Here is a 127,602-nt window from a genome sequence, read left to right as displayed (position 1 = left end):
GTTGTGTGATAGTGTGGACGATCTCCGACTTCTTTAGGATCCTTGAAGTAGCTTGCAATACTATAAGAGAAGAGAAATAAAAGAAGTAAGCATAAAGCTTAGTAAGTTTACTAGCAAATAAATAACAATATTTAACTTAAATAATTAAACTCAATGTCTATATCTCTAGTTTACTCTTTAGTTAATCTCATACTAGTTCTCTTACTGTTTACTTAGAATACTTGTGTGCATAACTTACTCAATCCTTGCTGCATCGTTGAACATCAATTGATAGTATAATAAGTTCTTAAGTCTTACAACTTACCTGAGCTTGCCATTTATGCTTTAAACTGAACTTTCATGAATATGATTCGTTTACAAGCCCGTTGAGCTACATTGGAATAATAAGGATACTCGGGTCTCTTCTGATAATAACATGCCAAAGCCATGTCCCAGACATGGTCTTACATGGGATGTCCTCGTGATGGTGACCATGCCATGTCCCAGACATGGTCTTATAGGGGACCTCTCATCTCGGTGCCAACGCCATGTCCCAGACATGGTCTTACATGGGACCTCTCGTCTCGGTGCCCATGCCATGTCCCAGACATGGTCTTACAGGGACCTCTCATGATCTTAAGGATGCCAATGCCATGTCCCAGACATTGTCTTACATGGGATCTCTTTACCAAATGTCATGACATTCGTATCCAGTACCATCCTTATGTATCAACGGGACTTTAAATTTAATTCTCTATCATTTCATGCTTGGATCATCATCAAATAAATTCATAAATAAATTCATAATTGCTGGAAATTAACAGCATTAATAATAAATATTGAAATATTGCATTTATTTACCGTAAACTTACCTCGGTACCAATTATAGCCAAATTCACCAACTTAGTCTTCAACTTTATTCTTCCCTTTCTCTAACCTCGAGTTTCGTACTTCTTGATCTAAAATAGTAAATTTAACTTATTTAATAATCACATTCATCAAAACAGCCCTCGACTCTAACTTTTTCAAAATTACAATTTTGCCCCTAAACTTTTACATAATTATATTTTGCCCCAAGGCTCGGAAATTAAACTTCATCTCTTATTCTTATGTTTTATAACATTCTGAACATTTTTCCTTCTATGGCAACATCAAATTCCCACTCTAACATGTACTTATGAACATTAGGTATTTTTACCAATTATGTCGTTTTACTCGTTTTCACTTAAAATCGCTTAGCAAAAGTTGTTTAACATAATTTCTAGCTTCATATTCTATCATAAAACATCAAAATAAACACTTTTCACCTATGGGTATTTTTCCAAATATAAACCCTAGGTTAAATTATTGCTAGAATAAGCTAAATTAAGCTACCGGGATCTCAAAAACGTAAAGAACATTAAAAACGGGGCTTGGGATCACTTACTATGGAGCTTGGAAGCTTGAAAACCCTAACTATGGCTTCCCCCCTTGCTGATTTCGTTCATATGAAGAAGATGATGATTTTTGCCATCTTTTCCCTTTTAATTCATTTTAATTACTAGATTACCAAATTGCCCCTAACTTAAAAATTTTTTATTTCACTTATCTCATGTTCATTTTGTCTACCAAGTTACCAATGGTATAATTACCATATAAGGACCTCCAATTTAAAGTTTCATAACAATTGGACACCTCTAACATGTAGAACTCAACTTTTGCACTTTTACAATTTAGTCCTTTTGACTAAATTGAGTGCCCAAACGTCGAAATTTTCGAACGAAATTTTCAAAAAATCATTTTGTGAAATTGTAGACCATAAAAATATAAGAAAAATAAAATTTTTCTCATCGGATTTGTGGTTCCGAAACCACTGTTCCGATAACCTCAAATTTGGGCCATTACAACTCTCCCCCCTTTTTAGGATTTTCGTCCTCGAAAATCTTACCAGTAAAGAGATTCGGGTATTGCTTCCTCATTGTCTCTTCCGGTTCCCATGTTGCTTCCTCAATCCCGTGCTTTTGCCATAGCACTTTCACCAGATTTACCTTTTTGTTTCTAAGCTCCTTTGTTTCTCGTGCTAATACTTTAACCGGTTCTTCATTATAAGTCATATCCGGCTGAATTTCTACTTCTGTTGGAGTAATAACATGTGAAGGATCTGATCGATACCGTCGTAGCATAGATACATGAAATACATTATGAATTTTGTCGAGTTCCGGTGGTAAAGCCAATCGGTAAGCAACTGGTCCAATTCTTTCTATAATCTCATATGGTCCGATAAATCTTGGACTCAATTTACCCTTTCGACCGAACCGGAGAACTTTCTTCCAAGGAGACACTTTTAAGAATACTTTATCACCCACCTGAAATTCAATCTCCCTTCGTTTAAGATCGGCGTATGACTTTTGACGATCGGAAGCTGCTTTTAAACTATCCCGAATCAGTCTTACTTTTTCTTTTGTTTCCCGAATCAAATCAACCCCGTGTATCTTGTTTTCACTGAGCTCTGTCCAATATAATGGTGTTCTACATTTCTACCATACAAAGCTTCATACGGAGCCATTTTAATACTGGGCTGATAACTGTTATTATAAGCAAATTCAATCAAAGGTAGATACCTTTCCCAATTACCTTGAAACTCTAATGCACAACATCGGAGCATATCTTCCAATACCTGAATTACACGCTCAGATTGGCTATCTGTCTGAGGATGAAATGCAGTACTGAAATACAACTGAGTACCCAAAGCTTCTTGCAATTTGTTCCAGAAACGAGACGTAAATCGGGGATCTCTGTCTGATATAATGGAGACAGGCACTCCATGTAGTCTAACAATCTCAGATATATACAATCCAGCCAATTTATCTAAAGAATAATCCATACATACTGGGATAAAGTGCGCGGACTTTGTCAATCGGTCGACAATTACCCAAATGGCATCTTTCTTCCTCGGAGATAACGGTAACCCAGATACAAAATCCATAGTGATTCTTTCCCATTTCCATTCCAGTATAGTGATTGGTTGAAGCAACCCCGAAGGTACCTGATGTTCAGCCTTAACCTGCTGACATACTAAACATCTTGATACAAACTCAGAGATATCACGTTTCATACTCGGCCACCAATACATCTTTTTCAAGTCATTATACATTTTATTACCTCCCGGATGTACGGACATAATACCACTGTGTGCTTCGTGTAAAATCTTCTGTACAAGTTCTGAATTCTTCGGTACACATACTCTGCCTCTGAATAATAAACAACCATCAGTTCCAATCTGAAATTCTGAATCATTACCTGACTCACAATGCACCCGTTTAGCCTGTAATTTCTCATCATTCCTCTGAGCTTCACATATTTGTTGACGAAATGTCGATTTAGCTCTCAATTCAGCTATGATTGAACCATCATTAGACAGTGACAACCGGGTATTCATAGCTCGTAAAGCAAATAGAGATTTTCGGCTCAAAGCATCAGCTACCACGTTAGCCTTACCCGGATGGTAATCAATAACCAAATCATAATCCTTTATCAATTCAAGCCACCTGCGTTGTCTCAAATTCAAATCTTTCTGTGTCATCAAATATTTCAAGCTTTTGTGATCAGTATAAATATGACACTTTTCACCATACAAATAATGCCGCCATATTTTCAATGCAAATACAATAACAGCTAGCTCGAGATCATGTACCGGGTAGTTTCTTTCATGTGGCTTAAGTTGTCTTGAAGCATAGGCTATTACTTTATCTTCTTGCATTAAGACACAACCCAAACCATTTAATGATGCATCACTATAAATAATAAATTCCTTACCCGATTCAGGCTGTACCAACACAGGTGCTTTCGTTAACAACTCCTTCAATCGGTCGAAACTTTGCTGGCATTTTTCTGTCCATTCAAATTTAACATCTTTCTGTAATAAACGGGTAATTGGAGAAGCTATCATAGAAAACCCTTGTACAAATCTCCGATAATAACCAGCTAAACCCAAGAAACTTCTAACTTCAGATACATTCTTCGGTGGACTCCAATTGACAATAGCTGAAATTTTACTCGGATCTACCCTGATGCCTTCTGCGGATACAATATGTCCGAGAAAACCTACCTCTCGAAGCCAAAATTCACATTTACTGAATTTAGCATAAAGTTTCTTTTCACGCAAAATTTGCAACACTATTTTCAAATGTTCTGCATGCTCAGTTTCATCCCGAGAATAAACTAAAATGTCATCAATAAAAACTACTACAAACCTATCTAGATACGGTCTGAATATCCGGTTCATCAAATCCATGAATACTGCAGGTGCATTAGTCAACCCAATCGGCATAACCAGAAACTCATAATGCCCATACCTGGTTCTGAAAGCTGTCTTTGGCACATCTGGCTCTTTTACCCGTAACTGATAATAACCCGATCGGAGATCAATCTTTGAAAATACTGTGGCACCTTTCAGTTGATCAAATAAGTCATCAATTCGAGGCAATGGGTACTTATTCTTTATAGTTACCTTATTAAGCTGCCGATAGTCAATACACAATCTCAAAGACCCGTCTTTCTTTTTCACAAACAGAACTGGAGCACCCCAAAGTGAATGACTCGGACGAACAAAACCTCTGTCAACAAGTTCCTGTAACTGTGCCTTTAACTCTTTTAATTCTGTAGGAGCCATACGATACGGAGCTATGGAAATTGGGGCAGTTTCCGGAATCAGATCTATAGAAAATTCCACTTCTCTTTCTGGTGGCAACCCTGGTAACTCCTCTGGAAATACATCAGAAAATTCACATACAACTGGCACTGCCTGTATCTTTGACTCAGATACCTTAGTATCCAACACATACGCCAAATAAACATCATACCCTTTTCTAACACACCTCTGAGCTATCATAACTGAAATCATATCGGATAATCCATTTGTCTGATTAGATTTAACCCAAAGTAATTCTCCATTCTGGCATTTCAACACAACATATTTTTGTCTACAGTTTACTACTGCATCATGCTGAGTTAACCAATCCATGCCCAATATCACATCAAACTCATCAAAAGGAAATAACATCAAGTCAACCGGGAAACAAATACCTTTTACCATCAGTGGACAATTTTTACAAACTTTATCCACTATCACAAACTGGCCCAGGGGGTTCGAGACTTTAACCATAAATTCAGTAGGTTCAACAGACAAATTTTTAACAAATGCTAATTTTGTGCATATATATGAATGTGTAGAGCCAGGATCAATTAATGCAATAACAGTAGTATCATAGAGAGAAAATGTACCCGCAATTACATCAGGAGAGGACGCCTCTTCACGAGCTCGAATAGCATATGATCTTGCAGGTGCTCTAACATCTGATCTAACCGCTGAATCTTTGAATGCACCCCTATTACTTGCCCCCACTCCTGGGTTTCTCTGCGGTCTACCTCTGGTAGGAGCATTACCTGATCTCGCACTCGTTATTTCTTCTCTTTTAGTTGTTTCAGGACAATCCCGAATAAAGTGATCGGATGCTCCACATCTGAAACAAACATTTTCACCTGCTCTACACTCTCCGGGGTGGCGTCTCCCACATTGAGGACATTCCGGTCTAGGAGGTCGAGTACTGCCAGTACTTGCAACTGTAGTGGTTTGAGCTCTAAAACCCTCGAATCTTCTACTTCTGCTTCGGCCAGAATATATATGTGGAAAATGTGATCCGCTAGAGAGCTCCCTAGGCCTCTTAGATGTAGACTGAAATGATTTACTCATTTGCCTCTTCTTTGTATCCTGCGCTCCAGCTTGAGCTTTGCTCTTCTCTTTTCTTTTAACAAGTCTTCTACTTTACAAGCTCTTTCTACCAGAACAACAAACTCTCTGATTTCCAATACACCCACTGATAGTCGGATGTCATCATTAAGCCCATCTTCAAATCTCTTACACATGTTGGCTTCGGTGGATACAAATTCCCGAGCATACTTACTAAGTCTGACAAATTCATGTTCATATTCAGTCACGGACATCTTACCTTGTTTTAGCTCAAGAAACTCCTTCCTTTTCTGCTCTGTAAATCTCTGGCTGATGTACTTCTTTCGAAACTCCTCCTGAAAGAAATCCCAAGTAACCCTCTCACTCGATACGATAGACACGAGAGTCTTCCACCAATGATAAGCGGAATCTCTGAGAAGTGAGACCACACACTTCATACATTCTTCCGGTGTACAAGATAATTCTTCAAAAACCCTGATGGTATTCTCAAGCCAGAATTCTGCTTTTTCTGCATCGTCATCTTTGGTAGTCCGAAATTCTTCAGCCCCTTGCTTCCTAATCTTATCAACAGGTGGTCTCTCCCTGATAAATATACCTGCAGCTGGGGAAGCTACATGGGGAACCTGTGAATCTTGAGGGGGTGGAGGTCTTACAGCCGGATTCGTACGAACGAACTCGGCAAACCAATCAGTCATGGCTTGGAAGAAGGCTTCTCTAGCTCCTCCTCCCTGTCTATCTGATGCAGGTCTTTCACTAACATTAACATCTGATGGCACCGTCCCTTCTGCGGGAATAGGCGCATTACTCTCTACTTCATCTGTACTAGCTCGTTCAGGATCCATAACTATAAAAGAAAACATTTTAAAATCGTCAGGAGTCGTCACACTATCAAAATATATAAGTATGGCATGTATAGGTAGACTCTTATTCTTACTGAGTATTTCCGAGAACCGACTAAACCTGCTCTGATACCAATAAAATGTAACACCCCTTACCCGAGACTGTTTCCGGAGTCGAGCACGAGGCATTACTTAGCTTATCTTACCAATTCGGAGCATAAAAACTAGGTTTGAAAATTTATTTCATTATTCGCAGCAAATCTGTCCAATCGCGCAGCAGTTACTAAATTAATTATAACTTGAGCTACAGAACTCGAAATTTAATTCCGTAAATTTTCCCTGAAACTAGACTCATATATCTACTCACCATAAAATTTTTAGAATTTTTGGTTCAGCAAATTAGTACAGTTTATTAGTTAAAGTCTCCCCTGTTTCACCACCTGACTGCCCTGACCTCTAGTCACTAAAAATAAGTTTTCTCACTGTAGGATTTTCATATGAAGTTCTTACTTGTTTCTACAGAAAATAGACTCATTAAGAAATCTAAGCATGTAAATTTCAACTCATAACCATTTTTGTACAATTTGTAATTATTTTCTAAACTCAGAACAGGGGACTCCAGAAACAGTTCTGACCCTATCTTACTAAAATTCACATATATTAAAATATAAATTTCCTTTTTCTACACTGTTATTTTTCCATGAAAATAGACTCAACAAGCTTTAATTCCATATATCATTCACCCTCTAATTCATTTTATACTATCTTGGGTGATTTTTCAAATTCACGTCACTGTGCTGCCTGAATTCTGTTTCTTTGCAAAATTTTATCCTTTCATGATTTCCATGCATAATTTATCACCTAATCTTTCATAACAACAAACACCTTCATCCTTAATCATTTTAATAACCATACATCATCAAATACTTACACATCACTCATTAGCAAAATCATCATTACAAACATACAAAATAACTAAATCCCTATACATGCCATAACTCAAACGTGTTTCGATATAAAATACCGAGCAGTTGTAGTTGATAGTGTGGACGATCTCCGACTTCTTTAGGATCCTTGAAGTAGCTTTGCAATACTATAAGAGAAAGAGAAATAAAAGAAGTAAGCATAAAGCTTAGTAAGTTTACTAGCAAATAAATAACAATATTTAACTTAAATAATTAAACTCAATGTCTATATCTCTAGTTTACTCTTTAGTTAATCTCATACTAGTTCTCTTACTTGTTTACTTAGAATACTTGTGTGCATAACTTACTCAATCCTTGCTGCATCGTTGAACATCAATTGATAGTATAATAAGTTCTTAAGTCTTACAACTTACTTGAGCTTGCCATTTATGCTTTAAACTGAACTTTCATGAACATGATTCGTTTACAAGCCCGTTGAGCTACATTGGAATAATAAGGATACTCGGGTCTCTTCTGATAATAACATGCCAAAGCCATGTCCCAGACATGGTCTTACATGGGATGTTCTCGTGATGGTGCCCATGCCATGTCCCAGACATGGTCTTATAGGGGACCTCTCATCTCGGTGCCAACGCCATGTCCCAGACATGGTCTTACATGGGACCTCTCGTCTCGGTGCCCATGCCATGTCCCAGACATGGTCTTACAGGGGACCTCTCATGATCTTAAGGATGCCAATGCCATGTCCCAGACATGGTCTTACATGGGATCTCTTTACCCAAATGTCATGACATTCGTATCCAGTACCATCCTTATGTATCAACGGGACTTTTAAATTTTAATTCTCTATCATTTCATGCTTGGATCATCATCAAATAAATTCATAAAATAAATTCATAATTGCTGGAAATTAACAGCATTAATAATAAATATTGAAATATTGCATTTATTTACTGTAAACTTACCTCGGTACCAATTATAGCCAAATTCACCAACTTAGTCTTCAACTTTATTCTTCCCTTTCTCTAACCTCGAGTTTCGTACTTCTTGATCTAAAATAGTAAATTTAACTTATTTAATAATCACATTCATCAAAACAGCCCTCGACTCTAACTTTTTCAAAATTACAATTTTGCCCCTAAACTTTTACATAATTACATTTTTGCCCCAAGGCTCGGAAATTAAACTTCATCTCTTATTCTTATGTTTTATAACATTCTGAACATTTTTCCCTTCTATGGCAACATCAAATTCCCACTCTAACATGTACTTATGAACATTAGGTATTTTTACCAATTATGTCGTTTTACTCGTTTTCACTTAAAATCGCTTAGCAAAAGTTGTTTAACATAATTTCTAGCTTCATATTCTATTATAAAACATCAAAATAAACACTTTTCACCTATGGGTATTTTTCCAAATATAAACCCTAGGTTAAATTATTGCTAGAATAAGCTAAATTAAGCTACCGGGATCTCAAAAACGTAAAGAACATTAAAAACGGGGCTTGGGATCACTTACTATGGAGCTTGGAAGCTTGAAAACCCTAACTATGGCTTCCCCCCTTTCTGATTTCGTTCATATGAAGAAGATGATGATTTTTGCCATCTTTTTCCCTTTTAATTCATTTTAATTACTAGATTACCAAATTGCCCCTAACTTAAAAATTTTCTATTTCACTTATCTCATGTCCATTTTTGTCTACCAAGTTACCAATGGTATAATTACCATATAAGGACCTCCAATTTAAAGTTTCATAACAATTGGACACCTCTAACATGTAGAACTCAACTTTTGCACTTTTTACAATTTAGTCCTTTTGACTAAATTGAGTGCCCAAACGTCGAAATTTTCGAACGAAATTTTCAAAAAATCATTTTGTGAAATTGTAGACCATAAAAATATAAGAAAAATAAAATTTTTCTCATCGGATTTGTGGTTCCGAAACCACTGTTCCGATAACATCAAATTTGGGCCATTACAAGTATTCTATTGTAACACTTAAAATATTATAATTGATCTATCACACTTGCCGTCAAACCACTTTAATTTTTAATATTTTTTTACTAATTCTCTACTTAATAATCATATTCTATGGCACGATCATATAGCCAGAAGTCTAAAGACAAGATTACTACATAGAGAAATGATCCTCAAGAAGCTCAAGATGGAAGCAACGAATCAAAAAACTTGTCTCATGGTCTTAAAGTAAAATTCAACAATGTTAGGAAAATGACATTCCAGCATAAGACATCCTCTATTCAATGGCACTAACTACTCTTATTGTAGGACACCAATGAAGTAGTCCATCCAAGCAAATGACTAAGAATGGAGGGTGATCACCAATGGATCATCCAACCCCAAGAAAAGAGTTGATCGTGTCATAGATCCCAAAAAGGAAGATGAATAGGATAAAGTTTATATTAAGATGGTACAATTAAATGCTAAAGCTATGCACACCCTATTTTGTGTCATTGGTCCCAATGAATATAATAGAGCCTCCTTATATGTGATAATACCAAAGAGAAATGGAATAAACTTGAAATTACTCATGAAGGTACAATTAGAATTAAGGAATCCAAGAGTAACCTTCTCACCCTTGATTATGAGCCCTTCAAAGCAAAACCGGTTAAAGGAATCAAGGAGATATCCAACCGCTTCATCGATATCATTAATGGTCTCAAGGTACTTGAGTTGGTGAGAAAGATATTGAATATCCTCCCAAAATCATGAAAAGCTAAAGTCATGGCCATAGAGGAGTCAAAGGACCTTGACACACTTTCTCTTGATGAGTTCACTGGACCTCTATTCACCTATGGAATAAAGATAAATCACAATGCTCAAGAGACCAATGAAACTCCAAAGAAAGTAAGGTTCCTTTTGAGTCTATCATTCAAGAGGAGGATGACTCTAGTAATGAGGGGGAGGAAGAGTAAGAGGAGGTTACAATGTTTGCAAAAATAAATAAAGAAATCCATGAAATTCAACAAACTCAAAAGACCTCCAAGGAAAAACATTATCAACGGGGAATCAAGCTTAAAAGGATTCCATTATTTTGCTATGAATCTAAAAAGCTGGATCATATCAAATTTGATTGCACTCAATGAAAGAATAAAGGTATATATTTTTGTCTTTTTCAATATAATAAATTAATAAAAATTAATCATAATGTGATTTAAACTTGAAACATAATGTATAATAAACATTTAATTTTACAATTGTATCCAAATTATCAATTGATTCTTATGCGATTTTTTTTATATTCGTTACATAATATTTTTTTCGTTCACATCGTTAATCTAACATAAATTTAGTTACTTTTATTATACATACGAGCCAATAGCCAACCAACCCTTCAATGAGCTCTCTCCCCCATTGATATGATTCTTAAATCTTCTTTAGGAACGTCTATCTTTCTCAATTCTTACTCCCATGGCTCTGCATCAAAAGTTAATAAAAGAATAATTCAAATCAAGGTATAATGGACCAAGTCAACACCCCACATACATTACAGTCATATTTATAGTTGTAATTATACCTTCCAAGCATCATGACAGTAGCCTGAGGATTAGTTCCAGGTGAGAAACTAAAGGTAGAAGCATCTATAACCCTAAGGCCATCCACGCCAATGACCCTGTAATCTTTATCCACACCTTCCCAACTTGGCATACTCCATGATGATGCCAAAATGTCATCACAGTGTCATTGCAGAATTGTTCCAAAGACGAAGCGGTATCAAAGTGTCTTGGTCTCTGGTTCAAGGGAAGTGCTGCCACCACATTCAGAAGCTGTTGAGTCGAGATGGTCCGGTAACGAAATTTCGAGAAGGCTTTGGAGTTTACAACGTTGATTATGGTTTTCATGCCTTGTACACAGTTTCTCAAGTCTTCTGGTTCTTGAAAGTAATTGAACCTCACCTTGGGGGTCTCGTTTGGATCGGTGCTACGAAGCTCAAGGTGGCCTGTTGAAAGTGGACGAGCAACTTTTTGAAGGATGATGCCACCGTTAAGTCTTGTATCGAAGAAGGACCCAATAGCGGTCTTTGCATGCGACAACCATTGCCTTTGTGAAAAAACTATAGTGAATTGTATGATCATAACCAAAAAGGAAAATGGTAAACTACATCCCATTTTTGTAAGTTTTCCTTTTGATACTTTCGCTAAATATTATTTTTAATTTAGTTAACGTCTATGTTACAATACTCCTACTTTAGTAATTCAACTTAGTATATTTTCATTTTTGTCATCCTGCTTTTTTGAATTATTTTACTTTTTCAAAAAAATATATAAAAAAATTTAATTTTTATAAGGAATCAAATTCTTCAACTGTGAAAATGAAACCCAAATTTTCCAGATAAAACCCAGGTTTTCCCTTATAAAAACCAATTTCTTGTCATAAAAACCTAGTTATTTTCCTATAAAACCATGTTTTTTCTTTTTGAAAAATATCTAAAATTAATTCTAAAAAAAGGGAAAATAAAATAAAATGAAAAGAAAAATGATTTTTTATGTAAAAGACCAAGTGTTCCCTTTTTTACTAGAAAAAAATAAAATTAATTAAAAAACAAATTATTTTATCTTGTAAAAACCCGACAATTCTCTTTAAAAATTTATATTTCCTTTTCTTCAAAAAGTAAAATGGTTGACAAAAATAGGTGTACAATAAATCATTAGTTAAATTAACACAAGTGATTAAAACAAGAAAACTATCTAACGTGAAATGACTAAAACCCCAAAAAAAACCAACTAATGACGGTGCTATATTTTATATATTTTTTATTTTGTATGACCAAAATGAAAATTTACAAAAGTTAGATGACTAACAATATAGTTTACCAAAAAAACACATATGAAGAGGTATGAAATTGCATGTAAAACCTGGCCCAAGATGGAGAGCAAAAACTTGGAAATCCAACCAAAAGAAGGAGCCAAATTCAACCCACTTCCGGCTTCAATATAGTTAACAAGCAGGGATATGCCCACAGCTGAAACGAGTGAGAGCTCAACGGGATTAGGGGATGGAATAAAAAGACCATTCAATGTATTGTCGGCCATGCCTTGGCCAACCATAGGTTGGTCCATCACCAGCTTGATACCAAGTGGCTCAAGTTGAGAACGTTGCCCAATGCCGCTCAACATCAACAATTGTGAGCTTCCAATGGCACCTGCTGATACGATTATTTCGCTCTTGGAATCATTTGTTAAATATGCCGTGTGCTTTACTCCCAGTGCATCCTCATATATCACCCCCGTAGCTCTAGGTCGTGATCCAACAGCTAAAAGTTACATATTAAGTTGTAAGATCATTAAGAGCAAGTAAGCTACATATTAAGTTGTAAGATCATGCAACTTACTTTGTGTTGTAAAAAGGATCTTGGTTACCGTGGCATGCAAGTAAACTATGATATTCTTTGGGTCAGCATATTCAAGCAAGTCAGCTGCACTATGTCTATGATCATTCATGTCGAAAATGGTTGAACCAATTTTAGTCCCATTGATGTGTTCATTTGTAAATCCGTTGTATGGTAAAACCCCAGCTTCAAGCAACCCATCCCTCACTGCGGTTTGCCATTGCAATAATGGTGCCTTGAAAACCACTTTGTTTTCAACCCACTGATATGCATCATTCACCAAAGCTTCATCCAAACCAGATTCCTTTACGAACTCGGTTTCTGCGCGTGAGTAAAAACCCACGTTGATGACACTGCCGCCGCCGAGTACACGTGCTCGGTGGTTGTATACTCCGTCCTCAGTAATGAATGTTTGAGCATACGAATCAGGGGAGGGATCTAAAAGAGTGAGCAAGAAGTTGCCTTTGTCTGTCTTGCCAGGGTTGCGGTAGGGAGACCCACCTCTTTCGAGGACTAAAACGTTGGTGGTTTCTGCTAGAGTTGCGGCCAAGGGACAGCCGGCGGCTCCTCCACCGACCACAATATAGTCGTGGTATGAGACCGGAGGTGCTGTTGTTGATTCGTGAACGAAACTGTAATTTGGAGCTGCAAAATAATGGATCATACAAAGTAAGTTATATAACATAAAAAAAAATTTGTGTAAAAGTTTACCTGTCTCAGCAAGGCAACAGTAGGGTAGCAAAGCAAAAACAGCGAGAAGCAATGCTTTGAGAAACCTCGTAGATCCCAAATCCATACTGCATTTCCTAATTTAGCTTTACCTCCAATATTGGCTCAAGAGTGACTTGGAAATCCCTCTTAAATATCTACAAGAATACAACATGAAATATTTAATTAAAACATGATGAAAATATAAATTTTCTAATACAAACTTGAGATTTATTGAAAATAAAAATACAAAAACAATACTTGTACATATGACATAAATCAAACTCAAACCACCTGTTTCATATGGGGTTAGTTAATTAATGGTTGGATAATTTGGGGGGTTGGGGGGTGCAGCTGCCATGCTCTATCACAGTTGTAGCCAGCTAATAGAATGGGGCCAAGAAACTTCAAAGGGAATCAACCTCCTCCTTACGAAAATATGATATCTGCGGTGATAATGTATATTATATTTTTAGAGAAAAAAATTTAATTTGAATATTGATCAAAAAAATCTAAAAAGAATAAACCTTTATAAAATGAATATAAAAGTTAATTTTAATTCTATAAAGAAAATAAAATTATAGACGTGGATGCTAAGTTAGAAAAAAATCATGGACATGGATGTTGCGGAATCTAGTCATTAGTATTGACTGTGGTATTGATCACATAGTTATTCAATGGCAATGAATAGTTAATGCTATGGCAGTATTAGGTATAAAGAGTCCTTCTTCTTTAAAAGTTGAGAGATGATTATTGTGGGTGAAGTGTATTTAAAAGCGAAAAATATATATTTCGATTGAGCAATATATATATATAAGACTTATCTTCTATAGGGCGACGAGGGAAGAATTTTGATGCGTACCTTTGGTCAATCGCAAAGTGAATCATGTAAGCAAGTGATAATGAAGTTGTAAAGTGCTTACCTAAATTGAGGTACAACTTATATGCATTATTACTTATTTGGTTTTACAAACTTAAAAAATATTTTTTAGTTTTTTATTTAATTTTATCTTTCTTTTAACCCATAAATTTGTATTGTTTGTTAAATTACCTACAAATAAATGGAATAGTTAATGTTAATTAACTTGGTTGATGTGGTAAACACATGGGTTGCTATGTGCATGTAGATGCCACGTCAAGAATTAATTTATTTTAAAATTTTAAAAAGAAATCGAAAAAATTATAAAATTATTTAAAAATCATAAAAATTGTAAAAAAATATTTTTAAATTTTTAAAAATTAATTACTTATGTGGCATACTCGTAGACTGCCACATGGATGCGATGTTAGCAAAGTTAACAAACATTAATTTTTTCGTTCATTTTGGATGAATTGACAAACAATACAAGTTCGAAGGCTAAAAGTTATAAGTCATTATGCCCAAATTGTATTACAACTATGTACTGTATGGAGACTATTATAACACATTTAGAACGTGGATGAAAAAATTTATATAATAAATTTATAAAAGAAATTGATAGAAATATGTAATGTGATTTTGGTTGGAATGGTAAAATTGATATATTAAATTTTACGATGTTTTAGTTAAAATATTATGATTTTAATTTTTGAATATGTATTTTTTTCTAGATTTATTAAAATATAAAAAAGATATAAATAGTCTTAAAATAATATTTTTTATTTTATAAAATTAATAATTTTTTTTTATAATTTTACAATTGAATTGAAATTCGATTAATTGGTTCTACAAATTCAATTAAATTATTAATTATAGTATAAATATATCCAATCGCTATTAATGATTTTTTTAATTAAGATGCTATAATGAAACTTTATCTTTAAAAAGGAAATAATTAAAGCTTTAAATTAAACTTATCATTTTTTTTCTTTACATAATATTTAAAGCTACCCAAAAATCTCTCCCCAACCCATACATAGAAAGATCATGTGCTTCAGCGCACTTGAACTCACATACTCCTACATTGGCAATAATGGTCATGCCAATCGAACTAAGACTCAATCAGGTTCTTTATTTTTAATATATTTATAATCAGTTAGATATAAATAATAAAATGAATTTTAATATTTATTTATAGATATTTATGAGATGAATTAGACTTCGCGGAACTTATATATGATATTAATATATTTCATATTAGTTTAAATCTCAATCAATTTAAAATATTAATTTTAAATTTTATTCAAATTCACTCGTATTTACCATTAATTTTTTTTTAATTGTTGAATCATGGTAGATAATTTTGGTTATCCCTTCGCATAGTAATGGTTAGCGATGATTAGCAGTTAGCAATAACCATAACTAATTACTTCTCTATTAAAATTAATATTCATATTTAATCATTTATTGAAATTGGTCTTTTGTATTAATAAAAATATGTGGTTAAATATATACTTACAAGTAGATTTAATTATAGCTCCGACTAGATCCGTGCCTAAAAAATGAGTTTAAAATTTTACTCAAGTTCGACTCAGATTAAAAATGTTAAACTTGAGCCTGATTTGGTCCACCCTATATAAAAATAAATTTAAAAAATATAATACATCAAATACACTAAAAAAATTAAAATAAATATTTTCTAATAAATTAAAAATACATCAAAAAAGTATTTATACTTAACTAATATTAAGATAATTACAACTGAGTAATAGTAGCAAATTTAACAATAAAATAATAATTATATAATATCTAAACAATAACAATAAAATAATTAATAATATAATAACGAAATGATAATAAAGCAGTAGTAAAACAACAACAAAATAGCAATAAAAATAAGTAAAATAACTTATTCAAGTTGGGTCGGGCCAGGCAAAATTCCTATTTGAGGCCCACTCAACCTATTTAGAAAATTGGTTTTATTTTTTATCTAGACTTATTTTTCGAGCCTATATTTTTGCTTAAATTTTCTCATTTTTGAGACAGACCTTTGGATTTAGACAGGTAGCCTGATCAGGTCTATTTATAAGAAATTAATTTATTTGATTATTTTATTTTAGAATCTTAATTTATGTTAAAATTAATAAATTATATGATTTTGGCAGGTTAGATATGGGCATGGCTCTATATATGCATGCATCTATAACCCTTGATAAAAAGTCGTCCCCCTAAAGCCCAAATTAATGTGAGGCTTCAATTAAAACAAATGGAAGAATTTGGAGAGTTAATTACGTCATTTTAAGGTACAATTAAGCAATAAAATGAAATTTTTTGATGGTTTATTAAATTATTTGGATATTTTGGTAATAAAAATTTATTAGGAGATCAAATTATTATTTTGCATAAAATATTATAAAAATTCTATAATTTTTTATATTAATAATTCATTTTATATTTATAGTCTTCTTTTAAGTACAATGAGTAACACATTTTCAAGGTTTTGTCATTCTCTAAACCACTTGGACTAACATACCAACCTTGCACTCATTATCTTTATATATTAGAGATCACGGGTTCAAATATCTTTACATATAAAGTTCTTTTATCGTCATTATTTTGTTTGTTCAAACATTAATAGATACATTTTAATTCTTCACATATCAAAAGATAAAACTTCAAAAATACGACACTCAAATAAAACATTATCTTCACATTATCAACACGATGTTCTAAAGAATTTATTATTTAATTTAATAAACATTTTTTTATGAATTTTTAACCCTTTCTAGATATTATCTTCTAGAAAGTTTTGGCCCATTTTACTTTGTAATCCTTATTGCCCATTCTCTGAATTGCTATGTTTGTTATAAAAAAATGCTTTATACATTTAAAATGGATAAGAAAGAAAAATAAAATCGGCCAACAAACTATCAATATTCTAAAATTATACACACGACCCTTCACGTTTTTGCTGAGAAAAAGACAATATAAAAGTGGGTAAAGTCACATTATTAAATTATTAGGAAATTTATGTTTTAGTCATTTAATTTTTAAAATGTTATGAAATGATCTTTGAACTATTCGAATGTTTTTATTTAAGTTATTAAACTATTCAAAAGTTTTTTATTTAAATCACTAGATTGTTAATTTGTTTCTTAAGTATAGCTAGCAAGCTCCAAGTGACGATTCAACGATGAGTATGGTGAATCAATACCCATCGATGAGTAGAAGAATCTAATGGTTAGTGTCGGAGATCGAGGAAGAAAACTATTTGAATTTTGGTTCACAAATCGTGACATTCAAAATTGTTTCATAAAATAAAAATTGAATTGTAAAAGATAATGGGGAAAAAAGCTTTTGATTGGTGTGGCCATTGCAAATAGAAAAGGTCATATAGCAACTATTTTAACAGCCTAATGACTTAAATAAAAAATTTTAAATTTGTACAAAAAAAAATAAAACTTTCAAATAATTTAGTGACAATTTTATAACTTTTTGAAGTTAAGTAATCAAAATGTAAACTTATTAATAATTTCGTGACATTGAATGTAATTTATCCTAAATAAATAAATGGAATTTTAAAATGGAATTGTGAGAATGTATGTTTGAGTCAAACCAATCAATCATCTTCTCTAAAACTCAATGATTGAGAAAAACATTTGACACAAGGTTAGGGCGAAGCCAGAAAATTTTTTTAGGGGGGCCGTATGAAATTTTAATTTTTTATAATTTATATTTTTATAATTTGTAAAGGATTAAATTAAATTTTTATAATTTTAGGGGAGGCAAAGTGCAATTTTACCTTTACTAATTTAAAATTTTTAAAAATTTCAAGGACCTAAAATAAAAATTTTAGGAGGGGCGGGGCCCATGCCAGCCCCCCTGGCTACGCCACTGCACAAGGTGATTACTGGTTCCTAATTCATTTGCGCCACCATGTGTCACACGTGTCAAACATTAAACATACAGCCCCAAAATATGCCTCTTATTCTAAATTAGTTCTTAAACTTTAAAATGTTTTAATTATATCCTCAAACTATCATTATTATATTAATAAAGTGTTATTTCTAAAATTATTAATTTAACTGTTAAATAAGATGTTAGATTTTATATGACATAATTTTAAATCTTATGCAAAATCATTTCTATTTTAAATTATGCCACATAAAATCTGAAATTTAGAATGAAAGAATCTTATTAATATATTATTGATAGTTTGAGGATATAATTCGAATATAATAACCTATTTATTATATTAATATTTAACTTTCCTCAAAAATAATATTTGACTTATAAATAATATTTTTGCTATTTTTACTCATTTAAAAATTAAATTTTCGAAACACTGTCATAAAAAGAAGGTTAAATTTTTGTTATCAATCTTTATGTTTTATGAAAGTTGTAAACCTAATAAATTAATAGTAAAATTACACCTAAAAAAAAGAATTATTTTTTGAATAGATGGCATGCAAGAACTTGAATTGATAAATAATACTTCCCCGTATCATTGAGGAATTAATTTACTAACCTTTTTTTTTTTTTGGTTTTACATTATTCATCCATTTATTTTATATATTTTATATTTATCTCACACATAAAAAAGTCTTAAAATGTCTCGATTCCACACTTCTTCTGTTTTTCAACACAATTCCACACATGTTCGAGAAAGATCATTAGTAAGGTGACATGGGTGGGTCTACTCAATCAATGACTTTTTAAATATTAAAAATTAAAAACAGTCGTCTCCTTTTTTGATATGTATGCATTGTGCAACATCACTCTATTTCAAATCACTTAGAAAAATTAAGTTTTGTACTACAAAAATTATATAAAAAATTAGATAACTTAAAATCGAAAAAATAGATATTTTCGTATTTTAGATTCAAATATAATTTTACATAAAATATTAAAGGTTAATTGTTCAAATTAAGATTCAGCATTTTAAAAACTTGTTTACATAAAAATTAAACTTTCCAAAATAGTCATATAAGTGCCTAACATTTACAAAAGTGTTTAAATAATGACTTTTTTCAAATTTCAACTTAATTTATAATAAAAATTAAATAAATTATGATGTATTTAGAATAAAATATGTCAAAAGTGAATCAGATTTTTTTTAAAAAAATAAAAATATAATTTAAAATTTAATATACGATACGTTGTTAAAAATAATTAACTACTTTTATAAAGATTAAGCCATATGATTGGTTTTAAAGATTTGAATCACATGTGAACAGTCTATAGGATTCAATTTAAATATTTAATTAATATAAAAGATAATTTTTTTTTATAATTTCAGAACTAAAATGATTTATAAATGTGACACCAACAACTCTCGTATAGATGAGAAAAATGAAACCACGTGTACTTCAAAAAGCATATAGGAAGTTTGAATTCGCAGCCTAAACTCTACATTTTATCACCTACAAACAAATTTAGCCTAAGATCACAGATATATTTTAATAATTTTCTCCATTCTCAAACCACCTTTCCTCTTAATTAATCATCGCAACAAGACAGTGTCTGTTTGGACCTGGATGATTGAATTGGATTTAAAATTTTGATTAATCTGATTTTATAAATTTTTTATTTTTATTAAATTAACTGTGAATAGATTGAAATAAAAATTGAGATATAATTAGCTTAATTATCAATTTAATTTTAAAAAATAAGAGAACTCGAATCAGAATTATGCCATATAATAATAAAGAAGGTAAAAATATTATGGAATTTTTTATATTACAAATTAAGATTAAGTTTTATCTCTTTTACTAAAAAAATAGATAAAATAATCTGTATATATTAAATTAAAAAATAAATTAATCATTCTTATTAAAATTTCATCCATTTTTATAATTAAAAACTATTTTGACTAAAGGAAGAACCAATTTATTGCGTATTGTGTGCTACATGTACGTCGTAGTGACGTCCTAAGATAAATTTTTAATAGTAAAAATTATTTGATCCGGAATTATAAATTTGTTTTTATGAGTTTTTATCCATCGGCCGAAATGAAAACGGACAGTTTAACCAGTTTATTTACTGGTGTGAACCCAAACTAGCATTATGCCATATACTGATAAAAGAGCTATTTACAGAAGAGCTGAAATCTCTCCGGAGAAGAAACCAATCTCCATGTATATATATGATATGATATGATCCTATATCAAAGGCCTCAGTATACAGGCTTCAACTTATTACAAAGACTTTTCACTAAGAAACAAAAGAAGACCAAAACCCAGTATACAATATTAAAATTTTCTGTGTGTATAATGTGTAAAAGCAGCTACCTCTATAATTTCCTATCAGTTGAAGCGATGATCTTGATAACAAGGCCGGGGAAAACATCGTCAGGGTCATGGATATGCGGGTTCCGCTCGACGATAAACGGATCGCCACACTTGTCGCTGATGGAGTGAAGGGTTTCACCTTCGCCAACGACATAGATTTCATCGCAGGGTCGGTTCCGGAGCTGGCTACCTCTCACTGGTTCATCTGATACGGAGTTTGCCCTGATTGACCCTATCAATATTAAGGCCAATAAGGTTACGGAACAGTACCACGACGCCGTATCGACTAGCCCCGTAGGTTTTTTCTTCATGGTTTTGCTCGAGGAAGAAGAAGAAGAGGAAACCATGGTACAAAAAAAAAAACAGAGATTTGGGGGATGTTTTGAAATTTGATGAAACAGAGGAAATAATGGAAAATTATACGATAAGGAGGATTTTATACACTTTTTGGCGTTAGTAGGAAGTTATAAACGGAAGGTTATTTGAATATTTTTCCATTTATTAATAGTTTCTTATTACATGCGGCATTTGCAGGTAGAAGTACAATGAAAGGATACATTTTAGATTTCTTTTTTTTTTTAATTTTATCTATTTTTATTGTTGAAAATGGGTTTGTAGATGTTGGTATGAGTTACATGTATCATAAGGTGTAATTGTCTAATTATTTCGTCAACCACCCTAATTTTTAACTATAAAATTGGATGAAAATTTTAACAGAAAAGACTAATTTACTCTTTGATCTAACATACAATTGACTAATTTACTTATTTTTCTGAGTAAATAAAGCAAAATGTAATCTAACTTTGCCATTGTACTTTTATCACTGCCTGCATTATTATTTTATTTAAGGTTAATGTTTAATTTGATACATGAGTTTAGTTTTAATGTTCAATTTGGTACTTGAAATTGTTATTGTCCTAATTTGGCGCTTGAGTTTTCTTTTGTTTTAATTAACTACTTGTAATTGGCTTCAATGTTTAATATGATACTTGAGCATTTTTTTCCTTTTGGATTAATTTTTTTTATTGGAGTACACATGTCAAGTATTCATTGGACCACATAATGCCATTTGGTTCAAGTACCAATTTGAATATTAAAGCTAAACTCAAATACCAAATAGTATATTAACCATTTTATTTATTTATAAACACATATATAATATGTAAAAGATAAAGAAAATTAATAATTTTTTTATACGAGGAAATTGACAAAATTCAATCAAGATATATATTTTTTTCATATGAACTTTTTTTTGTTGTTTTTTTAAGAAGGTGATTTAATGATATTAGATTTTTTGACTAATCATAATTATAATTATAAATGCATACATATAAATTAGAAATATAAGGAGCAAAAGTAATTGCTGTTTTTGTCATGGATAGGTCACCTTCCTTTTTTTTAGGTTAGCAACTTGCCAAAAGGACTTGATAGTAATATAAGTGCAATATTTAATTCCTTTGTTGATAATTTATTTTAGAAATTACTTATGCCTTTGGTTAGCATTAGATTTAAAATCTTTGACGTGTTGGGGATGGCAAATTCACAAACTTAGATCACAAACAATATATTTCTTATCCAAATCCCAATTAGGGTTCATAAGTAAATTATAAAATATTTAGAGGGCTAAAATATAATTTCATCATTATACTAATTTATAATTTTACAATTTTTAAAAGGATTATAAAACAATTGTTTCATTTTTAATGATAATAACGAGTTTCAAGAAAATTTGAAATTTCATATTCGAGTTTTTTTTGGTTGATCATATTTAAATATTAGGCTCAGTTTGTTTCACTGAAAATAACTTTCGGGAAATGATTTCTGGAAAATGGTTTAATTTTCTGGAAAAGTTAATATTTTCTGGTGTTTGGATGGATTTGTGTAAAATATTTTCTGTTGTTTGGTAGATTTGTTTAAAATATTTCATAAAAGTTGTTTTCAATTAAACAAACATATATTTGAGATTTTATTATTTTTCATTGTTTGATTGAATTTATTTTTATCTATAATTTTATATTTTACATTGTTTTTGCATATATTAAAAATATTATGTTAAATTCAGATTCATTACAAACGTCATTTTTTAATTACATGACTACTACGTGAGTATTTTTATTTAAAAATATAACATCAACAAAATTGACAAAAAAAATTAACGATGTTAACAATTGAACTTGATTTTCAAATTTGAAAAGTAAAGGGACTAAATTCTTGAAAATAAAAGTACAAAGACTAAATTATAAAATTGTGAAGTGTACATAGACTTATGACATATTTTAACCTTTATACTACAAAACATTTATTATTAATATATTTATAATTGTAATAAATATTTATTATTGAAATATTAATATTGAATATTTTCAATAATATGTGAATAATATTATTTAAAATTATTATTTTTAAAATTTATTATTAAAATAAATTGAAATATTAAATAATTTATTAAAATAATAAATTATATTTATTACATTAATAATTTATTATATGACTAAATATAAATAATTAAATATGTATGTTTAATAATATTGAAAAATATAATATTTTAAATATTTTTAAAAAATTTATTATCAATATAATAATATTAAGTTTGATTTAAGTTAATTTTTATATAAAAATAAAATAATCTATAGATGAGTTCTTTTTAAAAAAAAAAGGGCTTATTTTACCTTAACTTGTAAGTCATTTTTCGTTCCAAACTATTTTCTGTGAAACAAACACAGGAAAATGCAAAAAATATTTTCCGTAAAACTTTTTACATGTAAACAAACTGATCCTTAATATGTTTAAATCATTTACGTGAATTCTTTCTAGATTTTATTTTAATTTAAGTTTTATTATAATTGTGTATTGTGATATATTTCGATTATCAGTTAAATCATGTTTTATAATGATCACAATGTATTTATGATATTATGATAAGATGAGAAGACTTTTTTTAAATAATTGCATCTTTCGCATTAATGTACAGAGTCTATATACGAGATTAGGTACCTGTAAAAATAAACTAATATTTTCCCAGATTTATTATTATTATTATAATCTTTTTAATGGTTATCAGTTACGTTATTGCTATTTATTTTAATATTTTTAATGGTTGTCAGTTAAAGTATAACTATCTTTCCAATCATGATAATTGAAACATCTTTGTCAAAAACCAGCAATATCAAGCACTACAAAAATGATTTGTTTTATTTCAATTTTTCTTTTTTCTTTTTTACTATTTTATGCAATCGATCATTTAAAAGAAATTATCAGGGAATGTGTCAAATTGAGACATATAGTAAAAATATTTGTTTTTTTAGGTTTTATGATTTATGTAGACATTCGTATTTAATTTTAGGATTCGAATTTGAATTTTTTTTAAAATATAAAGGAAAATATAATTTTTAATCTTAATTTTATTTATTTTTAAATTTTGTAACTAGATTTATTTTGGTTTCTAAATTCGAAATATATAAGAAATTTGATGATATGACACTCTAAAATTGTGTCACATCATGACTAGAAAATTAAAAAATTTATATGAATTTTCATATGATAAAGTGATATAATCTTAGAGTGTCACATATAGTGTTCTAATAATTGGACTAGTAGTTGAACTGGTCAGACCATTGATTTTTTATTCAAATGGTTTGGTTGCTTCAACTACTAGACCAATAATAATTAATTAATTAATTAAATTTTTTTAAAAAAATTAGAAAAATTAAAAATAAAATTATTAAACCGGTTCAACTACTATTTTTTGTCCTGATTTTTTATTTATACTGATTTTAAGCAATTCTCAATTCTACCAGTTCAGCCCTTTGTTTGGACTAATATACCAGCCGTTTTTTAGTCTAACCGACCAATCCAGTCATGTTTAAAGAACATTGATTATATCATTAAATTTTGACAGAGTTCAAGTTCAGGAACCAAATTAGATCTAGGTGTGAAGTTCATATATCAAAGTGGATCTAATTGCTAAGTTTAGGGGCAAAAAACTATATTATCCCATAAAATATTCTCTCATGTATAAAAATAAAAATGTTGATTAATTCAAAATTTGGAAGAAAATGTGGTGCAAATTGTGTGTGGGCGTGGCCAATAAAGTTAAGCAATTGTGGCCGCCCCAGTCTCCACCACCTTTGACAAAATAAAATGCCCAAACCGACCAACTAACCTATCCCTAAGTTCCCCACTTAACGGTGGTGGATCACTTAGTATACACACACTATTTAAAAAATATTTGACCAAGTCTAGTTTCACTTAATATATCTATATTTACAACTACAAATTCGGGTAAATTATAAAATAGAATACAAATAACAAATAGTATTGTTGGAATTGTACTAATCAATGGAACCAATTGAAAAAGAAATTAATAAAAAAATTAAATCTAAATCTAAATGAACCTCTCAAAAACAATACAAAATTGAGAAAAAAAAGATTGTTGAATTAATTTATGATTTTTAATTATTTTTATTTTTATTAATATTTATTTAATTATTTAAAAATAATTTAATGACTTAAATAAAAAATTTTGATGAAATTAATAACTTAAATAAGAAATTTAAATAATTCAATTATAATTTTATAATTTTTAAAATTAAATGATCAAAATATAAATTTACTAATAATTTAAATATTTTGAACGCATTTTACACTCTAAATTAATATTTCAACTTGTGTATGAGTCGTTGAGGAAGTTATGGGATCAAACTTGTAGTTTTTGATTGACTATTGACGTGCAAAAAAATTTGCCAAAAGTGACCGATTGAGTCTTTCACCCGTTTGGAACGGTTCAATGCTTTTGTAAGTCCAAAAACCCATCATTCTCAAATTCACTATATTATGGTTTGGACTTTGCGGCTATGATTTATTTTCAATTGATGAAGCTCTTCGGGATTTTGTAAGACTCTTAAGTAAAAGTAATGTTGGGGGTATTATTGGTCGGTCCAAGTTGACAAACGAAGGTGGCAGGAAAAATCATAACTAGAAACATCCCAATTGGTGTTGCTTCATTTAGGCTGATTGTGTGTGGCTTCATTGGCAAAACTTCAGTAAAAGTATAACATAAATATATATTTGTATTAAGAGTTAAATTATTTTTTTATTTTTTATTTAAAAATTAAATAATTTAATTTTTATATATTAAGTTAAAGAATAAAATTAATTATTTTATTCATTTATATTGTTAAAATTTAATACACTTAACGGAATAATCGAACAAGTAATGAATTTACTTATTTAATACAGAGACATTTACGGTGCTTTACTGCAAAACTTCCCTTCCCAATGGTTCTTCTTTTGCCCCCAAATAAGTTTGGGTTTCAAGCTTTCAATTGAATGAACACAGTTAAAATTATGTCACGTTGACATATCTAATGAATTTTTGTATAAATAGCATTACATGATATATTTCATACCATCTTTTATCTTCCTACCAAAAGTTACGTATGATCTTGAAAAACATTTCTCAAAAATGATATTAAGTAATCTAATTGCTCTCGAAAAAATTAAAATAATTTAGTTTTTTATAATTTTGAAAGTGAGCAATTAAAAAAAATAAATAATAATGTTTATTTTTTTTGTCAATTATTCTATTTTTGATTGGTATAATAATAAATTTAGTTATTAATATTTATACATTCTATAAAGTTGATCCTAATTCTAAAAAAATCGACAATTTTTTTAAAAGTCTAAAAAATTATAAAAAGAAAATTTAACACTTTATCCTGATATTTTTTTAAAATCAAGATCAAATTTAAAAAATATAAAATTTAAGGGTTAAATTTATTATCATACCAATAAAAAATAAGATAAGTTAATATTTTACTTTAATTTTTAACCTCGTGCGAACTTAGTTTTGGGGAAAAAGTGTAATTTTACCATTATTAATTTAAAATTTTATAAATTATAAATAGTCTAAATGAAAAAAAATTATTTTAAGAGGCGTAGAGCCCCTGCTTACCCCCTTGGCTCTGCCACTACTCTGTATGATCTTGAAAAATACTTCTCAAATTCAATATTAAGTAATTTAATTGCTCTCGAAAAAAATCAAAACAATTTAATTTTTGACGATTTTGAATGTGAGTAATTAAAGAAAATTAATAATGATGTCCACTTTTGTTGTCAATTTATTCTTTTTTTATTAGTATAATAATAAATTTAGTCCTTAATATTTATACATTCTATAAATTTGATCTTAATTCTAAAAAAAACTCAACAATTTTTTTAAAAATCTAAAAGTTACAAAAAGAAAATTTAACACTTTATCTTAATCTTTTTAGAATCAATATAAAATTAAAAATATATAAAATTTAAGAGCTAAATTTATTTTTTTTTTCTTTTGGTGTATAACATGGGTGAAAATAATAGTACGTGAATACCCATTAATTTTAATAGCAAAACTATACCTTTGGCATTAATTTTAGCCCTATGGATTAAATATATGATGGTGATTAAACTTTTTGACTTAAATTAGGTATTAGTTCTCTTACTATTACATGTCAAATCAATTTTTTTACTTAAATTAAGTGAAGGGTTAAAAAAAAAAGGTATTAGTTCTTTTACTTTAACTAATTAGTTTGAACTAATACAACTTTATATTTTGAAAATTGAACACGTTTAACTAGTTAGTTTGAACTAATACAACCTTACATTTGAAAATTGAACTAATACAACCTTATGTTTTTTCCAATCAATATTTGTTTATAGTAGCGCGAAGCTAGAAAATTTTTTTAGGTGATCGAATGAAATTTTAATTTTTAATACTCTATATCTTTATAATTTTTAAAGGATTAAATCAAATTTTTATAATTTTAGGGAGGCTAAAGTGTAATTTTAACTTTACTAATATAAAATTTTTAAAATTTTTAACAAACTTAAATAATAATTTTTTATTTTAGGGAAGACCAGAGCCCTACCAACCCCTAGATTCGCCTCTAGTTTATAGGTTAACTATACTTAACCTTAGTTTAAAAAATTAAGCAACACAAGTAGAAGGGTTTATTTAAGGTGTATTTGAAGAATTTTTTAGGAAATTTTAAAAGAGTAGTGTAAATGATTTTTTAAGAATAATTTAGGTTGATGAATTTTAATAAGTATAAAGAATAATTATAAAATGATATTAAAAATAAATAATATAAGAATATGCAATATAAATATTATTATATTGGTAAAAATACATACATATTTTTAATGAAAACATATTGAAATTAAATAAAAGTAACATTTTAAAGTTCATGCTTTTTATGTTATTGTAGGACCACATGTCTTAAATGAAATCTTAATTGGAGTTTGAATGAAGAATTTGAATTACTTGAAATTCCTTTTAAATTTTTTAAAAAATAATTTAGATTTAAAAAATAAATTTATTTTTGAAATTTTAAAAATCTTCTTAGAGATGAGCTCAAACACACTAAATAAGAGATAAAGAAAGATAGCTGTCTTGTCCAGATTTGAACTTAATAATTGGAGTCAACAAATATTTTCTTTTTTATACAATTCTTATTGCCTACAATCCCCTCCCAGCCATGATTTATGTTGGGGGAGATAAAACTAAAAACTAAATATATTACACCATTGAGTCAAAGGGCGAAAACCCTTACATTTTTTTTATTACACACTTTGCGTTATGCTCATAAATTAAAAGATAATATACGCTTAAATGTTTGTAAATTCATATTTTCTTTATTATTGCCACAACAACGATACTAATTAAATTGAGAGTCAATTGGTAAGATAACAATGACTTAAACATTACTAAAAAAAAAAAAATTTAAACATCACTAAAAATATCAAAATTAATTTCAAACAATATTCAAAATTCAATATGATATAAGGACGAATAAGTACAGCCATATGCATCAGCATTGATAGAATAAATTGAAATGCAAACACTAATTTTAGGCTGAATCCTCATATTCAAAGCTTTTCAACCACATTTTTTTATGCTTGGAAAACTGTTATCAATTGAAAGTATGATAATCAACTCCATTTCTTGTTTAATTTGTCAGCTTAAATGACCAAAAGCAACCGAATTTTTTAAACTATCCTATGCTAGTTGTCTTTAAACTTTTTTAAGCAAGCCCCTCATATTATTAAAACTTACATTTAAGGACATTTAAGGGATATAAATGCTAGGCAATCAATCCCTTATTAATAACTTAAGAGGAACTATACTATTCCTCTAATCTTATACGATCAAGAATGGCCAAACTTCCCATTCCACCATTTCACTATTAATTTTCATTTTAAAGTGATTAAATTTTGCTATTAGTACGTGTACTATCGTAACCCATGGATTTAATCATGTACTTTAATTTAGATATTTTAGTCTCCCTCTTTTTCTTTTTCTTTTTTTTTTTTACATTTTAGAATTTTGAAATTTTAGTCCTAACCAAATGATAGTTATTAATTGCATTAAGTTTTGCTATTTTCAAAAGTCTTACGTGGAAAACGTATTATCATATATGTAATATCATATCAGCTTGCTCTTTTCGCATATTACTCACAAAAAAGCCAATTAATAGATTTAACAATTGTTGTTTGTGTCAAGATTGAAATTTTAAAATTCAAAAAGCATAAGGATTAAGAATGATCATATTGGAAAACGTGGACCGTACCTCTAGCTTTACGCATAGTTTAGGACTAATAGCATAATTTAATCAGACGGATTTAACTGTTATTATTTTTGTTAGGAATAAAATTTTAAAATTAGAAAATATAAAATTAAAATTGACCAAATTAGAGCAAAAAAACTAAATTCACAATTTACACGTAATACATGAACTAATAACATAATTTGACTTAAACTTCAAATTATGGTTTATTAATTTGATACTTACCTTTCTCAAAAATAATCTCAATTCGAATGATGTACTAAAAAAATTACCTATATTTTGGCACATAAAGTTGGAAAAATGGTAATACATGCAGCAGTGCTGAAAAGGCTTAATGGACCTTAACCTATTGTCACCAATGTAAATTGCAAAGTAGCAGCCCATGCGCTGTTTATCCACTTATGGGTTTGTTAATGCGATGGTGGTTCACCAATACATTTGTGTTGATACAGGTATTCAATAAGGAGAATTAACTGACGGAGATAAAAATGTTTCTTCACTTATGATAGGCGAAGAATCGAAATTTAAGTGTTTAAGGAGAAAAAGGAGGATAATACTTAGGGTTTTTCTTGAGAAAGAAGGAGCATTTACAGTCTCTCATGCTCTAGGGTATATATAGAGGAGTCATCTCTCGTCTTGTAGTGCCACATAGCTGATAGTACAGGGTAAGCACGACTGTGTGATCGACTAGGTGTAGGGATGGCAATGGATTGGGATAGAGGCAAATATTGCTAAATCTATCACTGCTCTATAGTTGGCACGTTTTGCTCTACTATTCGTTCCGTTCCATTATGGATATATAATTTTGAAAGCCATAATCATCTCCATGAATGTTGAATCCATCCATCACTACCTCATCTCGCTCCACTTCAACTTAAAATTTGCTACTTATCTTTAATATTTTCAATTTTTTAAAGTCGAATAAATATTTAAATATAATCCTTAAAAAATATATATAGCTTTTTTTATATAATGTCATTACATTTTTAGTTTTTTTAATACTTTATATATATAAATAAAATAATAATTTCATATAGTGAAATGAGTCGAGGTGGGTCAAGAATTACTCTATATCCACAATAAAAATAAAAAATCTATCCCAGTCTCGTCCTATATCCACCCTTTAAAAGAAATTTTTTTCTCTGAACGAATTGATTTAAAATCTATTAAGGAGGTAGAATTTTGTCATTTCTAACTAGGTGGCAAAACCATTACAAGTTGGTTATTATGATATAATGTATTATATTCTATTTTTGAATTAGTACGAAATTATTGCATCCCTATGATCTTAGATTCTCACAAACGAGACGCACAGAATGATCCTATTCTCTAAATTGGTCCCACGAGAGATTGTGTGTGAACCGCTCTTAACTTATCTCTCGCGACGTTTCCTACTTATAACAATCTTGATCTGTTCATTTTGATGGAATTCTAATTACTAACAAAGTAATGAGTCTTATAAGACGATTTTAGTGACAAATGTCGACAAAACTTTAAAGCTGGCCGTATTCAATTTGCTTTCATGGTTTGGTATTAAAATTTTCTTAAAGCAAGAAGGATGCATGTCAAGTAAGAAAAACTATCAAGAATCTGACATAGGCGAGAGAAAGAAATAATCAATATCTGAAGGACGTGAATAACTTTAACGTAAAAAGATATAAAAGATCCATGGTGCATGTCAAACAGATGTCAATTAAAGATGTTAATACACCGACATACAAGTACAACCTAGTATTATTACTACACATGTCATCACCTATTTTCATTTTATGTTTATTACATCACCTGTACAAAAAATCTACAAAAAGACCAGCTGAAAGCAATTATCTCTAAACATTGAATCATTTTCATTCACCTAATTTTCTTCTTAGTTTGTTCTATCTCTACTCGTCGCTAAGCAAAATCCAGTTTGAGTGTTCATTGCAAGGAAAAGCTAGAAAAATGAGTAAAGGAGGGAAATCTGATCAAGAAGAAGGTGAAGAAAACATGGCTGCTTGGCTTTTAGGTCTCAACACCCTCAAAATTCAACCATTCAAGCTCCCTCCTCTTGGTATTTAATAATAACCCTTTGTTCTTTTCATTCTGGGTTCCTTTTAGTTTCTTATATATTTGATTGATTACTTCATTTTGTGGTTGGGGGGGTAAAAATATTTGTTTTAAGGACCCCATGATGTGAGAGTTGGGATGAAAGCTGTTGGTATCTGTGGAAGTGATGTTCATTTTTCAAGGTATATTAATACTTTATATATATATATAAGCGGCTAGTTGCTGGTATATTCTACCCATTACTGCAATTACTGCACCCATCGTAGGCATTGAGGCTTGCGGATTATGTGGTGAAAGAACCAATGGTGATAGGGCATGAGTGTGCTGGGATCATAGAGGAAACTGGAAGTGAAGTGAAGGATTTAGTGCCTGGTGACCGAGTGGCATTGGAACCAGGGATTTCTTGCTGGCGATGTGATCTTTGTAAGGAAGGTCGATACAATTTATGCCCTGATATGAAGTTTTTTGGCCTTCCACCATTTCATGGTTCTCTTGCTCGTCAGGTGAAATATATAAACCTTCATTTCACCCTTGGTGATCTACTCTGTTTACAGAGGTTTATGCTTATATTGAGTTTTTCGTAGTTTAGTCCAAGCAGTTGGTCAAACCTTCTATAATGGTCATTATTATCCCCTATAGGAGTTTTGTCTCTCTCTCCGCTGAGAGCTCTACAGAGTTCATAGAGGGGAGCACCTCGATTGTTTGAAATACTACCTACAAGTTTCACGGATGGTTCAAGTCCCTGTACTTAGTTGTTTTACATAATTAATGTTCCGCACTATACTTGTGAGCCTTGCAGATCATATCTCTAATTTGTGGCACTCTCTTCCCTGAACACTTCAGGGCTCTCGGTGAAAACGGAAGACAAAATCTTGACATGGATAATATCGACCATTATTGGGGGCTCAGCTGGCTGGTTTGTTGCGGAAGCGACGATAATATTAATAACAATATTATCAGAAATATTTAGATAATTATTATGCCAATAATTATACTAAGAAAATTCCCAGTTAAATTGGAGGGGTCACAAATGGTCCCGCTTAAAACTCAACAACTAGACAGAACTCACTTAGATATTTATAGCAATAATAACTAAATAAATATAACCAACATAAAGCTATTAAATAAAAGCAAACAAATAAGAAATAAAATACCAGAGTTTTAACGAGGTTCGGCCAATTTAGCTTACGTCCTCGGACACTACCAAATTAATATTTCCTCTAGAAATATTACAAAGGAGAAGATTTTGGGATGATACAACCAAAGGGGGAGGGGTTCTATATATAACAAACCAAACCCCCTCCCTTTCTATCTTTTCCTAATGTGGGATATTGCCAATATTCAACAAATCTCCACCTTGGCGATATTCCACATCTTCGAACATCTTCTCATAACACTAACTTCAATAGTGTCTTCAAATTTGCAACCAATCGCCTTCTTCCCTTTTGGTAGTTGTGCCAGCTTCCACGTCTTGTTTTTCTCTAGAGATTGCATTTCCTCTTCCATTGCACCTAACCATCTATTATTCTCTAAACTCTGAATGGCTTCGGTGTAAGTGGATGGAATATTATCAACAACTGGAAGTGCATAAGCTACCATGTCAGTGAAACGAGCTGGTTTCTGAATTTCTCGTCTCTGCCTTCTGACTGCAATTGGCTCTGATTGCTGTTGAGGTTCTTGGGTAGAAACCTCTTCCTCATCTGACTCTGCATCTGCCAATGAAGAATCACTAGTGGTACCTTCTGCTGGAATTACCACACTCTGCTCAAACTCCACCTGCTGCGGAGTACACTCCACCTGCTGCGAAGTACTACTCACTCCTTCTGGATTTACCTTATTCAACATGGCAGATTCATGAAAGGTAACATCCCTACTGATTATCGTCTTCTTTGCCTCTAGACACCACAAACGATATCCCTTAACACCAGCATTGAAGCCCATGAATAGAGCCTTCTTTGCTCTTGGATCTAACTTTGATTCTTTCACATGATAATATGCAATAGAACCAAAAATGCGCAAGGTGTCATAATCAGTAGCAGGTTTTCCATACCATTTCTCCAAAGGAGTCTTGCCATTTATAGCAGATGATGGCAAATGATTGATGAGATGTTGAGCGTACATCACAGCCTCAGCCCAAAACTTTCTATCTAATCCAGCATTAGATAACATACATCGAACTTTCTCCACAAGCGTTCGATTCATACGCTCTGCCACCCCATTCTGTTGCGGTGTTCCACCTACGGTGAAGTGCCTTACTATGCCACAATCTTGGCATATCTTCAGGAAAGGATCGCTTTTATATTCTCCACCGTTGTCTGATCGGAGAACCTTAATCTTCCTTCCTGTCTGATTTTCAACTTTAGTTTTCCACTTAAGGAAAACTTCAAGCACCTCATCTTTGTTCTTCATAGGAAACACCCAAACTCGTCTGGAAAAATCATCAATAAAGGTGACAAAATAACGTCTTCCTCCAAGTGATGGAGTCTTGGACGGTCCCCATACATCAGAATGCACATAATCCAGAATACCTTTAGTATTGTGAATCCCAGTGCCAAATTTCACCCTTCGTTGTTTTCCCAGAACACAATGCTCGCAAAATTCAAGTTTGCAAGTCTTTGTACCTTTCAATAATCCTTGCTTGGCTAGAGTTTGCAAGGATTTTTCACCAGCATGGCCCAAACGCATATGCCACAGCTGTGTTGCCTCAGCGTCCTTCTTGGTACTCGAAATTGCTGCTGCTGTTGTCCCGACCACTGTACTACCTTGGTAGTAATACAGATTGTTCTTTCTTATGCCTTTCAACATCACCAATGCTCCTGAAGTTGCTTTAAGAACTCCATCTCGTATTGTCACAACTAGGCCTTTAGATTCTAACGACCCCAAAGAGATGAGATTCTTCTTCAACTTTGGGACATATCGTACATCCCGCAAAATTCTAGTAGATCCATCATGACTCCTCAGTTTAATTGAACCTATCCCGGCTATTTTACATGTGTTATCATTACCCATGTAAACAACCCCTTCATCTAGTTTTTGAAATTCAAAGAACCATTCCCGAATGGGACACATATGATAGGAACAACCAGAATCCATGATCCACTCATCTGCATGTAATGTTGAAGATGTCATACTAAGAGAAAAGTCTGACTCTGCTTCACTATTGCATTCTGCAACATTTGCATCTTGCGGAGTCTTCCCTTTTTTCTTCAATTTTGGACAATCTTTCTTCCAATGTCCTTTTTCTTTGCGAAAGGAACATTCATCTTTGGCAACAACTCGACCTTTGGACTTTCTTCTCTTCCCCTTAGACTGACTTTTCTGACGATCTCTTGTTACCAATGCTTCCACTGCTGCTTCACTTGAACCTTTCAACTTATCCTTTCGGCGTAGTTCATAGCTATACAATGCAGCAGTTACTTCATTGAAAGTTACTTCCGACTTTCCATGAAGTAAAGTAGTTTCAAGGTACTCAAACTCCTCTGGAAGCGATCCCAACAACATTAACGCCAAGTCTTCGTCTTCAAAAGTCACATCCAAATTCAACAAATCAGCCACCAGCTGATTAAAATTGGTAATGTGCTCGTTCATCGTGGTACCAGGAACATAATTGAAACGAAACAGTCTTTTCTTCATATGCAACTTATTTTGACTGTTCTTCTTCAAGAATTTCTCCTCCAATGCTTTCCACAATTTACTTGCAGAAGTCTCTTTACTGAATATATACTTCTGCTCTCTGGAAAGACATGATCGAATTGTACCACATGCCAATCGGTTGATGGTCTTCCATTCTTTATCATCAACCCCTTCTGGTTTTTCTTCCTCAATGGCAATATCTAGACCCTGTTGAAATAGGGCATCTAGAAGCTCACTTTGCCACATGCCGAAATGACCTGTTCCATCAAAAATTTCCACTACAAATCTCGTATTTGCAGTTCCAATCCTCGGCAAAATGTACGAAGTGGAAGTTGTTGATATGGATGGTTTTTCTTCTGTCATTTTTGCCATAGCTTCTACTTAATAGCCACCAAATGCAGAATACCCACAAGCTTTAGGAAATGTTTCTGATGTGTAAGATCAGACTAAGCTGCAAACACAGAGCATACTACAAAACCTTGGCTCGGATACCAATTGTTGCGGAAGCGACGATAATATTAATAACAATATTATCAGAAATATTTAGATAATTATTATGCCAATAATTATACTAAGAAAATTCCCAGTTAAATTGGAGGGGTCACAAATGGTCCCGCTTAAAACCCAACAACTAGACAGAACTCACTTAGATATTTATAGCAATAATAACTAAATAAATATAACCAACATAAAGCTATTAAATAAAAGCAAACAAATAAGAAATAAAATACCAGAGTTTTAACGAGGTTCGGCCAATTTAGCTTACGTCCTCGGACACTACCAAATTAATATTTCCTCTAGAAATATTACAAAGGAGAAGATTTTGGGATGATACAACCAAAGGGGGAGGGGTTCTATATATAACAAACCAAACCCCCTCCCTTTCTATCTTTTCCTAATGTGGGATATTGCCAATATTCAACATGGTTATCCTGTGGACTACTTGGAAGACTTCTCTTAAAGGAGTTGTCCCAAGAGCACTTAAGGGCAGGCAGGGGTCTGACACCTAAAAGGCAGAATTTGTATTTTAGCCCCTCTAAAATTCAAAAAATTATAAATCAATATATGATAAAACTGCACTTTGCCTAGGTCCACCCTCAACACCTAAGTACAAAACTGACTAACTAGTGTATAAATTGATTTTTTTTTCAATGTAGATAGTGCATCCTGCATATCTGTGTTTCAAACTGCCAGACAATGTGAGCTTGGAAGAAGGGGCTTTGTGTGAGCCCTTAAGTGTAGCGGTTCATGCTTGTCGCCGAGGTAATATCAGTCCCGAGACCAACGTGTTGGTCATGGGAGCAGGACCTATAGGTCTCGTTACACTACTAGCAGCTCGTGCTTTTGGAGCACCAAGAATCGTCAACGTAGACGTGGACGGCAATCGACTATCAGTCGCTAAAGAACTAGGTGCTGATGGAGTTGTTCAAGTCTCAACTAATATGCAGGTCCATATCATCAAATTTTATGATATATATGTATAACATCAAATGGATCTTATCACATCACTTACTTTTTAGATTGTTTTAGGACATACCCAAAGAAGTTGAAACAATATGTAATGTGATGGGAGCAAAAGTGGATGTAAGCTTTGACTGTGCAGGCCTTAGCAAAACCATGTCGACTGCACTGAGTGTAACTCGAGCTGGTGGCAAGGTTTGCCTTGTGGGATTAGGCCATAACGAGATGACTGTCCCACTCACACCTGCTGCCGCTAGGTACTTATTTCAATAATTGATTTACTTAACTGGTGTTGAAAATTAACCAGGATTTATTGCAGGGAAGTTGATGTTATTGGGGTATTTCGGTATAAGAACACCTGGCCTTTATGCATTGAGCTTCTAAGAAGTGGTAAGATCGATGTGAAGCCATTGATAACCCACAGGTTTGGGTTTTCTCAGAAAGAGATTGAAGAAGCTTTTGAAACCAGTGCTGGTGGTGGCAATGCCATTAAGGTCATGTTCAATCTGTGATATTCAACAAGATTAAAGATGCTAATAAAACAGTGGCATGTATAACCTCTGGCAGTATATGTAATAAATTTGATGTTTCAGTACCCTAAGATGAGCTTGTTGCTATTTGAATTCAGTGCAAATTATTAGACCAGATTATGTCAATGGTGTCAATTATCAATCCTCTTTGTAAACCAGCAAACTCATTGATGTAACATAATAAATAATATGGTCCAAATAGAAAATGTAAACATAATTTGTTTAATATTAGGTGTTGGATTAATTTTTTTATTTAAAAAATGAATATTTTTTTTTGAAAATTTTATCATTTTAATTAAAGAGATTAATTTATTAATTTTTAAAAGAATAAAATATAATTTAATTCTTAAATGGTATTTTACTTTAAATATCTCCTATAAAAAAAATGGTGTGCATGTGAAGCGGATGTCACCAATTTTACCACACGTCATACTCAGCTTATCAGCAAGTTTCAATCTATATTTATCCATTTTCCAAAGCTACAAAAGAAGGGATCAGCTGAAGACAAATTACCTATAGAAAAAATCAAGTGATTAATAATTCCTGGTCCATATTACAAGATTAGATATTATTCTTGGTTGCTCCATATAATTCAAGCATAAAAATCTATTATTTGCTAAACAGACATCAGTTTGTGAGTGTCCATCACAAGGAAAAGCAAAAGAATGGGTAAAGGAGGGAAATCTCATCAAGAAGGTGAAGAAAACATGGCTGCTTGGCTTGTGGGTCTTAACACCCTCAAAATTCAACCTTTCAAGCTCCCTCCTCTTGGTATAACCCTTCGTTTTTCATTTTGGGTTCTTCTAGTTTGTTCCATTTATGGAGTTTATGAATTATCATTATGGTTTCAGATAAACCTTTTCTTTTTTTTTTTTTTTCTTATATATTGATTGATCACTTCTGTTTTTGTTGTGGGTGAATATAATTAAGGACCCCATGATGTAAGAGTTAGGATGAAAGCTGTTGGCATCTGTGGAAGTGATGTTCACTTTCTCAAGGTATGTTCTACTTGTATCCTTGTAACCATATGTATATAAATATATGACCTTGTTTAACCCCGTGTATGTGTGTGTGTGTAGACACTGAGGCTTGCAGATTTTGTGGTGAAAGAACCAATGGTGATAGGGCATGAGTGTGCTGGGATCATAGAGGAGATTGGAAGTGAAGTCAAGAATTTAGTGCCTGGTGACCGAGTGGCATTGGAACCAGGGATTGGTTGCTGGCGATGTGATCTTTGCAAGGAAGGTCGATACAATATATGCCCTGATATGAAGTTTTTCGCCACTCCACCGGTTCACGGTTCTCTTGCCCGTCAGGTGAACCTATAAAGCTGCAATTTCAGCCTTGGTTCTGCTCTGTTTATCCATATGACTAATAGTGTACAAGATTATTATTTTCAATGTAGGTAGTGCATCCTGCAGACCTGTGTTTCAAGCTGCCAGACAATCTAAGCTTGGAAGAAGGAGCTATGTGTGAGCCCTTAAGTGTAGCGGTTCACGCTTGTCGCCGAGCTAATATCGGTCCAGAAACCAATGTGTTGGTCATGGGAGCAGGACCAATAGGTCTCGTTACACTTCTGGCAGCTCGTGCTTTCGGGGCACCTAGAATTGTCGTTGTAGACGTGGACGACTATCGACTATCTGTTGCTAATAACCTCGGTGCCGATGGAGTTGTTAAAGTCTCAACAAATATGCAGGTCCATATCATCAAGTTTTATGAGATATATATAATTAAATCATTGTCTGACTTTTAAAATGGTTTCAGGACATACCCCAAGAAGTTGAAAGAATATGTGAAATGATGGGAGCAGTAGGAGTGCATGTAACCTTTGACTGTGCAGGCTTTAACAAAACAATGTCGACTGCTTTGAGTGCCACTCGAGCCGGTGGCAGGGTTTGCCTTGTTGGATTAGGCCATAACGAGATGACCGTCCCACTTACACCAGCTGCTGCTAGGTACTTATTTCAATGATTCATTTACTTGACTGTTGCCTGAAAATTAACCAGGATTGATTGCAGGGAGGTTGATATTATTGGGATATTCCGGTATAAGAACACTTGGCCTTTGTGCATTGAGCTTCTAAGAAGTGGTAAGATTGATGTGAAGCCATTGATAACTCACAGGTTCGGGTTTTCCCAGAAAGAGGTTGAAGAAGCTTTTGAAACTAGTGCTCGCGGTGGCGATGCCATTAAGGTCATGTTCAACCTGTGACTTTCAACAAGATAAAAACATAGTGGAAACTATCTATATGCTGGACTCTTGTTATAAACTCTGACTGTATATGTAATAAAGTTGATGGTTTTGAACTTTGATGCGTATTCTTATTGAAGCATTTGGTGAAATTAGGGTAACTAGTTCATACAATTACTCTTAAATGATCTATTATGCTATAAAAGGTGGAACCCAAAATTTTCACTGTGAAAGACTTACCTGAAAGGATGAAAAAATATAAAATAATTACCACCAAAAAATTACAGGAGAATGAATGTCTTATGAAATGGTGCAAGGCAATCAAGTTGAAGCAACTGGCTCTGCCCATTTCCACACTTTAAAACCAGATCCGTCGCCGGTGAAAAAGAGGCCACTAGGCCCTACTTCGATGGCTCGAATCTCCTGCTTAGCAAAAATTTTACCCCTCGGAGAACCTTCAATCATAAAGGAAAAAAGGGTATTTTCATAAGCAGTATGAATTGACAAAAGAGATGCAAAACAATATGTGCATTAAGAACGTACGACGGCAGCTCATAAAGCCGGACATAATTGTCGTTGCATGCACACAAGAAGACCGGCTTGGATTCTAAGTCGTGCATCCCACGAAGATTAAGCATGCCCTGGAAACAGCAGCCAAAAACGGTTCAAGTGTTGAACATTTAACAAGACTCTAGGAAATAGAATCAAAATGCTCAAGGAACCGGTATCCTCTTTTACATGCCGTTCTGCCAAAAACCTTGCCCCATGAGGGTATCTTCGAAAACTCAAATGCAGAGCATGAAGATCTCCCAGGTTTCCATTCTTCGTTGTGAGTGTATGTTACTCCCAGGTTTCCATTCTCAGTAGCCACCCATACCTGCAAAGAATAAACAAGTAAATCCAAACAATCTAGCTTTAATGGAAGGGAAAAAATAACAAAATAAAAAAGAAGCACCAACTTTTATTGTTTGGTCCAATGAACAAGATAAAAGAAACTGATCCCAGCAAAGCAAGGACATAACAACATTAGTATGCTCTGTTAGAGTCTGTAGGCGTTGCAAAGTTTCCAAACTCCAGACCTGAAAGAAGAATAATGATAATCATGTCGGAAAAAAAGATAATCCATTAGCAAGTCATACTATTAAAACTACAATATTGATCAGGAATATTCAAATATTTTAACTAAAACAACTGTACCCTTATAGAATGGTCCATATCATGATATATTAGGTGTTGGATTAATTTTTTTATTTAAAAAATAAATAAATTATATTTTTGAAAATATTATGATTTTAATTAAAGAGATTAAATTAATAATTTTTAAAAGGATAAAATATAATTTAATTCCTAAATGGTATTTTACTTTAGATATCTCCTATAAAAAAAAATGGTGTGCATGTGAAGCGGATGTCACCAATTTTGCCACACGTCATACTCAGCTTATCACTAATTTTATGTTTATCCATTTTCAAAAGCTACAAAAGAAGGGATCAGCTGGAGACAAATTACCTATAGAAAAAAATCAAGTGATTAATAATTCCTGGTCCATATTGAAAGATTAGATATTATCCTTGGTTGCTCCATATAATCCAAGCATAAAAATCTATTATTTGCTAAACAGACATCAGTTTGTGAGTGTCCATCACAAGGAAAAGCAAAAGAATGGGTAAAGGAGGAAATCTCATCAAGAAGGTGAAGAAAACATGGCTGCTTGGCTTGTGGGTCTTAACACCCTCAAAATTCAACCTTTCAAGCTCCCTCCTCTTGGTATAACCCTTCGTTTTTCTTTTCGAGTTTTTCTAGCTTGTTCCAGTTATGGAGTTTATGAATTATCATTCTGGTTTCAGATAAACATTAGTTTTTTTGTTTCTTATATATTGATTGATCACTTCTGTTTTTGTTGTGGGTGAATAAAATTAAGGACCCCATGATGTAAGAGTTAGAATGAAAGCTGTTGGCATCTGTGGAAGTGATGTTCACTTTCTCAAGGTATTTTCTACATGTATCCTTGTAACCGTATTGTATATAAATATATATGACCTTGTTTAACCCCGTGTGTGTGTGGAGACACTGAGGCTTGCAGATTTTGTGGTGAAAGAACCAATGGTGATAGAGCATGAGTGTGCTGGGATCATAGAGGAGATTGGAAGTGAAGTCAAGAATTTGGTGCCTGGTGACCGAGTGGCATTGGAACCAGGGATCAGTTGCTGGCGATGTGATCTTTGCAAGGAAGGTCGATACAATATATGCCCTGATATGAAGTTTTTCGCCCTTCCACCGGTTCATGGTTCCCTTGCCCGTCAGGTGAACCTATAAAGCTGCAATTTCAGCCTTGGTTCTACTCTGTTTATCCATATGACTAATAGTGTACAAGATTATTATTTTCAATGTAGGTAGCGCATCCTGCACACCTGTGTTTCAAGCTGCCAGACAATCTAAGCTTGGAAGAAGGAGCTATGTGTGAGCCCCTGAGTGTAGCGGTCCACGCTTGTCGCTGAGCTAATATCGGTCCAGAAACCAATGTGTTGGTCATGGGAGCAGGGCCAATAGGTCTTGTTACACTTCTGGCAGCTCATGCTTTCGGGGCACCTAGAGTTGTCGTTGTAGATGTCGATGACTATCAACTATCTGTTGCTAATAACCTCGGTGCCGATGGAGTTGTTAAAGTCTCAACTAATATACAGGTCCATATCATCAATTTATGAGATATATGTAATTAAATCATTGTCTGACTTTTAAAATGGTTTCAGGACATACCCGAAGAAGTTGAAAGAATATGTGAAGTGATGGGAGCAGTAGGAGTGCATGTAACCTTTGACTGTGCAGGCTTTAACAAAACAATGTCGACTGCTTTGAGTGCCACTCGAGCCGGTGGCAGGGTTTGCCTTGTTGGATTAGGCCATAACGAGATGACCGTCCCACTTACACCAGCTGCTGCTAGGTACTTATTTCAATGATTCATTTACTTGACTGTTGCCTGAAAATTAACCAGGATTGATTGCAGGGAGGTTGATATTATCGGGATATTCCGGTATAAGAACACTTGGCCTTTGTGCATTGAGCTTCTAAGAAGTGGTAAGATCGATGTGAAGCCATTGATAACTCACAGGTTCGGGTTTTCCCAGAAAGAGGTTGAAGAAGCTTTTGAAACTAGTGTTCGCGGTGGTGATGCCATTAAGGTCATGTTCAACCTGTGACTTTCAACAAGATAAAAACATAGTGGAAACTATCTATATGATGGACTCTTGTTATAAACTCTGACTGTATATGTAATAAAGTCGATGGTTTTGAACTTTGATGCGTATTCTTATTCAAGCATTTGGTGAAATTAGGGCAACTAGTTCATACAATTACTCTTAAATGATCTATTATGCTATAAAAGGTGGAACCCAAAATTGTTTTCACCATGAAAGACTTACCTGAAAGGATGAAAAAATATAAAATAATTAACACCAAAAAATTGCAGGAGGATGAATGTGTTATGAAATGGTGCAAGGCAATCAAGTTGTAGCAACTGGCTCCGCCCATTTCCACACTTTAAAACCAGTTCCGTCGCCAGTGAAAAAGAGGCCACTAGGCCCTACTTCGATGGCTCGAATCTCCTGCTTAGCAAAAATTCTACCCCTCTCGGAGAACCTTCAATCATAAAGGAAAAAAAGGGTATTTTCATAAGCAGTATGAATTGACAAAAGAGATGCAAAACAATATGTGCATTAAGAACGTACGACGGCAGATCATAAAGCCGGACATAATTGTCATTGCATGCACACAACAAGACTGGCTTGGATTCTAAGTCGTGCATCCCACGAAGATTAAGCAGGCCCTGGAAACAACAGCCAAAAACGGTTCAAGTGTTGAACATTCAACAAGACTCTAGGAAATAGAATCAAAATACTCAAGGAACTGGTATCCTCTTTTACATGCCGTTCTGCCAAAAACCTTGCCCCATGAGGGTAACTTCGAAAACTCAAATGCAGAGCATGAAGATCTCTCTCTCAAAACCCTTTTGTTCTTAGAACTAAATGGCACTAAATCAAAATACGGCATGCATGATATATTAATACAACATACATGTTCTTCGTTGTGAGTGTATGTTACTTCCAGGTTTCCATTCTCAGAAGCCACCCATACCTGCAAAGAATAAACAAGTATATCCAAATAATGTAGCTTTAGGAAGGGAAAAAATAACAAAATAAAAAAGAAACACTAACTTTTATTGTTTGGTCCAATGAACAAGATAGAAGAAACTGATCCCAGCAAAGCAAGGACATAACAACATTAGTATGCTCTGTTAGAGTCTGTAGACATTGCAAAGTTTCCAAACTCCAGACCTGAAAGAAGAATAATGATAATAATGTCGGTAAAAATGATAACCCATTAGCAATTCATACCATTAAAACTACAATATTGATCAGGAATATCAAATATTTTAACTAAAACAATTGTACCTTTATAGAATGGTCCATGGAACCTGAATATAGTCTGTTAGCTCCAACCATTAATGATACAACAGGAAGGGTATGACCTTTGAGTGATGCTGCCGGTTCAAAGCTATTGGTGACGGCATTAAATTTCCAAGCCAATATACCTTCCTGCAGAAAACCGATGATTGAAGGTGACTGACCCTACACATTGAACAACAAGAAATTCCAAATGAAATAAACAAAACGAGACCAAAACTACTATTCTAATTATCACCTGTGTACCAGCAAAGAGCAAACCATTCCCGACAATCATAGCATAAACTTGCCCAGCAGGTCCACTAAGACTGAACTCTTGGTTAGTTTGTGTGTTCCATGCCTGCAATATGATCATCGTTGAGTTGAGACCAGCAATGGGGAAAAACATTGTTCTTCTAAGTACAAACCAGTTAACAATGTGACAAAGAAGAAACAACTGGTAGAGATGTTCCTGAACCTTATACCTTGACAGCGTTTGGTATGCCAACAAACAACCAAAGGCCTTCACTGATCATGCAACCCACTTCACCACCAAGATTAATCACACCCGTACACTACAGAAAAAAGTGTATGATCAATACTCAAAAGTAATTTTCATCTGTAAGTGACTCTTCATTTACTTTCAAGTCATAATTTTTTGGAAGTTTACAAGTACAGTACAATCAAGTTACATGTAAAAATAAGTCCAAGTAAGGCAATCAGCATGATCCCTTGGTGTTCAGAAATTTAGTGATTCCATAGAAACATAAGATAGCAGGCTTTAAGTTATCTAATAACTCGATCACACAGCATAAACATTGACTATTTCCAAACATTTTAAAGATTGATCTAAGTTATAAAACATAAATAAATTTCTTTTCTTTTTATTCCCAATATACTAAAATCTAAATTAAAACGCCAAAATAGAATAAAGAAACAAAGTATATCACAACCTGACCAGAGTTGGCATCCCAAGCCCTCAACGTCTCATCTTTACTCCCTGTAAAAAGCTTATCCATACCTGCTGGCAACACAATTCCACTGAGAAGCTGTTCACAAAATAAAACCCATCATCATCATCATGCTATGATACTTCCAAGAATTAACACCAAAGAAGGGGGAAAAAAACTTACTTTCTGGTGCCCATCAAGGTGATTCAACATGCTAAAACCTTCACCTAAACTCCATGAATGTAAAAACCTACACTTGTCTCCGAAAGTACAGTTCCCTTGCACCCAATAATTACATACTTTCTCTGTTTTTCTAACCACCTTATTATTAGCTCCCATTCTCCCCCAACTATTATTATGATTATTTTTGAAGTTCGGGCCTCGTCGTTGAGCCGAACCCGAGAATCTGGAATCATCAGCGAAGCGTTTGGGAGCACCCGATCCGTTAGCGGTGGAGGAGGAGGAGGCGGCGGCGGCGGAGCCCGAAGGATGAGACGGTTCGCTGTGCAAGAAAGAGCAAGGAAAACGGGTACACTTACCGGCCCGCCAATGGAAACAAACTTTCTGGTTTTTAGAAGAGTCTGTTCCATGCCGGTTGAAGACACGCTTATTATTGCCGGCGCCGCCATCTAAATCCATTGTCGCAAGTAAATAACACTGGATTGAAAGGAAGAAGCTTCAGTTTTAGCTGAGTTTGAGAATATGATCGAGAAAGAGGTAGCCGGAATCCTAACCTGAAAGGAGTCCGATCACGGCGGACGATGCACCGATTTAGAAGGTGAAACGAAGAGAATATGCTTTAGGATATGGCTGCTGCCTTCGGGTCCGTACGGCAGCAGATTTCATTTACCGTTCTAATTAATTATCAATAGGTTATTAAGAAATGTATGCAAAGTAAAAAACTTAATTATAAATAAAATTAATTTTATGCTTTCGTATTTTTTATTTTTCATAAAATTAAAATATTTTTTTTGGGGGGGGGGGAGGGAATTTTACGTGATTTATCTATGGGAACAAAGTTTACATTTTAATACATATTGATACGTACTTTTTTTTTATTACATTTACTTTTACGTATAATTATTGATTCAAAAAAAATCCTTTATATGTTGAATAGAATCTCATCTAGTATATACTTTATTGTTATTTATAAAATATAATTATATATTAAAAGCAAAGGTAAAATTATTACTGAGATCCTTGTATCAGAAGTTAAATTATATTTTTCTCTCAATTAAAAAATAGATAAATTAATCTTTATAATTAGACTAAATAATAAATTAATCATTATATTAAAAATTTCACTCGTTTCTACTATTAAAGGCAAATTCACATACATCAGAATGAGTACACATGACATTTATCTAGTTATTTTGTTAACTATTCCAATTTTTAACACTATAAATTAATGAAAATTTTAACAGAAAAAACTAATTTATCTATTTTTAAGTGGATGGGTAAAATAATTCCTAAATTTTACATAATTACGGGAATGAAAAAAATCAAATTATCACCCATTCTATTATTATTTTTATTTTCTAAAATTGCAAGGCAAATAAAACATACAACCCATTATTAATTCCATACTTATCTCTCTTTTTTTTGGTTCATATTTATTCCATGCTTATCACATTCTTTATTTAGACGTTTCCAATATCTATATTACTTATTAATATATTTCTAATTCATGATTAGGATTTAAACACTATAGATGTATTGACTAAAAAATAAAAACAAGAATAAATGTATTGGTTGAAAATAAAATTATATATTTTAATATATAGGTTTGACTTAATTTTTATTTATTTATTTCTTGACTTAATCATATAATTAGTTATATATTTGATAATTCATTTGAATTAATGAATGAAAGTTGCTATCTATTTATATTAGATTGATACCCACTTTATGTGGTGGGAAAAAATTTAAAATTATATTTATTAAAAGTTGTCGATTGAATTTTAATTTAGTTAATATAAATATTGTTGTCATTATAGAATGACGTAAGCTCGTGTGTATTAAAACACATTTATTACTTATTCCTTAATTTAAGAAATGAAAAAGAGTAATGAATAATTTTAAATATTATATTAAAAATCAAATAATTTTTATTTGAATGGAAAAATTTAAAATTTAAAATACCAAGCATCAATTTAATTAAAAATATTAAAAAAATCTTCTTTATATAAAATAAATTATAATATTATGAAAATGTTATGTAAGATTAATAAAAACTTATTTATAATAAATTTTCAACTTAAATCGTTAGAATTTTATAAACTTTTAAGTTTATCATAACCAAAGCTTATTTGATTTTCATATATAGTTTAATATATAGTGTAAATTACACACATTATTAAACTATTAGCGAGTTTAAATTTTAATTACAAAATGATCACTCAACTATTTAAAAGTTTTTATTTAAGTCACTAGACCGTCAAGTTTTTTTCTTTTTTTTTTTAATTTAGCTAGAGAGCTCCAAGCAATGATTCGACAATTAGTATAGTGAATCAACACCTATTAACAAATAGAAGAACATGGTGTCGAAAATCGAAGAAGAAAGTTGTTCAAATGTTGATCTGCAAATTCGTAACGTACAAAACTGTTTCATGAAAAAAAACTAGATTATACAAGAGAAGAGGAAGAAGTGCCTTCAATTGGTACAGATGGTGCAAATAAAGAAGCCCATATAGCAACGATTTTAATAACCCAATGACTTAAATGAAAACTTTTAATAATTCAATAACTATTTCATAATTGTTTGAAGTTAATTGACTAAAATATAAATTATTAATAGTTTAATGACATTGAGTATAATTTATGGATCATGGATCATGATGTATGACATGTGCATGATGCTAAAAAAAATGTCATTAATCACCTATTAAAAATAATAATATGCCCCAACTCGAAAAAATGTCATAAATTACTAATGAAGATCAAAGAAACAAAATTTTGGGAACTGGCATACATGAATTATCAAAAACCACTCTTATAATATTCATTGGCACATAACAGTGCTTAAAATTTAAATAAATCATGGAAACTTACTTGGGTTATTTATGCCAAAACCATTAACGAAACCAACCATATTCCATGGAACTAACTATTAAGCAGTTTTTGCCTCTATGGCACATATCTTTATATAATTATAAGCTTCATCTTTAACAGTTTCAAGAAAAGTAGGATGTGGAATTATGCCAAACCCAAAGTAAGCAACTGCAGTTTCTCCGTGTAAGTCCCCGGAACGGGGAAAAACCCACATCCGATTCATTACAATAGTTACTAAGAGAGAACTATGTCTGATATCAAAAGTTACTAGCTTCACAACAAGACAATTAAGGTAATATAATACATCAAATCATTTGGTGTGCGAGTTAGATTCACCAACATGTGAGGAAAGAATAGACCAAAATGAATATAGTAAAAATGGGAAATTTGCAAAGTTTATAAACTCGAAATTTGTCAAAATAAACAGGGTATAATCAACTGGCAAGCTTAAAAGCATCAATGAAAAGTCCATAGGTGAAACCCATCTTGAAATTGTTGAGAAGAGCAATGGGGAATGTTACCTTTGGACGGCTGTAATAAAACCTTGTTACATACTCCGTCAGTAGCACGCATATTACCGCTGCGATCACATCGTTTACTCCTAAAGCTCCAAAGGACAAAGAGATTGTTTGTGCAACATAAAAACCTCCCAACAAGGAGATTCCACCAAAAAGTGCCCTTCGAGAAGGACTTCGAAAGTAGTTCCTAGAAATATCTGGTACAAGCCTTATGATGTCAACCAATCTTCGAGGACCCCCATTCTCTTGCACGGCTCGGATGTTAAGAAACCCGGGTGATGATCGTGAAATAAAAGACTTTCTACATGGAAGTCTAGTTTGAGGACTCAAACCGAATTTGAAGCTTACAGAAATGAAACTCATAAGTGCTGTTTGTGGTTTATTCATCAAACTATTCGAAAAGGGTCAGCTAGAATGCCTCTCTTGGAAAATAGGTAGATGACAAGGTCGAAGGCGAACCTATGGACACAAAATACAAAAGCAAGCAAAGTTACAAAAGCAGCCATGAAGAGTGTGATCTGCAAGCATCCAACAAATGTGCTGAAACAATCCATCGCATTTCAAATACAAATTGTGTTTTGGAAAGGTAAAAGTACTACAGAAACCCTGTATTAAAAGTCGGATTGCATTTTGCCATCTCTACTAAAAAAATGGGCAAATTAGACTTATAAATTAGATCAAAGAATAAAATGGTCATTTTGTTAAAAAATTTATTCATTTTTACTGTTAAAAATTGGTCCTTATAAGTCAGCATGAGATACAAATGGCACGCCACGTGTCACTGCCCGGTTTTTCGTTTTAACCGTACAAATAGATAAATTTTTAATTGAAATGACCAATTTACTCTTTGATCTAATATACAATGACTAATTTACCTTTTTTTAGTAGGGGGAAAAATACAATCTAACTTCTAGTACAGAAGCCTCCACGGCACTTTTACTATTTCACAAGGCATCTATGAAATCCTTTCAGGTCATTAGGAGCATCCAATTTAACCTCTAGGCCAAAAAAATAATAAAAAAAAAAACTATCATCCTTCACCTATATGATCACATGATCCAGCCAACTCTTTTTACTTTTCAACTCATAAGTGAATAGAAACTCATCTAACTACAAAAATACTCTGTCTATATTGGCATAATGGTTCAGTTAATTTCTTCTCCAACAAACAGTAAACAAAAACGATTCAATTTCAATGACAAAACCCATTCCCCAAATCACATCTAAACCTTACCAAACTGTAAATAAATAAAAAACAGATTTTATGCTTATTTTTATTAACTATTTACTATGTAAAACACTCCATTAACATTAAAATCACTTTTTTTTTTCTTTTGAGAAGTAAAATTCAAATACTTAAATTGCTTTTTCTAATCGAATCAGCGAATGAAGTCAATAATTGCAGTTTCAATACTAAACTTCGACTGAACCTTGCAATATTCAACTTGAGCTAATTTTAAATCTATTCTGGAAACCCAGAAATAATCACCAATTAAAGGAAGAAAAACAAAAACAAAATCCCCATTTCCACAAAGTTGCTAATCGTATGCCGCTAACTTAGATTGTGAGAGAGAAATCTCAAAGTTTCAAGGTCTTCGTATGATTAATTAAGCCATGGTTAAAGAGAGTTTACCTATGAATCGAAACCCAGACGATTTAGAAGCTCCATTGCTGCAATTTGCGGCGGGTTTTTTTCTTTTTGGGAATGTTTTTTCCTTGTTTGAGGAAATAGCTAAACTATTGGAGAGAGAGGTGGTAATTAGACGAGATTGGATAATTTCGATACCAGTCCTGCAATTTTGAATTTATTTTTTTGGATTTCTTTTAAATATAAAAAATTTAAAAGTTTTTGGATTTTTTTGAAAAAATAAAAATTTTTGTGATTTGCGTTCTGAGGATCGGGTTTTATTAAATTTGTAAGATGGAATTTATATTTTAGTTAGATTTGTTAAAATATTAAATTTTAAAAAGTAATTTTTTTAACAAATAATTTGGATTTAAATTGATTTTATTTAAACATTTATAAATATGGATGAACAATTTAAAGATAATATTATGGATCGGACTTAGATATATTATTTGGTGTACTAAATATAAAAAGGTTGAAATAAGTTATAAGTATTTGTATTTTTCGTAAATTTAAATCTTAATTTGTGTATTTTTATTTTAATGAATTTAATCACTCTACTTTTTAGATTTAAAAGTATAAGTCTGATTGTTACCACCATTAAAATTCTATTGTTAAATTTAGGTTCATCATAACATAATTTTTTAATTACATGACTATTAAGTGAATATTTTTTTTATTTCAAAACGTCATGAAAATAAATTTAACCAAAAAATATAATGGTATTGACAATCGGACTTGATTTTGAAATATGAAAATTAGGATTAGATTTTTGAAAATAATTAAATTACAATAAAGTGCAAAGACTGGTAGCATATTTTAACCAAAAATTTATTAAAAAACTTGTCAACTGAGTAAGTGTGTAAATAAGACATTTATGTTCTCAAGCTACTAGGGTTCAACTCGAAAAATTCAAATTCAATCAAGTGATCTTCGAGATGAGCTTAATTTCAAGCTATCGGTTGAGCCAAATCTGAGTCTAACAACTTGTGAGCTTTATCAAGTTTTTTTATTTTTAGTATTTATTTTAAATATGTTAAATTACATTATGCTCTGAATATATATTATTAACCTTAAACTTAATTTTCGAGATAAACTTAAGCTCAAATACATATGAATTCAATCGAGGTTGAGAACGAAAGCCGATAAACAACTTTAAATAAATTCAATTAGTTCAAATATATCTCGAACTAAATTCAGACTTTAAAAATTGTTCAATTAAACTCGAATCAAACATTAAACTTCAAATTTTGAGTCAATTTTAAACTCGTCATATATTGAACTTAACTCAATTAAAATCCATTAGAGATTTAAAAAATTTCAAACAAACCTTATCCATTATTTAAAATCAAAATTTATCCATAACTTTAATCTCGAATTTATAAAAAGATGCAATACTTTCTTTTTGTAAGGTCTAAGCCAATAATTTTTTATTAAAGAAAGAACGTGAATAGCCAATGAGTAACATAAGCAGTTAAAACCCGAAATCGTTATTTTTCTCAAAACCCGTGTTATAATACTTGATGACCTGGTCTATTAGTTTATTATATCCCGCGCCGCTAAGTGAGACATGGACATGATTAGTAGAAAAAAAAGTAAATTACATTAAGATCACTAAATTATTAATAAATTTATGTTTTAGTCACTTAATTTTAAAAAATTATAAAATGATCACTAAATTATTCAAAAATTTTCACTTAAATCACTAAATTATTTTAAAAAAATTATTTAAGTCCCTAGACTATTAATTTTTTTCTAAAAATAGTTCGACTAGCGAGCTCTAAGCAATAATTAGTATGGTGGATCAATATCCATCAATGAGTAGAAAAATGTACCTTAGATCCAAGTCGATCTAATGGCTAGTATCAGAGATTGAAGAAAAAGTTGTTTGGATTTTAATCCTAGATTTGTGACATTCAAATTTGTTTCATAAAAATTTGAGCTGTAAAAGAGAAGTGAAAGGAAAACTTTTATTTTGGTGCAGGTGTTTGTGAATAGAAAAGATTATAAAGTAGTGATTTTAATAGCAGAGTGACTTAAATGAAAATTTTCTAATAGATCAATAATCATTTTGTAACCTTTTGAAGTTGAGTGACCAAAAAATAAATTTATAAATAATTTAGTGACATTGGGCGGAATTTAAAATTTATAATTAAACTGAATTTAAACTAAAACGTGGAGTCCGAGGAGATACTCTTCTTTCCATTTCAAAAAACAGAACCCCCAAACAAAGGACAAATTAAGAAAAAAAAGAAAAGAAAAAGTAAACACAACAGCTACATTCTCAAAACTCAAAGCCAAAGCCTCTTCATTTAATATATATATAAATTTCTGCAAAAAAAAAAAACTTACAAAAAGATAGACCAAAAAGAAGAAGAGCCCGCAGAGATAAAGACAGAGGTCTGTTTTGGGGGAGAGCTTTCTATCACTGCTCCAACGGACTTCTTCTTTTGTGGTGCTCTCTACCCAGGTTTGTTTCTCTTTGTATATGATTTTGGGGTTTAATGGTTGAATTTGAAAACTGGGTTCCTTTTTGTGTGTGTGTGGAAAGGTGTGATTTTGGATCTGGTGATGGCTTGTTTTGAGGTAGATTTTTTATGGGTTTTGTTGAGCTATGCTTTTTGTTTTTTTTGTGATTTTTCTGTGTTTTTTAGATGATGCGTTATTGATGCTTTTTTTTAGCTGATTATGTGATTAGGGTTTTCAATGGGTGATCGTTTTGTTTTGTTGAGGTTTTTGGGTATATGATAAAGTTTGTTTCTTTCCTTATTTGATGTTTAGAATGTGAATTGTTTTTGTTTTTCCTTTTTTGAGCTTGGATTAAAGTTTGTTCAGCTAATAAAATAATGTAGGGTTTTTCTATAATTGGGCTCTCATGGTATTATTGTTTCCAATATAGTTCACAAAGAATGATTTGCTTCATTAATATCTGATAATTGCTAATTATTTTACAGATCCAGGCAATCTAAGAGGACTAAGATGAATCCTTTGACGTGCATTTAAGATTATGATGTTTTGGGGTTACTGTTCACACCTTAGTATCATCTTGTCATGATTTCGGATATCGTGATCTTTGAGGCGAGTGTTGCTGTCAAAGTTCAACAACTACCAATGAAAGTCTTATGTTTGAAGGGTCTGGATCTCAAATTTGGATTTGGTAAGAGCTATGTGAACGGAGAGATATATAAATCAAAACTTTGACATTAAAATTTGACAAACTTGGTTTTTTTGGGGAGATTTCTAAGTTGTTACAACCTGCCAAAAGGCAAAAACCTAAAACCATTTTTGATCGGTTGGACTTGAACATTTTTCAAAGTGTTATGGCTGTTGCCAAGAGCAGCAGCTTCAATGAAACATCAAAGCAGCCATGTAATTGCTACAAAGTTGCAAGCTTGAGTGAAACGATATTGGAGATTGGCCAAAATGCAAATTTGAAAGATCGATACATTCTTGGAGAGCAATTGGGTTGGGGTCAATTTGGTGTTATTAGGTTGTGCTCGGATAAGTTGACGAGAGAAGTGTTGGCATGCAAATCGATATCTAAAGATAGATTGGTAACCTCTGATGATGCACGGAGTGTCAAGCTCGAAATCGAAATAATGACTAGGTTATCTGGGCATCCAAATGTTGTAGATCTCAAGGCTGTTTATGAAGATGAAGACTATGTTCATTTGGTTATGGAGCTTTGTGCAGGAGGGGAGCTTTTCCACCGGTTAGAGAAGTATGGTCGTTTTTATGAGGCAGATGCTAGAGTTCTCTTTAGGCATTTAATGCAAGTGGTTCTATATTGTCATGAAATTGGGATTGTACATCGAGATTTAAAGCCAGAGAATATCCTCTTAGCTACAAAAGCCTCATCATCGCCAATTAAACTAGCAGATTTTGGTCTTGCAACATATATCGAGCCTGGTAGAGTTATACATTTTTGTCACAGTGCTTGTTTGCTTCCTCAAAAATTTTGAGATTCTTATGTTTTTAACTAGTTGGTATTTGTTACCAACAGGGAAGTGTTTACATGGGACGGTTGGCAGTCCATTTTACATAGCGCCCGAAGTTTTGGTTGGGGGATATAATCAGGCTGCTGATATTTGGAGTGCTGGGGTGATTCTATACATACTTCTTAGCGGGACACCACCATTTTGGGGTAAGACTAAGTCAAGGATATTTGATGCTGTGAGGGCAGCTGATTTGCAATTCCCGTCAGATCCTTGGGATCGGATTTCTGATTCTGCAAAGAATTTAGTCAGGGGAATGCTCAATACGGATCCCTCTCAAAGGTTCACTGCACTGCAGGTTTTAGGTACGTTGGAACCTCCGCAAAAACATTTGTTTTAAATTTATTGAAGCATAAAATCATTATCTTTTGTCGCTATTAAAGTGAATTGAAGTAGTTACAAGGAAAGACCTATCTCGTAATTTGCTAATTCTCTCCCTGTGTAAGCTGACAATAACTGTAATTAACTCGCTTTATAATACCAACTATCATGAGCATGTCCCAAAGTCTGTTCGAATATGTCCCTTACTGGCTGATGCATTAATGGACTTTTATAGTTTCTCAATGCGATTCGTGTTGGGATTGCGTTCTTACCATAGCCATAGGTTTTGGGATTTCAATAGCTTCTTTATTATTATTATGCTGTGATTATAAGGGAAACCCCTCAAACAGGGTCCTGTGGGATCGACTCCCTAAAACTGGGGACATGAGCAACTGGGTAATTCTTAGTTACTGGCTTTCCTAAATTGAAATAATTCTCGTAAAGCTTAAAGTCAAATCATTATTTTTTCAGATCATTTATGGATGAAGTACGATGAATCTTGCCATGAAGAATCAAGTGAGTTTGTATACCAAAGTCATGGAGAGTTGGAGTTTCATAGTGGCTCATTTTCGTTGTCCAGGGATCAGGATATCAGCTTTGGTGCTGGATCTCCAATCATTTATGACGTTCAGTCACCCTCGTTAACATGCAGAACCTCGTTTTCTTCTTCCTTGGTAGAGCCATCTACAACTTGCTTTGCATTGGGTGTATTTTCTTTCCACGGTGGTAATTCTGAAACCTTAGAATTTTCTTCTGCTGTTCCATCAATGCCAAGCTTTGCATTCTTCAGTCCTAGCTCCATTGCAGAACAAGAGAACATTGCCCGGGTTGAGCTATTTGCAGGAGGTAATTTGCATTAATCATCTTAACAAATCTTTAAGATTCGTTCTCATTCATGCAGTATCTGAATTTATGTCTTGCACCGCCTTACAGATACAGGGTTGGATAAACTGCTTGTGCTACCGGATTCTTCACTTTCCTGTGGACCTGAGGCAAGAGAAAAGGAGACCAAGACAGCCGAATTCGGAAGGACAGGAGGAATGAACGGTTCCAAGTTATTGGCCTTCCACAGCAAGAGAAACCGCACCATCGGTCACGGTGAGCGAGAACAACTTGATTTTATCGTGTCTGAATCAGTTATCCGATGGGCATCATGCACAAATCTCCCAACTGCCACATCCCTTAGGTCATCTCTCGTGTGTTGAGCTGTGTCAGTATGAGTCAAGATAGTTCCAATGGAGGTTAACATTTGCATAAACTGCATTTTCCATGTAAGCTAATTCTTGTATCATGTGGTGTTTCAAGTCTGTATTTCCACGTCCCGGTGCGTAGCACCAGCTTTAGTGTCAGTTGGATTGCTGCTTCTAGCTTTTATTAACGGGTTAGATCCAATAGGTAGGAACAGAGTAACAAGTTGTGGTTGCTGGGATTTTGATTCGTGTATAAAGTTTTTTCCATGTTTCAGATTTTGGCACTGTATAAGTAAACAGTAACTGTAATATTATGCCTGTTATGTTTTCTAGTTCCCATTTGTTAAATCTTTAATTATTTTTGAACATTAATTTCATTTCATAAGAAAGAAATTACAAGCAGATCAGGTTTAATCCCGGTACAAGACAAGTGAAAGCCTCCAACAGATGGAACAGGAACAAGCATGGTTGGTTCAGTATTGCCTATCAAAGTCAGTTCTCGACCCACAACCGGTGGGTGAGGATGAAGAGGATGCTATAGGCTGCCGTTAGACTGGTGGTGGTTACTTATTTTTCCGTTAAAACCGAAAGAATAAAAAAACAGAGAGGCTCTAGTGAGACCTCCAAAGGAGGCCAAGCTCAGCCTCGTCCCGAACGCTAACAGACCAACCTGCACCATCCGACTCCCTGTTGGCCTTTAGAGACAAGGAACTCACAAAGATAAAAAGAAAAACGAAAAGTTGGGTAGTAGAGAAAAAAATGTCTGAAAGGACGACTGTGAGAAAAGGGATAGCCGAAGAGAGCGGGCCAACACCCACTAGCTGCAGTTATGGTGGAAAGTTTTAACATATATACGTATTTCCGAATAAGAAAAAGGACAATAATCAGGGACGTAGGCAAAGAGGGGCAGGCAATGGCCTTGATCCCTTAAACTCCTCGTTACTTTCGTCCCTTAAATTTTTTTTGAAATTATATGTTATTACAATTATAAAATAAATTTTTTATCTCCTTTTTCGACATTTTGGATGAGTCAAATTCTACACGTAATTGGCCCAAACTTAATTCTTCATGTTCCCATTGGTAAACGTTTCAATTCAGAGCCAGTATCACCGTACACAATGATTTTTCTGTAATGCAACAAACATGAGGTCCCAATACACCAACAAATGCCAGCCTCAAAATTTTTGATATGCTCAGCTCATCGTTTTCACTTTCTAGAACTCAAAAACTTGACCAAGCTTTTCCATTCCCAGCACAAAATGGGATGCAAATTTATCTCCTTAGAACCACCGATCTTATACCAAATCCCTGTAAGAACAACACCACCATGTTTTAGAACTAAAGCTATTGCTTTCTCTTCTTATGCACCAAACAAAGGTGAACCTGTTTCCACCAAGTTGCCACTGTCAAAGACCAATGATGTCTACAGTGTTAGCTTCAAGACATTAGGAGCTTGTAAGCTTGGGATTTCTAGATACCCAGATTTTGAATACAACGCACAAGGTGGTACAGGGACTGGAACCGGTTCTAGGGTTGCTGATAGCGATGAACTTTCGGTTAGTTTCGACGTTAAAACACTGTATATTCCACCATTGACAAGCTCAACAACTAAGTTCCTTGGATTTCCATTGCCACCTTTTTTGAAAATCCACATTGTTCCTCAATTGTTGCAAGGGAATATCGATCAAGAATCCGGCAAGGTTAGCTATGCTTGTTGTTGAAGGCCATAAAATTCCATTGGAGGTTAATTTGAAGCTTTTACCTTTTGTAGGTTGACTTGGAATTCTTAGCCAAGTTTTGCTTTTCGGTCGGGAGTATTTACGAAGCGCCGCCGTTGGTGGTGAAGACGGTTTTAACGTCAGATGAATCGAAAGGGAAGATGAGAAGTGGAAGAGGTGAGAGATTAGATGAAGAGGGGAATTGCAAATTGGTTGGGGTAGCATTTGTTGAACCTATTGATGATGTCTTCATGAATACTTTCCTTAGTTTACCTACTGAATGCCTTGCCAAGTTGAATGCTGTTATCACCTTGTCCAAATCTTCTTGAAAAACCATATGTTTGTAGTTGCTGAATGTTAATGGAGTTTCGTACAGGGCCCTGGCATAGCAATTCTTAGTCATACTTGGTTAAGCTTTAGATACATCCATACATGACACATGTATATCATATACATATATGTACCAGCACCATGCATGTTTATGTAACCTATTGCTTATGCATAGTTATTGATACATTTAGGGTGGAATTGAATTATAAATTTTTTAAGAGATTCAAATGTAATTTTATCATATATTAATTTATAATTTTATGATTTTGAAGGGATTAAATATAAGTTTTTCATATTTAGGGGAGCTAAAATGCAGTATGGTATAATTCCATAGTATGGTATAATTTCATTTTTTAAGGGATTAAGTAGAATTTTTTTATATTTAAGGGGGCAAAGTGTAATTTTACCATAAACTTGCAAATTTATTGTTTTTAAAGGGACTAAACTTAAATATATACATTTTTTGGGTGAAGAGTTTATAACATTATCCAAGTGAGTGCAAATATTTGTTTCTTTTTGCAAAAGCATAACATTTGTAACTTTATCCTCACAAAACTTATAAAAAATTAGACTAGGTTTATCAATGAAGCTATTTTTATAATTTTTGGATAGCATAGCTAAATATTAAATATTATATTTTGTGAGTATAATTAATCTTATACTCATCTTGTTAAAGTTGAATCGTTATTGGGATTATCCATTTTTGATCCCTCAAAATTTTTATAAATTCTCATTAAACTTCCAAAATTTTTAAAAATTTAATTAGACCTACTAAAAATTTTAAATCTTCTCAATAATCTCTTTAAATTTAAAAAATTTTAATTGAACCCAAAAATTCAATGGCAAAATCCGCCCCTGTATTCTTATGCCGATAAAACAAAGATGGTAAAGAGAAAGTATCTGTTCGAAAAATAAAAAAGAGAATGGATGGACCCATTTGCAGCTTTTTGCTGCGTTAAAAAACGTCCATGGGTGCAGTAGCTTACGTAAAGTATGTCCCATTGTTTTCGTTTTGAGAGAGATTTTTGAGCGAGCTCACTTGCTGCAGCTAAGGAGAGGCACTGTTACAGAGGCGGAGGCACTGGCGCCGGCGCTGGCACTGAAGAAAATAGGGTGAGTTTTTTAAGGATAAATTACACATAAAGATCACTAAATTATTAGTAACCTTATTTTTTGGTCATTCAATTTCAAAAAGATACAAAATGTTCATTATTTCATTTAAGTTACTAGACGGTTAAAATTGGAGTCGTATGACCTTCTCTGTTCGCACTATCTCCACTAATTGAAAGCTCTCATTTTCCTTCTTTTGTACAGATAATTTTTTTTCATGAAATAGCTTTGAACACTGTGAATCTATGAACCAAAATCTAAACATTTTTATTGATTGATCTTTGGCACTAACCATCAGATTAATTTGGATCTAATATATGTTCTCTTATTAGTTGATGGGTATTGATTTATCATAACGATTGACAAATCTTCACTTGGAGCACGCTAGCCGAACTATTTTTAAAAACAAAAAAACAAAAATTAACAGTCTAATTACTTAAATGAAAGCTTTCAAGTAGCTTAAAAATTATTTTGTAAGTTTTTGAAGTTGAGTAACTAAAACGTAAACTTAGTTTATCCTATTGTTTAACGTGTGTGCTCTAGTAAAAGCATTATTGGTACTTAATTGAGATAAAAAAAATTGATATCAATTTTAACATAAAGTCAAACTTAGGGGTTAAAAAATCAAATGCCAATTTGAACATTGAAGAACCAAATGAGGATAAAAAAATTCAGGTACTTTGAAACTAAATTGAGATAATAAAAAATTTCAGGTATCAATTTGAATATTGAAGCCAACACCAAATTGAAAAAAAAAACTCAAATACTAAATTAAATATTAAAACTAAATTTAGGTACCAAATGGTAGAATAACCCTTTTCTTGAACTTTCATTTATGACACACGTGGAAGTTGTAACCAAACAGCTACTTTGAAAGACAGCAAAGAAACGCCGCCGTTTAAAGATTTGTCAAAAGGGCATAAGCGTCATTATTTATGACATCGTATATCATTTTTGGCCCAAAAAAAATCATTTACATCCACGTGTCATGCGACGGATAGCCTACTGAGGTCATCTCATCACGAGATTCTGGTCTCTGAAAAAAAAAAAAAAAAAAAAACAAACCCACCCTTCACGTTCACGGTCACGATTCTCCATAACCAAAGAAAAAGAAATCCATAACTCGTTGATTCTCTGACTCACCTCTTTCTCTACTGAGTTCGTTGTACCAGTTCAACTCGGTTCGTCAAAACGAACTCTCTCTCTCTCTTTCTATATTTATATTATCTTTTCGATTCTATGGGACGGAATCCACCACGTCATCTCTGGAACCTCAATCAACAATCGCTTATTCTGTAGTTAAAAAAACGTCGAATCATTCTTTTTTTTCTCTCTCTTTTCTCTGTTTACTTTTCTTTTGGCCTATGAATCAAATGGCTCCTTGCCGTTTAATTCTGCTCATTATTGTACTTTCCTTTCTCGTATCGTCACTTAACGCCAGCGAAGGTGATGCTGATCCAATTTACAAGTAAGTTTCTGACTCGATTTTGAATCGCAGCTTCAGTAATATAAATTGAATTCTTATATGTTTGATAGGAAAAAAAAGGATTTGAAGGAAAATTTGGATAATTTTATGATGCAAAATCTACATTTTGAGGTTGTTTAAATTCAATTCTGAATTGGGTTGGATTTTACTAGTAATAAACACTTGAAAGAAGAATATATTCTTATAAAAGAAAACCCATTTTAATTTCCGTTTTTTAAAGTTTTTATGGTGTTGAAATTTGCTATATTTAGAATATTTCTTTTATTGGGTTAATTTAAAGACCTTATCTTTTTTTAGTTTTCCCGGCAATTTAACTTGTTTATTAATTTGGGGGTTTAGGGCTTGTTTGGAAGAGTGTGAGAAGAGTGGATGCGTAGGGGAAAAGTGTTTTCAACACTGTAAATTCTCATCCGATGGGAAACCCATTGATGGTCCATGGTATTTACAAGAACCCCTATATCAAAAATGGAAGCAATGGGATTGTCGTACTGATTGTCAGTACCATTGTATGATTACTAGAGAAGAACAGAGGGAAAAACTGGGGAATAAACCCATCAAATATCATGGAAAATGGCCTTTTCAACGTGTTTATGGGATACAGGTTCTTACCATATCATCACCTTGGTGTCATTTTTGTTAGATTCTTGTTCTTGTTAGTGATTGTTTTATGTTCTTGCTGTTTTTTTTTTTTTTTTTTTTTTAGGAACCAGTTGCTGTAGCTTTCTCTGCACTAAGTCTTGCTGTACAGTTTCATGGTTGGCTCTCCTTTTTTATCCTTCTTAACTATAAGTTGCCTTTGAGGCCTGATAAAAAGACTTATTATGAATATACTTGCTTGTGGCACATCTACGCCATCTTGGCTATGAACTTCTGGTTCTGGAGTGCCATTTTTCACAGTCGGTAAGCGATATACTTTGACCCCATAGTCTTTAAGGATCTATACATTGCACCTAATCTGTTAGGCCTTGATCAGGTTCTTACTCATAGAAGCCTTTTGTTTTTTGTGTTTGGCAAGTAATGGTGAGGAAAAAAAAAGAAAAAAAAAAGAAAAAGAAAGAGTTTCAAGCATGTCGAGCTGAGTATTCTTATAACTTTGCATGATATCATTGATTCCTTTTACTTGTAGAGATGTTGAGTTGACAGAGAAGCTAGATTATTCGTCTGCTGTTGCGTTAGTTGGGTATGGTCTTATTCTAGCGATATTACGAGTGTTCAATTTGAGAGATGAAGCTTCAAGAGTCATGGTTGCTGCTCCGTTGGTTGCGTTTGTAACAACACACATCTTGTATCTGAACTTCTACAAACTTGATTATGGTATTTCTTTTTCTTTGTTACCCTCGTAAAACAATATTGTCGACATTCATTAATGCGCCGGTGCAGTTTGATATTTTCAGTCCAAACCACTCTTATAATTGCTAGTTTTAATCCATCTGAACTTTCTTTCTATCATGTTGCACTCTAGTTACAAGCTGGATTTGTTTTGCAGGTCTAAATATGAAAGTTTGTATGGCCATGGGTGTAGCTCAACTTCTCATATGGGGAATTTGGGCCGGCATAACTAGCCATCCATCACGCTGGAAGGTTTGGCTGTTTGTTGTGTGGGGAAGCCTTGTTGTGTTCTTGGAAATATACGACTTTCCACCTTATAAAGGGTTTGTAGATGCACACGCTCTGTGGCATGCTGTCAGTATCCCTCTTACTTACTTCTGCTGGAGCTTTGTCCAGGATGATGCCGAGTTCAGGACCTCAACTCTCCTCAAGAAAATAAAGTGAGATTTCTTCATTCCACTCGTGCACTAACAGAATGGTGAAACGATCCAACTCACTTGTGCATGATGCAACAATCACCGGACTGATTGACATTTTGTTTACCGATATGGTTGGTGTTTTCTTCGCAATGCAAGGGTATGTGTCGTTATCGAAGTCTCCAAGTTTTTTAGGCTCCGGTCTTTGTTTTTCCCGAGGTGATCGGTAATATTCACAAAGGCTTCTATCCAATTTCAATGTAAATTTTTTGTGTTGAATCTTTAAACTAAGCTTGTTTTTACTTGCATTGCTTGATTAGTCAGTCTTCTGTATGATTATGAAGGATGGAAAAATATGTAAGCAAGCTTTTTATCTTTTACTTTCGAGTTTGCTGTCTGTTGTTGCATTAACTTATAATAACATACACTGAAGTTGTCAACTGGATCATCGGTGGAGTGATAAAAGGGATTGTATTCAAATCTTCCATCTTTGGACAAAAAAGCCGAAGCTTAGCCTATTCAAAGGCTGGCCCAAAAGCCCATTTGATTTAAAATTATTTACTAATACTTGGGCTAAGCTTATCTTTAACTTAAAGTTCTTGAAGCTTCCCATGCTCGTAAAAATACTTTTAGTGATTTTTCTTTTCTATTTAAAAAACCAGTAAATTAATTTTAAGTAAAATTTTAACAGCAACTCAATATGATTGACTAAATAATTAAAAAGTGACATTTAGCGTGTTACTTGTATCTTATATTAATGTATAATAGTTTATTTTTAATAGTAAAATTAGATAAATTTTTTTTATAAAATAATTAATTTACATCTTAATCTAATTTTTAATATAAAAACCTCCTTAATAATTCTTATTATTGGAACAAATACTTACCAAACTTTGAATATAATAGATATGAAGCTATAAATTTATTGTTTGGAGAAGTTATGACGTATATATACATCGTATATATACACATTAATCTTTTTACTTACAACACTACCCGTACAATCCAAAAAAACCGTTGTACGTACAAAACATAAAGGGCAATTGCCGGTGGCGATTTCTACGAACTAAAAATTCCAATGAATGCTTGAAAATGTCTGAAAAAATTACTTTTAAATAGAATAACTCCATAAAGGTACATAATCATCTACTTCATGTTCTTCCCATCCTCCGTCATGACCGGAACGAGGAGGTGACATCATCATACCGGCAGCCATATTTGCCCAAAATCTTTGTGTCCCAAACAACGCTTCTTCGTCCAAATAAAACCCTTTCTCCATCTCCGTGTTTTCACTTCTCTTTGAATCGTTTCTAGAATTCCCGCACGAACACTCAGCCGTTCTGAAAGTCTCCGCCACCTCCGCCGCCGTCTTTTGAATATCCTTTGGGTCGGAAGAAGCCGGGACCGGAAGATTCCAAGCTGAGTCAGCGAAGTTCAAACAAGCTGACTTCCCTCTCAGTGCTATAGCTGCCACGTCGTGAGCACGCGCCGCCATATCCGCCGTCGGGAAAGTTCCAAGCCAAATCCTCGACTTCTTATTAGGCTCCCTCACTTCAGAAACCCACTTCCCGGGATTCCTCCGGCGAACTCCACGGTACACCGGGTGTCGAGTCTCCCGGAACTTCTTCCTCCCAGCTCGCCTCTTTGGATAACTCGAAGCTAACATCACATATTCATCGGAAAAATTCACCGGACGATCAGTTCCACTTTCAGAAACCGACCCAGAATCAACCATATCATAATCTTGAACTACAAAATCCATTTAAAAAAAAAACCCAAACAGTAATCAGTTTAAGTTTCAGTTAAACAAAGCTTTTGACTTAAAAAGAGTATATTTCAAGAAAAGGATATTCGTACTTAGGATCCAAGTATTTTAGGAAATCACTTGCTGTATGAACTTCCGAATTTGGAAATGCAAGGGAAAATATTAACTAAATGAGCTTTCTTTTTCTACTTCAAGCAACTATGAAAGGGCGTCTTATTTATATATATTTAGAAATGAAAGATATTTAGATATTAAGCAAACACGGAAAATCCAGGGTGTGGAGTTATGGAGATTAGAGGGACAAAACATAAGACTAGGTTTCTTAGCCAAGTGTACTAATTTTCAGACAAGTTGTGGTTCAATCAGAGAAGGAAACGTGGCGATTTTGGCAGCTGGATTAATCTGTATTTTGGGGAATGGATTCTGGTCCAAGTCAAAAGCCCAGCCACAGTTGGACAGTTTCAGTATAATCCAATTCAATGACTTACTTCCACGACCGTTCTTTGGTCACTTTCATAAACTCTTTTTCTTAATAAAGATTTATCTTATCTCTTCAATTAAATTTTGGTTTCATTTTAATCCTTTTCAAATGAAATTTCTCAAAAAAAAAATTATAATTTTTATTTTGGTCTTTTCAATGCCAAATTTCTTATTTTCATCTCTCAAATGTTTATTTTATAATTTTTATGAATTATAAATATTACATTTAAAAAAAGAAAAAACGAATGGGCAATGAAATAGAAAAGACAGGAAAGATTTTTCAATGAAAAGCTTATGAGCAACATCTCCGTAAGGAAGAAAACAAGGCACAGTGAAAGGAAACTTTTCAGAGTGACGTCACGATTTCCGACACACGGTTGACAGTTAAAACCTTCCCTCAACTGCCACTTTCCCCGCTATTCATCCCTAAAATACAAAGCGGCGGTGGTCCCTGGGCGGTGGAAGCCAACCTCCTACTATAGTTTATTGCCGCGTTACACCGTGTGGACCACCACCTGCACCCTCTCCCTCCCTCCAATAAGATTTAAAACTAAAATTCCTAGCTATCCATGGGCTGGGCGGCCCTTCTGGTCCAATTTGGGCAGGGCTTAAATAAAGGGTTTTGTTCAGGGCCCAATTTGGTTCAAACAATTTCTTTATATTTTATTTAAATTTAATTATTAAAAATATATAATTATAAATCTAATATATTTTATTGTTTTTAAAAAGTAATATGTGTTTGCGGGCAGGCCAAGTCGAGCTTGGACCAAGCTTGAAAAATTTTTAGAATTGGGCTTTGGCCAAATCTGACCTAAACCATGAGTAACTCTAATTATCGCCATATAGAGTGTTTTTTTATATGAATAAGTTTTTTGTTATTTAGTTTTTGAAATTAATTTAGTTATATTTGTAACATAATTTTTATTTAGGGGTATTTGATTCGTTTTCAAAAATGAAAATTTTTACTATTTAATGTTTTAAATATGTCTGATAATCATTTTAATTTTTTTACTTGATATAGAAAATATTAAATTGATTTTATTTTATTAAAATTTTGAAATAATTTTTTTGAAAATAAAATATTCAAATTAATATATTTATCTTTCATCCAAAACTATCCAAAACCATATAAAATATTATATTAATAAGATTAAAATTTAAAAAGTCAATTATATTTTAAAAATCAATGTTTTATCAAACAACATAATTAAATTTAGTACTTGTATTTATTAATTGACCACTCGATTTTTTAATATAAATTCAGCACTTATAAATTTTAATAGTAAAAATAAAAAATTAATTTTTCAGCATTTAAATTTTCGATTTATCAAACACACCATTAGTTATCACCCATAAGGTGAGTAGAAAGTTAGATGAATTGAATTAATAAAATAAAAAATAATTTAATGAAAATAAATTTGGTTTATTCAGTTAGCTTAATCAAATTTAGGGTTTACTCGATTAATAATTAATTTTGGATATCCAAACCGAGTAAACCAATATTAAAAAAATTATAAATATGGGCTAAAATGTGTGGATGAAATCAAAATTAGGTACCAATATGGAGCAAAACAAAACATAAATATCAATTTGTATATTGAAATCAAACTCAAATACCCGAAATATATTTACCTTTTTTAAATAATAAATATTCATGCCAAACCCATATCCAAACACTCAATACCCATATAAAACCAAACCAAACCCAACCCAAAGACTCAATTAATTAATTTAAATTGGTAAAAAAAATTTGTCATCAATTCAACTTATCCAACCAGTTAAATAAAGTTTAAATACAAAAAATTATAAATAAATATAAAATTCAATACATAATAAAAAAATGGCAATATATAAAGATAATCGTGAGATTAGACTTTAAGATAAGAAAGAAGAGGATTGGTCATTTAACACTTTGTTTTTCGTGCACCATTATTGCGGCAGGGTATCCTAGGATCCTTTAGCAATGCTTAATTGGTTAATCGTAGTTCATTGTGGCAAGGCTAGGATACAATTACTAGTTGTTAATCAAAGTAATGCATCTCTGATTAATTTTTTAACATTCTAGTGTTGTGGTTTTTATAAGTTTGTCTTACTCCTCTATTGGATTTTTTTTTTCAGACAATGCTATTTTGTGTAACAATTTGTAGTTACAAATTTGAAGCAGTTGTTGAGATAAAAGCTATGTGATTGAAAAGAGTGGTTAAGGGAGTGGACACTCCTTCAAGCACTACGATAAAATAGAACCAAAACAAGAGACATGAGGTTTGTTTACGCAATTTAGTTTCTCTACGTTCTGCAAAGTCTAACTCAATGAGAAATATTCACCATTTTCAACATTTATATAACAAGTTAATCTAAATCTATTACACATTTGTGACAATTTCCTTACTTTTACACTTTTATATTAGAGTTGTGTAACCCAAATTATTGTTAATGAAATAAAATGCAGTGGCAAAATAAGATCCATATAGAACTACTTTTCTTCTATTTGATATTAACTGCACAAGTAGAATCCGTATATAACTACTCTTTTCTATTTGACATTGAATAGAATAAGATTTTTCAACCTTTAAATAGATGTAATCGAAACTTCTCTTGTATCATTCGAATTTTAACATTAGTGAATTTTATTCCCCTCTGCCAATGATTTTTTTTCCTGAAAGGGTTTCCATGTAAAATTTGTGTGCGTTTTATTTTTCTTTCTCATTGCTTTGTGTGATCATTCTATATTTCCATTATCGAAGTTCAGTTTTTACAAACCGAAAAAGCCTAATACTCTCACCATTAGATTCACCCACGTGAATTCAACAAGTAAAACTACAATACAACCATTTTTACTATAAAAAAAGAAATCGTAAAATAAAGTTCCTCACTTAACAAATTAAGTGTTTAAACTCTCCGTACAATAATCTATACAAATCTCTCAATTATGTATAATATTTCGAGACTTGCTAACATAAAGAAGATTTGGGATGTCCCTTTATTATAGGGACATGATTAAATTAGTCCTTTATTATTAAGTGGATTAATTTAGTCTCTATATTATTAAAAAGAATTAAACAATGTAAAATTGGAATAGGGATAACATTACTATTATATAAAAAAATCATTTGTTGTTTGACAAAGTTAATATTTTAAATTTTCTATAAGTGAAATATTTTGTTTGGAATTGAACAACAATTAAAAAAATTCAAGTCATTTTTTATACAATAAATGTCAATTCTGTTGCAAATTGGACTTATTTGATTCTTTTTAACAATATAAAGACTAATTTTATCCAGGCCCAGTAATGTAGGGACCTGACAAGAAATTTAACCAAATATTCACCTACGAAAAGAGAAAAATTGTAGCCAAACACATCTCAATTTCACCAGATGAAACAACACGACATTGAAACAAGACTTAATTTCCTCAAAAAATATAAAAGGAAACAAAACCTATTGTAATTAATTAGTTTAAATCATTAATTAGGAGAAGACAAAATTGCCATTTCGTTTTTGCTCCATTTTGAGTTAAAACTTATTTTCTCTCTTAATTAATTAGATATTAGTATTATATGGAAATGGTTTTACTACAAACAGTGGGTACAGAACATAGTTTTTATTTTCCTTCCATCTCTTATGTCTTTTTTTAATTTAACAATCGTTGTTTCGTTGTGTTAAATTTTGGGATTTATATGAAAATTTTAATTAATTTATATAATTAATTTTAATCAGTTTAAATTCAAATTTTATTTTATATAAAAACAAAATTTGAATTTAATTAATTATAATATATTTGACGGAGAACCTACACATTTATATATGACAAAACTTGAATTTAAGATATCAAAATATTTAAAATCTCAACCATACCATTAAACCAATGTTTCATTGTCCGATTTATAAGGTTTTAGTGTGAGATTTTTGGTCTAAAGCTAGACATGATTTAATATATTTATATATACATAAATTTTAATTTTAAATTAATTATATAAATAGTAAAATAAAATAAATTTAATATTGAGTAAAGCGAAAATTAAGTCGAAATCAAAGTTTGTACCAAATCAAAATTTCTCCCTGTCACATCGTAAATTTCTTTTCTTTTTCTTTTATATATATTTAAAATTGTCAATGAATAATAATATAATCTAAAAAATAATAGTAAATGAGTTCATGTATAATACTTAAAATTAATATATTGTCAGTTCAGCTTTTAACTCAGTTGATATTGCTACTATAACAAAATTAGAAAGGTGTAAGTTCAAACACGATTAAATACTTTTCTCTTCGGACTTGAAGATTGAGAAAAAGTTATAAATAGAAACTAATACACTAATTCTTTCTTTGGTACTAGATCTAGGACAAAAATAATTATACATAAAGTACGATCGTTGTATCGATTGTTATTTTGGAACATTACGTGATAATAATATAACATGTGAAATATGATTATTATATCATTCAATATCATTATTCTAATTTGTTAAAATGCAACATATTTCACATCAATAAATATTATAGATAATGTACGGTCGTTATACAGTTAATTGTCGTTATTTCGTAATATTTAAAAAAACGTGTTCCACGTTAATGATGTTATAGTTGAGTAATGATTGTTATATCCTTAAATGCCGTCATTTTGGATAATTTTAAAAAAGGTAATGAGTTCAACATCAATGATCTTATAGTTGAGTTATGATCATTTACCATTATATCGTTAAATACCGTTGTTTTGGATATTGTCAAAACAAAGCAATGTACTGTTCCACGTTGACAATATTAAACATAAGATAAATCGTTATATCGTTAAATACCAATAAGATACGATTGTTATACAGTTGAAAACTGTTATTATGCATGTTATCAACATTAAAAGATACACTTGTAACACAATTAGTAAAAAATGCATATATAAAAAGGATTAAAGAATTTGAAAATAATATCGTTAAATACTATTATTCAAGATTATTAGAAGATAATGTATTCCGCATCAACAATATTTAAGATAAGATATATCGTTAAATACTGTTATTTTACATGTTACCAATATTAATACATGCACTTATTATATAATTTAGTAAAACGATTTATATATTTTCTTGATTTCTTTTTAAAAATTTGCATATATAAGAAGGATTAAAGAAATCGAGATTATATGTTACATATATTTAGTGATAGAATTGTAACATTTTTAATTTAAGTGTATGATTTAAATTAATAAAAAATATATTTTTTGAATTATCTATTTATAAAGTTGGAACTCGATAATTATAAATTAATAGGATAAACACTCCAAAAAAGGAAAATATGTTGAACCATAAGAAGAGGGTTTGAACACAAAGCATTCACACAACAAATTGCCTAGTAAGAACGTCTTATATTTGGTAAATTTCATTTATATTTAGATTCTGAGCTGGATTTTGGCCATAAATTGGTATGAAATTTCTGGGGGCTCACTCCACTATTTGTTGTCATCACTGGTTTTTTTTTTTTCATTTCCAAACTCCCTATGCACACACAAAAAAAATACATAATTTCATGTTCCAAAAAATGTAAAAAGTAACTGTCGAATTTTTGTTTGGCTGTAGACCCAGGTCACTGCCACGTGTACACCGAATATCAAGCCACAGATTGCTTTTATGGGGTACTCAGTGTATATATAACTGTTCTATTGTCGCTCTTATACTCATACTATAAGCCTTCCAAAAAAACAAACAAGAGAAGAAAAAAAATGGTTTCTACTAGAAGTGTCAACTCTCCTGCTATGAAGATCACTATCTTGGTTGTTGATGATGATTCTACTTCATTGGCTATCGTTTCTGCCATGTTAAGAGAGTTCCGATATGAAGGTACATACAGACATACGTACATATATCCATACATATATGTGTGTGTGCGTGATTTGAACTAATTTTTTCTTGTTTCTTGTCTGTGTGTTCTCAGTTACGAGTGTTAAAACACCGGCAGCTGCTTTGTCTGTTCTTCGATCAAATCCAAGTATTGACCTAGTGGTCACTGATCTCCATATGCCTGGAATGAATGGGATTGAGCTTCAAAAACGAATCAACAAAGAGTTTAAACTGCCTGTCATCAGTGAGTAGATCTTATCTCTTCGTTATTTTCATGATTTCATTACATATCTAATGTTGTTCTTGTTGGTTATGTAGTAATGTCCTCGGATGACGATGAAAATGTGATGCTAGAGAGCTTAGCAGGAGGTGCTGTATTCTTTATAGTTAAACCAGTAGACCCTATTGGGTTAAAGAACGTATGGCAATACGCTGTTGCTGCTAAGAAAGGTAAATCCTTGCTCATCGAGGACATGGACAGGGAATCTTCGTCGTCGTCACCAGCGGACGGGAAACTATCCCTCGGTGGCAACACGAAGTCGGTGTCATCGGTGAATAACGAAAAGAACGATCCCAAAAATGGATCGAAAAGAAAAGGTGCATCTGGCAAAGGTAGGGACAAGGATGATAACGATGATGAATCGAAGTCTCCACCTCCAAAAAAACCTAAGAAGCCTAAGATTGTTTGGACGAATACACTTCATAACCAGTTCTTGGAAGCCCTACGCCAAATTGGCCTTGAAAGTATGTACATATATATATTGGTCATTATTTATGTTAATTTGTTGATTTTGTTAATATATTGTGATTTTCTTATTCATGTTTAACACAAGCAGGAGCTGTCCCAAAGAAGATCCTTGAGCGTATGAATTCGACAGGCTTAACCAGGGAAAATGTGGCTAGTCATTTACAGGTTTGATTTTGGCTTTGATTATTTACTTATTATCATTTTTGATAAATTAACACAGTTTTTAATGAATTAACCTTACACTTGTACTAATGAATGCTGTTTTTATATATGGTATCCAGTCTTTTTTGTCAAGTCCTACATTTGTTTCAATTTTTTTTATATTTTATATATTTTTTCCTTCCAAAAAATAAATTTTGAATGTATTTACTATTTTTCGTGACTTTATAATTTTTGGAAAACTAGAAAACGAAATTTTATAAATACTTTGAGATTATCAACATAGATCTCATCACTAACTTTCCAATACCCTAAAAAAATTATAGAAAAAGTGAGATGATAAAATTTAAGCCTATTTTGATATATAAATTTTAGGAGAAATTATTTTATAGATCATTCTCACCACATTATTTATAGTCAATTTTTAATTATTTAATGACATTTTAGTAATTTTTTTCTTGTCATTAATACATAATTTTGATATTTTTTTACTTGAACTCCAAATCTTGAACCCAGATTCTTAAATCTCAAACTCTAAATTAGTTTAGGGTTTGAGATTCAGGATAAAAAAAGGTACCAAAATTATGTATTAATAGTATTAACAAAATTTTCTAAAATATCATTAGATAATTAAAAAGAAATAATGGAAAATGTGATAAAAAAGGTCAATTGAACAGAGATTTAGAGGGAGGATTTTCTTTTAATCAGGTTTTTAAAATTTATAAAATTGAATTTACTTATTTGGTAGCAAAAATAATGAAGAAATTCATTCTTCTAATTCCAGATATATTTTTTAAATTCCTCGAAATCTTATTATTTTTATACATGATTTCTTTTTAAAAATAAAAAAATAAACATATAAAAATAATATTTCTATTTAATTATAATATATTATGTATTATATTTTTATAAATATTTGTAAACTTTTTACAAATACAATGATAATCATATCACATATTTTTATGTTATTTATTTTTAATATCATTAATTTTCTTTTACAATTATTTTTTAACTCGTGCTTTTATATTAACCGCATAAAATAAAATTCTTAATTGCAATGCAAGAAAAACTAGGTAAAAATAAAAATAAAAGATTAATTCTTCATGCAAATAAAAGAAAAAAAAAACAGTTTGGGTAATAACCAACAAGAAAGATATTTTACTTTAATTTTTTTTTTATTCTCCATATTTGTTTTATAGATCATGTTTTCTGATATATTCCTAATGCATCCATTGGCTCGTGTAAATGTTGCAGAAGTACCGGATCTTCCTAAAGCGTATAGCAGAGAGGGGTTGCTTTGCATCCAAGGCCGTAATCGACAGGTTCCTGAAGTCGAACTTCGCCGCCGGTCATCCCTTGTTGTTGAAAACTGCTCAAGAGTATTCCCGATTGGAACACATGGAACGATTGAGGGTATTAGCATCTTATCCTGGTTTGCATGAGAGCCTTATGGGTCACAGTTCCACTAGGAACGTACCCTTGTTTTACGGTCATCCTGGTGCTTCGAGTAGCAACGCTGCTCAACAGCCACTTGGCTATGGACAATCCCGTTTATTGTCCAACCAAACTAACCAGCCACTCTTCCCTGGTAGTGGTAACATGTTGAACAATCCCAATCTGAATAATCACTTGGGATATGGAAATGGAAATGGAATTGGAATTGGATCTAGTTCGTCGGTGAATGGTGGGGGTGGGTTTTCTAGTGGCTTGTTGAATGGCGGAAACTCATCGCTAACGTACCCAAACCAGGTTCAAGCTAGGCCTGATTTTTACAATGCTGGTCAGTCTTCGTCTTCACCGTTCCGATTTGGCTCAGCTGGCTTTCATTCTTCGGGTTCTACATTGGGTAATGGGCTCTTCGGAAGCAGTAGCAGCTCTTACCCTAGTCTGAATAGCAGCTCTTCGGGTTCTATAGTAGTTAATGGGCTCTTTGGAAGCAGTAGCAGGTCTCACCCTAGTCTCAATAGCAGCTCTTCGGGTGCTACATTGGGTAATGGGCTCTTCGGAAGCAGTAGCAGCTCTTACCCTAGTCTGAATAACAGCTCTTACCCTACCCTGAATCCTGGTTACACCAACAATGCTGCTAACAGCAATCGTGGGATGAGGTTTTATGAACATCTCCTTAATGGGTCGGCTCCCCCTCTCACCGTTGACTATGGCTCAATGAATCAAACCCGTCCCACAGGTGACTATGGCTCAATGAATCGAACTCACAATGAGAATATTAATGTTCCAACCATGAGGACTACACCTTTAGATAGTCTAGATTTTATGCGAGAGTTTCCTATTCCACCAGTTGACAATTCGACATTGATTCAAGGACTAGGAACTGGCAATACAAGATTGACTGAAATTAATTCTGATCAGCTGCTGAACAATGTTCCTAATCTTGACAGTGAACCACGAGGTGGTGATGGTTTACTTCAAGACCTTGTGCTTGAGTCGAAAAAGTTAGCTAATGAGGTAATACATTTCTATTGTAGTAATTGAGTGAATTAGTATTATATTCTTCTCAAAATTGTTGGCTTTTTTTTTTTTCTTTTTTTTGTTATCGGTACAGGAGAAAGCTGGTGAGCAGAGTGTTGAGAATTCCGACTATTGCTTGCCTTCGTTGTTCCCGGAAATCTATCCGACATTGGATGAACTTCTCAACTGCGATTTCCCCGATCCCTTGTCCGATGAAGATAACCATCCTTGGAGTGAAGAAGCTATTGGACAGGTACGTCCACTAACTCCATATTTTGCATGCTACCATTTTTCCTTATGAATCCTCACAATGTTAGAGGATTTTTGCCTAGGTTCAAAGTGAACTTGAAGAGCTGATCAACAACCCCAACCCTGCTGCAGGCGATGGTCGTTCCAATAAATCCAACCCAATCACTAATAAGGCAAACTTCAATTTCTAGTTTTGTTACATATATATGATCACGCTTAAAACCATACTGATTTATATCATCTTTTGTGATGTAATATAGCAACAAACCGGAGGGGAACAAGTGACTGTCACTCACCCACTCAGCAATGTACTCCAAGTGATGACTGCCCCAGCTCCTGCTCCCGCTCCCGCTCCCGCTCCTGCTCCAGCTCCTGCTCCTGCTCCAGCTCTGGCTGTATATAACTCGGCAAACAATGCGAACAATGGTGCCCCAGTTGGAGCTAATTCATCAAGCTATGAGGTATATCATTGTTGTTATCATCTTCACTCAATCTCATAATGGCTTATACTGTTTACATTTAAATAAAAATAAATTCTATATGACTGCAGGATGATGAGGATTTCCTGGATTCCTTGCTGAACTTCAACGACGAGTTTGAGTGATAGCCATCGCTGCAGCTGTCTGAATCATTTACTTCAAGCTTCAATATAACAGTTAACTTTAGATATAAAGTTTCGGACCTACCTATAATATCTAGTTTTTTTTTTTGGTTTAAATAAGAAGCTTGGACATGGGTTTACAGTTTGTTTTTAATTTGGTTATGTAATGTTTGTGACTATTTCTCTCTTTATATATACTTGGCATTATCTATGTGTTAAATAAATTGGAACCTTTCAATTTGCTATCTTCTCTTTCTCTCTATATTTATTCCAAACTTCTTTGTTTATTTATATTATTGCTTTTAAATAATTATTAGTTTTTTCAAATTTTAAAACATTTTTTCCTGAAATTTTTATGTTTAAATACTTTTATTTAGCTTCTCAATTTAAAATAATTGTAGAATTTTTTTATTGAAAAAATATTTATTAATATAAATAGTTTTAAAAAGGTTTGAAAATGTTTTCGATTGCAAACTCTTAATAGTTTTAATTTTTTATACATTTTTCCTTACAAAAATATTCATTTTTTAATTAATAAATTGTAATAAGTTTTTAAACACAATTTAAAATTTTATATAAATTTAAACAATTTAAAACAAATTAAAGTTTTTTTAAATGATTTGTCGTAAAACATGTTTTCTTTAAAATGTTTTTAACTTAATTATAATTAAAGATATAATTTTTTTAATTTTTTTTAAGTAAATACATTTTTAAATTTAATTCAATTTAATAATTCTAAACATATTTAATTAAACATAATTTAAAATATTGACAAATTAAAATAATTTTTAAACAGTTTTAACTTTAAAACTGCTTTAATTTTTTTAAAGGGGTTTTTAAAATTTTATTAAGGTTTTAACCTTTTAAATTGAAAAAAAAATATTTTTTGATAGTTTAAAATTAATTTTAAAACAATTATAGATTTTAAGAAATTTTTTTATTTTTAAAAACTATTTATATTAATTCCGAAAATAAATATTTTTTATTTTTATATTAAACTAAAAAATTGTATAATAAAATTAATAGTGGGATCTAATATAATATTTAAATTGTTGATGTCTCGTGAATCGTGAATTGAGAGAGTTGCCATTTGTCATACCTTGTAATAATAAATATATATGTGATTTTATCTAAGTGGGTAAGTTAGTTTAATTTAGTAGCTTTATTGGATGCATAAGAATCGAAAATAATCATTCATGGACAGATATGGGTTTGATGGTTGGAAACGGTTCATCTGGAGGCCAAGAGCCTTATAAGTGAATGAGGGTTGAAGATGTTGTCAATGAAACGATTTGAAATTCACGGTTTTCATGTATTTTTGGGTTATTATTTTTGTAAAACAAATTTGATTGACTAGGTTTTGGTTAGGTGAATTAACTTGAATTAAGATTAATTAAGTATAATGATTAAATTAAATAAAGTGTGAAAGTTTAATTATAGATTAAAGAAAAGCTGAGGGATTAAATGAGAAAATAAGTCATAAGTAACACTTGTATAGTAAAAAGTAAATACAAGTGTATGATAACAATGAAATACATTTGTCCAAATAATGACATAAGTATAAAATAATTATAAAAGTAAATACTTAATATTTAAGTATAAAATATAATAATTACTAAATAAATAAATAAATGAAATTAATACAATTGTATGGTAATAATAATATATATGTGTAATAAAAATATACATACTGTAACACCTCCTAACCCCAAACCGTTACCGGAACGAGGTTATGAGGTATTACCGGACATATCAGACAACTTACTAATAATTTACAATTAATATAACTTTTATGGTATAATATAATAATTGAGTCCCTATCTTGAACTCTCAAAGTTCAAGCACGTGTTAAAAGTAGAACGGAACTTGTTCGAATATTCTGAATTTTTTTTTATAAAAATTTCGGTCTGCTTATTTTTACCTAAAACCTTTTGCAAATTCAAACTAAAACAACCAACACCAATTTTTCACATTCATATAACTAATATTTATATCATTAACATAATTTCAACTTAATAACTATCATAGCATCATTCAAAATTGATTAAAAACTTCATTCATTTAACAACTTAATGTTCATGTATCAAAATATCATATACTTTTCTTACCATTTCATTTAACCATCTAAATCTTATAATTCAACCTTCACTACCCAAAGTAATATGCATATTCAAGTGACTATATAACACCTATGTACATGCCACCTTTACCCAAAAGAAAAATATACATCACCAAATTTGTGTTGGAGTCGGGAATGTTCTGGATGCTGAACCGGGACACTTGACTTCTACTAACCTGCGCACGGAAACAACCGTACGCTGAGTATGGATATACTCAGTGATATTATCATAATTCAAATTATATCAACAATAGTAAAAACATAAATATTAAAATACCTAACAATTAATGTCATATGTACTAATTCATAAATCAATGTATTTTCTCAAACTTAAATTTATATCACTTATGAATATACATTTCATACTTTTCTCTTATTATCACAATTCCAATTTCAATTCGTAATTCAATTTATTTTTCTCGTTTCAATGCCTCAAATTCACATTTCAATTTTTCACCCTATTAACGTAACTCGGACTTTGGCGGATACACGGATCCAACCAAACACACCAATATGGCACCCAGTGCCTCATCGGATAGTTCGAAGTAATAGTTGACACCCAGTGTCTCATCGGCCTAGCCGAAGTAAAGTTGGTACCCAGTACCTCATCGAATCTATCCGAAGAAATATAGTGACACCCAGTGTCTCATCGACTCGAGGTCGAAGTATCTCTGAACACTTCCAATCCTATGGCATGCCAACTATATCCGACTCAGCCCGACTAGTTAATAGGGTATTCAATTCACTTTCTCAATCCTATAACACTTTCAATTCACAATTCAAATCACCAATCATTTTTCAATCAATACGCTTTTCAAATAATTACATCTTCCATAATTCACTTATTCAATTCAATTTGATTCAATTTGCATCACTTTCATTTTCACTCAATATTCATATCAATTTCACATACTTACCTCAAGTCTTACTTACCATACATAACAATAAAAAAAATTCAGCAATCAATAATAATTAAAATTCGAATTATAGTAATACACACCGTAATTCTCCCGTTTTAGTACTCGATGACTTTCTCCTTTCCTTTCGATGCTGATGCTTCAGGTTCTTTGTTGGCTACGAAAATAATAATTTATAATCATCAATACAACATGATTCAATTTAATTCATGAGCCTAAACATGCAAATTTAACCATTTTTAATGTATATATATAATTTCACCATTAAGCTGTCTACTTGAGTCATTGTTACTAAATTATTTATATCTTGAGATACGAAACTCCAAATTAATATCCGTAAATTTTCCTTAAAACTAGACTCATATATCTTCTAATCATAAAATTTCCAGAATTTTTGGTCTAGCCATTTAATACAGTTTATTCGTTAAATACTCCCCTGTTATTTCATTTGACAGTTCTGACCTCTCTCTACTAAAACTAAATTATCTCATTGTACAGAACTCGAATAAGGTTCTTGTTTATTTATTTTGAAACTAGATTCATTAAGGAGTTCACATATATAAATTACACTCCATAATAATTTTTGTACAATTTTTAATGATTTTCCAAAGTTAAAACAGGGCATCTCGAAATCACCCCGAACCAGTATTACAAAATTTCAAATATCTCTTGATTCATCAATTAATTGCTTACACTGTTTCTACTATAAGAAACTAGACTCAATAAGCTTTAATTCCATATTTTGTTCATCCTCTAGTTCAATTTATAAAATTTTTAGTGAATTTTCAAAGTCAGACCATTGCTACTTCCCAAAACTGTTTTGATGAAAAATGTTAATAACCAAATTTATAACACCAATTCACACCTTATTCCTATTCAAATTTCATTTAAACTCAAATTTAACTATTAAATTTTCAACATATTTTCTTAATTCCGAATTTTCCTCAATCTAGTCCCTAAAACACAAAACTTATAGCTTACTTTGCAATTCAATCCTTATATGAATTTCGTTCAATTAAACCCCTATTTCATCATTTTATTCAACATGAACTTTGTTTAAAAACCTAAGAACTTCCAAACTAACAACTTAATTTCATCAAAAACTTGTTTTAAGACTTCTAAAATATCAAAATTATGAGAAAATGACTTGATTGAGCTTACCAATTAACTCCAAGCTTCATAAACCTTATTTCCCCTTTTCTTTCTTCTTTCCTTTCTTTCTCCCCTGTTCTTCTCTGTTTCGTTTGCTTTCATTCTGTTTCTTTTAACTTATTTGTTTCTTTTATATATAATAATAATATAATATAATATAATATACTTAATTATTAAATAAATATATTTTTTTTAATCAATAAAATCTTCGATATTTTCCACGTTAAACCTCAGCTATAGGAAATGGTTTAATTTCCTCTTAAGTCCTTCTAATTTTTCTTTAATCTATAATTAAACTTTTACTCTTATTCAATTTAATCCTTTTTACTAATTACTCTAAATTAAGCTAAATTTACTTAATTAAAACCTAATTAAACACACTACTAGACTCATAAATATTTTTAATAATTATTTTCGAACTTATTTCACTAAGACGGAGGCCCGATAACACACTTTTCTGGTGCCCACGGATTTTGGGTTGTTACACATACATTTGTAATAATATATGTATTTACTTATTATTTAAGTAAATATATTATATTAATATTATATTATTATATTATTATTAGAATTAAACAAAAAAATTAAAGGAAACAAAAGAATGAAAAGAAACATAATAGCCAAACGAAAAACATGGGAGAAGGAAAGAAAGAAAAAGGGAAAGAAAACAAAGGAAAAATAGGATTTTAACGTTTAAAGCTTAACTGGTAAGTCAATTTAGCCTTTTTTTCTTGTAATTTTGATGTTTTTAGAATCTTAGAATAAAATACTACTTGATATAAGTGAAAATTTTGAAAGCTAGTTGATTTTTAGATGTGGTTTATGTTGAATTAATTGAAGAATTAGGGGTTAAATTGATAGAATTTCAAGTTAGATGTGAAATTGGGATTGAATTGTAAAATAAATCATAAGTTTTAAATAGTAGGGACTAAATTGAAATTCAAAATTAGGGTTTTATGGTGAAATTAGAGAGTTGAAATTAGTCTAAAGTGGGAATTGAATGAAAATATGATATTTGTTTTGGAAAAATAAAGTTAGTCTAAATTTAGAGATTAAATTGAAATTTGAGTTAAAGTCGAATATGAATCAAAATATTCATTGTGAAATTATGTGTATTGATGATTTTTAATTGTTTTAAATTTCTGTAGCTAACGTTGTGTCGGAGACCTCGGCTAAGAAAGAAAAAGAGAAAGTCGACAAGGAGTGATTCAGAAATTACGGTTTGCGTTTCTATAATCCAAATGTAATAATTATTTATTGTATTTATTAATGATATGTATGGTAAGTGTTGATATTGTGATATTTGAAATATTTTGTGAAAGTATGTGTATGATTGAAAAGTGTATTGAATTGGAATGGATTGAAATTGTATATTGATTGGAAATTGAATTATGTATTGAAATACCCTATTAACAATGTCGGACTAAGTCAGATATAGTTGGCATGCCATAGGATTGGAAGTGTTTAGGGATACTTCGATTTCGAGTCGATGAGGCACTATATGTGTCGTAATATTGCTTCGGATAATTCTGACGAGGCACTATGTGTCATATTATTGCTTCGGATTAAATCCGATGAGGTATTAGGTACCGATTCACTTCGGCAAGGCCGATGAGACATTGAGTGTTGTACTGATGTGTTTTGGTTGGATCTGTGTATCTGTTAAATTCCGAGTCTTGTTAATAGGGGTAAACAAATGATTTGGCCAATTGGTTGACAATGAATGATATTGAATATGGATTGGAATGGACAATGAAATGAAATATGCAATTGAAATGCATGGAATTGCATGTATCAGGGATTCATGAAATGGATATTGGTTTGAAATTGAACGGTGTATCCTATTGAGAAAAGCTATTGAATAGCAATTATGAAATTGAAATAATTTGATATGAGAATTGAAAGTGTTATGAATGATGCATTTATGAAATTGATTATTTGTTGAATGATTTTGTTTATGTATGATTATATAAATAAATATTATAAATTATTGTTTAATAAATATTCGAATTATAGAAATACCACTGAGTTTATACTCAGTATACAGTTTGTTTTCCGTGCGCAGATTAGGTAAAATTTGATCGTTGAATTAGCATCCAAAGTCGATCCCGAACTTAAACACGTGGTGAAGTATTTTCTCTTTTGAAAATAGCATGTACCTAAGTTGTTTTGTGATGTCATTTTGAGATGTGAATATTGAAGGTGTATAAGATGACATTGGTTGAAATATATATATATATTCAAATAGATGATTTATAATATGGTCATTTAACATGTTTTAATTTGAATTGGTTAATTAGTATTTAAATGAATTGTTAGACAATTTATATTAGATATTTAAGAACATACATGTGTTAGTTCATTATATTGACAGTTTTAACATGTTTTAGATGTGTTTAAATGTGTTTTGAATTGATCATATTTGATCTGTATAGTCTGGTAAGACTCCGTAACTATATTTTGACAACGGATAAAGGTTAGGGGGTGTTATAGTCAAAGTACGAAAATCGTATGTGATTTTTCATAAAGAGGGAGAAGAGTCATTTTCTCTTGTAAATGAGTCAATGCCCCTACTTAGGTCATGAGGAGGAGCTTATATAGTCCCTCAAGTCTCATAGGACAAATGTCTAGGTGTAAGAGTTACGAGGGCATCGTATAAAGTTCATATGTTTGTAGTTTTATAGCTTTTGATAAGGTGAGATGTCAACAAGAAGAGTCACGGAACATCGTGTAAAATTTACATGTTCTTAATTTTGTAGCATTTGATAAGATGAGATGTCAACAAAATTATCTCTAAAATTAACCGAACAAAATTTTCATGTGATGATTAACTTGACGAGGTCTCTCAATTATAGTAAAAATATACTACAATAATACTCTCTCATTCTTTACAGTAAATATGACAGCAAAAATCTCTACTCCATTTTTCTAGCCTTAATTAATTTCCATATTTTCTTTCTTCCCAAACTGAAAAACTATGGCAATCCCTACACATTAGCATCTTTCTCCTCTAAATCTTTCAAAATTTGAAAAGAGAATAGCCGTTAATTCCATTGCTCACTTCACTAAATTTTGTTATATATTAATCCCAATCTTTGCTAGATTTATTTTCCAATAACAGTAGATTCTGAAAATCCTATATTCATAACAATTTTAACACCATGAATCCAAGCCGTTGTGCAGCTTGTAGATATTTGAGAAGAAGATGCCCTCCCGATTGCATTTTCTCCCCTTACTTCCCACCCAATAATCCTCAAAGATTTGCTTCAATACACCGAATATATGGTGCCAGCAATGTCGCAAAACTACTTCAGGTCAAATCTCCCTCACCCTATATTATGAATTTTGATCCCGATTCGACTTGAATTGAAGTAATTTGTCTGTGATGATTATTACATAGCGACTTCCGTCGCATTTGCGAACTCAAGCGGCGGATTCTTTATACTTGGAGGCACAATATCGAATCGAAGATCCCGTGTATGGTTGCGTTGGGCTCATATCTTTACTGCAGCAACAAATACATGATATCGAGAGGCAACTGGCTATGACCCAGGCCGAGATTGCCTTTCGGGCACGACATCCCCAAGCTGTGGAGGGCAATTTGTTGAACAATGTTGGCAACCCCAGCTTCTCCAATCAAGCTTCTTCTTGGTTTATGTAGGAATATGGCTATAATATTTAGTTTGAGTGAACAAAATATTTAGCTTTGTTTAAGCCATATATATTAGCCCTCACAAAAATGAATTGTATTTAAATGATTAATCTTAGAAAAAAATTGAAGAAAAATGGGATATTTGTGTTTGGTTTTAATATTTATTTTGGTATATGAGAAAAAATAGGGAAAAAAATAATTATTATATATTTTAAAGAAATTTTAAAATTAATTGTTCATTTTTTTAATAGGATGTTATGATACAATTTTGTATCAATTTATGTACTTACATGGGTGTTTTTTTAATAATTACATATTGAGTATTTTAATTATAATAAATTGAATTTAAAAAAAGAAAATTAAAGAGATAATTTAATATAATTAGAATTTTGTATTAACTAAATATTAATATGGGAACTAAAAATGGAAGGTGGGAAGGGGCCTTGCCCCGTCCCGACTTTTTTTGGTCCAACTCTTTCTTACGTCCCTACTAATTTTGAATTAAATAAATTAAAGTCTTGACCTCCTAACTCTTTGGTTTAAACCCATTTTTGGTCCCTGCCAATTTTTAATTAGTCAATTAGAGCCCTAGCCTCCAATTCTTAAACACCTCTTAAGTATCTGTCAAATTTGAAATTAGGCATATTTGGTCCTACCCCAATTTTGAAAATTTAAATTGATGGATTAATAAATGAAATTTCAAAAACCCCTTTTTAATTTTTAACTTCATATTCTAGTTTATTCTTATTTGCCTATCTTATTCATTTTTTTTTTAATTTTTACGCTAAGCTCTTCGTTATTTGTCTACACTTCCCAAATAAAAATTTCACCCCCCACGTACTAGACGTTGCAATTCGTATTAAAAGGAAAAATTATAAAATCTTATTTATTTTTTTAGTTTAAATTTAATCACGTGTGTTTACTATTATATATACATATATATCATTTCCTACTATTATTTAATTTTAATTTGTTATTAATTCAAAAAAAAATTGATGGAAAGCACATTAAAATATTTACATAATGATTTTTCTTTGTCTAGTTAGTATGAGCAATAATATATATGGAACATATTGGGGTCAAATTAGGATTTAATTAATATATTGTGGCCATTTCCACAAATATCTTAAAAAGTAGGGGCTTGGTAGATACGAACGTTATTTTCTCATTATATATTGACTCACGAGCTTCACATTTTAACCCGGTTCGTGAAAATATCCCAGGGCTCTGTCACTAGGGTTTCGAACTTTCCTTGATTTTTTTCCCTGAAATCGCTGCTTTCGAAGGTAAGTCCGTTTCCTAATCCTTGGTTTTTTTGTTCAAATTTTGTTTTATTTTAATTTTCCCGAGCTCGTTGAATTTTTTTTCATGAAGAAATGTGAAAAGGAAGGGAAATTAGGTTTTTATAATTCTTTTAAATATTTTTTTCAGTTCCAATCTCTCATTTTACTCTATTTGTTGTCTTAAATAGTATCTAAGAAGACATTTTTAGTTCAGATCTATGATTTTTATATATTTTTATGGTAGATTTGATTGCTGTTTGATTTTGTTTTTTCTTGACGTAGATCCTGAAGCTGTAGTTATACTTTTAGCTCATTTTTTCCCCTTTCTTTCAAAGACCTGGAAAATATTGTCCATTAAGCGTATTTAACTTAGAAAAATGAAAAATTCCTAATCCACAGTATGTTGCAGTTCTTTAGAACCTGGAATTTTATGAAATAGTTAATTTGGTTGCGGTTGACTGTTTATTTATTTATTTTCTCTAAAAGAATGGTTTTCAATTTTTCTATTTCTTGTGTGATGAATCAAAATGAAAAGAACGAAAAGATATGTGAATTCAGTTAGAGAAAGTCTCTTCTTCTGTGGTCTGTTTATGAAATTGACCACAATGCTATATTTCAAATAGTTCGGATTCTCGGGAGTCTCTATTTGTGTACTAAATAGCTTTGGAATATTTGTTGATGATGTTGCCTACTTTGTTCATGTTAGAACGCATTATTACTTGATGGTTAACTCTCCAGTTTGGACTTGTTCTTTCATAAGTCTTGTGTGTGTGAGAGAGAGAAATACTGATGGAACGTTGTCACTTCTGCTCAGGCAATATGAGACCCATTTTCTGTGGAAACTTTGAGTATGATGCACGGCAGTCTGATTTGGAACGACTCTTCAGAAAATTTGGGAGAATCGAAAGAGTAGATATGAAGTCTGGTAAGTATTGTTTCTCTATCTACATTATATTGATTATTGGCTCCATGTGAGAATTTGGGCTTCATCCCCTGCCGCCTCTTTTAGTATATTCTTTCATGCTATTGGTGCAATTTGGCTGGACGTGTTGGTTGTAAAGGTGTCAAGAGTATTTTGAGCTTGAAAAGCTGTTTTCTTATTGAATATGGCACAGTGAAAAATCTATTCCACATGGTTTTTATCTTCACTATGCAAATGGAGCCAAGCTGGGTTTTTTATTCTGAACTTGAGTTGCTCAAAAAGATAATTGTTTGACAAATTTTTTAAGTAGCAACTGTCTGTTTCTGATATCAGTAATGGATAATTATATATACAAGTCAGAGGTTACAAAAAAATGAGTGATTGTTTATTTAGAAGTAGGAGCTTCCTTTTTGGGACTTTAGTCATTTCGAATCTACAGATGAAGATGGGGTCCAGGATATAATCTGTGTGAATATATACTGAGTTTTATGCATTATTCAACATGATAGGTTAAAAGCAATCTATAGTGAGACAGGCTTTTATGAGATTTCATTTCCAATTTCTCCCTCTCACTTTAAAAAAAAAACAATAATCTTGATACTGTATTAAAAAACTAGCTTTCATTGAACGCTTACCCCAAGTATAACATTCTTTGATTGTATATGTCTGTAAAAATAAAAATATGGAGCAATTTGTATGCACATATCGCGATGAGAGAAGTTCCTGCAGCAATGAGCAATGTCAAGTTCCTACTCCTCGTCCATTAAGGTGTTGGTCCCTATCATGCTGGCGGTGCAGCAGTATGACATAATACACGACTCAGCAGCATCAGTCATCCTTTGTTGAGTTTTACTGGGGGTCCAGGATGTTTAAGGGAAAAAGCATTTTTGAAAAATAAGCCCCCATACTCAACATTTTCTTTGGCGCAGGATTTTCTTGGGATGTAATGGAGGAGCTCCTCAGAATTCTGTTTCATGCCTGTGACGAGCTTCCTCTTCTTGCTTTCAAGAAGAGTCACTCTAATCCCCAATGGCATCGTCATCCCTCATTTTCCTCGGGCATTTTTTCCTTTCATTCCTCATGACTTTTTCCCAGCCTCAAATTCAGACATGTTTCAAGGTAGAAACATTACTGACCTCATGGCAGAGGCTGCAGAAAATATGGAGAAAGCACACTAATTCCTTGACCCACGTGAGACATCCAATTTTGGATTCTTGTTCCTTGACATCACTTAGTTCATCACACAAGGTCTGTTACTACTTTCACTGGTCTTAGTTTATAGATTATAAGGAGCTTGCCAAAATTTTGTCCTAGGGTAGGATTTTAGGTGGTTTGTTTCTTGCCGAAGAGGAAATGCCAACAGATTGAAGGTTCCTTTGGTGGGAGGATTCATAACCTAGTTACCATTTTCCACTGCAGTGAAAGTCATAATTAGTCCAACTTTTTCTGGTGTGCAGGATTTGCTTTCATATATATGGAAGATGAGAGAGATGCTGAAGATGCCATCCGAGCACTTGATCGAACAGAATTTGGTCAGAAAGGACGTAGGCTTCGTGTTGAATGGACAAAGGTAATGCTTTGGTATTGTTACTTTTTAGAGGTCTTTAAATTGCTCTTTTGTTTGCTTTCTCATTGCTGTAAATTTCTTTTTACTTTGTGTTCTAGCATGAGCGTGGCATTAGAAGGCCCGAGGGTGGGGGCGGTGGATCAAGAAGATCTGCAGCAAATACAAGACCTTCAAAGACTTTATTTGTCATCAATTTTGATCCTTACCACACTCGAACTAGGGATTTGGAAAGGCACTTCGAGTCATATGGAAAGATTGTAAGTGTAAGGATCAGAAGGAATTTTGCATTTGTACAATATGATTCCCAAGATGATGCCACCAGGGCTTTGGAGGCTACAAATATGAGGTAGAAAACTTGCCACCCACGAAAAATTTTCAATTATTACCACTTAATTTAAAAGATGATTCAGTAAATTTGTTTTCTGAACCATGGTTCCTGATCTACTTGCAGCAAGCTGATGGATAGAGTTATTTCAGTTGAATATGCAGTACGAGATGATGATGATCGTCGAAATGGATATAGCCCTGAGAGAGGTCGTGATAGGTCACCTGAGAGAGGTCGTGACAGGAGACGATCTCCAAGTCCCTTCCGAAGAGAGAGGGGTAGCCCCGATTATGGTCGTGGCTCTAGTCGTAGCCCTTATAGGAAGGAGAGGGGGAGCCCTGATTATGGTCGTGGCCACGGTCCAAGTCTTTATAAGAGAGATAGAGGTAGCCCTGAGTATGGCCAGATCACCAGCCGTAGTCCTCAGAGAAGAGAGAGGACCAGCTTTGACCATGCTCGTGGCTCCAGCCGAAGTCCTTTCAGGAAAGAGAGGGCTAGCCCTGAGAATATCCAAGGCTCTAGCCGCAGTCCTTATAGGAAAGAGAAGCGTAGTGCTGAAAATGATCGTAGCCCCAGTCGCAGTCCATATAGAAGAGAAAGGCCCACTTCTGACAATGGTCGTGCACCCAGCCATAGCCCATATGGAAGAGAGAGAATTAGCCCAGAGAATGGCCGTGGTAGCAGCCCTGGTTCTATGCCAGAAAGAAGGGCCAGCCCTTATGGTGGTGAAGCTGAAAGCCCAGTCAATGAAAGATATGGAAGGTCTGTAAGTTATATGATCTAACAAGATTTTGCTTTATCTTTTATGGTTTGACTTTATATTTTGCTATTTGAAACTGCAGTCAATCTCCTGCAGCAGAGGAATGATTAGGATCTAGAGAAAGCATTTAAAGGAGGAACCTTCGTCTTCATGGCAGAACTCAGTTGGAAGTGTTTTTATTTGCTTTTCTTTTGTGACGAAAACTGTTTCGGCAATTACATTTAGAGCTGGATTCTGACATTTCGCTGTAGCGTGTAGTTTTAAAAGCCTAGATTTCTAGTTAGGTGCAATGGATATATATATATCCTGTTTACTTTGAACTCGAAGTAATATGTTTTAAGTACTCGGTTTCCCAACTTTTTTGTTTTTTATGTCTGATTTGATTTCATTAGCTACCCCTACTTGTTTCTCAATTGTCTTTGCTTATCATTGAGTTTCCTTTGTTAGCATTTGATTACAGAGCGCATCTGATGCTGAAATCAGTGCCACTTTCTCTTTTTTTTTTTTTTTTTATGTTGTGTGGGTTTTAATTTTCTTGGAAGTGGATATGAATGGGATTTCATTTTTGGACCCATTGTGACTGTTGGATGTAAATCCAGAGTTGGTCCGTATTTTATTTGCATCAATCAAGTGTAAGGCTGAAACCTGAATGAAAGCCACCATTTGAAAAAGCAACAAATTATGGCAAGTGGCACTGGCCAAGTGCGTCTCTACATAAGTGCACAAAGCTTTTTCAGACAGCAGACAAAGCAAATACAATTGGGTGTTGCATATCTCCTGAAAATAGTGTGGTGAGTAGGATGTATTTTCCCTTTGTAAGGAGCGAATCACAATACTGATAAGGTGCCTGCATTAAAGGAAACAATTTGAAGAAAGTAATCGATTGTCTCGATATGAATGGTAGTATGGTATCCTTTCTTCCACTCCATCCAATCTACTCTCTTCCTTTCGATAGTGTGTCATGAGGTAATAGGACAAAATAAATAATAGAATTTCAACTCGAGTCAATGTTATAAATTTCAAGCATTTAACATTACTATTTCAATAAAATATTTATTTTTATTTTTTTTTACATATTTTTTTAACTCAAATCATGACATATTCTAATATATGTATGTTATAGCCATGTTTGGGGAAACTCTGTTTAAGATGATCACCTGGCTAGAGGAACCTTGCCAAATGAGTGGATCCCGTGAAGAGAGCAAATATTGGGTGCCACTTGTTTAACTTATGAGTCAATTACCATGCAAATTAGACCATATGTAATTTGTTAGTCGTGTCCAAACACACGTGCAAGAGATCTAGATAACTCATTCTCGAACCTCCCCCAACACTGAATGTATAATACAATGGACAATATAAGGAACTACTAGAGTTCAGAGAGAACTCAAGGATATCAAGCTTATATTTCTAAAACTAGAATCTTCGACGACGTCATAACAGCTCCCCTGCATGATACCATGTGAACCGCCATTATCTTTCAACCATTTATACTGTATCAACTTATTAAAAATATTAATATTCCAAAATTTATAGTTATCCAAATAATTTTTTTGTCCAGCAATCGAGGGACCAAGAAAAAACAATAATAAAGTAAAGATAAAAAATCACAATATTGATTAACATTTATTTGTAATTGAGATATTTCATGCACTACCAAAGACAAAAAACAAACAAAAACTTTCCCTAAGAAAAGATGAATAAAATATGAATGTCGCCTTTTGCTTTTGGAAAATCAGAGCAGAGGATGAACCACCATCACCATGAGCTTAGTGCTTTTTATTACTTTTCAAAGGATCGTTTTTTCTTTGGGGTTCAATCTTTTCAAAGGATTGTTGTAGCTCGAAAATAAAGGAAGAAAGATATTAAGATCGAAATTCATATTAAATCTTTATCTCTCAACAACTGATGAAACAAATTCTAGATTGCTACATTTCTTTTCTTTTTTTATGTTTCAAAGACGCCTTTATTTCACTTTCCACGAATCTTTCAAACTTGTACATTTTGGAAAACAAGAAACCAACCAAAACCTAATGGTTAAAAATAATAATAATTAACAAAGGTGTTTCATGTTGGTAGTAGAGATGGTCTTGTGAGTTGTACCAGATCGAATTTTAACTAGGATCATATATGATAGCAATATATAATTGTCCAAGTTTACCTCAACCCAAATTTGAGCTTTAATATTTTCTCAAGTCTGATCATATTTGTAAATGACATGTCTTAACATATTTAGACTTGTATCTTTTAATCTTTATCAATATTTAATAAATATATGTTATTTTACTACCATTATGGTATATCTAAATTTCTAAAAATAAATTACTGAACATATTTTTTAATATTTATACTATATTTAATTTTTAAATAAATAGATTGAGTCGATCGAACTTAAATTTTATCTATTAAAATTTAAGTCTGAATTATATTTTAAACATTTTGTTTTGTTGAAGCTCATTTTTGAGTCTAATATTAATTTTTATTAAATTTTCTTAAATATCAAACAATCTTTTAAGCTTAGATGAATAATCTGGGTCAAATGGGAATGTGGGTTTTAGCAAAGTAAAAGGTTAAGCTAACAAAGCAAATATCTAACAATGCTTTGGCCTTTAACAAAAGATGACTAAAAGTGAAAACAATTTTAATAGCAACCTTGCCTTAAAAGTGTTCAAACCAAAGTTCAATCACCTTAATTGATATAAGAAAAAATCAACTTTTAAGTAGATATAATTCTCTCCCTTTTCTTTTTTTTTTTATGTTTGAACCATATTTTATTTTGCCCATGACTCACCAAATATCCTAATCAAATCTTTAATAAAGTAGACACTTATCATAGAATTTAGATGTTTTTACATGAATATACTAATTTGTATTCACACTTTTTTAAAATATATATATATATTTAACAAATTTTATAGAGATATATTACAATTACATTAAATGAAGTCTAAATAATTACAATTATAATCAATCAAATTTGAAAAGAGATCATATATGGTGTGTTATATACCAATGATCACCAACTCGAAACCTAGGTAAGATCCGGATTGTCTACTTGCAACCCGGTCATGACCCACCAGATGGATATGAGCGAGGCGTACAGCATGGGTTGAGGGGAGTTCGCAGTCCCACCTCACATATACTCAAAGAGTTCACATGCAAAGGACCACAAAGCCTGAGAGGCGACTCAAAACGGTACACGTGTTCAATATGCCCAAGGCCTACTCAGAATGTCAATCTTAAAAATAGTGGATAAGTCCATGAATAGTGGAGTTAAATCACAAGTAGTGATAATATGTATAAATACCCAATATTCATTTTAATGAGATATATAAAAAATTACTCAACCTGGCGAGATTTTAATTTGGAGATGGTTGTAATTTAATTTTGGGTCTAATTGTAATAATTTTTATGATTGAGTCTCTTAAAAGAAAAAAAAAGTAATCTCTCTTCAATACGCGAGATGAGACAAGTCTAGGAATTATTTTCGAATTAGTGAGAAACTAATTTCTCCTTAGAATGATTTTAAGAATTTTCTTTTCAAATCAATGGAAAATAAAATATATATTTTTCAATATATTCTCGCGAAAATTATTATTTTCAATAAGAGACAAAATAATAATTCTTTCAACCAATTTTAAGAATACTCGTGAAAAATTTTCATTACAATGAATGTAGACAAAATAATAATTCTTTCAACATATAATACTCGGAACATTTAATTTAATTTAATTTTTGGTGAATTATCTATAAGATGCATGCATGCAAAATAATTATTTATTAAATTTAAAAATAAGTTTTTATTATACATATGTGTTGTGAACCTATTTTGGTGTCTCTATGATTTCGTGGATTAATGTCTTTATCTAAGTAAAATGTTTTTGTAAATTGAAACACCAATGAACCCAAATCATTGGGACCACAAGCTTGACATGGATAGGATGCTTGCCATCTACACGTCGCAGGTATTCATGAATCAAATATGACATCTACATCTCAATAACAATGTATTAATAGGTCAGCTACCTTTTAAGGAATACGAAACCAATATATGAGCAACGCATGATTCTTTCAAAACTATTAAAAAAAACAACCCTTTATAGGTTTATTGCCACCAAAGTAAGAGGTATTCTAAACTCTCTCTTTTCTTTTTTAATCCTCTCTCCACATTTACATTTCAATCACTTTTATTTTTCATTATTTCTCCGCCCATCCAATAAATTCTCTTGTATTAATTTTTTAAGAATAAATTTTATTAAATGAATCCTCTTTTTGACTTTGCTCTCAAATTTAATTAGTGATTGGCAATGGACAAGAATTAATTGAAGGTCTGCTTAACAAATGTTTGCAGGTCAATTGAGAATTATTTATGAAATTGAAGAAAAAGAGAAATGTTAGTGTTAAAGTATAATATTAAAAATGTATTTAATTAAGTAAAATAATGTATTAAATACAAAAAAAAAACCTTTGAATAATAGTGGAATAGTTTTTAAATTTGTCTTACTTAGAGGTTGGTTTAAGTGTGGATAATTTTTTTTTTAATCTCAACTCTCAAGTCAGCCACACAAATTTAAATTACAAAAATATATATATATATATAAATTGAAAAAAAAGAGGCTAAAATTAAGAAAATTCAAAACATAAATTCTATTAAAAATTGTAATAATTTTAACTTTTCTGGAAAATACCACAAAATTTCTAAAAATTCAAAACTGTAAAAGTGTAACTCAAAAATTGGAAAACAAAACATTCTAGAAAAATTGAAAAAAAAATCTATTAAAAATAAATCTTAAAATTTTAAAAATATTAAAAATTAAAATAAATTTTAAACAATGATGGTAAACACCAGTGAAAGTCAATGGTATATATATATTTTAAAAAATAGCTTTTTAACTTATTTATTATATATATTTAAATTGATATATATATATATCAAATTCATTAAATACAACCACGTGTTGCACATTCTATATTAGTGGAGGTGTCACGTAACACATTCTTTTGATACCATAAATAAATTGATAATTAAATCAGGTAATAAAATAATAATTTAAGTATCAAAATAAAAGAAAAAAAATAAATATCAAAATAAATTCAAGTTCCAAACCCAACATTCTGCTTAAAAATTCAATTAATTATTTATCTTACATAATTTATCTTTAATAAAAATAATATAGAAGATTTGATTTACATTTGAGATTTTGTGTGGGTCAACGGAGGATAAATAAAAAGACCTCTTAAATCAAATTTCAGCAATCCAAGCCTCATTCCTCGTCAATCAATGATGTCCTTTTTCTTATGATTGTAGGGCAGCTTCTTCTATTAATATCTTATTATGTTTTCCATATTAAGATTAATTACCAAAATTAAGATTGAATATTCAATTATCACAAACTTAGTGTATACCACAAGAAGTTAAGTCATTACAAATTAAGGGAAAGAGACGATTAACATAAAACTGCCTTGTTAATTTATGAAGGGACTGAAAATGCAATTTTTTTATTCATAATATACTTAAAATAAATTATTTAAGTTCTGGGAGGGGCTAAAGGAAAATTTTCCCATTTAACTAGGGGACCAATTCCGTACTTCATCTGGCATCGCCATTGAATTCAAGTCTACTTCACCACTCTAACTATGACTGCAAACATATATAATCTTCTTTTTTAGGAATAAATTACTAAAAAATTGAAATTAAGGACTAATCGTATAATTTATTATTTAGTATTGTATCTTCTTTAGTATTGCATAATAGTTAACGTGTTCACAGCTGCAAGTATAATTTGAGTTTGAATCATGTTAATTGTATTTGTTATTTAGACTTTACTTTATTTTTATAAAATAGTTTATTCTCAATTAAGTTCGAAAATTTTAAATTTCTCATTAAAAAATCTAATCATAAAATAGTTTTAAAATCTACCGATTTTCTGATTCTAGAATATTATGAAAAACGTATGAAAAAAAAAGGAAAAAAATCTTATATTATATTAATATATAATATAGTCTATAGGCATTGACCGGGCCATGCATTTTGATTTTCCCTTCGTCGTTTTCCCCACTTTTGTCGTCGTTTTATTTTCTTTGGTCGTCTCTCGAAGGCCACTTAGTTCACACAATGGATAATTTTTTTTAAAAAAATTAATAATGAAAAATTTATGGGCTATATTAATTATTTGACTCTCCTTTATAATTTTTTAAATTTCATAATTAATGAATAGATTTTATATGAAATAAAAACACTTTCCAAAAGAAATGGGAACTCAAATTTCGCATGGTCAAGGTATAAAAAAATAGGTCCAATAGCATGCAACATTCTTTCAATTTGAAGAACTTTCCACACGTTTTATTTTAGTCCACGTTCATTTATTATTGGGGGGTCTTATGCCAACCCACTCATATGTGGAACCATCACTGCCATCCACTTGGCAATGTTCTTTTCTAGTGCCAAAACTAGGACCTCTAAAAAAAATATAAAGCTGACTTTGTACGTATTGGATGAAGATGTTTACCGTACAACTCACGTCGCGAGTTTTAGTAATACGAATTATCGGTAGTGTATAAATCCATAAAAGTATTATAACAGTTTCTGAAAATATTTTGTATATTTATTTAAAATAATAAGTAAATTAGTCATTGTATTTATATCAAAGGATAAATCGATTTTTTTCTGTTAAAAATTTATCAAAATTGATATAACTAACAAAAAAAAATTCATATAATTACATGTTATGTATCATATGTAACTCATTTTGACATAAATAGATCAGTTTTTAACAATAGAAATAAATAAAATTTTTAACAGTAGAACTAATATGCTATTTGATCTAATGAATAAAGATTAAGTTATCATTTTTATAAATAAAAAGGATAAAATACAATCCAACTCATACTATAAAAACCGTCACGATATTTTTACATGTATCAATTATAAAGTACAAACAAAAGAAAACAAAATAAAAAGCTGATTTTGACTTTGGGTATTTTCCCAAACATAGTAGGAACAACCCTAAATGGGATTCAAAGTACATGTCCCCCCTTTAAATATAAACCAACAAAATATAAACCACAATCTATTTACGGCCCTTCCCGGTTTTTTTTATAATTTTATTATAAATTTTAATTTTATCTATTTTTTTAATACAATATTTAAAATTATTTATAATTTATTCCAAATTTATAAATAAAAGAATAATATAATTTTACAAAATAATCACAAATATTAAATATCAACCGTTTGTAAAATAGATATAAATGATAAAACAGAAACAGCTAAATGCCCCCTAATTATTATTGTTGTTGTAAATGTGGAGTGTGAAACAACTCTTTAGAGAGTGGCAAAAGCTTTATTTTTATAATATACATTAAACCTTACGTCAAAGAACTGTAACAAAAATTCCATTAGTGTCTAGACAATATTAATGATCCTACTAAGGATTTCTTTTGGCCCATCTACGTAACTATATATAAGGAAGGACCTAATGCTGCCACGTGGCAATCTCAATGCTTTCTTCTTCTTCTTTCCATTATACGAAAATGATTAAATATCGATTTATTCTTTATATTTAATCTATATACTTTATTTTTAACATAATTTAATTTCTATATTTTTATAATATTTTTAATTAATCTAAATAGTTAATATCGTTAACTCTTCTATTAAAATTATATATAATTTGAACACTCTAAGAACTTTAGAAATTAATGCGCTACTTCCCATTTCTTTCAAATTTGCGTTGTTTTTTTTTCTTTTTACATTATAAGACAACAGCCAAATTTTATTTTTGATCTCTAGACTTTGTTGAAACTTGAGATTTCATCTATATATTTTAATTTTTAACATAATTTTATCCATTTGCTTTTATAATATCATTAGTTAGTTTAAATAGTTAATATTGTTAATCATTTCAATCAAAATGTTGACGTCAATTTTTCTCAAGAACTGTATTCCAGTAGAAAAAAGAATATTTTGATCGTGACGATTTTGAACGAGAGTTTTTTAGAAAAAAATTATAATAATTATTTTCAACACCAAAAATTTTAATAAAAGAATTTTAACGGTAATCAATGACATTGTAAAAAAAAATTGAGATATCAAATTATGTCAAAAGGTTGAAGAACAAAGATTGAATCTTAAATTCGAGTGTAACACAATGATCAAAATTGAAATTTGACCATTTTTATATAATCTAAAATTTGAATGTAATACAGGGCTAAAATTGAAAATCTACCATTCTAGTTTCAAGTAATATATTTAAAATGATGGCTTTAGGTGTTAATTTACCCGTTAATTAAAAAATATGCATCTGTTGTTAAATAAATATGTATGAAATGGAATCCTAATGTGTTGTTTTTGTCCTATGTTTGTAGGAACATCTTGTACCCGAAAACGTCCACAGTACCACTTTTGACTCCTTTCCTTATATTTTTTTAATCCCTCTTACATACAGTTTATGTATATCTGTTTTGCATAACCCCCTTATTATATTGGTAAAAACCCACTTCGGTATCCTCGATTTCGATATTAATCGAATTGATCTCTTTTAAAAGAAAATTATAGCAAGTTAATCTTTGATAATTTAAAAAGTGAACATTTAATAACAATTAATTGTAATAGTAATGTTTTTCATCAATTTTACATAATTTTAATTGGTATGATAATAATTTTAGCTATTGAAGTTTATACATTCTGTTCATTTTTATATATATTTGAAGCAAAAGTTTCTATATACGTATTCATTTCTGAATTTTTTAGATTTTTTTTAAAAATTTCTATATTTTTAGTTAATTTTTAGAATAATTAACTAAATATGTAGACATCAGGGGCTTAATTTGTTATATCATTCAAAATTATGTATAATTGACAGAAAATATTGTGATTAATTGTCTTTAGTTGGTCACTTTAAAAATCGATAAATATTAAATTGCTTTAATTTTTTAAAGAGACCAAATTGCTTAATATCAAAATTGAGAAAAATTGAAAGAGTGTTTTTATTGATTGAAGATTTGGGTTGGAAACATTTTAAGCCAAACATAAACAAAGAAAAAAATGCATAATGATAAATTTAGCCCGTAATATTTATATTTTTTTATTAATTTAGCCCTCAACCTTTTAAAAAGAGTCAAATTTAACTATCAACCTTTCAAAAAGAGTTAAATTGTTTCTTTAACAAAAATACTAACTTATAATAATTTGTATGACAATTCATGTGTACTTCATGCTTTCTTTCTGTTTCTTTTTTTTTTACATTTTTATTAATTTTTTATATTTTTGAATATTTTTATAAAATTTAAATTATTTATTGACAGTATATAAGATAAATAAGATTATACGCCAATGTCATTAAAAGGATAATGTTTTATTTAACCCTAAAAATATAAAAATTAAATTGAAAAAATTATAGACATTAAAAGCTAAATTTATCATCACATCACAAGAAAACCAAGTTATTAATCTGAATCCCAGTTGATAAAGTAGTAAACTTTTCTTCTTCATTTTTTTTCTCTCTCTTTTTAACCCCTACTTCAATGCCGGTCCCAATCAGCAACACGACATTTACGAACCTACAATCTATATATATTTATATATGCCCTTGTATTGGTGCCAGTGCGTGTGACAAAAACCCACTATAAAACCCCTTTACTCCCTCTTTATACAATCCCCTCCTTAATTATCTCTCTCGTATCGTCTTCACATATAGCAAAAAAGATGTGCCAGTTTACATCTTCCTGCAAATGTGATGATGATGATTCAAATATTCCTTCCCTTCTTTCAATCAACGACTCTAAAGGGTCATTCAATGTTTACGAATCTTTAATCCCAAGAACCCCAACAATCCATACACAAAAAAAGCTAGACAGTTTTTTTTCTGTTTCTCTTGCAGTGAAAGAAGCCATCTCCATAGCTAATATTGCTTTCCCTATGATCCTAACCGGTCTCATGTTATATTCCCGTTCATTGATTTCCATGTTATTTCTCGGCCGACTCGGTGAACTTGCCTTGGCTGGTGGTTCACTCGCCATTGGTTTTGCCAATATCACTGGTTATTCTATTCTTTCAGGTCTTGCTATGGGGATGGAGTCCATTTGTGGACAAGCTTTTGGTGCTAAAAGATATACCCTTTTAGGAATCACCTTACAAAGGACAGTGCTTTTGTTGCTTGCTTCATCATTGCCTATTTCTGTTTTATGGATGAATATGAAGAAAATATTGATAGTCTGTGGTCAAGATGAAAGTATAGCTAATGAAGCACAACGGTATCTTGTTTATTCACTCCCTGATCTTTTAGCTCAATCTCTTTTACACCCATTGAGGATTTATCTCAGAACCCAATCAATAACTCTCCCTTTAACATGTTGTGCCATTTTATCTATTCTTCTACATGTACCCATCAATTACTTTCTTGTAACACACCTTAAATTAGGCATCAAAGGGGTTGCACTTAGTGGGGTTTGGACCAATATCAACCTAGTTGGTTCATTGATAATCTATATCCTTTACTTTGGTGTCCATAAAAGAACATGGGGAGGGTTTTCAATGGAGTGTTTTAAAGAATGGAAATCTTTACTGAATTTAGCCATACCAAGCTGTATTTCAGTCTGTCTTGAATGGTGGTGGTACGAGATTATGATCCTTTTATGCGGTTTACTTTTAAACCCCAAAGCAACAGTTGCTTCAATGGGCATTTTGATTCAAACAACAGCATTGATATACATATTCCCATCTTCATTAAGCTTCAGTGTATCAACAAGAGTCGGCAATGAACTCGGTGCTAACCAGCCCAAAAAAGCCAAACTCGCCGCCTTTGTAGGCCTAAACTGTGGATTCATTCTGGGCTTATCAGCACTCCTTTTTGCTGTACTGGTGAGAAACATATGGGCTACCATGTTTACAGCCGATAAAGATATCATTGCATTAACTTCACTTGTTTTACCTATAATCGGCTTATGTGAACTCGGCAACTGCCCACAAACAACCGGGTGCGGCGTTCTTCGAGGCACAGCAAGGCCTAAATACGGTGCTAATATAAACTTGGGTTGTTTTTACCTTGTTGGTATGCCGGTTGCTGTACGGTTAGCTTTTTTTGCTGGTTTTGATTTTAAAGGGTTATGGCTTGGAATGTTGGCAGCTCAAATGTCCTGTGTGGCCACTATGTTACTGGTTTTGGTTCGAACAGATTGGGATTTTGAAGCTGAAAGAGCCATGAAACTGACCGGAACTCAAGTGGCTGTTGATGATGATGATGATGATGCTGATGATGACAGCAAATTACACGAGAATCCACACCAAGCACAAATCAAGCAGGATTCTATTTCTTTATTAGAGGATTTGGGTCATTATTGCCTAGTTTAATTTAACTTTTTTCAAAAAATTTTATATATTTACCTTGTATAGATTAAGGTAAAAAAAAAAAAGATTCAGTCCAATTAATTATTTTCGTATTTTTCGATATACTTTGATTAATTTTTCAAAATATAACTTCAAGTATTATGCTATTTCCTGTTCTCCGTAACGTACCCTGTTTTTTTTTTTTTTAAGAGTTGTACAACAATTTTCCAAAGGCAATTTTACTATAGGTTAAAATATTACTTACATAAAATTTGAGATTCAGACATAATATTTAAAAGATTAAAAAAATTAAAATTTTCCCTTTTTTTATTTAAAAATTTCGTGTCTTCAACAAAGATATTATTTTTTTATCGAAATTTACCATTAAATGTTCATTAAACTATCATCATCTGACGTGACATAATTGATGAAAAATAAATATATTAAGTAGACTTATTTTTACAAAAATTATCATCGATAATAATAATTTGACTAATTTTTTAATTTTGTAGAGCTACAAGGACTCATAATATAAAGTGACAGTTGTTCATTTTATTTTTAACAGCCCATAATCGTCCACTCCACTAAATCAGGCTTGTAATGAATTAATGTGCGAAGTCCATGTTTTATTTAAATTAATCACATTCTTGGAAAAAAAATCAATGAATAATAGCTAAATTAGAGCATAATTTTAGGTTTAATTACTTCCTTGAACTTAGCCTATAACTATCTTAGAAAATAATTTCCCAAAGAAATAAATGCTTAAAGTTAAGGTAAATTATTAAAATAGTCACTTTTGTTTACTTCCGTTATATTTTAGTTATTTATGTTTGAAATGTTACGTTTTAGTCACTTAGTTATCGTTTTGTTACGAAACGATAACTCTGCCATTAATATCTGTTACCTCCAAAACTACAGTTCGACATGGCAGTTAAAATAAGTTTTAAATGTCAACATGGATGTCCAACCAAGTAAATTAATTCATTTTTTAATTAAATAAATTCAATTAATTAAAATTTCTAAATTAATTAAAGAAAAATGTTAACTTGATTTCCTGAATTAATCAGAACCAATGCATCATATTAATCATTGAACGAGAAAAAAAGAACCATTAGTCTCTTTTTCTTTTAGCTTTCATTTCTATTGTGACTAAAAAAACCATCCATTTTCATAGTCAATCTTTGTTAAATTGAAACAATAGAATCAAATTGAGTGCTCCATCAATCGGTTCGATTTTTTTTTCAAAATGGAAGAATAAATGATCGATTCAATGGAGTGTCTAAGCATGAATTACATTAAATAATGGGTTTTTTATTCTTTACTTGGGTTTTGGGTTCATATATTATAGTTTTTTTTTTGCAAAAAGGGGTCCATCTTTTAACTGGACATCTACGTAAGTAAGTAACGTTTTTCTCATCCTAACTGGACATCTACGTTGGCATTTAAAACTCATTTTAACTGTCATTTCGGATTGTCGTTTCGGAGCTAACAAATCTTAACAAAGTGATCATTTCATAACAAAACGATAACGTAAGTGACAAAAATATAACATTTTAAATATAAATGACTAAAATGTAGTCTAAAACAAGTAAAAATGACTATTTTAATAATTTTCCCTAAAAATAATGAAATGAGACTGTTGAAAATAATTTACGGTTTTCCTGAAATTTGTACCCAAAAAATAAAAGTTGGAGTTTATATACAAATGCTAATATTTGAATGTTATTTTTATATGAAAAACTAAGTTTATGATAATATATATATAGTTATTTAGCCTAGAACTTAAAAATTCTTCACGAGATCTTAAAATTTGTGTCGTGTTATTACAGTAAACATGCGAAAGTTGTCGTGACATCAACACACCGAACCTCGGAAAAACCTCCAAAAATAGAGTAAGACAAAGCATTAATTACATTGGTTGTTATTAGAGATATTGTATTAAATGTTTAAACCTTAAATTTGGAGTTTTGAAAGTCAATAAGTTACACTCTGTGCTTAACATTGATTTCACTAAACAATGTTTTAAGAGTTAATTGCACCAGGCATCTCAAATTTATGAATTTCATTCTAAATTAGTCCTTAAGAAACTATTAAAATTATATCAATCATGTCATCCATCATTAAAATTGATGAATTTAATCGTAAAATTAAACTAAATGGTTTTAACAATGGAGGGACTTGATGGATATAATATAGATACTTTTAGTGGTGTAATTAGAATTAATATTTTGAATTGTAAAGATCGATTTAGAATAAGGTTCATAATTTTGAGATGTTTGGTATAGTTAATTCATATTTTAAATACATTTAACATAATAACCAAGTTAAATTTGTGTAAATTATGGATTTAGTCTTTGTATTATAATGTATTATTTTTTAGTCCTTATATTATTTTTATTTTTAATGCAATGTTAGCTTGTTATTATTTACAAATAATACTCAAAAAAAAAAGTCATATTATTTGAATTAAGGTATTTAGCGACTACCGTTTTAAGTGAGAAATAAAGATTTAAAATTTGAAAAGTATAAGAACAAAAAAAAGTGATTAAATTGAATAACATAGATTAAATTCACAGATTATGTATAGTACAAGACCGATAGTAAAATTTGACCTAATGAATTTAATTGCTACTATTTATATCAAGACTAAAAATTCAAACCTATGAAATGTACAGAAATTAAAATCGATCAAATTAAAAAACATATACTAAATTTACAAGTCAAATATAATACAAGATTAATAGCATAATTTAACATTTTAACTTGTACTGGATCAGAATTTCAAAATTCGAATAATAAATTTTTATAAGGGATGATGTTAGTCAACATATACTTAATGATATTATATAGTAGTTAAGGTGGCTTTTGTAGAAAAAGGAAATTTAAGCATTGTTTATCTTTTGAATTTAATAACAATAATAACATTGGAATACACGTTAGAACCCTAATTTTAATAGAATACTTATTAGCAAAATTTAAGATAATTAATTATAAAAAAATAATGTTTATTGGACCTGATTTTATTGATTCTAGTAAACCAAATTTTTAAATGCGTGTGTGATCCTAAGCTATTCACGAGTACTATTTTCCTTAAATCTTAATGAATTATTCTAAGTATATACTGTGAGTATTTAAAATCACAATATGTATTATATTTATTTAATTTTTAGATTTTTATATGTAATATAAAAAATCGCAAAATCACTCTCTACTAAAAATTGCTATACATTAATTTTTATATATTAAAAATTTATTCAAATCATGACACTATTCTAATATGTCGTTAAGTTGATGATAATATAGACAATATATATATCTTTCCCAACTAATTTACCCATAACTCAATTCATAAAAAAAAATCCGACCATCCCTAAGAAAATTCATGTAATTTTGAACTACAAAAAAATACATGGTTTTTTTGGGGGATGATTAGGTTTTTTTTTTTATGAGTTGGATCGGGTCATGAGTAAAGTAGTTGGGTTAGATATATTTTATCTAAATTATTAGTAACTTAATATCAAATTGTAATAATATCATGATTTGAATAATTTTTTTAATGTAGAAGAACTAATTTGAAGCAATTTTTACTTTTACACAGCAGTATAAGGACTCTTGATACACTTCGAATAATCATAATATATTTACTTTAAATCAACAAGTGGTTGAGTATAATAGTAAGGCACATTACACTCTCAAGATGAAGATACATGTTTAAACCTTGAAGACGATATTGTTGAGAGGGACAGTCATGAACTCCGCCATAAAACAAACATTAAGAATATAAAAAACACACATATATATACACTTTAAAAAATGGATAAATATAGAAGTTATATATGAACTTTTGTTTTGTGTAACGATACGTTTTAACTTTAATTTTTCTTTAACTATACATATTTTAAAAAATAAACACATCAATTTATTATATAAGTATAATTATTTAAATATATAAACATAAAATGTAGTTATATTAATAATGAAATTTATAGTTTATGAAAATTGAATCAAATTAAAATGAAATATATAAAATTACATAAAATTAAAATTTATATATTTATTTTTTAAAAAATAACCATAATATATATATATTAATCCACTTAATAACCTATCCTAAAGTTGGGGCCATGAGATCTAAAACCTTGGAATTAGAAAATCTCTCAGTTGATTTTGGAACTTAAAGAATAAAGATTATATGCCATTATTCCTTAATTTCTTTGGACAGTATTACGGAAATTAAGGATTTCATTGACAAAGTGCTTTTAGAGTATATTTTTTAAAAACGCATTGACCATCTTTTATTTCATTAATGAGGTTGTTTCTTTATAATTATAAAATTATTAATTAATACAATAATTAAATTTATAATTAAATTCTAGCTGTTCTAATAATAATAAAATATTAATTTAAATTATAAAACTATATGATAATAAAATTATATTTTGATGTGTCTTAAAATTTTATAATTCAATATTCTTTTGACTTTGTCCCTCAGAAAACCCCCCATAATTTTGACTTATTATTTGCGTTGAAGTCATTCATATTTCTATTATTAATAAATAAAATGCTACTATGTATATTATACATTTATATAAACACGTATAACTCCTATTATCATAATAAAAATATAAAATAACTATATTTCCACATGCGGTGATCTATATATACTGCCATAAATCATACTCCTGCCTGCTTATAATCTAATGTTTTATGGATCCAATGGTTACAAGATGTAGATTATTTAATTTAGATTATAACACACTCATTAGGAAAATAATTTATGTAACAAATATATTTACAAAAAATCGATAAAAAAAAGGAGGAGGAAGTTTTGGTATAGTAAAATTGAGTTATTAAAGACTATAGCATATGTATTTTTCTAAATTTTATATAAAAATATACTTATAATAATATGTAAAATAATTTTTTTATAATTTTTTAATTAATTTAAAATTTGATTTATCAATGACCCTAATTTAATCAAAACTCTTAAATAATAGTATAAATATTGCAAAAGCTAGTTTGGTAATTATCATCCATATAGAGAGTGAATGAACAAATATATACTTACGAGAATTAAGGTTGGATCCATGTGTTGGTAGATTTTTTTCTCTTTGTCCATAGGAATGTAATTTTTAATTTGTTTGTATAAAAATAGATGGAATCTATATTTTTAATGCAAAAAATCCTCATAAAAAAGTTATATTTGGAAATTATAAATAAATAAATAAAGAGTGGACTTGCTAATTATTGGTATAAATAGAAATGTTATTACAAAGTTATTGGTCAAGTATAAAGTGTAACAAATGCATCATAGGATGTAGTAAAAAATATAAATATATAAATAAAAAAAAATTTCCATAGACGATGTATACTCTTAGTTGGAAGAGTTAATATATCATTTGATATCTAAGTTCAAACTTAGTACCTTAGTTTAGCTTCAATGTTCAATGTGGAATCTTTTCATAGGTATTAATCGTTGTATTAACCATCTGGTTAGTGTTCATTTTGGATTAGTTTATAGGCAAGGTAATGGTATGGCTGCAGCTTTGGCTATAGCAGGGGTGAGAAGATCAGCGTTATTTAAAGCTTGGTGGTGATCTATTTTCTTTATATCTATTAGTAGTTTGCATATGTGATGGATGTTTTGTTATATCTTGTTTATCTGGGTGTTTTGTAATTTTTGTCTAGGAAATTGGTTGGTATTTACCAACGGCTTCCTGTTATTAATATATTCACATCAACTGAGCCCAAAAAAAAATGTTTAATGTTTTCTAGTAAAAAGTACAGAGGTGGTTAATTGTGACAAAAATATAGCTCAAGTACTAAATTAAAAATTAAATTCAAAATCAAGTACCAAATAATATATTAACCCTAGTTAAATTGTATTTATCAATTTAAAACAGTAAAAGTAACATGGAATCTCTATACTAGGAGTTGGATTGCATTTTGCCCCCTCTACTAAAAAAATAACAAATTAGTCCTCGTACGTCGGACCAAAAAGCTAGTCCTTTTATTAAAAATTTATTCCTGTACATCAGCATGAGATGCACATGACACGTGACACGTTACTTTTTGATTATTCCATCAATCACGCAAATTTTTTAATAATATAAATCGGTGAAATTTTTTACAAAAATGACCAATTTGCTCTTTAATATAATGTATAGTGACTAATTTTCATTTTTTTAAATAGTGGGACAAAATATAATCTAACTCTTAATACAAAGGCTTCCGTACTTTTACCATTTCAAACAAAATATATGATTTGCAGATGCAGTTACCTCTTTAGAATTGCGAAGCATCAAAATTTGGAAAGTAAAATAGTACCGAAAACTGTTGGGAGCCTCGAAATGTAGTCCAGAAAATGCAAATAAAATTTACATAATAATAAAAAAGACAAGATTCACCATCAAACATGCTTAGATTCCAGATGGCTCGAATCTGCAAAATACATAAGCAAATGAATTATATTATAAGATTCTGACAAGCCACAGTCCAATAGGGTGATACGTTTGGTACAATAAATTTAAATTTTGGGGCTCCTTAATTATATATCTTTTGGCTTAAATTATAAGGCATTGATTATTTGTCATCTCTTATGAATTTGGAAGAGACATTTATATAAATAATTAAGGTCGTTTATGAAGGATGATGATGAAGCAAATCTTTGATCAAGATTATGACTCTACAATCTCACCAAAGGTAATTAGTATTAAGTTCTCATGTCGAATTTAAATAAAATCGAACTCGATAAAAAATTAGAGCGGGAGAAAATTAAAATTTTAATTTAGTTATATAAACTTAATAAATATTGAATGTAGCGATAATAAATAAATATTAATAAAAAACAGTTACAATTCCCGAAAATATTAATCTTCATGAGCTAATGAATAAATAAATATTGTACTAATTTGATTAATTAGCTAGCTAGCAAGTACACCCAACATTCTAAACCAACTTGGCTTAGGGTTGATCAGCCTATAAACTGGTAATCACATGTCTTTGCTAGCATATATTATATGTATATATAAAATATAATCACTTGTGTTGAACACATATAACAATTAATAAGATCACTTGTGTGACTCAAAAATCAATAATGTGAGAGATCTTCCGCCAAATATTGTATTTTCGAGAATCCTACTTGATTTCTGGCAAACTATTTTCTTTTTTTTTACTAATAAATTAGCTCTGCTTCTCCCCCACTTGTTATTAATCAATCATTTTAACATATATATATTTACTATATCATAATTAAATTTAATTATCATCTCTGGCTTGTTAATCCCAAGTATATGTAAATATCTAATGACTATAATAGCAAAAGAGAAAAGGGTTTTTTTTATTATTTTAAAAGAATAAACAATTACTAGCATAAACCCTAATCTCAAATGTGACAATTAAGCAAAATGATTCGACAAAATACTATGTTTGATGAAATATACTTGTATATTATTATAATAACATTGATCGTACATGTTCTTATATCATAGGTGACGTTCATAATCACATGCCCTTCAACTAAGTCATATTTTTATTTGCTTAATTAAATCTTCCCTTGCAACAAGTTTTAGCAAATTATAAAAATATAATAACAAAAATGTTTTTTTTTAATATTATATTTACACATCAACATTAATTGAAGATTAAGAAGATAAGAAGTGGAATATCAAAATATAACTTTATACTTACTTCTTTAATTATTTCAAATATTTCATTCTTATTTTCAATAAAAATATGTTGACTTTATTTGAATAACGCTAGATGGAATACAAATAATGGGAAAAAATATTATATCAAAGATTTTTATAATTCAACATTTTATTTATGAAATATTATATTTATTTTTATTTTTATATTTAACACCCAACTTTTAATACCATACTAAATAATTTATTTAACAATAGATTATTGAATATTTTAATATTTTAAATGTGTTTGATAATCATTTAAATTTTTTTACCTAATTTAAAATTTTCAACAAGATAAGTAGGTAGCTACTTATCACTTAACGTGGAAAATGTTAAGTTGATTGTATTTTATTAAAATACTGAAATAAATTATCTTTTTCTAAAGAAATGAGATATTGAAATTATCATATTTATCTTTTACCCAAAACTATCTAAATTTATATAAACGTCATATTAATAAGATTAAAACTAAATCAATATTTACTTTTATCAGACAAGATAATATAAATTTAACACTTAAAAAAAAATTCAATACTTAATTTTTTTTAGCACTTAAAATTTCAGTTTATCAAATAACACCTAATCAAATTTAATACTTGATAAATTCATTGCTAAAAGTTCAACAATTTAATTTTTTTAACACATAAATTTTCAATCCACCTAACTATCTAATTTATTAGTTAAATTTGCAATTACTTACTATGTGTATCCAAGAAACAATTCATACAAGTTCTAATTTATATAAAAAAAATTAAAGTAAATACCTTAAATGATTTATTATGTATAATTGCAATCAAATTCAAGGCACATATTGGGATTTAATCAAGTACCAACCATGTTGTTAAATTCTAGTGAAAAAAATTAAAATAAAATCCCACATAGATTCTAAACAAAAATTAAAGAATAAAAATAGAGTAGATGGGAGGGAAAAAAAACTTATCTAATTATTAGTGTTGCAAAGAAGAGCCAATCCGAAAACGCTGCGAATTGTTCATGCAATACATATCATTTTCATGAAATTGCACCAATCCAAAACCATTCAAATATATATATTTTCTCGAGATAAGAAAAATTACATATATATACAAAATTTGAGTTTTTTTTTTTTTGAGAAATTACATGTATATTCAAACAAAGGAAATAAATTAAGAAAAAAATGTAAGTAAATAGTTTGCATAATTTTGAAAAAGAACCAAGAAAACTGATGAGAGCAATTATATATAGCATTATCAATATGTTGGACGGATATGGGGTTATTAATTAGGTCAAATTGCCCTTAATGGTATGAGCCAATTTATTTTTTGGTGAAGGCAAAGGACGATTTTGATATTGGTCAAAGCTTTTTTAACATAAATGAAAGGTCGTATATTCGAAAGGGCATTAGAAAGGTTTAAAAAATTATGTTACTAGTTTGTAGAAAAATAATAATTATATTTTTCTGCTTTTTTTATGAATAAATAATTTTTTAAAAATTAAATTAATTAATGTGCAATGCTTATTTTACAATCAGATCCAAATAAATTAAAATGAATCATCAAGAAAAAAGGTTAAAAGGGAATACTTTTGAAGACTAGCAGAAAGTGGGTTGCATTGCATGGCGAATGCATTTACGTTACCCAGGAGGCCATGCAAATATGTTAAAATTGTATTTTAGCTCCTCCTAAAATTGATAAATTTCAATTTAATCTTTTAAAAATTATAAAAATATAAGTTATTAAAATGATTAAATTGCATTTCAATTCTCATAAAATTGTACAATTTAATTTCCATGATATAATATATACTTATTTAGCATGAGCCGTGCATGCATGGCAATCCTTGATGTTGTGATTGTTGGATATATTGAATGTTGAGTCATTTCTCTCACAACATTGGAAAATATCACAGTATGAAAAATACCTAGGCTACCTCTACATTTCTTTTTAAAGTTAGATTTCTGAGAATAGAAGATAGATATACAAAGGGTCATTTTCAGATTATGGATCACCTCCATAAACCAAGAAAAAAAGTAGCATATAATGGAATATTAGGGGGATAATGGCAGCAACAAAGATAGTGGCACCCTCTTATTAGCTAGGGTGGATGGAAGGAATTGCGGTGAATCATAGGCCAGTTTTTGGGCAACCCACTTGGGTGGATCTTTGCTCTAATGCATTTCTATGGAATATTACTCTGAAATTCAGCATGTTGATGCAACGGTTGTGGAAAGAGATGGAATTAAGTGGTTAAACTCTTTAAGAATAGAGAATCAGAAGCAGAGAGGTAGAAAGAGCCCCTTTGAGACGTCTATCGATTTTTATTAAATCGAGTTGAATTTTGAATTAAATTAGAATTATATAAAAACTTTTAATACTTTCAATCTTACGCGAATACGTTAACCATCGAAAAAATATATAATTAATTTAATTACATTGATCAGTATCAATGACATTATAAGATATGATTCAACGTTAAAACACTTAACTAAAAAAACGATTTAATTGCAATGATTTGCACTAATAAATGTTCCTGTAAGCATGACTGAAAAGAGGGCCTGAAATGAAGTCCATGTCCACAAAACCTTTATCTCCAAAAGTGTAAATAAAACATCAATAGTGGCCTTCCATTTTCTAGAGAAAGTGGACATTTAAAAAATATTCCTTTAGTTTCTCTCAATTTTGAAATTAAGCAAATTGGTCCTTCTAAAAAATTTCAAAATAATTTAATCAATTTCAAAAGTGAGTAATTAAGGATAATTAATCACATCATTAATGTTTTTCATCAATTCTACATGATTTTAATTGATATAATAATAAATCTAACCCTCAAAGTTTACACAATTTTCAATTTGGTCCTAATTTAACATATTTATCTCATAGTATTTACGTAAATGTTGAGATCAAATTTATTGAATTTTTTTAGAATTGAGGTCAAAATGACAAAATATGTAAGCATCAAAGGCTAAATTTATTACTATATCAATCAAAATTATCTACAATTGGCAGAAGACATTAATATTGCGATTTATTGTCTTCAGTTGCTCACTTTCAAAATTGACAAGAATTAAATTATTTCATTTTTTTTTGAAAGAGATCAATTTGTTCAATTTCAAAATTAAAAGAGTTGAAGAGGTCTTTTTACCCTTTTAATAATTACAGTTGGTCTTATCCATTTTGCTATTTGAGACTCGTTCTGATGGAGTCAGAAATGGATGCAAGTAAAGTCTTTCTAACAATAAAAACTTTAGAACAATTTTACATTATGTTAACCAAACACCCAAATTTTACATAGATTAATGTAACATCCCTGACATTCTATCCCATAATCTTATTATCATAATACTCTTACTGTTAATTTAATACTTCCAAAATCCAAACCCCATAATACCAATAAATCAACAGAGCTAATGAGGCTAGGCCTAGCTTCCTTTTAATACCCTGCTTGATGCCCATGAATCCATGATTATTGTTTAAGCTTTGAATCCCTAATTAGGACTCGATTAAAAGGTTTAAAAAATATAAGTCCTTTGTTATTAATAGCTCAGTTCATATTAAATTTTTATTGATATAAAAAAATTAAGGGCTTATTATTAGTAGATATTTATTAGTGAATATGGGTTAAGGGCTTATTTGATAATTCATTGCAAATGTTATTCAATGAAAATTAAAATTTTGAGTTGTTTGATTTTATTTTTTTAATCCATTTGGTAACAAATGCTAAAAATCATTCAATTGAATTTTCCATCAAAATCTTCGAAAAAATAAATAAAAATCAAATAATAATAATTTAAATCAACTACTTTATTAGTGCTACAAATATTTATTATTTAATATTTAACTTTTTTATATTTAAAATTTTATATTTACATTTATCAAACATTATATTAATATTTTGTGTGATTATTGATGTCATTTAAATTTTTTAATATTTTTTTAGTTTATCAAACTATACCCAAATATAATTAATTAAAATTAAATTATGTGTCACCCACAATACGAGTGAAATCAAATACATTCCAAAAAATAATCTATAATATTCTCTTCTTCAATTATTAATACCTTAATAGTTTCAAGTTCAAACCTTAATATAATATTTTAAAGTAGTGTAACAACTCGATAATTAAGGGTGTCGGAAAATACATTTCTGGGATTTCGTTTTCTCAAATTAAATTCGTAAATATTTATTAGAAATATTTACGAAGTTAGTGGTGTGGTTAATTAGGTTTTAGTTAGGCGAATTTGCATGAATTAAGAGTAATTAGGTAAAATGACTAAATTGTATAAAGAGTGAAAGTTAAATTATAGATTAAAGAATAACTAAAAGGACTAAAGAAGGAATTACACCATTGCTCATCAGGCGGCATAAGATGAAATTATTATAAAATTTAAAGTTAAAATATATATTATAATATATTATATCTTAATATTTAAGTATATATATATGCATAATAATAAAATAAAAAAGAAAGAAAGAAGACGAAACAGAAGGGAAAAATAAAGAAAAAGGAAAGAAAGAAGGAGAAAGAGAGGCTAGGGTTTTCAATTGTTCAAAGTTGAATTGGTAAGTTAATTTAGTCTATTTTTCTTGTAATTTTAAGTTAATTTAGTCTATTTTTCTTGTAATTTTATGTTTTTGGAATTCCGGTATTAAATACTACTCGACCCATGTCAAAATTTTAGAAATTATTGAATATTTAGATGTTGTTAATGTTGAAAATTTTTAGTATTAGTGACTAAATTGATAGATTATTAAGTTAGAAATGAAAAAGGATTAAATTGTAGAACAAATAGTAAATTTTGTATAATAGGGACTCAATTGTGAAAATTTTGAAATTTAGGAATTTATGTGAAAAATAGGGAGTTAAATTTAGTCTAAAGAGGAATTCGCATGAAAATAAAGAATTAAATGTGAATAAATAAAGTTAGTCTCTGTTTAGGGATTAAATAAAAAAATAGGCAATATTTGAGTAAAAATTTAAAATATTTAATATGAAATTGAATTATGTTGTATTGATGAATTTTAATTGTTTTAATTCTGTAGCTAACGTTGTACCGGAACCCTCGACTAAAAAGGGGAAAGATAAAACCGACAAGGAATAGCTCGGTATTTTTGGTTTGTATTTCGATAATCTAAACTTAGTTATTAATTGTTGTATTTTGATTAAATATTTATGGTAAGTGATTGAGGTGAGTATTTGACATTTTGATATTGAATTGAATTTATATGTATACGTGATTATATGAAAAATTGATATTGGATATTGATTGTTTTTGAAATGTGAAATTAAACCCTATTAATTGTATCGGGCTGAGCCGGATATAGATGGTATGCCATAAGATTGGAAGAGTTCAGGGATTCTTCGACTACAAGTCGATGAGGCACTGGGTGCCAATTTACTTCGGTTTAGCCGATGAGACATTGGGTGCCAAACTGGTGTGTTTTGGTAGGATCCGTGTATCTGCCCGAGTCCAAGTTGTGTTAATAGGGAAAAATGAATAATAATATTTTATGATTGATATTGGAATGACATGTTATGAGGAATGAAATGTGAAATAAATTGTAAAAAGCTATTTATATAGCAAGAATGAGAATTGAGATATTATGAAACATGATATGGTTATTGTAATATTTAGATTATATATTTGTAATTTCATATCTTTTGATATTCGGATTATAGAAATACCACTGAGTTTATACTCAGCGTATGGTTTTGTTTTCCGTGCGCAAGTTAGGTACTTAATTTGATCATCGGCCCAACATCCAACAACGATCCTGAACTCAAATGCGGTGATGTTTTTCCTTTTGTGTCGGCATGTACCTAGAGTGTCAAACTATTAATCATTTTGTGGATTGATTGTAAACAAGATTATAAGTTAATATTGGTTGGTTATATACATATAATTATGTGTTTATGTTTGAGGTCATATTATGGCATGTTTAAGTTAATGTTTAAATGAACATGAAATAGGCAAAATAGGTTGAATTTGGCATGTTTACAAATTAGACTTGAACAATACTTTGATGATATAATTGTGGTACCAATGAGGGTACATTGGTTAGACACCTAGGATGTATGTTTTGATATGATTTAGATGTGTTTGGTCGTGTTTTGAATTGGTTAAATAAATGATTTTTGAGTTGTTTATTGTCCAAGCTTGCAGAGAATGGTAAACTTGTTGTTTAAGGTTAATTTTGAGTTCACACAGTCAGACACACGGGCGTGTGATTGGACCGTGTGAAACACACGGCTAGCATACGGACGTGCGAGGCCATTTCGAAAGGGCACACAGTCTAGCACACGGGCGTGTGGCTCGACCGTGTGACCCAAGTCAGAGAGTTAAACGGGTATAGATACGGGATGGGACACTGCCGTGTGAATCCTACAGTTTTGAAATTTTTTAATATTTTTCGAAAAATTCTCTGAGTTTCTGAATTAGTCCCGATTTGTTTCTAACATGTATTTTAGGCCTCGAGGGCTCGAATAAGGGACAATATGTATGAGTTTGATTGGTTTTGACTTGAATATTATATAATATGAAATGTTTAGAAATTATGTCTGTTTGATCGTTAATGCTCCGAAACCTTATTTCTGCGACAGATATGGATTAGGGGGGTTACAAGTAGTTTTATTTTTAAAAAATTATATAAACTATAAAAAAAAACCCAATACATTTGTAATGATATTTATTTAAAAAATATGTTTTAACAATTTACATAAATAATATTTTTAAAAATATATATACTTAAAATCGTTATCACCCTTCATCAAATATTTGAAAAAGGAAAATACAAGTAGGAAAAGTTAAAGAACTGGCCGACCATTATTAGTTGGCAATAATAAAACCTTGACCCTCTCCATGCGTCTATAAATATAATTATTATTTTTACTCGAAAATCATATTAAAATATGTTGGAATTTACATTTTTCTACTTGCTGCGTAGATGTAAACTAAATTAAAGTTGAATCTGTATGATTATTGTTCGAAATTTAGATGTAAACTAAATTAAAGTTGAATCTGTATGATTATTGTTCGAAATTTGATTTTTTCTTTAATTTAGTGCTTGAATTTTAATTCATTTATAGTGCGATAATGTGACACTCTCAAAAAATTGTCATCGTCGTCACTTTAAAATTTTAAAAAATTATATAATATAAAAAAAAATACAAATAAAATATAAAAAATATATAATTCTCTTCCTAAAAAATAAAATTATCTTAAAATAATCTAAACACACATTATTTTATACATAATTTTTAAGTATCAAAATATATAACTTATTGCAAATATAAATATCATATTAAATTAAAAGTTAACATAAATATCATTAAAAAAATTATCAAACTTGACTGCCAAATAATATATTAAACATTAATCACAATTTAAATTTTAGAATAAATAAAACATGCATTATTTTATGCCACCTTGATGGTTGAACAGGGTAAAGTTAGAGAAGCTACCCTTTATGATGGAGGCTTCTGCTACATTACATTGACATTTCTCCTGCAATTATTGAAGTTCATGTCAGTGGCTTTTTTCACGTTTATAAAAGCTATGTTCAACTCCCATGCTCTTTATTCCAACTCTTTTTCCTATCACTAATTTTCCGTTGGATCTTAGATCGACACCTCATTTTTTTGACCATATAATGGCTTCTTCTTTTTTTTTTTATTTTTTGTTGAATATTCTTTTTTAAAAATTAAATTATTTTAACGTGTCTAGTAGTTATTTTGACGGAAATAATTCTTGTTGTTCTGAATTCACCTTGTTTTAAGTTTGGATTATTTGGGATTGTCAATCAAGTTTTTTTTTTAATAGAGTTATCTTGAGTTCATATCATTTTAAGTCGTAGTTATTTTTGTGTTTATATTTGTGTTTATATAATTTTTTGGTTTGAGTAATTTAAGTTTTTCGGGTCATTTTATAATTCATCTGAGGTTTAAGTCATTTTAAGTTTACTTCTTCTAATAATTATATGTTCGATTGTTTCAAATTTGAGTAATTTTAAATTGTGTTATTCATAATTTTTAGTCGAATTATTCAGGTTCAAAATGTTTTTAATTACTTATTCAAATTATTTAAAATTCAATTAATTTTAAATTTGAATCATTTTAAATATAAGTCTTATATTATTTTTTATTCGAGCTATTTTTAAATTAATTCTTTTATGGTCAAATTTAATTTACATTCAAATTAATATTATCAAATTTCAAGTTTGTATCAAAGTTTACGAGTCAAAAAAAGTATGAGTATAAATGCTTCATATATATATATATATATATATATAATAAAACATTAAATATACTTGTCTCAACCAACCACACTCGAGTCTTGAAATTGGAAAAAGAAAAAAAAGAAAGTCTTGCCGACAATGTCATTTTGAATTATTATATTAACGACGCCCAAGACCTCTTTATAAAATATCTCTCATTTTTTTTTATCTTTTTGGTACAAATTTATAATTATATCTCGAAACACATATATATGATTGAATTAAACCCATTCTAAACTCAAATTCTAGAACAATTAAGAATAGAAGCCTACTTTTTCCTAAAGTAATCAATCATATTCACAGTAAAAATATTATTGACAACTTCGTGTTTCATGTTTTGATTTGAAGGTCAATGTGGCTTAAATTTAAAGCACAATAATTTAAAATACAATGATCAATTTTTAACGATAAAAATAAATAAATTTTTTTTATTTAATCTATAATAACTAATTTAGTCAATTTTTTTTAATATAAATTACTTTTATAATAATTTTATCTAAAATCGATAACAATCCATTTAAAACATATATAAATTTTGTCACTAATCGGTTATAGGTATTATGATATCATAGCCTAAAATACTTAGAACATGGACCAAATAAGGAAAGGTAATCTTAAATTAGAACATACATTAACCCACCTATCATCATCCCCCTAATTTGCACTTTTTTTTATCACACTAGGCTATCATTGGACATATTAGTGAAACAAAATTACCCAAATCTCATCCAATTTACACCAATCCCTTTTTGTCAGTACAAGTAGACTAGACCCCACTATAAACAATGGCATATTAACTGAAACTATCAAGGACTTCATTGGCCAATCAACTATGTTCTCAAAAGATTAATTAATAAATATATTTTATCATCATCATTATTATATCAGTTAGTAAACTGAGATTTTCCCAATTTCAACCAAGGGCAACCATAGAAATATGGAGGTTACTGCTCATTAGGCAAAACCTAGTGGCTAATAGTATCTTTTAATTTAACAAAGTCTACAAAATATACAAATGTTTGTCACCCATCAAAAGGACATTACAGACTGGAATATAAAAGAGAATAAAAACAGGGTGGTTGTTTTTTTTTAAATGATGGAGGCGCCCCATTTTTTTTTTATTTTTTTTATGATGAACTTAATGACAGATTTTATGAAAATGGGAAAAAAAAGAAAAGAAAAGGGTTGCTTGAGAAAATCTAAGTACAAGAAGAAGAAGCAAACCCAAATCACATTCACACAGATAAAAAATGAAATGAAAACCAAAGAGGACATAGTAGCATACTGTCTTTAATCGAAGAATTCCCAAGGGAACTTCGGTGGGGCTGAGTTATTAGCGGTTGATGAAGATGTAGATGTCGAGGTGACCGGCAATGTTGCCGGGGATGAATCGAATGTTTCCCATTTCGTGGTAACTACGACGGGACCAGATGCCTGCTGGTGCTGGTGCTTGTGCTGGTATTGTTGATGGATTGGCAAATGAGAAACCGAGTTGCTCGATTGTTGCTCCTGAATTGGTGCTAATCTTTGCCTGGATTGCTGCTCTTGTTTTCGAACACTATGCTTATGTCGATTCTGTGTTTCGGATTGAGCTCCATTGGTGTTAGGCATGGCGTTTTTAATCTTCAACATATCCAATGTTTCAACATATTTTTGAACTCTTCTCACCTTCATCAACAATAACAAATAAATCCCAAACTTTATACAATCAAACTCAAACCATATAATGAACAAGAAATTGAAGTTTCAATACCTGCATTTTTCTTTGCAATTTGACATCACCATCAGCCATAATACCATCCAACTTAAGCAATTGATTCATTAACTGTTCAATCAAATTAAGCACATCTTTCTCTGCTACTTTCCCACCTTTAGTAATTATAGATTCAAAAGTAGACACCTACAAAATATCCAACACTTTCTAAGTACAATTTATGAAGCTCATAAGTTAAAAAGTACTCAATAATATGTACCTGATTACCAAGCCTATCAACCTCCAAGCTGATTTCAGAGATAGATTTAGAAGCTTTTTCCAGTTTAGCATTCTTTCTCATTTCCAGTAATCTCTTTTCTTGGCTAATCGGGTCTTCAATTAAAACAAGCTTGGATTTGTCTTTCACACCGGCCGTATCTAAAAACGCCTTCGAATCCCTCTCTTTGTCTTTGTATAAAAGTTTTTGGTCTTGATGGTGTAGCCCCGTTGGGCCTGTTAACATCTTCTTCAACTCTCCTGAAACCCTCAAAAAGTCATTCAATAGCTTAATTAAGTAATAATTAATTGATTTAAAGAGAAAAAAAAGTTAGGGATTTACCGAATGTAGCTTGAGAATTGATGCTGATTTCATGATAGATTGACTTGTATTTGACTCTGACTCTAATTGTCGGCGGTGGGATAGGGGGACGACCGTTGTCGAGGTCTCGCTTTTGAACCAACATGCCACCGGGTCTAAGCTCCCAATCATGAGCAGTCGGTTCACCGCCACCGACAAAACCTGATTCTTCATTTGTCACCGCCGGTGACAGCCCTGTCGCTTTAGTCTTCATCCTCATCATCTTTTTAAAAAAGAAGGATATTTATTGTTTTGGATCTCTGGAAATGGTGAAAATGAGACGATCTGTATCAAAAATCAAGGAGAAGAAACGTATTTTTCAGACAAAGTTAAAAAAAAAATCAGAATCTGATCCCAGCATTATAGGAGACCAATTCCTACGCCTACGCGTATTTACACAACAAAAAAAAGAAGAAGAAGAAGAAAAAAGAATTTTTTTAAGCAAAGACAGAAAAAGAAACTGAAACAGAGACTCTTCACCTTCTTCAGCCCTTTTTTTTTTTATCTCTTTATTTCAGCGAACAGCCAATGGCGTCTTAGTAAAGACAATGTAAAAGAAAGGGGGGAAAACAAAGCGCAAAAACCTTCGATTCTTTCCCAGAAAATTCTCAGATCGCTGACGGAAAAAAATTAAAAGCTTCAGATCTCTCTCTACAACTATAATAATGTAAACAAAAATAAAAATATCTCAGAATTTAAAAATAAAAAATAAAATGATGAGACTAAGAATCTGCGATTTTTTCACGATGAAATCACCAGGAAAAAAAAAACAATGTCAAAGAGTTGAGGACAGCGAAAAAATTATAATTCGAAGAAAAGTGGAATTCTTTTTCTTTTTTTTTTCTGAATTTTCGATGAATCTCTGGAAAACTCGCAGAAGAAGGAAAAAAAATGAGAGAAAATGAATAAAAAAACGAGTGGACAGCTAACTCGGCTGCTGTGGTGACTTAAAAGAATCAACATTATTATATAAATAAAATAATTATAATATAAAATAATTATAAATCCAAAATACATAAAAAAAAAACAAAAAGAAACCATGGGTCAAATTTTACTATGAATCTTTATATTACGCATATGTTGTAAATTTAATTAATTAATTTATTTTGGTTAATTTTATTTATTTATTTTTTTTAATTTTAGAATTTCGGTTTTAATCTAAATGGTAACAGTTAAATTTATTTAGTTAAATTTTATTATTAGTCATTTATTATAGTTTTATATTTTTCAATTTAATTATTTTTAATCATTATATTTTTTAAATTTTAAAATTCTAGTCTTAAAGTAAATAATAATTGTTAAATTTATTACTTAAATTTTTTGTAAAAAATATATTAAAATAAAAATTAATATGATATTACATATATAATAATATATTTGTAGTATTAATTTTTTAAAAATAATATAACTTAATGACCATAACAATTATCATTTAGTGAGACTAAATTCATAATTTATGCATAACATAAGTACTAATAGAAAATTTTTACAGGAAACAATTAGAAAAACAAGGAAGCCGCCAAACCGTGTAAATTTTTTTGTAAAAAGAACACGAAACATAGGTCTTTTGAGTTTCACCAACTCTGGGTGGTGCTCTGCTGCGACATGGTTTAACTAATAAAAGTACGGGCTTCAAAGCCTAAACGCTGACGGTCAGACACGTATGGTTCAACCGTTGACCAGACGATTATAACGAACGGCTGTGATGCTATGGAAATTTGAGGAGAATGGGCCAACGGAACCGGTGATGGTTCACAGTCAAATATTGCCGCATGCTTTCTTCTTTTTTTTCCTCTTAACTTTCTACACGTGTGACATTAACCCTTTTTCTTTTACTATTAGGTGGCTTGATTAAATTGTTAAAATTTGTTTTAGGTGACTTGTATTTTTTTAAAAAGAAAATGGTCAAGGAGTAAAAGGATTAAGAAAATAACACTATCATAATAATTAATTTAGAGATAATATATAATTAGTGATAATTATTGACTTTAATAGATAAAATACTAGTTGGAGTAAAATATCTCAATATATATAACAAACTTAATAATATAATCTGAATAAGTTTTAAAATAAAAATAATATAGTAAAAAATATTAAAAAAATCAAAATATAAGTAAAAGAGGTGACATCGAGGGTGAAATTAAAAAATTTTTCTACTGTCAAAATTAAGTTGTATAACTTTATTAGAGCTGAAATGAAATTTCGTCATTTAATAGCTCATATCTTTATAAATTTTTAAAAAATTAAATCAAAATTTTATTATTTTTACATGCCAGAGTATAATTTTACCACTTATAAATTTAAATTAATATAAAATTTAACCCCTAGTTGAAATCACATGTAAATCATAAGTGGGTTCACATTTCAAATTAAATCTTTAATAGAGTTAGTGACATGTGTCAGCTCGATACTATCTCAGTCAAGAAAAGTACTAGAAACTAAATCCTAAAACAATTACTAAATATTGGCTTTCGAATAATTTAATGACAATTTTATATTTAAATGAGAAAAAATATGCATATTAATAGTTTAATGACATTGGGTGTAATTTACCATTTTTTTATTATCCTATTTTTGTATTTATTATTCAAATTTAGTAATATTTTTTGCATTGCACTTGTTCATAAAAAATAAAGAAGTTCGAGACTTGGGGAGGCCCTCCTTTTTAAAACTTTCTTCAAAACAAACAAACAAAACTTTGACGACAGGGCGGCACCGGTGGGCTAGGTTAAAGTTTTGATCCTTTTTATTCGGTGAAATTGTTTTTAAGTCCTTGATATTTGTAATTTTAATCATTACAAAAGAATTTATTCACCAAACAGTTGAAATTGTTGTTGTTTGGCCTTCTCTATTCACATCACTTACACTAATCGAAGCTCTCCCTTTCTCTTTCTTTTACAATTTAATTTTTTTTCAATAAATAGTTTTTAACATCATGAATCTTTGATCAAAATCCACATATTTTTTTCCTCGATCTCTAAAATTGATAATCAAATTGACTTTGATCTAAGGTATATTTTGTTGCTTGTCGATGGGTACTAATCCACCTTATCAATTGTTGAATCGCCACTTAAAACTTGCTAGTTGAACTTTAAAAAATAAGAAACTTAACAATTCAATGACTTAAATAAAAACTTTCAAATAGTCTAGTACTTCCAAATAATTCAATAACTATTTTATAAGTTTTTGAAGTTTAAAGACAAAATGTAAATTTACTAATAGTTTAATAACATCAATTTAGTTTACTGGAAAAATTAAGTTAAAAAGTAATTAAAAAATACAATATTAGATTTTTTCTAGATATTCAAATTGAATTTGAATCTAAATTATTATTATCAAGAGAATTTTATTTAAATATCATCTTGGTCCGAAAAAGTAAATTTAAATCCTCAAACGGATAAAAATACCCGTAATTATAATAAAAGAATTGAAAATAGCTTTCTAGATGGGGATTTGTGGTTGTTATTTAGTACTGAAACTGCAAAATTTAACCGAAAAACATATCTTTGTCTTGCGTTACAACAGAAAAAAGAACTCTACCAAATCAAGGCGACGTCGTTGTTCTAACTAAAACTGTCCATTATTTTTCAAAAGTACACGTAAACTAGCTACCAAATACCAGTTACGTATACATTGGTAAAAATAGTAATACAGTCAAAATCACCACGTTTAAAAAAGCACCCGCGGTAAAAAAAATAAAAAAAGCGTGATGCTGTAAGATTTTTTCTGATGTACGTGTCAAATCACAAGCCGTACAAATAAAAATGCCAGTTTGCAGAGACTTTCTCCTACGCTTTTAATTTTCACTTTACTCACTGCCACTCTTTTCTCTTCTTTAATGAGGGGTCTGACTTTGTTGTCAGCCACCGACACTTCTTCACACGTGTGGGGCACACGACTGTTCCAAAATTTACACGTGGCGATTTAAGAAGCCGTGTTCCCACGTGAGTGCCGATAAGATATAGGGTAAATTACACTAAAGGCATTAAATTATTAATAAATTTTTATTTAGGTCACTAAACTATTCAAAAGTTTCTATTTAAATTATTGAACTAGTTAAAGTTTTTTTATTTAATGTACTGAATTGTTAAGTTTATTTTTTAAAAACAATAATGAACTCCAAGCAACTATTCGACAAATATTATAGTAGTTCAGTGTCCATCGATGAGTACAGAAGCGTAACTAGGGGCCAAGGCAATAAAATAACAATTTTTTTTTTACTTTTGGACCCCAATATGATTTTACTGGATTCACCCCGAGATAAGTAGAAGAACATACATTATATCTAAGTTGATCTGACAGTCAATGTTGGAGATTGGAAAAGGAAAGTTGTTTAAATTTTGATTCGTAAATTCATGACATAAAAAGTTGTTTTATAAAAAAAAACTTCAATTGATTGAAGCGGTGCGAGCAAAGAAGGCTACACATCAACGATTTTAACAGTAAAGTAGAAGAACATACATTATATCCAAGTTGATCTGACAGTCAATGTTGGAGATTGGAAAAGGAAAGTTGTTTAAATTTTGATTCGTAAATTCATGACAAAAAAGTTGTTTTATAAAAAAAAACTTCAATTGATTCAAGCGGTGCGAGCAAAGAAGGCTACACATCAACGATTTTAACAGTAAAGTGACTTAAATGAAATATTTCAAATAATTTGATCGCCATTTTATAATTTTTTAAAAATTGAGTAGCCAATATAAATTTATTAATAGCTTAGTAACTTTATGTGGAATTTACCCAAAATTATATTTGCGTGGCGTGCGTGAGCTTAGGTTTTGGGATTGGGACGGTGCAACTCACTTGGTTTGGACTTTAGACCAAACCAAAACCAGTTCAAGAAAGCCGGTTGTTGTTGTTTTTGTTTTATTGCTTTGTCCAAACTCCAATGAGAATATTTTAAAGTCTTTATAATTATAATTGTTTTTTTTTAATTTCTTTACTGTAACTAAAAATAATGATATTTATAATTTATGTGGAAAAAATGTTTTCTTACGATAATATGCTTAATTACTATTATATTAATCCGAAAAGTCATGTTTATATATATTATTAATTAACAGAAAATTAAAATATATAAATTGTTAAATGAATAAATTAAAAATAATTAAATACCAAATTCTTTTTTTTATGTCTATAAAATATGATATGTAGAATCATAAAACTTTATTATTTTTTAAAAATTAATTAAATGACATGGTGTTCAAGTTTAATTTAAAGAAGTTTAACTCAAAGAAATTTTAAATTAAATTTGAATTACTTGCGAGTTTAGTCGAATTTTCAATTATAATATATTTTTATTATAAAATTATTTTTCACTTTTCTTGTATAAAAAGGGCTTAAATACAAATAAAGTTAATTGAACATAAATTTAAGATTACATATAAAAATTTATAAACAAATTTAATTGATAAATAAAATATTAAACTAAATTCGAGTTCAAAAATTGATATTTGATTAAACTCGAGTCAAATATCAAACTTACTATTATTCAAATTCGACTCGATTGCACTTTGATTCATACTAATATTTTAAAATTCTGCATTCAATTCTTTCCATTTGGGTGATAAACAAAAGTTTACTCTACAATTATTATTTTATTTTTCTAAAACCTTGAAAACCAACCAACATTCTTTAAAATGGTTTTATTGTTACTTATTGTAGAAGTAGCTATGAGTTTTAGACTGAGTCTATTAATGTAACAAAATTAATTACTTTTATTTTTACAATTAAAAATTTAAATTAATTACTACCCTTTATATATATATGCATTTTCTTCCATGGTAACATTGAAAATTAAGGGATAGTTTGTTATATATTAGTATATAATATTAAGTAATTTTATTATTAAAATTATAAATAAAAAAAGAGATGTTGACACTCTTTTAAATGAGAATTAATGTAATTACATAACAATTTTAACGTATTGGATTAATTAATATCCAGATTAACTCGTAATCAAAATGGTCATAAAACCTTTAATCAATTTCTAATTAAAGTAATTGAGGGATGAATTTGATTAATATGGTAAATGAGAGTTTGGGGTGGTAGGTCTTGATTTTATTAATCTAGAAAATGAAAATCTAACCACCATTTAAATGATAAAGAAATAAAGTAGGGAATTGAAAGACAACTAAGTAACTACCTTGGATGCAATGGGTATTTCACCTAATATCTATACTATTCTGCTCTTAATTATATTTTATATTTTTATACTCAATTGGTTGTTTCAAATTTTTGCCATGCTTAATGTTGAAACATCATGAATTTCAATAAATAACTACTATATTTAATATATTAAATTAAGTAAATTAGTTATTATATATTTGATCAAAGAATAAATTAATTATTTATGTTTAAATTTCATCTATTTTTATTGTTAAAAACTAGGTTAGTTGACGGAATAACTAAATAATAACATGTGTATTTTATGTTGATGCGCATGGATAAATTTTTAATAGTAAAAGTAGATATAATTTATAATAAGAGGGCTAGTTTGCTTTTTAATGAGATTGATTTATTTATTTTTAAGTAGATAAAGTAAAATATAATCTAATTTTCGATACAAAAATTCGGATGAAACTTTTACATTTGAAATTAACAACAAATTTTGGGAAAAAAAACATTAGAAAAACCAAGAAAAGAGATTATCAGCCAATTATTGGAACACCATTCAACCAATTATGGTTAAATGTAACCTGAGTTGCGTATATAAAAGCTATGGAGTTTCACTTTCAAAGGCTGTGTTATCGGGTCCTTAGTGTTTTATTTATTAAGTCAATTATGAAAGGTTTGACTTGTTCATTATTTTATATTTAAATTTCAAGTAATTAATAAATGTAATTGCCTTTCAATTAGAAAAATTACAATAACTCACAGACAGGTTTAATATAAAAAATAAACTATAATTCACATTAAATATACAAATGTTAATCATTTTAATTGTTGTAAAAATATTAAAAATATCTTTAAAAAAAAACAACAATATTCCCTCAAGCAGGTTTCCATTTTTGATAAGATTTACATTTAATACAAATTTATAAAATTAATCATTTGTATTTATTTTTAAGATTTGTTTAATGACGTGTCATTATATGATTAACTCTAAATTTATATATCACTCGTTATCACTTAAGTCTAGTTTTTTTTTTAAAGTGTGTAATATTTTTATACAAAAATTGATTTTTTTTATCATCAAAGGTATTCTCCATATTTCGGTTTAAGCATATTCCTGTTTAGACTGAGGTGTTATCTAAATAAGGCCTTCTTAATAATATCGATTTCAAATTTTGAACTTGATCTAAATACTTAAAGAAAAATTAATTATTTAGATAAAATTTGTATTCCATTAATAAACATAATTCTAAAGCTTTGGCTAAAAAATTTAACGGTATAACGGGGTTTTAGAAACATTCAATTTAAAGCATTTGTTTGTCTCTGAAAGAAGACTTATTTAATTACCAATTTATTTATTACTAAAGATCTTAATTACAATTCAGCAATAAAAAAATGATATTTAATTGTTTTAATAAAAATCAGAGTTCATACATAATTAATTAATAATCATAACTTGATTTCCTAAAATTGAAATTAAATGTCATACAAAATAAAAATTAAATCCAAATTTTAAATTTCACACCACAGTTTAAAATAAAACAATACAACCTCTGAATAAAAAAGAAATATCAGATATTAAGTATAAATATTATAGTAAATATTTTGGAGAACAATGGGACAAACTTTTCAAAATATATAATCTATTCAAACAATAGAAATGAATACGCCATCGAAATAAACATTATACTTAAAACATGAAAACTCACTAAATCATATACTACATAGTAACCCAAACGAAATTAGAAAAAAAAATTATTATCTGAAAAAATAATTCATATGAAAAGAGGTATTTATACACAAACAAAAATTAATTAATTAATAAAATAATTTGAAGTAGCAATAAAAAACTCGTAATTGATATTTAAAATATAAAACAAAAAAAAAATTAAAAGAAAATTTATGAACATTGAAGAAGAACATATATATATACATATATTATCTTTTGAAAATACCAAAAAATATAAAACATATATTATCATTATTATGTTAACTTATATAACGAAAAAATATACAAACCCATAAATATTTATTTTAAAATTTTTAAAATTTCAAACTTAAAATAATAATTTAATTTTAAAATAAATTCAATCAATAAGTCACAAGTAACGTAATTTGGTGGGTATTTAGCGACATACATGTCTAAGGGGAGAAAAAAAGGGCAATCAACCTCAGTTCAGCTCATCATGTGACACTTTTTATATGCAAATTGGGACACCTTTTGTGGTTTGATTTTGAGGTTGCCCCCCCCCCCGACTTGTCTAAATTTTTGGTCTTTTATAGGATTAAATGCCATGTTCCAATTTATAAATTAATAGTTTTATCTCATCATTATTAGGCCAGCTTTTCTTTTGTCGCCAATGCTATGGAGACCGGGTCAATTATTTTTAACAATTATTCATGCCATCTAATACCCATAATATTCATAATTAATTTTATTCACACCACTGTTTAAGATATTTTTATCCTTCACATTAAATATCGGTATAAACAGTAGCAAATTCATAAATTTTTTAGGAAGATTAGAATTAAATAAAAACATAATTTCATCATTTTTATTATTTATATATTTATAGTTTTTAAATAGTTAAATCAATTTTTTATTATTTTTTATTGTCAAAATACAATTTTATCATTTTTAATTTAAAAATTTTTATAAATTATAAAGTGTATAAATTAAATTTTTACCATTTTAAGGGCCATATGACCTCGCCACTAGGTACAAAGGTGCTTTAGGTTTTATGTTAGATATGTTCCCAAAAAAATTCTAGAGTATAATTTTTAAATTTGTAGTTATAAGAAATTTTACATTACACCAAATCATTTAAATTATGATTTTCATTTTAGATTGATCTCTAAATTTCAAAATGTCCCAATTACATCTTAAATTATCCATGTTATATCAATCAGGCTCTCCCATTCACGAAACCATTAAATGATACATAAAATCTTATGTAACTTAATTTAAAATGAAAAGTAAAAAAAAAAAAGTAAAAATGAAAAGAGAGAGAGAGAGGACAATAATTTCTATGAAAGCTTCGAAAATCTCAAAATCAAGATATGTACAAAATCTATTTTTTACATTATTCATTTTTAAAAAAAATTAATTTTAAATTATGTCACATAAGATTTAATGTATATTTAACAATTAAATTAATGATTTTAGCAATGGAAGGGCTTTATTGATATAACATTGATAGTTTATGAATATAATTAAAATATTTTAAAATTTGAAAACCAATTTAGAATAAATTTATAGTTTAGAGTTGTTTGATGCAATTTACTCATTATGTTTTAATTTTTTATACCATGTTTGTTAATATATATTCTAAATATGTAATTAGGTAAATTTTAAGTCTAATAAAGTAATAAAATTTAAAAACAAAATATAGTATGTAATATGTTAATATAAGAAATCATTCAACAACACTCCTTTCGATTTTAATTTATAAGAAAAAAAAGTAAAAAAAATGAAATTAATAAATGTTAGAATGTTAAAAATTTTTAGAATCAAAATTTAATTCACGCAATATATAAATGTTGAGGTCAATTTTTAAAAGTCGTCACATTAACTTCCCGTTTGAGAAACTATTTTGTAACATTTTATAATCAAATGATAAAAAAAAATACTAATAATTAGTAACTATTAATGTAATTTACCTTAATTAATATTAACCTATTTCCAATTAAATATTATTTTAAATAGCAAATGGGACTATTATTAAGGCCCAACTAAGCTAAAAAACTCCATCCAGTGTAAACAATCCCTTCAATATTTGAAAGGGCTGTGCATATGATTAAAGTTTGTTGGCTGGGTTAGATACAAAAACAAGCCCAATAATATTATTTTTTGAGACCAAGCCCAATAAATCTAAACAAAATTCAGTATTTAAATAATCCCAATAAAATTAATTTTTTCGTAATATATTAGTATAATTAAATTAATCACATGAGTTAAATAAGGTCGGACAATTAAATAAAAGGTAAGTACACACATTATTTTTTATATCTTCAATCTTTAAATATAAAGTCTTATTTTAAATTTTGTTTTGTTTTCTTTTATTAATATATCATTTGGCACGTAAATTAAATATTTTTGTTTTAATGTGAAATATGTAATTGAGAAAAGTTACATTTTTTGTACAGAAAGTAAACTCTTTTTCTACCTGGGCCAGTAACAAAGTGGATTAATTAGATTTATAGATAGGCTTATTGGGATGAGCATTGAGTGTCGTTACTTATCATGTCAAGGGAACCATGAAATACGGTATAATCTTTTTTTTTGTAAGTTATTCATATAATGGGTTAAATATTTCAAAATAGTAATATAAGGACTTAATCATGAATCAATTCTAAAATCATAATTAAGCATTAAAATGTTATTGGTGTTATCTTTTAGTACAAAAATATATAAGATTTTGTCAAATATAGATACCTTATGCAATGGTAAGGTACATTGCCTCCCAAGAAGAAAATGTATATACGAACATTGAAGACGACATTGTTGATCGGAAAAGATAACCATAAACCTTTACATAAAATTTAAAACTAATATGAAAACAAATACAAATACCCCATTTTACCAAAATTAAACACAAAAAGTAATTAATTTTTTACTTTTGAAGGTATTCATTGGAGCGAGTTAAAATTACTTCATATCCAGGGTGATAATCGAATATTCAATCACTGATTAAGATAAAAAAATCTTTACTATCTCACCTAACTCTCGTGATTTATTAATAAAGTTGGTCAAATGTTTAAAACCATTATAGAAAATAAAAAAGATCCCGAGGATTTAGTACTATTGAGAAAGGCTAAATCTTTTTGGATTTTTATATTTCATGTTTGATTTCAACTTGTGAATTATTTCTATATTTATTTTAATTTAAATTGTATAATTTGTGAGTAATATTATAACAAATATTCTTAAAAAAATTGTAATCGCAGAGATGGAAGATAAATATTAGATAATTAAATAAAAAAAAGAAAACTCTATTCAGAAACCAATAGAAAAATACAGCGTATTAATGTGTTGTTGTTCAGTTGCTGTGACACCGACAGGTGATAGTATCTTTCCTCCTCGAACGCAAAGCAAATAAAAATTCAAGAAATATTATTTGTTTATTGTCCTTTTAAAATTTGATTATAAAATTAATACCAACGTGTCAAAATCAATTAATAAATTAAAATATGACTATAAATATCAATTTTAAACACCGCAATGCAGCGTATTGCTTCTCATTACGATCCTTCCATTACACGTGGCGCTCT

At 30.4% G+C, this 127,602-nt stretch overlaps 14 protein-coding genes, 1 long non-coding RNA gene and 2 pseudogenes across 24 annotated transcripts; 10 read left to right on the top strand and 7 right to left on the bottom strand.

The window, feature by feature from the left end:
• Nucleotides 1-10,578: 10,578 nt before the first annotated feature.
• Nucleotides 10,579-13,870, bottom strand: LOC121211226 (protein HOTHEAD-like; annotated as a pseudogene).
• Nucleotides 13,871-20,506: 6,636 nt separating this feature from the next.
• LOC121211225 (uncharacterized) lies at nucleotides 20,507-21,236 on the bottom strand. Its single transcript, XM_041083782.1, has one exon. The coding sequence runs from the start codon at nucleotides 21,024-21,026 to the stop codon at nucleotides 20,682-20,684; it is 345 nt and encodes a 114-aa protein (XP_040939716.1). The 5' UTR covers nucleotides 21,027-21,236; the 3' UTR covers nucleotides 20,507-20,681.
• Nucleotides 21,237-31,068: 9,832 nt separating this feature from the next.
• On the top strand, nucleotides 31,069-37,181 carry LOC121211223 (sorbitol dehydrogenase). Of its 2 annotated transcripts, XM_041083781.1 has the most exons (6): nucleotides 31,069-31,335; nucleotides 31,447-31,512; nucleotides 31,596-31,834; nucleotides 36,122-36,412; nucleotides 36,495-36,682; nucleotides 36,745-37,181. In XM_041083781.1, the coding sequence occupies exons 1-6, from the start codon at nucleotides 31,227-31,229 to the stop codon at nucleotides 36,935-36,937; spliced, it is 1,086 nt and encodes a 361-aa protein (XP_040939715.1). In that variant the 5' UTR covers nucleotides 31,069-31,226; the 3' UTR covers nucleotides 36,938-37,181. The 2 variants fall into 2 exon arrangements, with proteins under 2 accessions (XP_040939715.1, XP_040939714.1); XM_041083780.1 differs by having other exon boundaries at nucleotides 31,071-31,513; nucleotides 31,598-31,834.
• Nucleotides 37,182-37,351: 170 nt separating this feature from the next.
• On the top strand, nucleotides 37,352-39,261 carry LOC121211220 (sorbitol dehydrogenase). The gene is made up of 6 exons (XM_041083779.1): nucleotides 37,352-37,726; nucleotides 37,886-37,953; nucleotides 38,035-38,271; nucleotides 38,361-38,651; nucleotides 38,720-38,910; nucleotides 38,974-39,261. The coding sequence occupies exons 1-6, from the start codon at nucleotides 37,621-37,623 to the stop codon at nucleotides 39,164-39,166; spliced, it is 1,086 nt and encodes a 361-aa protein (XP_040939713.1). The 5' UTR covers nucleotides 37,352-37,620; the 3' UTR covers nucleotides 39,167-39,261.
• LOC121211222 (uncharacterized) lies at nucleotides 38,990-40,439 on the bottom strand. The gene is made up of 4 exons (XR_005906547.1): nucleotides 40,105-40,439; nucleotides 39,884-40,022; nucleotides 39,689-39,786; nucleotides 38,990-39,600 (listed from the first exon to the last, which is right to left on the bottom strand). It is a non-coding gene; the product is annotated as an uncharacterized lncRNA (long non-coding RNA).
• A 240-nt stretch (nucleotides 40,440-40,679) lies between these two features.
• Nucleotides 40,680-42,437, top strand: LOC121211221 (sorbitol dehydrogenase-like; annotated as a pseudogene).
• LOC121211219 (zinc finger CCCH domain-containing protein 63) lies at nucleotides 42,428-45,532 on the bottom strand. 2 transcript variants are annotated; one of them, XM_041083778.1, is made up of 10 exons: nucleotides 45,269-45,532; nucleotides 44,718-45,191; nucleotides 44,538-44,633; nucleotides 44,070-44,159; nucleotides 43,844-43,945; nucleotides 43,594-43,737; nucleotides 43,357-43,476; nucleotides 43,217-43,276; nucleotides 42,871-42,968; nucleotides 42,428-42,781 (listed from the first exon to the last, which is right to left on the bottom strand). In XM_041083778.1, the coding sequence occupies exons 2-10, from the start codon at nucleotides 45,171-45,173 to the stop codon at nucleotides 42,646-42,648; spliced, it is 1,302 nt and encodes a 433-aa protein (XP_040939712.1). In that variant the 5' UTR covers nucleotides 45,174-45,191; nucleotides 45,269-45,532; the 3' UTR covers nucleotides 42,428-42,645. The 2 variants fall into 2 exon arrangements, with proteins under 2 accessions (XP_040939712.1, XP_040939711.1); XM_041083777.1 differs by having other exon boundaries at nucleotides 43,594-43,770; nucleotides 45,269-45,426.
• A 2,173-nt stretch (nucleotides 45,533-47,705) lies between these two features.
• Nucleotides 47,706-49,891, bottom strand: LOC107947280 (ycf20-like protein). Its single transcript, XM_016881873.2, has 2 exons — nucleotides 49,737-49,891; nucleotides 47,706-48,562 (listed from the first exon to the last, which is right to left on the bottom strand). The coding sequence occupies exon 2, from the start codon at nucleotides 48,488-48,490 to the stop codon at nucleotides 48,020-48,022; it is 471 nt and encodes a 156-aa protein (XP_016737362.2). The 5' UTR covers nucleotides 48,491-48,562; nucleotides 49,737-49,891; the 3' UTR covers nucleotides 47,706-48,019.
• A 2,038-nt stretch (nucleotides 49,892-51,929) lies between these two features.
• Nucleotides 51,930-55,568, top strand: LOC107947276 (calcium-dependent protein kinase 26). 2 transcript variants are annotated; one of them, XM_016881868.2, is made up of 5 exons: nucleotides 51,930-52,200; nucleotides 52,685-53,639; nucleotides 53,734-54,030; nucleotides 54,518-54,892; nucleotides 54,980-55,568. In XM_016881868.2, exons 2-5 carry the CDS (start codon nucleotides 53,051-53,053, stop codon nucleotides 55,249-55,251), a joined length of 1,533 nt encoding a protein of 510 aa, XP_016737357.2. In that variant the 5' UTR covers nucleotides 51,930-52,200; nucleotides 52,685-53,050; the 3' UTR covers nucleotides 55,252-55,568. The 2 variants fall into 2 exon arrangements, with proteins under 2 accessions (XP_016737357.2, XP_040939709.1); XM_041083775.1 differs by having other exon boundaries at nucleotides 51,957-52,316.
• Nucleotides 55,569-55,599: 31 nt separating this feature from the next.
• On the top strand, nucleotides 55,600-57,504 carry LOC121203557 (uncharacterized). Its single transcript, XM_041083776.1, has 2 exons — nucleotides 55,600-56,936; nucleotides 57,008-57,504. The coding sequence occupies exons 1-2, from the start codon at nucleotides 56,403-56,405 to the stop codon at nucleotides 57,281-57,283; spliced, it is 810 nt and encodes a 269-aa protein (XP_040939710.1). The 5' UTR covers nucleotides 55,600-56,402; the 3' UTR covers nucleotides 57,284-57,504.
• A 1,899-nt stretch (nucleotides 57,505-59,403) lies between these two features.
• Nucleotides 59,404-62,005, top strand: LOC107947277 (post-GPI attachment to proteins factor 3). The gene is made up of 5 exons (XM_016881869.2): nucleotides 59,404-59,862; nucleotides 60,220-60,481; nucleotides 60,584-60,780; nucleotides 61,007-61,194; nucleotides 61,367-62,005. The coding sequence occupies exons 1-5, from the start codon at nucleotides 59,759-59,761 to the stop codon at nucleotides 61,651-61,653; spliced, it is 1,038 nt and encodes a 345-aa protein (XP_016737358.2). The 5' UTR covers nucleotides 59,404-59,758; the 3' UTR covers nucleotides 61,654-62,005.
• A 525-nt stretch (nucleotides 62,006-62,530) lies between these two features.
• LOC121211218 (dehydration-responsive element-binding protein 1D) lies at nucleotides 62,531-63,753 on the bottom strand. 2 transcript variants are annotated; one of them, XM_041083774.1, is made up of 2 exons: nucleotides 63,483-63,753; nucleotides 62,531-63,374 (listed from the first exon to the last, which is right to left on the bottom strand). In XM_041083774.1, exon 2 carries the CDS (start codon nucleotides 63,358-63,360, stop codon nucleotides 62,737-62,739), a length of 624 nt encoding a protein of 207 aa, XP_040939708.1. In that variant the 5' UTR covers nucleotides 63,361-63,374; nucleotides 63,483-63,753; the 3' UTR covers nucleotides 62,531-62,736. The 2 variants fall into 2 exon arrangements, with proteins under 2 accessions (XP_040939708.1, XP_040939707.1); XM_041083773.1 differs by having other exon boundaries at nucleotides 62,531-63,642.
• A 5,808-nt stretch (nucleotides 63,754-69,561) lies between these two features.
• Nucleotides 69,562-74,161, top strand: LOC121211217 (putative two-component response regulator ARR21). Its single transcript, XM_041083772.1, has 9 exons — nucleotides 69,562-69,700; nucleotides 69,795-69,944; nucleotides 70,019-70,444; nucleotides 70,537-70,613; nucleotides 71,862-73,070; nucleotides 73,168-73,326; nucleotides 73,406-73,495; nucleotides 73,583-73,783; nucleotides 73,873-74,161. Exons 1-9 carry the CDS (start codon nucleotides 69,583-69,585, stop codon nucleotides 73,924-73,926), a joined length of 2,484 nt encoding a protein of 827 aa, XP_040939706.1. The 5' UTR covers nucleotides 69,562-69,582; the 3' UTR covers nucleotides 73,927-74,161.
• Nucleotides 74,162-81,272: 7,111 nt separating this feature from the next.
• LOC121211484 (LOB domain-containing protein 24) lies at nucleotides 81,273-81,772 on the top strand. Its single transcript, XM_041084249.1, has 2 exons — nucleotides 81,273-81,425; nucleotides 81,512-81,772. Exons 1-2 carry the CDS (start codon nucleotides 81,273-81,275, stop codon nucleotides 81,770-81,772), a joined length of 414 nt encoding a protein of 137 aa, XP_040940183.1.
• Nucleotides 81,773-82,905: 1,133 nt separating this feature from the next.
• Nucleotides 82,906-87,015, top strand: LOC107906509 (serine/arginine-rich splicing factor RS40). 3 transcript variants are annotated; one of them, XM_041083768.1, is made up of 6 exons: nucleotides 82,906-83,049; nucleotides 83,861-83,971; nucleotides 85,426-85,538; nucleotides 85,634-85,881; nucleotides 85,987-86,622; nucleotides 86,703-87,015. In XM_041083768.1, the coding sequence occupies exons 2-6, from the start codon at nucleotides 83,866-83,868 to the stop codon at nucleotides 86,725-86,727; spliced, it is 1,128 nt and encodes a 375-aa protein (XP_040939702.1). In that variant the 5' UTR covers nucleotides 82,906-83,049; nucleotides 83,861-83,865; the 3' UTR covers nucleotides 86,728-87,015. The 3 variants fall into 3 exon arrangements, with proteins under 3 accessions (XP_040939702.1, XP_040939705.1, XP_040939703.1); XM_041083771.1 differs by having other exon boundaries at nucleotides 82,946-83,049; nucleotides 83,861-85,216; XM_041083769.1 differs by lacking the exon at nucleotides 82,906-83,049 and having other exon boundaries at nucleotides 83,859-83,971; nucleotides 84,898-85,538.
• Nucleotides 87,016-96,230: 9,215 nt separating this feature from the next.
• On the top strand, nucleotides 96,231-98,050 carry LOC121211216 (protein DETOXIFICATION 49). The gene has a single exon (XM_041083767.1). It carries the CDS (start codon nucleotides 96,327-96,329, stop codon nucleotides 97,968-97,970), a length of 1,644 nt encoding a protein of 547 aa, XP_040939701.1. The 5' UTR covers nucleotides 96,231-96,326; the 3' UTR covers nucleotides 97,971-98,050.
• A 16,791-nt stretch (nucleotides 98,051-114,841) lies between these two features.
• Nucleotides 114,842-117,178, bottom strand: LOC107947292 (BAG family molecular chaperone regulator 1). 4 transcript variants are annotated; one of them, XM_016881891.2, is made up of 5 exons: nucleotides 116,698-117,178; nucleotides 116,200-116,502; nucleotides 115,861-116,117; nucleotides 115,641-115,787; nucleotides 114,842-115,555 (listed from the first exon to the last, which is right to left on the bottom strand). In XM_016881891.2, the coding sequence occupies exons 2-5, from the start codon at nucleotides 116,438-116,440 to the stop codon at nucleotides 115,178-115,180; spliced, it is 1,023 nt and encodes a 340-aa protein (XP_016737380.2). In that variant the 5' UTR covers nucleotides 116,441-116,502; nucleotides 116,698-117,178; the 3' UTR covers nucleotides 114,842-115,177. The 4 variants fall into 4 exon arrangements, with proteins under 4 accessions (XP_016737380.2, XP_040939698.1, XP_040939699.1 ...); XM_041083764.1 differs by having other exon boundaries at nucleotides 116,200-116,477; nucleotides 116,698-117,156; XM_041083765.1 differs by having other exon boundaries at nucleotides 116,802-117,154.
• Between the last annotated feature and the right edge of the window lie 10,424 nt (nucleotides 117,179-127,602).

Source organism: Gossypium hirsutum, chromosome A12 (assembly GCF_007990345.1).
Source record: "Gossypium hirsutum isolate 1008001.06 chromosome A12, Gossypium_hirsutum_v2.1, whole genome shotgun sequence".
Classification (NCBI taxonomy): Eukaryota; Viridiplantae; Streptophyta; class Magnoliopsida; order Malvales; family Malvaceae; genus Gossypium; species Gossypium hirsutum.
This window is presented reverse-complemented; position numbering and strand designations above follow the sequence as displayed.

What these genes read in the sequence shown, in the direction of transcription:
- LOC121211225 (XM_041083782.1), bottom strand. Translation starts at nt 21,026, where the DNA reads ATGGTTTCCTCTTCTTCTTCTTCCTCGAGCAAAACCATGAAGAAAAAA.
- LOC121211223 (XM_041083781.1), top strand. Translation starts at nt 31,227, where the DNA reads ATGAGTAAAGGAGGGAAATCTGATCAAGAAGAAGGTGAAGAAAACATG. An exon ending in ATTCAAGCTCCCTCCTCTTG is followed by an intron (nt 31,336 to 31,446) that starts GTATTTAATAAT and finishes ATTTGTTTTAAG; the next exon opens with GACCCCATGATGTGAGAGTT. An exon ending in AAGTCTCAACTAATATGCAG is followed by an intron (nt 36,413 to 36,494) that starts GTCCATATCATC and finishes AGATTGTTTTAG; the next exon opens with GACATACCCAAAGAAGTTGA.
- LOC121211220 (XM_041083779.1), top strand. Translation starts at nt 37,621, where the DNA reads ATGGGTAAAGGAGGGAAATCTCATCAAGAAGGTGAAGAAAACATGGCT. An exon ending in TTTCAAGCTCCCTCCTCTTG is followed by an intron (nt 37,727 to 37,885) that starts GTATAACCCTTC and finishes AATATAATTAAG; the next exon opens with GACCCCATGATGTAAGAGTT. An exon ending in GTGATGTTCACTTTCTCAAG is followed by an intron (nt 37,954 to 38,034) that starts GTATGTTCTACT and finishes GTGTGTGTGTAG; the next exon opens with ACACTGAGGCTTGCAGATTT.
- LOC121211219 (XM_041083777.1), bottom strand. Translation starts at nt 45,173, where the DNA reads ATGGATTTAGATGGCGGCGCCGGCAATAATAAGCGTGTCTTCAACCGG. An exon ending in GCATACCAAACGCTGTCAAG is followed by an intron (nt 43,946 to 44,069) that starts GTATAAGGTTCA and finishes ATCATATTGCAG; the next exon opens with GCATGGAACACACAAACTAA. An exon ending in CGGCTTTATGATCTGCCGTC is followed by an intron (nt 42,782 to 42,870) that starts GTACGTTCTTAA and finishes TTATGATTGAAG; the next exon opens with GTTCTCCGAGAGGGGTAGAA.
- LOC107947280 (XM_016881873.2), bottom strand. Translation starts at nt 48,490, where the DNA reads ATGAATAAACCACAAACAGCACTTATGAGTTTCATTTCTGTAAGCTTC.
- LOC107947276 (XM_016881868.2), top strand. Translation starts at nt 53,051, where the DNA reads ATGGCTGTTGCCAAGAGCAGCAGCTTCAATGAAACATCAAAGCAGCCA. An exon ending in CACTGCACTGCAGGTTTTAG is followed by an intron (nt 54,031 to 54,517) that starts GTACGTTGGAAC and finishes TTATTTTTTCAG; the next exon opens with ATCATTTATGGATGAAGTAC. An exon ending in GGTTGAGCTATTTGCAGGAG is followed by an intron (nt 54,893 to 54,979) that starts GTAATTTGCATT and finishes ACCGCCTTACAG; the next exon opens with ATACAGGGTTGGATAAACTG.
- LOC121203557 (XM_041083776.1), top strand. Translation starts at nt 56,403, where the DNA reads ATGCCAGCCTCAAAATTTTTGATATGCTCAGCTCATCGTTTTCACTTT. An exon ending in TCGATCAAGAATCCGGCAAG is followed by an intron (nt 56,937 to 57,007) that starts GTTAGCTATGCT and finishes TACCTTTTGTAG; the next exon opens with GTTGACTTGGAATTCTTAGC.
- LOC107947277 (XM_016881869.2), top strand. Translation starts at nt 59,759, where the DNA reads ATGAATCAAATGGCTCCTTGCCGTTTAATTCTGCTCATTATTGTACTT. An exon ending in GATGCTGATCCAATTTACAA is followed by an intron (nt 59,863 to 60,219) that starts GTAAGTTTCTGA and finishes TTGGGGGTTTAG; the next exon opens with GGCTTGTTTGGAAGAGTGTG. An exon ending in AACGTGTTTATGGGATACAG is followed by an intron (nt 60,482 to 60,583) that starts GTTCTTACCATA and finishes TTTTTTTTTTAG; the next exon opens with GAACCAGTTGCTGTAGCTTT.
- LOC121211218 (XM_041083773.1), bottom strand. Translation starts at nt 63,387, where the DNA reads ATGGATTTTGTAGTTCAAGATTATGATATGGTTGATTCTGGGTCGGTT.
- LOC121211217 (XM_041083772.1), top strand. Translation starts at nt 69,583, where the DNA reads ATGGTTTCTACTAGAAGTGTCAACTCTCCTGCTATGAAGATCACTATC. An exon ending in GTTTAAACTGCCTGTCATCA is followed by an intron (nt 69,945 to 70,018) that starts GTGAGTAGATCT and finishes TTGGTTATGTAG; the next exon opens with TAATGTCCTCGGATGACGAT. An exon ending in CTAATTCATCAAGCTATGAG is followed by an intron (nt 73,784 to 73,872) that starts GTATATCATTGT and finishes ATATGACTGCAG; the next exon opens with GATGATGAGGATTTCCTGGA.
- LOC121211484 (XM_041084249.1), top strand. Translation starts at nt 81,273, where the DNA reads ATGAATCCAAGCCGTTGTGCAGCTTGTAGATATTTGAGAAGAAGATGC. An exon ending in ATGTCGCAAAACTACTTCAG is followed by an intron (nt 81,426 to 81,511) that starts GTCAAATCTCCC and finishes ATTATTACATAG; the next exon opens with CGACTTCCGTCGCATTTGCG.
- LOC107906509 (XM_041083768.1), top strand. Translation starts at nt 83,866, where the DNA reads ATGAGACCCATTTTCTGTGGAAACTTTGAGTATGATGCACGGCAGTCT. An exon ending in AAGAGTAGATATGAAGTCTG is followed by an intron (nt 83,972 to 85,425) that starts GTAAGTATTGTT and finishes TCTGGTGTGCAG; the next exon opens with GATTTGCTTTCATATATATG. An exon ending in TTCGTGTTGAATGGACAAAG is followed by an intron (nt 85,539 to 85,633) that starts GTAATGCTTTGG and finishes TTTGTGTTCTAG; the next exon opens with CATGAGCGTGGCATTAGAAG.
- LOC121211216 (XM_041083767.1), top strand. Translation starts at nt 96,327, where the DNA reads ATGTGCCAGTTTACATCTTCCTGCAAATGTGATGATGATGATTCAAAT.
- LOC107947292 (XM_016881891.2), bottom strand. Translation starts at nt 116,440, where the DNA reads ATGATGAGGATGAAGACTAAAGCGACAGGGCTGTCACCGGCGGTGACA. An exon ending in CAATTCTCAAGCTACATTCG is followed by an intron (nt 116,118 to 116,199) that starts GTAAATCCCTAA and finishes TGAGGGTTTCAG; the next exon opens with GAGAGTTGAAGAAGATGTTA. An exon ending in TTGATAGGCTTGGTAATCAG is followed by an intron (nt 115,788 to 115,860) that starts GTACATATTATT and finishes GATATTTTGTAG; the next exon opens with GTGTCTACTTTTGAATCTAT.